This window comes from Brachyistius frenatus, unplaced genomic scaffold (assembly GCF_029030835.1).
Source record: "Brachyistius frenatus isolate BFR_SWC_R1_liver_20210118 unplaced genomic scaffold, ASM2903083v1 Contig_97, whole genome shotgun sequence".
Lineage (NCBI taxonomy): Eukaryota > Metazoa > Chordata > Actinopteri > Embiotocidae > Brachyistius > Brachyistius frenatus.
Window position 1 is genome coordinate 708423 of NW_027210696.1, and position 103326 is coordinate 811748.

Below are 103326 nucleotides of genomic sequence, written 5' to 3' on the forward strand. Positions count from 1 at the left end.
ACAAAACACATTTAACAACGTTGTCTCCTGTATAGTTTGTGAGCGTACTGTATATGTGTGTGTCTGTGTGATGTTTCACAGCCGTGTTCTGTCATTTTGTCAGAGACCTCTCCTCCCTCGATCAGATGTTCACAACGTGTAAAATAAATCCAAAATACAGTAACAGTTCAAACACAGGAGGTTTTTAATCTCTAATCCCATTATCTTCTGCTAAATTGATGGGCAATAAATTTAAACTTTCTCCCCTTTTTTCACCTCTTCTGCAAGGAATAAATTAAAAATAGTAACAAACACGCCTGTTTTTTGTGATATATTGCAAAGACCACGTATGAAGAGACAACACAAAACCGAACTTACCGAGCCATTTTGAACTCAGCTTGATGCTTATGTTATTTACTGGTCATGCAGTGGGTTTGACTTGTTCTGTCATCACAGAAGGTCAGATGCTGGCAGCAGCCACAGACAGACAGAGGGAGTGGAGACAGGAAGCGTGTGCACTGTACTTCCTGTCAGATGGTTTAACTGTTGTGGACAGCAGAGTTTTTGTAGATCAATCTCTCTATTATTCATTTTCCTCTTTCTCCTTCCATATACATGTGATTCACATCTACACTTTCAGGCAATCTAAAGGAGGGGGGAGGTTATAGATAACGAAAGCCCAAGGGGAGGGAGAGGACGGAGGGGACTGCAGATAGAGACACAGCAATGCCTGTGGCCCAACTAGGCTGAATTTACTGCAGAGTTCTCACAGCTTATCAGACATCACAGTTCACTCAGTGAGAGGGTCGTCCCCTGAGGTGGTCCCACATTCATAAACATTGAGACCGGTTGCCTATAAAGATGGAGTCGGTCTTTGACATGCCAGAGTAAACAGTTGTAGGCCCGTTTCCAGTGAGCCAATAGTTATGGCACGCTTGTCTGCAGTAATCCTGGAGAAAATGTTTTGGAATACAATGAAACCACATTTCTCATTTAATGTAACAGGCAGGATTTTTTAAGGTGAATGTTTTCTTTTTTCTTCATATGTACAGTATTGGAGTAGCGCTACACATAGTCTTTTTTTTAGAGTGTGTGTAGGATGTGAGGTTGCAGTGGGAGTATGTGTATCAGCTCTCTGCATTCCCTAAATGAGTCATTTTAAATCATTGTCGCATCCTGTGCTGGCTTCATTTTCGAATTGTGGTCACTCAAGCATAATGAGCGAGGAGAGGGGCAGACAAAGGAGGAAAAGCACAAAACAGAAAGGGAGATGAATTCCTCGATAACCTTGCTTCCCTCACTCAAGTACTGTAAACTTTCATGTTTGTAGACCGTCAGCATGGCAATGACCTTTCCGTGTCATATGAAGAATTTCCTCCTTATTCCCTGCCGTACCTCTTGTTGACTCCTCTCAAATACAAAATCCAGAAACACTGTGATTTATTTAACTTTATCAAGAACCAATGCTCCTCTGTTTGAGGCTGCCATCCCTTCACTGGCAGTGGAGACATGCCAACATACTGCCGTCAAAGTTGGACTGTATGATCAAATTACTGATACAGCATCGACTCTGCTGTTATTTCTAATCTTCCTTACTGCACCGCTGAATTCTCTGTTCAGACAGTTATTGTTAGGCCTGTATTCCTGCACCTGTTCATTATAACAGTGGCATGCATTTACATGACTTTCATTAGGTACGGCTTGACGATAATGTGCATGCCAGTGAAGCGTGACTTTTATATCCCAATAGTCTATCTCAGGTGTGTTTTTAATCTACTGCTTCACTTTGGGGAACACTCAGCGTCAATGGCTGGTACTGGCTGGCCTGCTGGAAACCATAAATCACTCTATTACTGTATTTCAAACAATTGAGAACACATAAAGAGCAATTAAGCACATAATTACCGACACATTCTGATTCTTGTGGGGCCCCTGCATCATTACTGGGCAGTCCAATGCTAATAAGGGTACAATCCATGCTGAGGTGATTCAGTAACTTACTTCCACTTTAAACCTCGTATTTAACTGACCAATTTGGACTAATTGGAAACAATTTGCAGCAGTTAAGAGTATCAATAAAAGTGGAAGGCAGTTCTGTATGGGGCCCAAGATGGAGGCACATAACATGTTGGGTGGGAGGGTGCAAATCCTCAATGTCTTGGCAAAATGGTGGACCTGAGTAATTACAGGTGTGTGTGTGTGTGTGTGTGTGTGTGTGTGTGTGTGTGTGTGTGTGTGTGTGTGTGTGTGTGTGTGTGTGTGTGTGTGTGTGTGTGTGTGTGTGTGTGTGTGTGTGTGTGTGTGTGTGTGTGTGTGTAAGTGTAAGTGTATCTGTAAGTATTTGTGTAAAGGACGTTTGTAATTAGGCTGTCAGAGAGAGCATTGTGTGGCACCTGACTGGCTGAACAGGCCAGACTGAGCCATAAAAACACCTTTTCCTCCATTAGGCCATAATGAGTGCCGTGTCAGGCTGCTGGATACTGCTCTCTAGCTGCTACCACACAGCTCAAGCCTTCACTGGAGAGGAAATGAGGAGTGATTGGTACAATGACTCACTGTGAAGTGGAAGTGGCAATGGGACAAGCCAGAAATATATGCTCGGAGTGTTGGCAGGGTTTCCGTCCACTGTGGCGCTTATTAACCTGCAGGGTGTCGGTGCCGCAACAGGAAGCAACATATAGCCACTAGTACTTTGTGTGCGTGGCTGCGTATGGGACAGATAAAAGTAGCAGCTCAGTGTTTTAAATATGGAATTTCACTCTGTGGTACCAGTCTCCTTGTTGCTCCACACCCTCCCTCTTCCACACTGTCACAGGCTGGTAACACCAAATTGTGTCATGCAACAATAATCTCGAACGGCTCATTGCATGAATACAGATGAAGTACTGAGTGGACAAACATAAAAAATATGTGGCGTGAGTAGCCCTGAAAATTTAAAGCCTTACCCCTGCCAGTATGCAAGATATGGAATCAAACTGCCCTTCAGCCACTTAAATACATTCATTTACATGCAAATGTTACCAGTTACTTCTTCTGTAATCATATTATTTATATTCCTAATATGTGACTAATTAACTTTGATCTATGACTTTTTGTGTATTTCGTGGTACTTGGGAGTCTGTGACACGATGCTGCCTGACTTTGACACCAATAACAAAAGAAAGAGACAATAAATAGAGAGGAGGGTGTAGAAAGGTTAAAGTGGTGATAAAGTTTGGAAAATGAAACCTTTTATCTGCTTTCCATTTGCAGTAATGGTCATTAGCTGAGTTTGTGCTAGCTTGCAGTAAATTTTTAACCTTTCAAATCACAGGGTCATTTCTCAGAATCAGCAAGGAGACGGTTATAAATCTGAAAGGTTTTTTTTTTTTTTTTTTCCCCACATGGGATAGCTCATTAGATTGGAGCAGTGCAACTGAAACCAATACCATATGGTTGTTAAAGGAAGAAACTCAATTAGCAAGCTAACAGGGTCGTACAAGGGCACTGGGTTTCAGGCGTGATGTGTACAGACAGAGAAACGGAAGCTAAACACGTGGTGGACCAAAACATCAGACATAGGCATAGGCATGTGTTAGATAAGAAGATTGATTCCACTGTCCTGTCTGTAGTCCAAAACTACAGCCACAAAGCAGGTAGATTATCTTGGCATAAAGACTGAAATCAACTAGCCTAGTAGTACGTCTGAAGCATAACCATAAACCCAAACAAACAACTGGTGGCATTTCCTCCAGCTCCCTCCATCCCACCTTTTGGCCCCCACCTCTGAGCCAGACCACCTGGGAAACTGTCTCTAGTCTGGTGTCTAACCTCTACCGGTTGGAAGACCCTTGCGTGAATCATGACCTCATTGGGGTGAGTTAATCACATCACCAAAAGCAATGATCCTTGCAGGAAGCGAGACTTAAAAATCAGGAAGTTCAGACAGAGGGATAGCCCGAGGCTGGTAATCAATCATGAGGTGTCTGGCGTGAGGTCATCTGCACAAATGTGTGTTTGTTTTTAAATAATTCATTGTTTTTCTGCATATTGTAGTGTGTATCAAGGTCTTTCATAATATCTGGATTTTAGAATTGCAACTATACGAAATATGCTGTTTTCCAGTCTTTGTAAATAGCAAAAGCAGAAACACAAGGCATTTCTGTTGCCACCGTAACCACTGGTTCAGTTTTGGCTTCACCAAAATCCTAATAGAAGACCTCATTATGACCGACATGCAGTAACAGGAAAATACTTTTAACAGTGACCCTGCTTGCTAAGATTATTATTATGACACGACCTTCATTGCCATGGTTTGTGAATGCGGTATGACCCCTTATTTCCAAGGTTACAACATGGCAATATCCAATTAGTGATAATGTTCTGACTGACAGCTCGGCACTCCAAGCACGCTGATATTCTCCCAGCTTCACATCCTTTTCTTCCTCTGACAAAGGAACAAGGAATCTGGGGAAACATTTTTCATATTTTCTTCCTTTCTTTTATTTAATGTTGTTTCCTAGTGTCTTCTTTGGCCCACTCTCTTATTTACCATACCTGAAGTGTCAAATGTTTGGCTTTATGTAAATTTTAATAGTAATTCTGGCATTTTGTTTTTTCAATAGATTTCATGATGTGCCCATTTGACTTTGATTGAGGTTCGATTATATATATATATATATATATATATATATATATATATATATATGCAAAAATAATCTAATGCTGCATCTTTTAAAATCCTTACTTACCCTTACACATTATATTCTAATGAGAGACCGGATTCGGGTTTATAATTCACAGTGAAACTAGAGCATACTTCAATCCCACAATTCCTTAGGGCAGAACAGAAGAACATAGGTTGTCAGCAAAGAAGGAAAACAACACATCCCCAGGCCTGTGGCAAGTGTCATTAGTTAAATTTGAAGTAGATTCATTCCCTCTGCTGACGGTCTTCGAGATCAGATTCAGCCCGAACAGCAGTAATATATCACATTAATATGGAATGTATTTCAGTTGATTAGCTTCCTGTCTCCATGTGCATGCACATGCACCACACAGATGCACGCTTACATACATATGACACAAATGCAGGGAAAGATGCTTGATTTTCTCTGCGAATGACTCTGAGAGTTATTATGGTGTTCATGTGAAGTCATAGGCCGCCTGATACACCACACCTGTTCCACTGACACATTAGTTAAATGAAAGAAGAAGGCAGGTCTGTAAATGCACATTTTGCTGCTGTTTATAACTTCTTGTCTTGAGTATCTTAACCCTCCGCCTGCCTTTCTTCCCCTCGGATGAAGCAGAGGCCTTTCTTTTTTCAGGCCTTTCTAATGCATATAGCTGGTTGCTATGGTTAATGTACCGTATCATTGTATGTGACACACCCTCCTTTCATCATACCTTTTTACCGTACAGCTAATGTGTATACATTATGTACTTATGGAGCAGATTGTTTTTATAACATCTCCATTACCGTCAGTTCTTGTACAGGTCCGAGGAGGCATGCTGTCAGTTCAGCTGTTCAAAATAAGGCTAATGCATAAAATTTTAGACACTGATTCTTTTCATACACTGATGGGGTGAATGACCTGAAAGCTCTCTTTTCTAAACGTAACTTAACTTAAACTAAATCCCAATGTGTCTCTTCAAATAGCCTCAGTCAGTAAAACATATGTTTCTGTATGTTTTATGTGCAGTGGCAGTCAAAAGGTTGGAAAGACCGCCAGAATTTAAGGGTTTTTCTTAGTTTTTTTCTACATTTTAAAACAATATTGAAGACATCCAAACAATTAAATAACACGTATATATGTGAGCAAAAAAATTTTTAATTTTGGATTGTTTATTAAACTCTTGGCTTTTCTCTGCCAGCTTCAGGAGGTAAAGTGTTGAAAAACACACAAGGATTCCATTAAGCACAAACCAGATTGGATGGTGTCTTGCTTCAGAATGAAAGCCATTCAAAGTGACGACCTCGTGAAGCTGCAACTACATAAAAACTGTAGAACACATTTTTTTCATTCATTTAAAAAAAAAATATATTCTATGTCTTGAAGCTTAAAGATGATCAATTCAGCTGCTTAGTTTTTTCCTCCTTGAGCTACATAACTATCCATATGGTCAAAGTCTGTATGTTACTTACTCAAAACTGAGACATGAATCCAAAATATTAGATCATGGTTTATTTCACCACCTCCCCATTAGGAGCTGAAAATGCAGCCATCACACGGAACTCAAATGTGGATGCTTTACAGTAGGCTATAAAGGAAAATGTTCATGGTTGAGTACCTTTCAGGGGTCATTGGGGAGGAGTCTACAGTATTACAGAGCTTTATTATGTTAAGGCTGTCTTCGGGCTGTTGACTAAATGTTTACGCTGCACCTTTGGCGACTTCCGCTGCAGCGATTTTATAGACTTTTATAATGATTATCAATGTTGTAAACCAATTTTCATTGACTCGGTCTCCCCTTTAGTGAATTTTATTATTACCTTTAAAAAGATGTGGTCGGTTGACTGCTTGCCCCAAAGAGGTGTCACAGTCCCTCTGGGCTTATAGGGGGGACCAAAATGAATAAAAGGACAGATGGAGCCAGAAAGAGCCAAGACCTTTGATGTGAGGTTAGTGACAGAGCTTCAGGTTGATGTGTTTGATGTCTGTGAGCTGGGCCGAGTCTGGTGGGTCAAACAGTCAAACTCAGAGGATACACCTGGAACACTGTGAAATAGATATGTTATCAAAGGATTCTGCAAGTACATACAGTATAGCTTTATTGTTATTTATAATCATAAGTCACATTGTTTTGATTGTATTACTAGCATTTTGGTCAACAAATAAGAGTTAGAACAGATGCAATAGGTTCAACTGCTGATCCTTCATTTGCTGAAGTATTAGAAAGCGGCTAATTTACAAATGTAATTTAATGACCTCTCATGCAGAGATGAAAGAAACACTGTTGACACCTAAATAACTTACAAAAGTAACAGAAACTCTCATCTCTGAAAATTCACTTTATATTTTTTGCAGCAGGATTATCTATGGTACATTTTCTGACTTCAGATTCTGAAGTGCATGTGATTTTTAGGACCGTATTTTGTTTTAAATTATGTTGTATTCTTTTTTTGTTATATAAGTTAACCAATTATGCTTGATAACTCAGGACTCACAACGATGCAGAGACCACAGTTCAAGTCATGCTGCTTTGTTGTTTTTACTTCCAGATGTTCACTTCAGGTTTTTGAGGTTTTGATGCAGCAACACATTGATGTTGTTTTTTAAGAGTGTGCTAATAATATACACAGTAAGCGTGAAGCACTATAAAAGCACTGCTTTTGTGCAAGTCATAAAACTGTCTTTATAAAGTTTATAAACAGTAAAACAGTGGGACTTTGCAGCACGCACACATACTTACCTATATGTGCACAGAGACATACAGATTCAAATACTCCCCTGATGATGCCCCAATTAAGCTCGAACACATGGAAGGCATTGAGTGTGAAATTGAAAGCAGGGACGGGGACATCATTATAATGTCAGCGCTCTCACTTCACAATGGCAGTTCAGCATAAGATCAGATAGTCCTGGTGCAGGCGGCCAGTCCCAAATCCAGATCTGTGACACTTGAGAGGAGATGACTCAGTGTTTTCTCTGGACACAGGTGCTGTTGATTGACAGATGTGACATAAAGAAATGATCATCATCTGCTGTAAAAATGTAAATGTTGCTGCAGGACTCAGATGAGGCAATACAGTAAGTGATACTTGAAGGAGGAGGCAATTACCCTTAAAATCCTCCAAATAGAGCAGCTTAAGTTCAAGTGGTTGAAATAAGCATGCAAAGACAGCTGTTGCTGAGCCGAAGTTGCAGTCGCAAAAATATCACTGTTTGAAATGAAAAGGTGTCCCAAAATTAATCAAGAAAACGAGTAAAGAGATTTTTCTGATGAGCTCTTTGACAAAAACAGAGAATGATTACAGGCTTAGGGGCTGAGGGCAAAGAGAAACACAAATAAACAGAGCGAAAGAGTGTCTCTTATGGGTTTCAACTTACCCAAAGGGTGGTGACATATCGCATAGTGTTTCGGTGGTTCAGCTTCCAGTGGGCAACAAACACAAATATTTATATTTTCTTCAGTTTAATAGAGAGTGAGTGCAGGCCTCCTGCCTGTTATCAAATGATAGTATACATACATAACAACCATATACAGGAGAGTATATAACACATAATAACCAAACTGTTTTACCCCTTATGTTTCCTTTTCCTTGTTTTCCTACTGCTCTGTTGGTAATACAAGGCACTTTTAGATGTTATTCTTCTCTGCAGCCACAAGGCTCCAAAAACGGAGCAGTGACAGACTTCCATCCTCTCTCCTTTTCCTTCACCCCCTTGTCCAAGTTGCAAAGGTGGGTCGGTGGGATGGTTGCAGCTCAGACCCTCTCCTTGGCTTTGGTCTTCAAAGAATCCCCAGGAGAAACACTTTTTTTTTTTTTTTTTTTTTTGCCTCTTTCAACCCTCCTTCCCCTCGTTTATCACAGAGCCATTCTGCTGACAGCAGACCCATTGCACTGCTCACACTGTCAGCTGTGTGATCCTCTATCCAGAAGGTTCACATCTCGACACCTTGGATCCACCGTTGCCCTGATTCTACCTTATTATCTGACCTGAGTTCACACTGTCATTACAAAGTCACTTAGGCACCAAAACTGTCAGGTTTCCTGTACACCGTCATTTAGGATTAAACCAAAGGGAGGAAAAGAGAGTCTGTGTTGTCTGCTGGGATTCGTAAGACCTCTGAGGCCGAGGCATTGATATACGGATCTGTCATCTCGTTCTGTCTTGTTCTATTCCATCTGTCTGTTCCCTGCAGGGGTCGTGACGTGTCTCCTAATGTGTATTTAACGTTTCGTCTGCCCTGTCACCACGTAGTTAGGGTGATGTCTGCCCTGCCGTTCCTCAGGACACGCTGTTTTGATTTGATGACAGTGGAACCACTGCTGTAAGCTCCGCTGGGACCCGCAGGCCCTGTGTCTGTCTGCCGTTTTATCCTCTACATCCATCCTCTTCTTCCGTTCCACCAACCCTCCTCTAACTGGGGTCTACCCCCCCTTGTCACAGCTTGTCCTGTCATTACTCACATTGGCTATCTGATGACACAAGAAGAAAGAAAATGTTCCTGTGTGCATGTTTGTGTGGGTCTACGTGTGTACACTCAGCATCTTATTACATCGTAATCAGTAGTGTAGCAGCCAACCACAGGGAGCAAATCACATTAAGATAATTGGGAAACACTTCATGTCGGACAGCTGGGGCTGCGCTGGATTGATTAAATAAATTTGCCGTCACATGGAAAAGAACTGCCTTCCAAGACCTAGTTGCGTGTTAGTGTGTCTGTGTTTGTGCGTGCACGTGCATACATGCTGTGATAAAAGACACGAGAGAACATTTGTGAAAAACAAGATAAAAGGTTTATTGGCTTGCAAGTGAAAAACAACACAGAGAATAATCAAAGCTGAAACACTACACAGTAGAGGGAAAGTCCTGCACTTCCTCTGGGAGACAAATTGTTAAACTGAGAAATAAACAGTGCTTTGGTTTCTCATCAGCACAAACAAGCCTCATAATTATCCTGAGTGACCACTAGATGTCACTGTTATCTCTGTGTTAAATTCCATTTTGACTGCCTTTGCTGATGTTTAGCTCAAAAAGATAACAGTTGCTAAATTGCAGCACAGCATTACACTGTCGTTTTAACACAGTTCCCCGAATATGTCAGTAATATTGTGTGAAAATCCTGAATTGGTTTGATAATTAGGCTACAGAGTAATATAACAGATGATTTTGGCAAGTCTGCAAACACACCTGAAAACAAAAGCAAATTGCTGTGGGGATAAAGGTGATAAATGACTAACTTCTGCCTGTGTTGTTAAAATTTCCTCTGAGGTCACTTCAGTTCTACTGGTGTATGGATATTCAGCCTCAAACTAAAAGTATGCAAATGAGCAGCAAGTAATCAAAGTTCAAACTGAATTGTTTAAGAGTTCATTGAACTGGAATGAAAAGATGTGGGGGAAATTACTTCAGTTTGTCATTGCTGTGGCAAATTAGGCAAGCGCTGAATAAATGGATTACAAGAAATGTGTGAATTGTGTGTGTGTGTGTGTGTGTGTGTGTGTGTGTGTGTGTGTGTGTGTGTGTGTGTGTGTGTGTGTGTGTGTGTGTGTGTGTTGGAGGAAGAATACGGGTATGTCATGTGTGGCTCTTAGTGCACGTGTGTGTACATTTGTGTGAGCATGTTTTATTTTATCATCATACACAAACTTGTGTTTTTGTGTCTGCATGGAAACAACATACAAAGATAAACAATTTTTCTTCCATCTTTTTAATGGCGTATGTTCTGCTCCTCCCTGTGTTGTCATGGTGATGTGTCCCTTCCCAACCTTTTTTTAGATAGGTATGCAGGGTTTGTTCCTCCTTTGCAATCTGACACACATACAGCAGTGCTACCATGGAGGTATACCATATTATTGGACCAAAATTCCAAACTTACTAATCTTCACTTCATGAGGACAAGCTAAACTTATACCCAAGCTTAGAAGAGACCTGATGTTAAACCTAAACACGCCTTGAAGGGATTTGAATTTTAAAATAACATTTTCCTTGGAGTTATTTTGAGAAATGTATACTTCCCTTGCTCAAATTTCCTTTCATTTGAACTGTCCTCTTTTTTTTTCTTTTTTTTTTTTAAGTCCACCTTGCTCCACCCCCCGAGGTGCAACTTAACAGGGAAGAACTCTTATGCAGGCATTAGTAATCGATTAGGAGCAGAAATGAGGACTTTGCCGCTGCCAAGACTTTAAACACCCGACTGATCTTATTTAGATTTAGTCAAGGAGAGGAGACAGGAGAAAGGAGAGGTGTGGATAGACAGGCTTGACTGTCTTATCTGCAGCCTGTGGTCACATCCGCTTTTCACACCTTCTGTTCTATCTGCTGCCTACACAGACTTGTAAACACATACACACATGCATCCACTGCTACATGAGAACACATACACACACACACACACACACACACACACACACACACACACACACACACACACACACACACACACACACACACACACACACACACACACACACACACACACACACACACACACACACACACACTTGAGGACATGGTGGGTAATAGAAACATCGCTGGATGATTAATTATCACATGTATTGGAAATTATTTTGCTCATTTAATACATTTACCGAAGCAATGGGTTCTCCGAGGTCCTTTGCACAGCAGGCTTGCATGAGTGTAACACTCATTTGTTCATTACTGGTGCAGACAAAAGAAACAGTATTATACCAATGTTAGTATGTGCAAAATTTAACACACCTGTAGCAACTCTTATTATCTCCATCTGTGGCCTCTGTCCTATTTCCCAGTTCCCGTTGTTTCCTGCAGCTGAACAAGGCCTTTGTTCCACACAAACACACACAGACACATTCAGCAAAACCCCTTCACACATTATTATCAAGGCAGACAAAACAAACCATTTTCCTGTGTGAGTGGTTTCCTATTACATTTCAACAGGAAGCAAATTAGGGTGATGAGACTGTTGCTGATGAGAAGTGTGTGTCTGGATGCCAGGTGCAGTGGAGAGCTCGCTTTGCATATCAGAGAGGTGTGATTATGAGTAGAGCCATGCATACTCTGCATTAGTAGACATAATGACCGAATGAGGGGTGACTAAATGAGAGGTTACTGTGCACACGCACACACACACACACACACACACACACACACACACACACACACACACACACACACACACACACACACACACACTCACACATTTTTGTGTAGACAAACACTGGAATACACACACAACCAGAGACGATCTCAGAAACATTGAGTTGTCTACTGTATGCCCTGTATGAGTGCAGGGTCATCAGTAATGGAGCAGACTATGGGAGCGAAAGCGACAGCGTTGGATCTGCATCTCCATAAAACCTGTTCTCTCCTCGCTGCCTCCATACATATTCAGACGGGCCGACTGAAGCCGTGCCACGTCGTTAGCAAATGAAAAGTAGTTTAGCATGAGAATGAGCCCAGGGGTCACAGGAAGAGAGATACACAGAGACAGAGCAAATTCCACTCGGCCTGTAATTGGCACAAGAGGAAAAAGGAGGCAGGGGACGGACGAGGTAAAAAGGAACATTTATTCCATTTATTTTATAAGCATTACATCTACAGTGCTGCCTGTATCTGGATTCATTTTTGTAAGGAACATCTGTTCGCATAATAGAGGTATTGTTATTAGACTAAGCCATCTGATATTGAAATCACAGTGCCATTGGTTAGCAAGGTTTCATATTCAGGACAGATTTGCATCAGCAAGGGTTATGAGGTCTGATTTGGCACAATGCCACGTCACAGTCGCGCCAAAAAAAAAAAAATCCACTTTTTCTTTTTTGTGAGGATTGCAAACTAGTTACACTTTGCAAACTTTGGAGAAAACATTCTGACGACAGTAACTTTGAGAGCAACTGTTGCACCGTTGTTGGCAGGGATTCATGAAGGCTGACATCTTAAGTCATCCACATCCGTCCCACTTTATCCACTACATCTCCCCATTATAAAATGACACTTGTTGACCAACCTGCTTCCTGCAAAATCACTTTTTATGTCTAGTTTTCTAGATGATAGATGCTGTGAAAAGAACAACAGAAATGCAGGGAGATTCTTAGAGTTCAAAGAAGATTTGACAATATAAACCCTTTACATAAAGATTGGGGAATATTTTGTGTCCTACGGAAGAGTAAGAACTGAATACAAATGAGACACAACCTGTAGTTGCCCTTACAGAAAAAACATATGAATTTCACAAGTGACCACATGACACATTTGATTGTGTACATGTGAAACATGTACTTTGGCCATGAGAAACATGTGGTATTGGAACATTTGAATGGTTTATTGTGTGAAGCTCATGTAAGTTCCCATGTGAAAACTTGTCCGCATATTTTACCACATGTTGTCATGTGGGAAGTATCCATGTGTCACACGTGAGCCACATGATTTTTTTCTGTAAGGCGTGTTGAAGGAAAATGTTGGATCCTGACCCCACGCTTCGGGTGCGCACTCTTAATATTTATTTTACTCAGTGGTAATTATGCCTTGAATTTCTGTTCGATGAATAGTCTTGTGTGAAGTCTTGCAAGAGTTAGCTGAGGGGATTGTTGACACTTTCTGGTTTGTCCATTATGCTGAGAGTTGTCTTAAATTATCAAGATGGAAAACGGAACAGCCTATCCCATGAACCAGCAAGGTTTCTCTCCTTTTACCCACTGTATTTATGTTATTTAATATGGTGACCACAAAGGTAAATTTGTCTTTTTTATTTAATTGGAATTTTGTTCAGTTTCATTTTTTAAAACTGAAATCTTTTCTACGCATCCACAAACTTGAATTCCTTATTCAGATTATATAATTAAATGTACAAAGTTCACAATTATTAGTGAACATCATATGAATCTTACTGAACCTGCTTTCAGCTCGTGGTGTAGCAGCATGTGTTTTACTGATACTAATCACCTGTGAACAAGACCAAAAATGAATTAGTATTCTTCAAGTTAGAATTTCTTCATTTTACTACAGTGGTTTTGTATTGGGCTCAGAGCTCTGCTTACGCTCTTCTTTGCACTGCAGAAACCTGACCGAACAGAGGTCAAAAATATCTGCTCTATATTCCCAGGAACCAGTATGGGGGCTAACGCTTCTATGGGTCATATCAGAGAGGGTGGGACCAACACCCTCTGTGGTAGTTCCGACTGGAGGACTTGTTGGGCAGAACAGGACCAAGACCAATTCAGTAATCAAGATCAACACCAGTCTGCACCAATTTACACAACCTTTTACAGAACCTGCCATGGTTCGCTGCTCACCCCACCTCCCTCTCTCTCTTTCTTGCTTTCTTTGTCTTCTCTGTCCTTCTCTCTCTCTCGCTGTCTTTTTTATATGTAATCTCTTTGGCCCAAGTTTTCCATGGAGCAGAAAGTCATTAAGTGAGAGGCGACAGCGCGGTGATGGTTCAGCCTGAGAGAACACAGTCTCCCCGAGCAGGCCTGACCACGGCTGCACACGGATTAGTTTATTACAGGTCGTAGACTTTCACTTGCTGCCAAAGCAGAGAAAGAATCCACGGGGCAGGCAGGTGATGTTCTCAATGGACCCTTTTTTTTTATTTTTTATAAATCAGTTTAATTCTTTTCTTTTCTTTGCTTCTTGTACTTCTTTTCTGAGGAGTGGGCAATGTAAATGAATGTATTACACAGACATAAGACTCAAAGTGTGCTGCTCCCCTTCAGTTATACATAATGGACTGACAAATATTTTTTTTTATATATATATATATATATATATATTTGTCACTATTCATCGTACAAACCAGGAGGTGAGCATAAAAAAAACATATCCCCCCTCAAACTTTACCCTGTCAAGTTTTATTGATTATATGCGAAAGCACTTTTGCATACTAAAGGCCAAACAGGCATCACAGCAGACATCTGAAATTCCATGCGATGCGTGTATGCCTGTCTTGGTATGTGTATACCTCATTAAGCCCACAGCAGAGCATAGTACTTTGGCCAATTACACTGAATTCTCCCACTCCTCTGGACCCCTCTGTCTCTCTGCCTGTATCCTTCCCCCAACCTCCCCAAACAAGCACATCCATTTGCATATTGCTTAATGGATTGCAAATCATCCGACCCCCCAAAATGAGCTTAATTGAGGTAATGCATCATATTGCCAGCTGATTTAAGAAGGATAATCATTTTTTATGTCATTTTCAAACATGTTGCCTCTCCTTACCCATTTGTTTACACTTAGCAAAGGTTCTTAGAGAGAGTGGAGTGCCCAGGCCTACCAAGAATGTCATAATTCAGTCGTCAATCAGGAAATACAAGATATAAAACCATTCAATTTAAGAATACATTCTACTAAAAGGGATTAAAGACCAAAAAGTGGATTGAGTTTTTTTTGTAGACTTGAACAATGACAAAAAATTGTGTATTTCATATTTGGACTTGGTGGTCTTTTTTCTACTGTGAGAAAAACAAACGAGTGTTTTGATATGTGGCAGCGTCATGGAGCACAGAGTGTGGGACCAGTGGACCTCTGAGTCTTGGATACAGGTTAAGGCACGTATAGCTGTAAACTAGCTGGCAAAAACAAGTGGTGCTAATCTGCTCTAGAGGGGAGTGTTGACACTGGGAGAAGGAGCAACTGGGAGAATCACCATGTCACTACAACCTCTGGTGTGTGTGTGTGTGTGTGTGTGTGTGTGTGTGTGTGTGTGTGTGTGTGTGTGTGTGTGTGTGCGTGCGTGCGTGCGTGCGTGCGTGCGTGCGTGCGTGTGTGTGTGTGTGGGGGTGTGTTATTAGATGGCCAATGGAGACCCTGAGAGAGCAGGTTCCCATGACCCATACAGTCCAATAGGAGGTCTCTTCAATTTGAAAAGACACCACTTTGCCAGTGAGCGGACACATATAATCTCACACTGCTTCACACACACACACTAATTTCAGTCAGTCCAATCTGATCTCAAGCTAATTTGGAAAACTGCATTCTCTCTGTCCCTTTTCGTGCTGCTCCTGAAGATTTCATCTGTCCCTGAGAGAATTCCCAGGCCTGCTCATCTGCACTGCTAATATCTAACCACACACACACACACTTGCAAATAAAATACACAGCCATTTATCACACGTCTAACAACAAAACGCAGAAACCCACCAGGATTTTAGGTTTGACTCAAATAAAAACAAGTGTCCCACATAATCATCCACCAAATCTTCAACACCCAATGAAATAAAGTTCAAAGAAACTTTTAAAGATACGTTACATGTCTGGACAGCAGAATTTTTGACAGAAAAGCTCTGTCTAGTCTGAAATCTTCTGAGGTTATCATCTGAAATGATGTGAATATTTATGAACCGAGGGGAATGAGACACAGTCATATCTAAAATATGAATTTCCTAATCAGAGCTAATAAATATTTGACTTTTGGAGTCTATCGTGCAGATTAATAGATATTCAGGGATAAATTCTTAATGTGAAGCAGGCCATACAGTATGGTTCCCCATTAGGACTCAAGTCATCTTTGTCACTTCGTGATGACGATGTCTGACCAAATCATTTCAGACTTTTTTTGTTTCTGTCAAAAAATGTAAAAAACTGGACAGTATTAGAATCCACTCGACATTAGTTCATGACTGATTAGTGACATACAAATCTAGGCTTTTGTAGATTTTGAAACAACCTGCAATTATTTTTTACTTACTGAGCCTCTTGTTAACTTGCTTCATTCTGGCTCCACTGTGGCCATTTTCAGTCATCATCAGAAACTTGAAAGAGAAAACGCAAACAATCAGTACTGATTGGAGTCACAGTTCTTGTGGTCCCTGTATGTGGCTGCAAGTTACTCTGTTACCCATAACTCACAAGTATAAATTTAGCTTTACATGTGGTGCCACCCCAGTCTGCTATACTTCCCCACATTCATTCAAACTGGTAATTAAATTAACTTCAGATTACTTTATGCAGAGATTCTTGGATTTCTTCTCCTATTTCTTTTCTTTTTTTAGTCTTTGCATCCTCCTCTGATGAGAAATCAAATGAGATGCTTGAGACGCAATAACTGACTTAAGTTCTGTTCATGGTCCAACTGACACAGAGGATTTATTGGCACTTCTTGCTTTCAGGACTGTGATATCGTTGAAAGAAACAGATTGTGTTTCTTTGGACAATATTTCACACGAATGGATGGTAACTCGTTTACGGTAACGTCGGTTGTCCAAATAAAGGAAGTAAGGTGAGCCACCAAAGTCCTGTCGAAATTCTTCTCTAAAATACAGCGTGAGAACCAGATTGCAGTACATTTGGTTCTGTGCATCTGGACTGCTCAGGTTTCATCACTCACTGTGTTCTATCCTGATAGTTATTTTGTTTTGTTTTGTTTTGTTTTGTTTTGTTTTGTTTTGTTTTGTTTTGTTTTGTTTTGTTTTGTTTTGTTTTGTTTTGTTTTGTTTTGTTTCATCCACTTCAGCATCTTCCTCGAGCTGCTATCTGCCATTGCACATATAAAATATCTCAAATAAAATAATGTTAATAAATGTAAACTTTCTACTTGATCTTTAACCAGCTTAAACTGTGTTCACCTACCCTAACTACATGTGACCTGCTCAATCAAATTCAAAATCAAATGTTCTCACCGCTACCTGCTCACAGTCATCAGGTGACATGTTCGTCAGGGGTCTACAGTTATAAATGACCAGTGACGTCCAGTGACGTGTTTTTGGCAGTGCTTAGTTCACCCATTTCACTGGGAACCACAGAGGGAACTTTATTGATCCATTGGGACATTTACTAAGACCATTTAGCTAAGATATATTTCATATTTTAGCTGTTAATGAAGTGGAGAAAAAAAAAGAAGTAAGTGTTGTGTCAGGATTCTCATTGTCAGATGTGAGTAATACTGTAAAAACTGTTTCATATCTGTGTATTTCCGACTGTTAAACAGAGCAGGGCACCTGTTTTTTTTCTTTACAACAAATGATATCTCATTTGGATAGAAATAGTGTTTTATTTTAGTGACATTGTATGGCTTTTGCTAAATGCATTTTGTTTTAAAGGGGAACCATATCGGTGAACAGATAATTGCAATAGTGACTTCATGATGAATTAACAGTTGTTCTATGAAGAATTTGTGTCCGACCTCGTCGTGATGATTAACTCATAATTAGCAAATATTTGCTTCAAATTCTTGATAAGTAATCATATATGAATCGTGTGGCTTTCTTTGACCAGATTTAGGTCAGAAATAGTGTAGTAATGATAAACACTGTATGTGTCTTATTAACGCTTCAGTTTATTGTAAAAATGTTGACATCTGATGACCAGTTGGATTTATAAATCCCCTATTTTCGTATATTAGGAGGTAAAGTTCTTACAGAGAGGTGGATTAAATGCATAGATCTGAATTTAACATTTATGCAATCAAGCTAATTTAGTGGCATATTAATAAATGTATGGTGTAACTGTGGATTATGAACTAATCACATCAATCCTAGTGACTTCATCATTTGTTCATGGTGAACAACAGGAATGCATTATACATCTTGCATGAATTCATACATTAGATCTTCAAGAACCATGCATTAGTTAAGTATATGATTTGTACCCTTATTATAAAGTGTTACCGTCTGTTGTCTGAGCAAAATTATTTTAACAGCCTTTTATGAGTGAAAAGGTTGTGAAGAATAGGAGAGGAAAAGCCACCAACATGTTGTCAGAAGAAGGAAGGAGGCAAAAGAATGGTACTCAATCTCATTGGATCTATGAGATAATAAAAACCCAGAGTCAGAGCCAGAGTGGAGTCTATTTGAATTCCCTCACAGCCTGCCTATAAACAGGACCACACGCTGAGAATGATAAACCAGTGGATTTATTCATCCACCTCATCCCCGCCACTGTAGCTGTCCACATGTTAACATCCACCCAACACAGGGGGAAACAACAAAAGCAGAAGCTAATAACGTAACTCTATTACTTTATAAAAACAGACTTCTGTAGTGGTGTGTGTGTGTGTGTGTGTGTGTGTGTGTGTGTGTGTGTGTGTGTGTGTGTGTGTGTGTGTGTGTGTGTGTGTGTGTGTGTGTGTGTGTGTCAAAGCAATGTCAATCAGAGTACAAACTCTAACAGAGGTACACAGACTAAAAATAGTGCACACCTACATACGTGGTGGTCTTAACAGGGAGTCACACCTCACAGCAGACGTGCAAGAGTGAGTGTGTTTACCAGGATTTTGCAAGTCACACAACAGCACCAGACCAGTTTTAAATGAGCTTCTTTCCTTTGCTGTCCATTTAGTATTGGTTATTAGTAGTTAATGTGGTAATATTAACAATGTCCTTCAGTACACGTAATGCAGCTGTTGTTGTGCTAATCCCGACTGCTGAGGTTTAGATATGTTTTTTTTTAGTCTTCCCAAAGACAAATCACATCAGTTGTATAGAACCTTTACTTTTTAGTAAATAATTGCAGTGTTTAGTTCAAATGAAAGTCAAATTTGTACAGCCCAGTGCAAGAGTGAGACGTGAAATAGGTGTTAAAATTAGATTTTTAAAAAAGTGCTTGTGCAACACCTTCAGCCCTGACACAATAGTGAAGTCAGCCCTCAACCATGGCTTGAGGTTAAGCTAAAAGAGAAACACAGCACATAAAAGTGCATGCTGCTGTGGAGAAAGCAAATCACTCAAATATCAGAATATCTCCTTCTCACCTGAACCATTTTTTGGAGCTCAGACAGCGCATAACTCACATTTCAGAAATGGAAGCATTAAATGCTGTTCACTGTTGACATTCATCCAGAGCTTGAAACAGCATTTTGTAATATTTCTCTTCTTGTATCTGCACTTCTGAGGATTAAAATACATTCAAAATATTTACATCAATCTGCGGATGAAAAATAGATGACATTTTGCTGCACATTATCAGCTCTCTTGGTGTGTAAAGATTGTGAACTTTTTGTTCACTGCACCATCACACTGAAAAGAGCAGGTCTAGTAATTCATATGGACATAAGAGGATGCTGCATCCATTCATGCACACTCCAAAATACTGACAGAGAAGGCAGCCTTTGTGAAAGAAGTATTACATAATGTTGTTGGCATTCAGACACCACACTGTAACTATGCGTTGCTCCATAAGCATAATGTTTTAACCTGGCATAAGTGTTTATCCGAAACTGTAGGGTTAACTCAAAAAGTTGCTGTTACTCTGACGCAGCTTCAGCGTTCTGCAGAAGTTCAGGCAGTGACATCAGGAAAGTTAAATTCCGCAGTTAAAATCTTGCTAAATTCAAAGTGTGAGAGACTGTAGGAGGGTTACTTAAGTTCAGCTCTGTCTCTCAGCTCTGTCTCTCTGTTTCTCTCCCTCTCTCTCTCTCTCTCTCTCTCTCTCTCTCTCTCTCTCTCTCTCTCTCTCTCTCTCTGTTTCATCTGGCAACAAAACCATCCAACAGTATGCAATACTTGGCTTGGTGCTTCTGCACTTCAAACACACATCACCTATTCCCTGAACATGTGCACAAGCACAAACGGGCAAATGCAAAGATACATACAGATGTTCAAGACACTTGCGCAGGCCCTGAGAAAGACACTGACTCCTGCCTAAAAGCTGCACCTGTTTCGAAGTATGCTGTGCCAGCGAGACAGGAAAACATTGGGTAATTAGTCCTTAGTGAAACTATGTGGGTGATAATGCTTTAGGAAAAATGTCATCGTATGTTTGACTGTATCAAATGGCAAGTGGTGGCCAAATGGTCAGGTCACAGTCCCCTGAAACATGTTTTTTGTTTTTTTTACGGCAGATCTTAAAGCTACAAAGACACATCAGAACCTCGCTGCACAGATACAAAAAATGCACAAATTGATGCGCGCGCGCACACACACACACACACACACACACACACACACACACACACACACACACACACACACACACACACACACACACACACACACACACACACACACACACACACACACGCAGAGGGAGACATTTCAGTGAAGCCCTGACATTCCTGCAGTGTGTTTGCAGAGAGGAGGGAGGTTGAGAGCTCTACAGTAGGCTACGGACTGCAAAAAAGAAATGGTTTCTTGAAAAGACAAAATCAAGGCCAAACACAAGCTTTGATTTATAATGTTATTCACGGAATAAAAAAAAGCTCAGAGATGTGTATAAGATGTATGATTTATTCAACTTTACAGTTATACAAATAGAGGCACAACATAAAGGTGTTCATTCAAGAGCAACAAAACTAGAAATATTTGCTGGAACCAAACACTGACATTAAACTCAAAATGCAGTTGGATAGTGATCTGCAAGTTTGTAGTGAAACGTTCAGTTTCTCTGGAATTTGTAAGACAAAACCCTTTAAACAGCGATGCGGGATGATCTATCATGTATCATTTTATCTATGGAGTTCATGCTGCTACCTGAATAAAGTTGATTTTCTGTTTTCATTCTAAAAATAACACAGCAAAGGCAGGTAGATGTGTTTGTATGTTTACGTAATGAGGTGATGACATACGATAAATATGACTCGTGGGCGCATTTTGTGCGATTTATGACGGCAAAGCTGAGGCTCTGCAGCTGAAATTGTAAACTCTTCCTGTTGCTTTGCTGAGCACAAATGAGCAATGTCGGGGTTAAGGCTTTTATCTTCCACTGGAATGTAAGGTTGACACATATAGGGGTGTATATGCACACTGCATGCATATACACACACAGATACAGATCCCCAAAGCACAGCAAGACATGCTATCTAGATTCCACTTTCTGAAGATCAAACTCCTCACGTCTCAAAGACGAGACAGTTCTGCTACCCTGCCCTGTACTCAGCGAGGAGGAGGAAGAAGAAGGTGGGAGTGAAGAACGAGAGCTAGGGCATAGGCATGAAGAGGTGAAGGAGAGATGGGGAATGGAAGGAGTAAAAGGCAAAGTGATGGTTTTCGGTAAGCATATAAAATATATCCACTCAAGGCTGAAAGGATTCAAGCTCCCTAAAAATGTCAGCCCAAAACTGCAGTAACAGCTATACCTATAGGAAATATGAGTACGAGTGTGGGTTTGTGTGTGTGTGTGTGTGTATAAATGAATGTACAATAACAGCTCGAGGACGTCAGAAAGAAAACAATGTAGGAAGTTTTGTCTTTTGGTAGTCTGATATTTTAAGATTTATCAGTTGCTCACACCTTGCAAGCTGCATCTTTGCCTCTGCACTGACAAATATTGATGCTTTATGTGTATTCTATCCAACCTGCACTGCTGGTTTCCCCTTAAGCTATGAAGAAACACATGCACAAACACACACACTCTCTCTCTCTCTCTCACACACACACACACACACACACACACACACACACACACACACACACACACACACACACACACACACACACACACACACACACACACACACACATACTAATGCAGACGCAAACCCTCACATGAAGGGTGGCAGAATGTAATGCCCAGTTGTGAACATTCTCTTTAGAGATTTACCTCTGAATGTTAACAAAAAAAAAAACATGAAAAATAACAGCATCATGTCACCTATTGATTAGCAATGGATGCACAGAAACACACAGAGGCATCAGATGTAGCAAAAGTGCTTCATTTTCAACCCACATGCATATTTTTTTTTTAAACTCTAAGAGGTTGCAGCTACGCTAACAGAGTGGTGAGGCTGTACTTTGGCACATTGGTGAAGCTGGATGCTGATGTCAACACGCTGACGTGCTCATAATGAAAACGCTAACATGCACATGTGCAGCATATTTGTCAAGCCCACCATCCTAGTTTAGCAAGAATGCCAATATTTGATAATTAGTCGTAAACAGATACAGCTGAGGCTAAAGGTGAATTAGTTTTGCAGGTATTTGGTCATAAAAATTAATCCTGGATATGTTGTTACAATTCCTCTCGTGTGGAACATGACTCTGTAACAAATGTCCTGCAAATCCAAATACTCGACATATTTCACTTAAAATCCCAAATGTCACTAGACAATGTACTCGTTCGGCTAGTTCCATGGGAATCCTTCACATCTGTGCCCAAAGGCATAACCATGGTATAGACATAGGAGGAGGTCCAAATGACATTAGCCCCCACAGCTTTAGTTTTTTTGCTATGGTTATATATGATGGCTTTGAGCAAAGCGATATTACAGCTTAATAGCAATCAAACCAGTTGTGGCTGAATATTTTCATCTGAACCACAGAAATGGATGAAGGCACAGTTTGAAATTGCCATGTCTTTGCCATGCTGCTAATATGCTAAAAAGCTCCATAAAAGGCCAGAGGGAGAATTTGGAAGAGGGAGCGTGTGGGTATGCTTGACAAGGACACATGACAGACAGAAAGAGAGGAAAAACTGACCTCGATCAACAGACACACAGATAAAACAAAAAAAAAACTCACTGATTCTTACTTACTCTGATTCCTTCAAACATTTGTTTCCTCTTTGCCCAGCTAAGCGGCATCCTTGTTGCTTGCTTTTTCCTCATAAGAAGATTAGCTGGAAGAGGTGACGCAACAAGCTCAGATTACAGTGCCTATAGCTGTTCATGCTGTATTCATCATATCTTTAGCAGCCCTACTAGATTGGCAGCCTTCCCTCAAACATTTTACAATAGCACTCTATTCACAGATCAGCTTCTGCCCTTTAAATCTACACACGCTAAATCCACAGATGGGAAAATCCTCTCTTTTTTACACTCACAAAAACATCAGAAGAGAAGTATCCTTTGACACGTGCAATTAGAGTTGTCAGATTGACCCAGAGAAGACTGTGTACTGTTACAAAGCTTATTCTATGCAATCCCTGCCTCTTCAATTGCCTGTCGCCTACTCCATGCTCTCCAGCATTTGTTGTAAATTCTTGTCTGATATCATCCATACTTTATGGTACATCATTTGGATTCATACCCTGTTCCACTTGTTTATGTAAATGCTGATATGAGTATCTGTCACTCCACTCAATATCGTTATGATTAATGTATGCTGTTCCACATATTCGGCTAACAGATCTCTAAGTCCTCGTGGCAGATGCTGCCAGCGGTTTGATAAAAATGCAAAAACAAGCATGATTTTTGTTTTTGAGTTAAGCAGTATACATGAGGATTTGAGGTGTTTTGCATGGGAGTCTCAAAGAGAGATTTAGTATTCAGATGAGTCATGAGATGATTACTTCTGCATTCACTCACACTAAACAAACCCCCAAAAATTATCCACTTAAGCACGTATGTTTCTTCATTGGGATACATTTTGGTGTTTTAAAATGCATTATGTCTCCCAAAGAAGACATACCCATAGTTTTAAAATTCCATATGTTGACAGTGTGAAACACAAACATGCAACATCACATCCTACATTGATGCAGACAAGCGCATACTCAGACTGTTTAGGTGTAATCCATGCATTGCCGTTCACCAGCAGTTACCCCAAAAGAGATCGTTTCCTCTTTGCCTCATGGTGAACGCAGCAAGCTGTCTCACAGGCATAGACACACTTTCACACAAATATATCTATATGCCTAGAGCATGCAATTACCTGTGAGTATGTGAATGACTGGTGGCAGTGTCATCATGATGGTTAGAGGATATTAGCCCCAGCAGGAGCGGCTGACATCTCAGCACTGCCATAGGGCTGTCTAACAGTGCAGAAAATAAAAGCTAGGAAACTCATTAAGACTCATTTACAATGTGTTGCCACTGAGTGCTCTAATTTAGACATGAAACTGACTTCAGATCTGCTCCTACAAACTGTACATGTAAAACAGCCCAGTTTTAACCACAAATCACCCACTGGGTACGTTAGCTGCAGAAGTTAGAGGAAGACAAATACAAAGAAGACAAAGATGTATCCTCTGAAGTATTTCTGGATAAAAAAAAAAACATCTCCAGTCCAGTAATTCTGCCTATTTTAACAATGCACCAAACTGTGTGTCTACCACATGAAATTACATGAGGCTCATTATTTCTATTCGTCTTTAGGAATTGGTATTTACCTTTATTAATATACAGGTATACATATTAACATAAAATCAACATGTGAATATTGGATTTAGAAAATAATAACACCAAAAAACTACCAACTTTAATGTTTGAAAAACTCTCTATTTTTCCCTTCTCAGAGGGAAATTGCTTCTGTAACGATTTGTCTTCATCTTTATATTTCTTTAAGGATTTTGTGAACTGTGCTAGTCGCAAGAAGTCCTTAAGTGACTCCCCTAAAAATAATGAATCACTTCTTGTTGTAAGAAACACAACAAATTTTGCCAGACAGATACATAAAGCCAGAGAAAACTGGAATTTACCCCGTTGCGGTTGTATGCCTCCGCTGACCACTGAAGTTTTAGTTTACATCCATATCTGTCCAGAATCACATGATACTTGTAGTGAAGACATTGAAGGAATCCTAAATGTGTTCACATGGCTGGCTAAAAAAAGCTGATTGACAGTAAACAATACTTCAAATATAGATGTTGCTACAAAGAAGCTATGAATTATAAAACACCAATGCTTCACACAAATCTTCAATCCTGACAGCAAATTCTAGTTAGTTCATCTTTGAGTCCAAGTTAGTGCTTGTGCCAAATTTGAAGAAATTCCCTGAAAGTGTTCCTGAGGTCATGCATTCACGAAAACAGGACAGACAGATAGCATGGATGTATAGGTCACATTGACATTGACATTGACCTTTGACTTTTTATCACCAATGCCTATTCAGTTCATTGTGAAGTCCAAGTGAACATTTGTGCCAAATTTGAAGAAGTTCTGTTCTGTTCCTGAGATATTACTTTCACAAGAATGGAAAAGAATCAAAGTCACAGTGACATTGATCTTTGACCTTAAACCATCAAAATCTATTCACTTCATTGTTGAGGCCGAGTGAACATTCCTGCCAAAATTATATAAGTAAAAAATTAAATAAGATATTCCTTCCTGCCATTATTGAGATATCGCACTCACACGCATGGGTCAATGTGAGGCAACAGTGAGCTTGACCTAAGTTTGAGCCAAATTTGAAGAAATTAATTCAAGGCGTTACTGAGATTTTGCGTTTGGAAGAATGGGATGACTGGATGAGGTTACAAGACCTTGAACTTTGATCTTTGACCACCAAACTAATCATTTCAAATCTTGTGGCCAGGTGAACATTTGTGCCAGGTTTGAAGACATTCCCTCAAGGTGTTCTTCAGATGTTGCATTCATGAGAACGGGATGCACATGCATGCACACTTATGGATGGACAGACAACCCAAAAAAAATAATGCCTCCAGCTAGGTAGGTAGGTAGATAGGTAGGTATTTACTTTATTAATCCCCGAGGGGAAATTTTTTTCACTACAGCAGCATACAGAAGCAATAAGATAATAATAGAAATAATAGAATAAAATAATAGAATAATAGAAAAGCAATAAAATAAAATAGCAGTAAATAGCAGTAAAAAAAATATAAATATAAAATATAAAATGCACAGTATATACAGTACATTATATATCTATATATATTATATACAACAAACCAAGAAACACAGTCAACATATATATATATATATATATATATATATATATATATATATATATATATATATATATATATATATATATATATATATATATTATATACAAACAAACCAAGAAACACAGTCAACAGTGTTATTGTACTGTGATGGATTTTGCCAGAGGTGAGTTATTGTACAGTCTTATTGCAGTGGGCAGGAATGATCTCCTGTATCTGTCCTTGTGACAGCGGAGCTGGAGGAATCTTTTAGAGAAAGTGCTCCGCTGTCCCTGCAGCAGGTGGTGGAGAGGGTGGACAGGATTATCCAATATGGACAATAGTTTGTTCAGCGTCCTCCTCTCCACCACCTTTTCCAGGCTGTCCAGTTTGTAGCCGATGATGGAGCCGGGCAGCTATGGCTATCGCAGCACAGAAGCATAAAAAAACCCAATATGGAAAGGCAAATTTGTGTGTTTTTCTGTGAGAATATTACAACCATGGCTCATTAAAAAACAGTGAAGTAAATAACAGTGGCTGCTTGGGTCAATGGGATAGTCTTCACCATCTATTCAACATTTCAGCCCAGTGTCAATACCTGGCAGCCAATAAATCACGATATCATCTTTTCACATTGGCTCACCTGGTGCACCACAGTAACTGGCTTGTTTAACTTGATAAATGAAGAGGCCCCCTTAAAGGTGCAATTTGAAATTGTATCCCCCAAGGCTCTCTGCCACAGTTCTCACCCCATGTGTGGACACACACACAGTGATACACCCACACCGGAAATGAAAAAAATCCCAGACGGTCATGAGCCAAATCTATACAACCAAGCACACATATGCTTTCATGAACAAGTATATTCTGATCCGTACGTAGTTCGTCATCTGTAAGATTATGTGAGCAGGAAATGATTTATTACCTACTTGGGTTAACTTGTGAAACTAATCTGCATCTTTGTTTATGTGCAAACAGGATGTGAATACCTGCTTTTGTGTGTTTATGTGTGCCACTTAAAAGGTTTTGCGTGTATTCATGTATTTACATCTTGATTGTTTGTGTATGCAAAAGTTTGATGCTTTTTTGCGTGTTGTATTATATACAGTGCATCCGGAAAGTATTCACAGCGCTTCACTTTTTCCATATTTTGTTATGTTACAGCCTTATTCTAAAATGGATTAAATTCACTTTTTTCCTCAAAATTCTACACACAATACCCCATAATGACAAAGTGAAAAAAGTTTGTTTAAAATGTTTGCAAATCTATTAAAAATAAAGAACGAAAATATTACATGTACATAAGTATTCACAGCCTTTGCTCAAAACTTTGTTGAAGCACATTTGGCAGCAATTACAGCCTCAAGTCTTTTTGAGTATGATGCCTCAAGCTTGGCACACCTATTTTTGGGCAGTTTCTCCCATTCTTCTTTGCAGGACCTCTCAAGCTCCATCAGGTTGGATGGGGAGCGGCGGTGCACAGTCATTTTCAGATCTCTCCAGAGATGTTCAATCGGGTTCAAGTCTGGGCTCTGGCTGGGCCTCTCAAAGACATTCACAGAGACATCCCGAAGCCACTCCTTTGTTATCTTGGCTGTGTGCTTCAGGTCGTTGTCCTGTTGGTAGATGAACCTTCGCCCCAGTCTGAGGTCCAGAGCGCTCTGGAGCAGGTTTTCATCAAGGATGTCTCTGTACATTGCTGCATTCATCTTTCCCTCCATCCTGACTAGTCTCCCAGTTCCTGCCGCTGAAAAACATCCCCACAGCATGATGCTGCCACCACCATGCTTCACTGTAGGGATGGTATTGGCCAGGTGATGAGCGGTGCCTGGTTTCCTCCAGACATGACGCTTGGCATTCAGGCCAAAGAATTCAATCTTTGTTTCAGCAGACCAGAGAATTTTGTTTCTCATGGTCTGAGAGTCCTTCAGGTGCCTTTTGGCAAACTCCAGGGGGGCTGTCATGTGCCTTTTACTGAGGAGTGGCTTCCGTCTGGCCACTCTACCATACAGGCCTGCTTCGTGGAATGCTGCAGAGATGGTTGTCCTTCTGGAAAGTTCTCCTCTCTTCACGGAGCAACGCTGGAGCTCTGTCAGAGTGACCATCGGGTTCTTGGTCACCTCCCTGACTGAGGCCCTTCTCCCCCCGATCGCTCAATTTGGCTGGGCGGCCAACTCTAGGAAGAGTCCTGGTGGTTCCAAACTTCTTCCATTTACGGATGATGGAGGCCACTGTGCTCATTGGGACCTTCAATGCTGTAGAAATTGTTTTGTACCCTTCCCCAGATCTGTGCCTCGATACAATACTGTCTCGGAGGTCTACAGACAATTCCTTGGACTTCATGGCTTGGTTTGTGCTCTGACATGTACTGTCAACTGTGGGACCTTATATAGACGGTGTGTGTCTTTCCATATCATATCCAATCAACTGAATTTACCACAGATGGACTCCAATTAAGTTGTAGAAACATCTCAAGGATGATCAGTGGAAACAGGATGCACCTGAGCTCAATTTTTAGTGTCATGGCAAAGGCTGTGAATACTTATGTACATGTGATTTTTTTCATTTTTTATTTTTAATAGATTTGCAAAAATTTAAAAAAAAAAAAAAAACTTTTTGCCATTATGGGGATTGTGTGTCAAATTTTGAGGAAAAAAATGAATTATTTTGGAATAAGGCTGTAACATAACAAAATGTGGAAAAAGTGAAGCGCTATGAATTCTTTCCGGATGCACTGTATCCCTTACACACAGACCGGAGAATTTTGCCATTAACCTAGTCTCTTTGGATTCCATTTACAATGTGTTAAACATGAGTAGTTAACCTTAGCTAACATTGTACTGTGATGTCTCGGATAAAGTACGTGTAACGTAAGCCCACAGAGGGCACTTAATGCCAAGATGGTTACTATCCATGTCATTCTTAAAAAATAAGAGAGACTCCCTGACATTGACAACATCAAATATAAATAACAGAAACCCTTACAAAGTAAAAAAAACAACAACAAAAAAACAGTTAAAGATGTTTAAAAGCATCTTCAGTAGAAAAGAGCAGTATAATGTCATTGTACGTCCTTGTAGCTCAACACATAATCCTCTCCTGTCAAATGTTGACAGTGGGAGTGAAGGAATAGTGTGTGCATAACCATGCTGTGGATCCAAGTCAAACCCACCAGTAGAAACTCTTCCTCCATCAGTGTAAATCCTGCCCATTTTAGCCAATTCAACTCACAAGAAAAAGTTTTTGACTCGCAACCAAAGAGGCCCAATTCACAATCAAAACTTTTTGAGATGCAACAGACAGGCTCCATAAGCAAAGTTCCAAATCTGTGACTGAAACCAACAAAACCGTAAGGGAGAGTTTGTTTGCAATCCAGGTAATGTTCTTGTCAGTTCATGTTTTAACTTACATATTAGATTTTAAATGCTACATCACATACATCACATCTTAATTTAAAGTGCAAGAAATATGCTCTCAAGTGTCTTTTATATTTGCATAAAAAGAAATAAATAACTTGATAGCTAATCCCGTACTTCATCACAATGTGAGGCCCAAGATAAACTGTAGCCCTTTACATGGTATCTTTCAAAGTTTTGTGTAGCACAAACCACTGTATACAAGGATTTTTACAGAACAGGGGTGGCATTATTGTATTCCTACTGGAAACAGCCTGGGATGTGATGCAGAGACAAAATACTTCTCATAACACCAGAAAGACTTTATGAACCTGCCAGAAAACTGAGGTGAAAAAAGTGTCTACTTGAATCATACCCAGTGGTGAAGCTCCTCTCTGCTCACAGACAAACAGAGAGACATTGGGGGCAAAGGAAAACAGAGCTTAGGCCTGTGAGGTAACGTCAGTCCACACACTCTATCTGTCCTTTGAGGCATTCAGAGAGAGAGAGAGCAGCGCCTCTTGGAATAAACATTTAGTCAATTCTGTGGGTACCGCTGAGGATCTGTCAGGAGATGAGCTCACTTTTCACTACACCACCGTTGCCTCTCCACTGCGCCTTTGAATTAGAGCCCCAAACGTAATTGGACACACATAATTACACATACACACAGGCACATACGGTCTCATATGGTGTGGAGCCTGGCTATGTTTTCGTTGATTAGAAAAAGGGGAGGTGAAATTAAAGGAGGATGAGAGAAAAATAAACTGTTAGAGCTCTTAAGTTAGATTTTTTTTTTTTTCTTTCCTGCTGTGTTTGAAATGGTACCAAAGGAAAGTTTCATGCCAGAGCAATTGTCTTCCTCTTTTCTGTTTTGTCCAACTTACTATTCTAATATGTGAAGAAAGTGAGTGTCTGTACGAGTGTTTATGTGCACACCTGAATGTTAACACGTGCTTTGCGGGCATGCATTGAAAGCTCTAAAGTTTAGAACTCTGTTTAGAGTCTAAACAGAGTTATTGTGTGTATGTCTGTGGGTTTTGTGTGATTTTAGTGTGGATTGGAGTATTATCCATAACACTGCAGGGCAATTTGAGTCCCTGAAGGGCACTCTGTGTTGTGAAAGAGCAGAAAAGCTCTGCCTTTGCCAAGCTCTCACCTGGACAGCTCTTCAAAGCACTCCTCTCAGAGCAGCCATCCTGGAGCGACTGGCATGGGCAGAAATAACAGCATGATGGCCGGGTAAATGTAGCCAACTCCAACCAAGGCGTCCACTTAAAAAGTGGGGGGTGGTTCTAATGGTAGAACTAGAAATGTATCCAATGTCTCAGTCTGCTCAGGACTGAAGATCACCTGAGTCGAGAGCATGTTCCCAGATATGATTTCATATTTTTATTATAGCCATAGTTACAGCTTAGTTTTGTCATTTTTGGGCACTTTTCTAGGTTGCCATGTTGCGCATGTCAATCTAGAGCAAATGGAGAGGAATAATAAGGAAGGGAACAGGCAGAGGAGGTCTACTACAGCTGAGAGGTTTGTAATTAGCAACTGTGATAATTAACCAAATGGGAGATTAATGGACAGGGATGAAATTATTTCTGTGCTATTTAAAGCATACATGCACAAGCAGATAACAAAATCTCATGCTAGATAATACTGATTAAGAGATAAACTATAAATACATGTGGAAGAAAAACCAAACATGCTGCTCCTCAGACAAAACCAAAGACGTGAAGAAGTTTCAATATCACAGAGCTGCCTTGGTTTGGATGACTTTTGATATTCAGGGATGGATCACCTCATTAATGAAACATCTTCTTCTTTTTTCTTTCTTTTCTTTTTTTTTTATAAAATCTCCATATTAAATATTAAAACATGTGATAATGAACTGGTCTGCCTGCTGTCAGAAGGCAAGACAGATAAGACATGCTTGTATGAGTACAAGCATACAAACAGACAAGCCCACAAGTATTCACACCATTAGTTGATTTAAAGGGGTGAGCCTAGCCCCTATTCATCATCGAGCACCTCTGTGACCGGCCCCTGCCAAGTCCTGGTGAGTTTCATCAGCACTGACAGTGGACATATCTCACTCTATTTTCGCTCTGATGAGCTCGCACTCTCTCAGCCTGACTCCAGTAACAAGACATGCAGCTCCTATTTTTGATGCTAAATCATCGTCATTATCCTAATTTTCACAGAGTGATTGTCAGCATGAGTACTTTGTGTTTGTGTGTATATGTACTTGTGTGTATTGTTGTAGGGACATACATCTGCTTAGACGGTCACATTGTGGTGAGTCGCCTGCCTTTTCTGGAAAAAAGTAACTCCGGACTGTGAATGATTAGATTTAGGTTTAGGTTACGGTGAGAGATTGGCACGAAGTAGTTCTGGCTAAGGTTCGATTAAGTAAATGTAATGTCCTCTTAAGTGATGAAATCATAACTGCGTGTGTGTTTGTGTTTGTGCGTGTGTGTGTGCATGTCTTTCTATTGTTGGGCAGATCCATTAATATTAAAACCATATTTATTAAGACAAACACTTTTGTATGACATGTAGGCTGGTCTTCACAACTTTAAAGGGCAGTTTGAGTGTTAAGACTTGGTTCTTAGGGTTAAGGCTAGAAGTGGCTTTAGGGTAAGGACTGTGGTTGAGGTCAGGCACATAACAGTTGTAATGGTTAGGGTAAGCGTAGGAAATGTATTATGTCAATGAATGTCCTCACGAAGCTATAAAATTGTGTATGTGTGTGTTTGTGTGCGTGCGTGCACTGTATCCTGAATCACATTAATCAGTTCCGTTCTGTCAACATAAATGTTTCACGAGTTGGCATGAATGTTGCAATGACAGCAAATTACACAAAATCATGTTATATCAGTAGACATAGCTACAGTAACCATCAGCACTGATTCTCATATCGTACATTAAAGCATTACAAGTGAAATTAAAACTTCACTAAATCAGGCTTGTCATTTCTGAACCTCCATTCAGTTCAACAACAGATAACCCAAACCAAACTATAGCCATTTTCAAACAAGCATTCCCATCATGATGGACGCATCGAGGCTTTTTGGGGCCACGACAATCATCAACGTAATGTTATTAGAATCCGCCAATTTGATGCCAAACTGGTCCTTAAACCAATTTGATTCTTAATCTTAAACGAACAGAAAGCTCCTAAGAGACACTCATAGTACATGTGTGCATCTAATCGTTATTTCTATTTTCAGAGGAATTCCTGGCAAAATGTAAATATATTCTAAAAGTATTTTAAACGCATTCCTGACAGCAATTTTTTCAAATTTACTATATTTCATTACACCCTCCAAAACCGGTATTTGAGTTCTTCCCAAAAGTAAATCAATGATCAAATCAAAAGACTGCTTTTATATATATATATTTATATTTATTTATATATATATATATATATATATATATATATATATATATATATATATATATATATGGTACTGCACTCTAAACCATGTCCGCATTGACTTCACTTATCAGACACTTAGGCTACGTCTTTTTTTATATACTGCCTATGTTCCTTCCCTACCCCTCTACCCACAACCACAATCATTCCCCAACTTTAACCAAGCAGTTATTTTTTTAATCATAACTAAAAATGTCTCCTGATATTGATAAAGGAGTTATTCTAACTCATCCCTAACCAAGTTATTTCTGTGCCTTAACCTTAAATATCAAACATTAAATATGGATGTGTCAGATCAGAAAATAGCTTAATTTTTGCAGTAGCAAATTTGAATAGTTTTTATAACCACTGACTGATGAACGTTAGTGTCCCGACAATAGGAACATCATATCTGAAAAAGCTGATTGTAACTCTGGAAGGCAATCAAATATAACATAATCTGCTACTAAATTTGGAGGACTTGGCGTAGGCTGTGCATCAATCCTCCACCACCTATTTGTTGGGCTGCAACCTTTCAATTTTAAATGCAATATATCCAGTTTCTCCCAAAGACACACACAAAAACGCTGTAGACTGCAATATTCTGGTCACAATAATCACAAAAACACGGCACGAGGACCTGTTGGGACTGACAAACTGCAGAGTGTTTGCTCTAAGAAATTAGGGTTCAGCATCATACACCTGAAAAATGATGACATTGGCTCTGAAACTGAGATTAATAGCAATCCTTAAGAGCACAACGGCGGCAGCATTATTCTTCGACATGTAGTTCAAAATGAGATTGTAAGTCAATAGTTCGGTGGCTGGCTTCAGGGGCCAAAATAGCAGTGAGTGAGTGAGTGAGTGAGTGGTGAGTGAGTGAGTCTATCATCTGTATGGTGTGTCGGGCCTTTGCCTAGTGTTGCATTGATTCAGCCTTTCCTTCGTCTCATCCATGCACTCTTATTGTCAGAATGCTGCTGCAGATCGCCTCATATCATTAATCAATTATTCACCAGTAGCCTGTTAATGTTTAATGAGTGAGGCTGCTGCGGTCAATTACTAATGAATTGTGGTCGTGGTGAGAAAGCTCAGAGGAGAGGCCAAATCAGATACTATACACAGTCTGTTTGAGTGTGTGTGTAAACATGTGTGCATACAGTATGTGGACATGTAAACATGTACCTGCATTTGCATGTTGTGGTTACAGAGTGATTCTAAAATTAGGTCTGATCACTTTTTTTAAACAGATTTTTATTTCATATTCATGTCATTCCCAATATTCTTTTTAAAAAGCACTTTGGCTTCCGACCCAATACCCATGATGAAAAAAAGACAAAGATGAGGAATTTGCAAAAAGTTTAAAAAGAAAAAAAGTATTCAAAGAAAAAGTTATAAATTATTAAACTAGATTGTTTGTGCAACAGTTTCATAATAGAGTAAAACTTGCTTTTCAGGTGATTGTTTTTGTATAATTATATTGTTTTAAATAAAAAGAAATCACCTTTTTTAAAAGAAACTGTGATAAGATTTTTTTTTTTTTTACAAAAGTAATGATTAATAAAACAGAATAAAAACAGAAGGATATGTGTTACTAAAAAAATATATTTTCTGTGATATCACCAATTTTTCTATTTATATAGCAGCAAGTAAAGTTTGGGTTGTAAAGCACCGTGAACATATAAGTTTGTGATGTGTGTTGCTGTTCAGTAACAAAGTACTGCGTTTTGTTTTTTTGTGTGTGGTGAGAGGGGGGGACCAGTGAGCAGACGAACATGAGACAGGTCAGTGCACGTCCTGTGAAGTGTGTGTGGCCTGCAGTCTGTTGGCCATGCCTCTGTAGCCAGGATAATTAGAGACCAACCCCCCGTTAGGAGCCATAAAGAGGCACAAACAACATCAACTATGTGATACACACACATGTTACTACCAAGTCATCTAAAACACTTTTAGGGCAAATTTGATATGCATCATTCTTAAGTTCCAAATATAAACATTGTTTTTAAATGTCAGGTACACATTATGTACCATAATGTGGTTGCTGGTATAGGTGAGCAGGTGCAGTGTCCTCGGGTTGTCAGTCATAGCCACCTCTCGCTCCTCCCCAGCTCGTCCACATATGATAGACAAATGACATGAAATTGTTTAAAGGCAGAAAAATGCTACAGGCCTATGTAGTATTTACATTTCCTTTTTCGGCGAACGTCAGAAACGGTGTCCTTCTTTGGTAAAGGCATCTGCTTTGTATAACGGAGTGAAGGGGAGACTCCACACAGGCTCTTGTGTGAGAATTTTGGGAATTTTTCTCCAATGCTGCAGAAAATTCAAAAGGATCTGAATCGTGACATTGAGTTTTCAATTCTTCATTGGTAGCATAAAAATGCCCACAACAATCCATACCCAGGGCGGTGCAGTGGTTAGCATTGTTGCCTCACAGCGAAAAGGCTCTGGGTTCAAATCCGGGCCTGGGCCTTTCCGTGCGGAGTTTGCATGTTCTCCCTGGGCCTGCATGAGTTCTCGCCGGGTACTCCAGCTTCCTCCCACCATCCAAAAAAAAACAACAACATGCACCTGAGGTTAATTGGTGATTCTACAAATTGCCCTTAGGTGTGAATGAGAGCGATAATGGTCTTTGTTTCCGTCTGTCTAAAAGTGTTGTCCCTGTGATAGACTGGCGACCTGTCCAGGGTGAACCCTGCCTTCGCCCAAAGTGAGCTGGGATAGGCTCCAGCCCCCTGTGACCCTGTTCAGGATAAAGCGGGTATAGATAATGGATGGATGGATGAATCTATACCCAATGGAGTAGTAAAAATTCAGACCTTGGTTAATCTGTTCCCCTGAGGCTTTAACTCCTCTCATCTTGAGTGTGCCCATAGAAATATCTGAAAAACCCTTTCACCTTAAAACCTAACCTCATTTAAGAAAAACAACTTTAGCTGGTGTTTAAGTGTTGCGGTCAAACAAAATTGGGATTTTTGTTCCCAGGTTGGCCAAATTGTGGCCCTAACCCCCCCCCCCCCCCCCACACACACACACACACACACACACACACACACACACACATGCACTCACACACTCACGCACTTCTCTCTTAATAACAAAATGTGTACCTCTTTCATTTAAAATAAGGCAACAATTCACCTTATTTCGTCATTATAAGTGAAATATAAAGTGCCTTACACTGTATTCATGTAATAATGGGTCCAAGCTCCATATTATTAGAAGTTCTTTTTTTCCACTTGGCCACATCACAAGTGACCACACTGACCAAAGCAAATGGACGCTTGAAGGTTGTAACTAGACCCGTTGTCTGACCAACACTGGGCACACTTCTAAGCACACTCACCCCTCTGTGTGAAGCTCCATCCATCACGAGGCCAAGGCCAAGACGGGACAGAAGACCATGGGAAATGAAGCATGTCTAATTCTATTAGCGCGGGGACACAAACAATCTGTGGGGAATCAAAGCAGGAGGAAACGCAATCCCAGAGGACCCACTTCCTGCTGCATGAGCTGGAGCAGTTTACCATGATGAGGCAAAACGTTGAATTCCTCCACAGAAACACACACACGCATACTGGGCCTCATGAGTGGAGGTAGTTTTAAGTAGTGAGGTTCAGGTTGTACATATTTTTCATCTATCACAGATATCTCTCTTTCTCACTCAATTATACTTTCTTTCTTTCTTTCATTCTTTCTTTCATTCTTTCTTTCTTTCTTTCTTTCTTTCTTTCTTTCTTTCTTTCTTTCTTTCTTTCTTTCTTTCTTTCTTTCTTTCTTTCTTTCTTTCTTTCAGCCGTGCTGTCTGTGGGGAAAGGCTTTTTTTGTGCCCACAAAGCTCTCTCGCTGAGCGACCCTTATGGGACAAAGCTGGCTTTCTGGGCTTTTCGCATATATGCATGCCATGCGGACAATGAGGCCTTTATTAGGGTAGCCAGCATCTCCGAGCTAAAACGTCAGGGATGAAGGATGAAGACCGAGAAAGCTGTGACTGACACTGGGCACCAGTGTGTGTGTGTGTGTGTGTGTGTGTGTATTTCCCACCTCTTTCCCATACATGTGTGTGTCACAGAGGTGTGAAGTGGATGCTCTTACTTCCTCAGTCAACTAATCAATCTCTGCCTGCCTGAGGCTTATCCCAAGTTTTCTTATGCCATGTGGCATCATGCAGTACATACATAGAAAACATCTGAGCTCGTCAGAAACTTCCTGTCATCGTACATCTGCATATAAAATAGTCAAAACAACATGCTGTGGCCTTTAGCTGCAATCAAAAAACTGCTTTGAGCAAGCCCTCAGACATCGTATCTCTATGCACTTGACTAACTTTACAATACAGAAATCAGGCCTCTTGTCTGAGTGCCTCAGTGTGTGTGCAGTGTAGAGTGCATTTGTGTGTGCATTTGTGTTGAGAGCAAGAGGACACTCTTTGACTCAATCATGCGTGTAGAGGATTTTCTGTTCAATAGGACCTGCACAGTTGCATACTTGCATTCTAATGACTTTGTGCATAATCATACAAATAAGTACAGATGCACAGATGTGTGTGTACATGTACACATATACACTCGCACTTAGACACACACTTCACTGAGTAACACTTTTTACTGTTCTCATAGGGGAAGAGAGACAGAACCCCTCAAATGTTATGTATCACATAGTTAGTTATAATGAAGGCTCTGAATGTAAAATGTGTAGATGTATATCTCTGCCACTGAACCATGCAGCCGCAACAACGTTTTTTTGAACAAGATGAAGCCTGGACAGCATGTTAGTGATGTTTTCTTAGTTTTTCTCTTCCACTGACATCATAGAGTGTAATAATGTGTTAAAACATTAATGGAGCTTGCATGAAATAAAAACAGGATGTGAATTTCTCCACTACACCACGTACTGTATGTTTTGAGTCAGGTTGCCTGGACAGACGGATGTAGACAGTTTCTGGACGTCATTGTAGACCTCAAACACATGTAGAAAACATCCATGCGGGAATACCTCTCTCCGCCTTCTCTTCTTTCTCACTTCCTCGCTCTCAGTCTTCACTCAGTAAAGCCAGAGTTGTTGTTCTGAGTGGTAAACATGTGCTGAGGGTGGTGAATGGCTAAGTTTTCTTTTTATCCAATAAAAATGTCTCCTTGCCAGATCGATTGTTGTTGCTAGGAGACTGAAGCATCCTTTGGCAAGGGGCTACAGCTCTCCTCCTCTGTTGTTTCCCTCTCCATCTCTCCCCATCTCTCTCTCTCTCTCTCTCTCTCTCTCTCTCTCTCTCTCTCTCTCTCTCTCTCTCTCTCTCTCTCGTGCACGCTCACGTACACGCACATACACACATACAAGGAGCTGGCGCGCAGAGCAGTGGCGCCCATCCTCTCTCTCAGTGCGACTCCTCCGAGGGATCAGGAGTAGACTAAGTCAAACTTCCAGCAGCTTGAGATTTGTGCGCAACCTTTGAAGGATCGAAGTCGTCAAGGTAAGTCAAACATGAAACATCCCTGACTGGTGGGCAATAGTGTTGTAGTTTTAGATTACAGGTTAGGGCGAGAGTGCAGTGAAAAATTGACAGTCCGGGAGCGTTCAAGCGCGCGTCAGCCAATCGTACGGTGGGGAGCAATTTGCTTTGAACTTTGCGCAGGATTTAAACACCCAGTTGTACTGCATAAACGTGGTTCTTATGTATTTCTTTTAATCAGATGCAGATCCAGTGATCGCGGGTTGTGATAGAAGGGAAAAAAAGCCCTTGTAGCTAATCTCTGCAGCAGATGCACGATAAAGATACAGAAGGTGAAACAACGAGTATCTGCAATTGCGTATTTTACGCTGCGTGGAGAAGTTATTTGGGTTCAGGCGGACCGCACCGAGGCATGTTCCTCGGCTTTACGCTTCCCGGGGAAAGATGGGAGGGTGGTGCGTTTCTGGAAACAGTCATACAGGTGGATCAGATAACCGGATCTGGTCACTATTTATCAGTGGTGTTACTTTTCGTTTGCCTCTCAACATCCACTCCATGCACCTTGCGCCAAAGTAGAGGTGCGTGAACATGTAAAAGCAGGCAAAATGTATATGTCCACATCAGTTGTTACGTATACTGACTTTAGACATGGACTCATATTCATGCACCAGCAATCTCAGATTTTTCACCTGCGAGTTTAGAGGTGTGGCTGAACTTGCACTTAGTTAACAGATGAACATTTTCCCACATAGCCTATATAACCACATGTTCCTCCCCATGGTTTTATCTTGCACTCTAACACATTTAAAATGTGAAAACCAGCGAAAGAACATGGCCCATGGGTGGTATTCCTGCAGAGCAGTTGTGTCTTTATGTCACTCAAGAGTGAGTTTAGAGTGACCTTGGGTTTTCTATAACATTCCGTCATTTAATTTTAAGTTATGCTTGTATGTGTGTATGTGTGTGTGCTCCGTGTGCGTTGTAGTACAGTTACACTTGGTGATTACATTGACGTGCATATTATGCACACTTCAGATGGTGTTGAGACACCATATTTCCTACCCAACACCACCCATGATGAACACTGGTGTACTGATCAGTCAGTGAATAACTTTGGGTTGGTGTTCATGTACCATGTTTCTCTTTTCCTAAATCAGAATACAATTTTACTGAAATGACACACTGCCGTCAAATATAACATCATGGCCTGTGTCACTGGGGTCTTTATTGAAAACTATCACAATAGTTTTTAATTAAAAAAAATGTTTTTAATTTGGTAATAAGTTGACCAAATCATGCTGCTATTTTCCCTTGTGATAATTACATACTATGTCTATAACTGTATTGGAACTGCAATATCAACATTAGACTGAAGGCTTAAGAATATTGAGAATTTTAAATTAACTCTATTCTTGTTCTGCTTTATTAGAGAAGAGTGAAAGAACAAACATTTACTCAGAGTAGGGGAGAGCAGCAGTCACTGTACTTCTATATGACGGAGAGGCTTAATCCCATAGGAGTCATGCAAATAATAATAATAATAATAATATGTTGTGTGGCAGTAAAGACTGAAATATTTTTTATGAATGCAGAATTTGCACACAAACATTTTTTGTTATGGGGTAGGGTTGTCATGGTGCACTTGTGTCTGTGTGTGTGTGATATTTACGTTTCTATATTTTGTGATTTTGAAATCTGTGTATAACATGTTGGTGAGCCTCCAACTTTTTTGCTTTACTGACATTTCAACATGTTTATTTTTATAAGCAGATTTTATGTTTGTGCCCAACTTGTTGTGTAACTTATTGTAACTTGTTGCATAATTTTTTTAAATTTTGTTAACGTATTACAACATGTACAATTTATACATGCTTGTCTCTGTGTGTATTTGTGTGCAGAAACATGTAGGAGAGGGTCGCAAGTGTGGGTGGGCATTTGGTGGCCTTAATCTTAAAGAAATGTTTACATGGTTCTGTGTAGATACGTTTGTGGGTGCGCATGTGTAAAACAAGAATGTGCATACAGCCTGTGCATGTGTCAAGAGACAATTTCTATCGCTAAATGGATTTGGCCTTGAGTTTCAGCATTTTCGTGCTGGGAAATGTGCTTACATGAGCCGGTGATTGTGCATCCGTGTGTGTGTGTGTGTGTGTGTGTGTGTGTGTGTGTGTGTGTGTGTGTGTGTGTGTGTGTGTGTGTGTGTGTGTGTGTGTGTGTGTGTGTGTGTGTGTGTGTGTGTGTGTGTGTGTGTGTGTGTGTGTGTAAAAATGGCCTTGCTGCTTCCACACAGCAGCACTTATTGAATTCTGTACTGCATGCAGAACCTCATCGTTAGAAGTACTGTGTTGTAACATAGATTTTGATTTTATATGCTATGCATGACATTGAATTTTATCGTTAGAAGGTTTCCCGTGAAACGATGACAGGTGGATTTTATAATTTGATAAATTTCTCTTGAATAATCTGTTTCATTCCGCACTGAGCCATTTAAGTGGCAGTTTCTGATTATCAAAGACCTTCTCTAAAAGTTTCAGAAGTACCAAGGAAGTATGAAAATACCAATAGAAAGTTCTGAGACAACACCGGAGGCGTAAACTCTTTTCTGCTCTCCATCTATACGTTCTTTAAGGTTCTGTGCAAACACACTTGCTCAAAAGCTTGACAGGACTGACGGCTGAGATGGAAGTGTGTTTAAGCATATGCTGGTAAAAATATGAGTGTTTGGAAGTACAGTAACTACTGAGCGTTTAGGTAGACAGCAGAAAAGTGGATTTTGCTGCAAGAGTGGTTTTTGAAATTCTGTGGGCATCTTTTCAATATTGGAATCAATTATAACCGACATAAATTTCATCCGACCACAGCCACCACACTCCATAAGGGACAAAACCTTTAACAGAAACCTTTTCTATTAAAAGGGGTGATTTTCTGTTTGATTTTTTTTTTTATTATTTTTTTTTACGTTTCAAAAGATTTTGGACGGACAGTGGATCATTCTTGAGATGTACTTAAACTATGTTAAAGACTTCTGGGACAGGTGTACAGTATCTTAGGATGTTGGTACTTTGCCAGACAATCTGGAAATAAGGTGACATTGTCACTGAAGGATTTTAATAAGCAATATTTATTGCATGTGCATTTTATGCAGCACTTTTCAGTATCATACTAAAACTCCTAAAAAAGTGTCCCGAAACTTCAGTTAAAGCCACCATTTATGTCACAATATTCGACTGATATAATTTTTTTTTTTTTTTTTTAAATAACACAGTCCCAATAATTGTTGCAGGCAATGGTGCGTTTAGTCCAGTAATGTCCGGCCTGTCTTCCTCTGTGGACACCAGCGTCAGAACTTTTCAAATTCTATACAGAGTGGCTTTTGTTAGGACTAACTATACAGAAAAATTAGGCTTAATAATAGCTAATAATAATTAATGTATTTTTGTATCACCTGTTAATTAATCGTTTGGGATTATATGCTAAAAGTCTGTTTAACATTTTAAATGTTTGCATATTAACGTCTTACAATTGTTTAGTATAACATACTGTATGTCAGAACAACTGTGACAAAGAAAAGGCCAAAAGCACATTTTACAAAGACAATATATTTAAGGGCTTAACAGCTTTTCTTTATATAGTTTTGAAGCTCTACAGGTGTTTCAGACGACAACCTTTAAGAGCTTTTTTATGTCGCTGTCTGTGGTGCTGAATTCACGTTAAATCAACATTACTTATTTAAGTCTTTGCAAGCCGTCTTTTATAACACACAGGTCGTGAATGGAATTATCATAACTTCAAACTGTATGTTTGGAATTATTACACTGACATACAATCAAGACTTGTCCTTTTTCACACTATTCTCTCTGTCTCTGATTTCATGTGTTCATCAACACTGAAGACAAGGGGGTGAAAACATGGGATCTAATCTCAGTAGAGTCAAGAGGAGTCCAACACACTAACAAAAGAGGTAGGTAACTCAAAATCAATCTCTTCTTTCATGCAAAAAAAACAACTGAACCAAGTTTGATAAACAAATATGTCCATGAAATATGTTCTCAATGTGGACTTTGCACGTTCTCCTCGTGCCTGCGTGGGTTTCCTCCGGCTGCTCCATTTTCCTCCCACAGTCCGAAGACATGTAGGTTAGGTTAACTGGTGACTCAAAATTGTCCGTATGTGTGAATGTCAGTGTGAATGGTTAAACTGTCTGTCCGTGATAGCCCCGTACCTGACTGGCGATCTGTTCAGGGTGTACCCTGCCTTTGCTTAATGTCACCTGGGATCGGCTCCAGCACCCCACCCCCTCCCCACCCCCCACTCCCACACCCACCCGCACCCCTCGAAAGGATAAGTGGGTAGCTGATGATTAAATGAGAAAACAATAACTTGCTACCAAAAAAAGGAATTGAACACATAAACTCCTCGACAAGCCGCATTTTTGTTGAGAGGAAGTAGCATTTTATGCAGCCTTATTTTCATCTGGGGTTAGTTTCATATACCATCAGATTATAGCAAGACCTCACTATCACTTTCAAGTCAACATCATCAGGAAACCTTCAAGTTAAAAAACAAAACAATAGTATATCATGATAAATCTTCCAATATAACATTAATAGAAGTTGCTCTAAGTGAAGATTCCCAATACTCATATTAAGACCTTTTTCACAGCATCATCAGGGGTTCATATGAGCCAAGTTTAAAGGGTCACTTTTTAAAGCCGATGTGGGGATTTTGAGGGATTTTTGGAGTTTGACTCTGACCAGGGTGGGAATTTTTTGGTCTCTGCTCAGGCTTGACCATCCTTCTTGGCTGTCTTTTCTCAATAAGATTCTTCCTTTGTCTACATTTTTCATTTTCTCTTTCTGTTCTTTGAAGAACTCCTGAGTTTTTTTTTTTTTTTATAAGAATAATTTTGCTGTGCTTCACATGTTCCTTACACTGTTTTGCTCCAGTGAGGACACAGAGAAGTGTCTGGAAATCACTGCTGCTTCCCACAGCTCACCGCTCATCATTAACCATAGTCACAACACACACTGAGCCGTGCACACATACACACACTTAACAGTACGCGCATGCATAGGCGGTGTTAGCACTACATTGTCTGTTCACTATCATTCCCCCCTTCCCTACATGCACAGACATTCACGCACATATACATAGACTCAGGGGATGAGGCAGTGAAAGGGCAGTGGGATGTACAGCTGTGATGGTGTGTCTCAGAGAGAGATCAGACTCTTTAATAAATAATGATCTCGAGGAAGGAAACTGTGTGTGTGTGTGTGTGTGTGTGTGTGTGTGTGTGTGTGTGTGTGTGTGTGTGTGTGTGTGTGTGTGTGTGTGTGTGTGTGTGTGTGTGTGTGTGTGTGTGTGTGTGTGTGTGTGTGTGTGTGTGTGTGTGTGTGTGTGAGATGGATAGTGAAAGGTGGCTTACTGTTCATGACACTATCAATACAATGTGCCTCCCTGAAAGGTACAGGGTGAAGATGTCTCACTCCTGACACTTCTAATGTCTGATTATTATGTTTTTCACTTGATATATGATGACAGCTGATTTAACTGGCAGGTAAGATCGCTAATGATACCCAACACGGTAATGATAAGAAAAATAGCAGTACGAATCTACAGTATGTGTATGTGAATTGTTGTGTTTCACAACGTATATTGTATTTGGTAGTGTGGTGGTGACAAGTGGGATTCTATAAAGAGTCAGTGAATGCAAGATAGTATGCAAAAAAAAAAGAGGGAAAGTTAGGGTGCTCAGTCTCTATTTGGTATATATCTATGACTATTCTTACGAAACTTGTCATTATCACACATACTAATAATATGGGGGTATACATCTTTATCTCAGTAATGTCAGAGGTCAGCGGTGTCTCTGGCAAAACTGCATTAACACTCAGGATTCAAACACAAAAATGATATTAACATTATGTTAATCGGCATAATATGGAGAAGTTTCAACTACCAACTCAAGCTAATGACAGAAATACACTTGTTTTTATCAAGTGCAGTCTCCAAAAACATCCTTTTCATTGAGTAGTTATACATTATTCCATGATCTCATCATTTTCTTCACCATGTACAAAAAACACTAAAAAGGAAATCTTTCAGTGAAGAGTATTGTTGCATGTTTACAACCTGACCCTCTGGATTTTGACCTTTTCACAGACACATGTTGACCGGCCTAAAATACTTTTTTAAACAGTCACCTAGCATTGCTTTGCATATGAATAATGATAAAACATAAGTCATTACTAAGTTTCCTTTCAGAGATGTCATGTGTTAAATTGCTCTATCCATTGAAATGTAGATACTAAATGATTGTTACATAAATTCAGAGTGGATTTGTTTATTTTTGTGTCATAACCGTCGAATAGGCCTGCCACACAAGGGACCTTACATGACACACAATGATGTCCAACACAAATAAGTCCTTCCAGCAGTTGATGTTACCATTTGAAAGTAAAACAAATGATCACTACGCACCACATATGTTCTTTATTATTGTTACACATAAACAAAATAGATTTTCCAGCATGGAATTGCTTTAATTCCCATGCATTTTCTGACAATTCAAGACTTTCTTTCTCAGAGTCTCTTCCAACAACTTAAATCACCTCTCTCTCAGGTTATGATCACATACAGGTACAATGACCTTGTCAATCTTTCTCCCCTATTGCATCAGGTATAATAACTACCCCGGATAGTCACTCCTAATGCGCAGGTCGAGCTCTCTCCATCCAACCACTCAGCTTGTCCCTGCTCACTGCTGTGTGGGCATCTGTCACACACCTGGGAACTACATGTGATCTGTAAATGTCATTGTGAAATAATCGATGAATTACAGTGTATGCAGCACTGCAAAACGTTAAAGCTGGAGTTCAGACTTTATTATTAAATGTAAATGTAAATCTAATCAAGAAGGTCTCGGGATATAGTCAAATAATTATTAGTCAATTATTCACTTTTACATTTAAAAACCTAAAACAACTATAATTTGATTTATTCAAAATGTACTCGTGCTCAAAGCATTGTATTGTCCAGCTGTGGTAGATTTGAATATGTAACCTTTTTTTTTTTTTATCAGATTTTTTATTTTTGGGGTTTGTTTGCATTTTGTTATCATAACCTAACAAACTGATAAATGTGCAGAAAATATCATGATTAACAAACATGCACATACTGTCCTGAGTCAAAAAAAACACCACATTATCCTTAGTGATAATGCCACATAACTGTTTTTTAGCTTTAGATAAATGAAAGGGCTCATATTTTAAGACAATAGGCTGAACCCATTGTGCTGCAGTGGGAACAATGAGTCTCACAATTATGATGAAGAGGAATATAAGGCTAATGTGGAAGAGCAAATGAGAAAGTTAGTACATCATTTAAATTCTGATAATTAGTGAGGAATGAAGGCAGTAATTGGTTTTTACACATCACCAGCTAACCTGAATCGATCAAAACCAACCAACATTATTTCTATCCGAGAGGCTTTTGTCTCTGTCCGAGCCAATTACATGTTTTCTTCCAACTGTCGGAGATATACTGTGGTCAACGCTCTCCATTCCTCCGTACCTGTCCATTAATGCTCTGTACACCTCATGTATCGACCACAGTGACGACAGGCTGGCGGGTGTGTGAACATGAATTAAGTAGGATGCTGCAAGCCCTGTGCCATGGCGAGGGTGACTAATGCTCCATGATGTCTCTCAGGGTCGTTACATGACAGTTAAGTTGATAGATGCCATCTACAGAGGGATAATTCACCTTCTGACACTCCCGCTGCCTTTTACGGTGATGAAATGCGGATCTGATGAATGCCATCACACATTTCCCGACCCTCGTCTGTTTTTAGGCAGAACAGCCATTTTTAATCATGCCACGTCAGAGGAGTTGTGGACCACCAAAACTCAGAGAATACACACTGTAAAGACTGAAAAAAGAGAGACGACTGATTGAAACTCAGTGGGAAGACATAACAGATACATTAGTTTTCATAATACTTTAGATTGTTCTCTCAACTATTTCTGCTGTTTTGGTCTGAGAAGCATAAAACATTTCCTTCACAATTTCCCATAGCACAGGGTGATGTCTTGAAATTGTTCTGTGCATCCAACCATGCAAAACATTTTCAATTTACAGTGATGAAACTAAGGACAGCAGAAAATCTGCTTATTTGAGATGGTGAAACCAGATGTCGTTTGGCATTTTAACTCAACACATTACTTTCACTGTTGTGAAATTTATCATTGAATATTGTCCACAATGTTGAGCACTCCCTCTGTAGACTTTGTGTGGTGCTCAAAGGTTAAAATCTCTTTTAGTGGAGAATCCTTTTGGAGTACTCACTGCACACGAGAGCCCAGTTTAGCCCGTGTGCCCCTGAAGCACACTACTTCTTTTATGGGTTAATCCAGTTTTCATTATAATGTCATTTTTTTTATTTTATTTTATCTGTAACAGCATGCAGATTGACCACTGCACAATGTGAAACTGCAGTTCTGTTGTTAAGCAAAAATCAATGGTTCTGTGGTTAAATCTTTTCAATTTCAGCTGCCTGTAAGGTCCACGAAATAAATTTCTATATTTCTAACATGATACGGCCTTTAACCTTTGGACCAATTGCAGGTCACAAAATTGACTGATGAATCAATACAGGAAAGGCTGAGCTCAGAGTACCTGATTCATGATTTTGATTGGTAAATGGTTATAAAAGGGAATCAACCACCATCACTCTGAACACATTTGTCCGGTGAGAACACCCTGAACACTCACAGTCAGCCATCATTCAGTGAGCTCGTCAGAAAGCCTGTCAAATTTGATCCTGAGTTTTCTTTCACGGGTTTCTGTGAATGGACAGAGATTTTGTTTGTGTGTTTACATTAAAAGGAAAGAGGGATGTTCATCACATCTCACTGGCTGCTTGGTTGTTGTATTTTGTGAGATCTTACTGTCCTATTTATGGATCATCAGTCTTTCCTGCCTAAAACGCACTTCGTAAATAATTAATGGTCACAGCCCATTGCACCCGTTAGTCCGTCAGAAGTCTGGGACACCGTGTCCACACACATATACTGTACAAACACACACACACACACACACACACTTAATTGTTTTGTGAGGGTCAAAATTAAAGCAGTACACTTTGCACACATTTTCACAAGGACTACACACATGCTGTCTTTTACAAGTCATGTAACTTGAATTCAGATTCCCTCAACAGTAATGGGTAGCACTGTACTTATTTGGCCTTAATTGCGAAAATAGAGAGGGACAGATAGAAAGAGAGAGAAATGGAAAGAGGATTAAACACACAAAGCAAGTGATAAATTACTGCTAAACCTCTGACAGTGTGCAGGTCAAGTAAGGGGTCTGTTGTTCTGCAACAACAAAGCTTCTGATACCCTACCTCCTATTTCGCATACGCATAATGCACATACAGTGTCTTCTCACACTGAGATTCACATCAGTGGTGCAGCTGTGAGTACTCTGGTTCACAATAGACAGATAAGCACACACACACACACACACACACACACACACACACACACACACACACACACACACACACACACACACACACACACACACACACACACACACACACACACACACACACAGTGGAAACAAAACAGCCACACAGGCACACATACAGGGATGGGTTGTGGGGCTATCTCTCCTCTCAGTGTACCGCGGTCCATCGACCCTGCGTGGCAGCTCTCAGCTGGATACGTGTCATCCACAGCAGTCCTGCCTGTTAGGGGGAGAGTGAGGGCTGTGGAGGGTGTGAGGGAGGTGGAAATAAATGGAGAGAGTGGAAGCACCAACAAGGAGAGGGCGGAAGAGGGGAGAGGACGGGAAGGAGGAAAGGATGCGGGGAAGATGCCTCGGAGGGGAACAGAGGATGAAACCAGACAAGCAAAAGAGGAGCGTGGTGGTGCATGTGCAGCCTACTCACTGTTGAGCAAGGTCAGAGGTGAAATGGGGTTGTCTGTCAGATGTTAGTCTGCATCATAGTTTCCAGGGAGAAAGGTCAGTAGTCAACCTCCTGGTCTCTCCTTTCTTTTTTTCTTTTTTTTATTAGCATATTTATTTATTTTTCTGACTGTTGTCTACTCACCTCATGTGTGTCCCCCATCTCTCTAGGTGTCTTTGGTGATGTTGCCATGTGCCAGCTGCCATCTTCTCTTATCCTTTTTTATTCCGGTAAGACATGTAGTATCTGCATAATGTATCTCATGTTGAAGTGAATATGTTGTTTGTTACAGGTGTTGCTGAAAAAAATGTCTTCGGAAAGTCGATAAATAACAAGTTGTGTTTTTACAGAGGGGTTATGTCCTGGACTTTTGTCTTGGACAGACACAATGACTTCCTGTTGTCACCCTTGGTTACTAGGCAAATGTGCTGCACCTAGCCAAAAATAGCCTAGCACATATTCCTCCTATAAACCCACAAATATTTTTTTATATATATTTTATTATTAGATATATATTATATATATTATTATTATTAATATATATAATAATAAAATATATATATAAATATTTATTTATTTATATAATATATTTATATAGATACACATTATTTGTACATAGTGTTAATTTGAAGGTTGGTAAGTGTTGTTTTTTTCCTTTGGACAGAGCCAGGCTAGCCGTTTCCCCTTTTTATGCTGAGTTTAGCTAACTGACTACTGGCTCCAGCTTCACATTTAGTAGACAGATATGAGTAATCACTAAGGTGGCAAATTCATTAATTTTCTTTCAGGTGGGAAGGTGTGGCATTTGATGTTTTATAGTTGTGCACCAAACAGAGGCCTTTAAATGCAAGAGCCAACCAATCTCTCATGATACTTTAACAGTGTCAACTCAGACAATTTGATTCTGTTTGCACGTGATGGATTTTTTTAAACTTAATCTCAAAAGTTGCATTTGAGAGCTACGCAACTATTTTAATATTTCAGTCTGAATTTTTAGTTCATGATAAAACAAACATATATGTTTATCATGATATATCATGGATAAAAATGCAAATGTCTGTATTCAATGAACTGGCATTGATGTACAGGTGGCTGCCATAAAGTAGTGAAAAGGCTCTTCCAGGATCTTCCATTGGAATATTCACATTTTGTGATGTCAATGTGAAAGTTATTTTATCATGTTTTACAATATTGCTAGAACTTCGGGTGTACTGTCTATAAAGGCCGGGTAAAACTCCAGGTTTAAGCTGGGTTTTTCTTGTTTCTGCCCTGATGAGGTGAGGGAGCTCAAAACTGGTTTTATATGCCCAACTAAATGTAGGTTTTCAGTACATCTCCTGTTATTGCTCTACAAAAGAGTACCAAGGCAATGTTTTCCTTCCTCAACATTAATATATTTGCTGGATAACACAGATGTTCACCCATGCAAAGTTACTATGATTCCTAAAATACATGCAATGTGTCATAAAGTCAAGTGCCCTGTCCTGTACTTTAGCTTCCTTGGAAATATTTTTGGCAATAAAGAAAGGGTCAAAAAGATTTTCTGCTTCACAGAGTGTGTTTTGCTTGTATAGTTGCTCTCGAGACAGGAAGCAGAGTTTGGGTACTATCCAAGAGGTTATATTGAAGTAAACATTCAATTTCGGTGGAGACCATGAGAGCAGTGTACAAATTCTGGGAGTTATGATTTGGCACATTTCTGGGAAATTGACTTCATGAGCTGCCAATTACAGAAAAGCATACTGTCAAAGTAAGGCATTGAATGAAACTGTTATTACAGTTTAGCGCCATAAATATACAATTGTATATTCCACAGCACAATCGTCCGTGAGCATGCGCTTACACACAAATGCGTACACTCAAAACAAACACACAGCTATGGTTGCAGCCTTGTTGCAATGTTGTCCTCAAAACTGAGCTCATTACAAAGTTCCTCTTTGTGTTAGTCTGAAAATTGGCCTCTAATCATGATGTAAGTTTGTTTATTTCAATGGAATGCTGGAAATCTTTCAAAGAGGCTCTTTTTCTGATGCACAAACACACACTCAGATACACTCACATCTAGCATGTGTGACAGCTACTAGAATGAATATAAATCTTTTATAGATGACATCAATGTAACCCCCCCAAAAATGGGCATTACGTTAAATTAAATATCCATGTCAAGTAATCTCCTGTCGGATTTTGACAGGAAACAACTTCATACAGTACACTCAACAGGGACAAGAGTCACTTTAAAAGACCATATCAGGGTACATCATATGAATTTTACTTTTGCTTCAAATGATGCATCATCACTTCTTCAGTCTTTCCAACAATGACCTTTTGTTATTTATCACAGTGTATTCCGGTTCCTGGCCACACTGATTCAGATCTCTGTTGGTTGAGGGAGAAGGGAGCTAAGACATAGAAATAGTCTGCTTTTAGGTCAACCCCTCAGAGAAGCAGATGTGTGTGTGTGCATGTGTGTGTGAGTGTGCGCGAGTGGGTGGGTGTTTGTCTGGGTGTATGTGTTTGTCTGTACATGTGTGTCATATTACAGAGCAGAGTGGTAAAGGTATGGCAGCTGCCTGCAGAAAAATATGAGCTGCCTGCATCTAAGAGAAGCTTTCATCCTCCTACCTGCCCACCAAAGAGGGGAGACATACGCTCTCTCACTCTCTCTTTCACACACACACACACACACACACACACACACACACACACACACACACACACACACACACACACACACACACACACACACACACACACACACACACACACACACACATAAACCAGCAATCAACAGATATTTCACTACAAGCTTGCTCCTTGGTCTAGATTGATTTTCCTAGTCACAACGTCAACCTCCAGCTTCTGTCTCATCTCTCCTGAGGACTGAAACGACTGCAAGGGAGACATGAGAGACCAAATCTAAAAGAAGAAAGCTAGTTTGTACTCAAGGCCTATAAGTGACTTTGCATTACCTGAATAGTTTAAAAGATATAGACACAGACAGGAAAGATAGCGAGACACTCGGAAAAGGTTTTTTTTTTATCGTATCTTACGGACGAATCTTGGAATCCTTGGACATCAAGCGATTTGGTATTGCATTTCATAAAGTTGTGCTCATTTTAAAAGCCCATTTCCACCTGGTATAAACATGGACTTGGCTATATCTGTATACGCCACTGTTATCTTGATAAGGGTCTGGCTGACAATGACAGTATGGTTATGGCTCGTCACAAATGTCTTTTTATGGTCATCTGCGCCAGGCACATAATGTCATAAAGTACAAGGACACGCACATCCACCTGATCTGTCTGTCTCTTTAGTTGTTTGACTGCTTTACTCGGCATTCCCAAGCAATGGGTGCTGCTCCTTGGCCAATTTCTGGAAATGAGCCAATCCAAGGAAAGTAAGATTTAAGGGAGGTAGGCCTTAAAAAGACAGGAGCTAAAAGGGCTTTGTTTAAACACGGGATGAACTGAGGGGCTGCATAAAGGGACAGCATCAGACAAAAGGGATTGAATCATGCAAAAGCTACTCCAGTGAAGTCCCAGAATAAAATGGAGAAAAAAAAATGGAAATGAGCATAATAGGTCCCCTTTAATGACCCTCGATAGAATATTTTGTCTCCCTGCCTGGTAAATGCCCGCAGTGCTGCAATACAGTTTGTAATACATGATTCCTGCTAAAATCATGCATCTCTAAAGCACAAAACTCTTTCCAGAGCAACAGAAAACATTGCATAACTATTTTTACATGCTGAGTAACACTGTCTTTGACATGTAAATGGTCAAACCTGTGGAAATTAAGCTCACATACTTTATATTGTATCCTATTTTGTCTGACAAAATTGGAGGTGGAGTGTTGGTGAACAAAACAGCCAAAATAATTGAGTTGTAAGCTATGATAAGTAGCATCAGCTGTTGTTGGCCCCTTTGTTGTCATATCGCTTCTTTCATGGTAAAATGCATTCAGGCCTCACACTGTAATTATGCCGGGGACAGGGGGAGCAATAAATCTGATAATACACACACACACACACACACACACACACACACACACACACACACACACACACACACACACACACACACACACACACACACACACACACACACACACACACACACACACACACACACATACACACACATACGCACATACACACATATACTTTAGGCGTATAAACTCATAGACAAGCGGAGAATTGTTGGAACAGAGATCAGATTAGAGAAGCTTTTCTGATATGTGGCATGAGAAGGCTGGGCTCATGTATCAACCAGCCATCTAAGCTGGCTTATCCTGATACAACCAGGGGCAGACACACACACACACACACACACACACACACACACACACACACACACACACACACACACACACACACACACACACACACACACACACACACACACACACACTTACAATAAGAAAGTTTACTGGGGGATGTAAGGGGGGAGGAGGTTGGAGAACAGTGGGGTACAAACGCCACACAATTCCATATCCCTTTTAGTCATGGCCTGGCTTTGGCTCTGAAGCAGAAATGACTTTGAGCCCTTGTTAACAGTATCCCCAAACTCCACTGAAGATCTGCTTTGCTGTTTCTTTACTTCATAATAACACTTACAAAAGTATTTCATATCGCAGCTACGGACAGCTTTGTGATTTGTCCTACTGCATGAGGACTGAAAAAGTTATATCTCTATCCTCTTCTTCTCTCTATCTCCTCTCCTCTGTGAGCAGAACTTATGCCCAGATGGTGTGCCCCTCCACGTGTGGTCCAGTTCAGCTCTCCCTGACTGTTTCATGGGCCACAAACCGACCCAAGCAACCACGGCCACAGCTTGACTCAACCCTGCCACGCTCCGTACACCTCATTTTTAACCCATCACCCCTCACCTCAACCCTCAGCCCCTCACTTTCCTCTGTCTCACTGTCTGTCAAGCCTCTCCTTATATTTTGACAATCCTAGGCCTCCCTGAGCCCAACATGGTGGCCCGCTTTCCCGCTTTAGTTTTGGTCATGATGTGTCAAGGCGTCTTGCTCTCAGACCCACCTCAGTCACGTCGGGAGATCCGCATCGAAGGCGACCTGGTGCTCGGCGGCCTGTTCCCAGTGCACGAGAAAGGAGCTGGGATGGAGGAGTGTGGCCGTGTGAATGAGCACAGAGGGATCCAGAGGCTGGAGGCAATGCTGTTTGCCATAGACAGAATCAACACGGACCAGACTTTGCTGCCAGGGGTCTCCCTTGGAGTCCACATCCTTGACACCTGCTCCAGAGATACTTATGCACTGGAGCAGGTGGGTTAGCTGATTTTGGATATTATATTATATTATTATATTACAGTTTACTTATGAAGGGAGTTTTTTTTTTCTTGAATAAGGTTTATTCTCCATGCCGTCCAATTATAACACTGTTCCCATCATGTGTGGAATTGGCTTTTGCAAACGTATGTGCCTGAGAAAATTAAGACAACCTATATTCGTGTTTTTTATTATATAAATATTTCTAGGTGTGCTCGTTTTGTTTTACTTGACTTGCATGTATATGACAGTGATGTAAATAATCAAATCTCAGCAAAAGTAAATCAGTCAAATAATAGCTTTGTTAGAAATGTTTTTTTCTCCTTCTATTTTTATGTTGTCAAGTGCTCAGTTGTATCTGCATTTACCTGTGAATGCTGATATATATCTTTTTTAGATAGCGCACAGCTCAGATGAAGTGTGTCTCATTAGCTATTTGTTCTCTTGTGCTGGTGGGCGTCTTGAACTTTTGCTACATTTTAAATTTGAAAAAAACTGCACAGCTAAGTATGTTGTGGTGGCAGAAGTAAGAAGTGCAATGTTTTCCATTTTAAATTGAGAAAAGCCATAAGGTCTCATTAAAAGGTAATATTCAGGTAAAGTTAATGTGCCTCAAAATTTGATCTTATCCTCTCAGAATCTTGCCTCAAATGATAACAACAAATCCTTGATGAGAAAGACTGAAGCTACATTCGATGAGGGAAATGAGCCAGATTAAAAAAAAATATCACAAACACAAAAAAACACAATAAGCACAACTATTTCCCCTCAGGGATTGTTATCATAAAATTTTTTTTTTTAAATGTAGCTTATTGCTGAGCTATTTAGAGACGATGCATCTAGTGATCTTATAGAATGAGTTCTACGACTGGTTGTATAAACCCTGGATTCTTGACTATTGTTTTGTGCAAATGGGTTTCCCATTATTTACTTGTTTGTCCACAGATCAGACATATGTTATAATCTTGGTCTCAAAGGAGTTAATTTGCAATTTGGACCATATACTGAAACCGTTAAGAGCCCCTAGAGTAAAGCTATGGACTTTCATACTATCTTCAAAAAGATACGTTGCATTAAAACAAAAAACAAAAACTCCAATCAATCTGTCTTCCTTTATGTGTCATATTTCTTACAAAGAACATAATTCAAAGGCTGATTAAGAATTAATAGATAATATATACCATATGGTACCCAGTGTGATACAGTGCATTTGATGTGAAATAACTGTGTGTTTGTGTTGCCCAGGCCCTGGAGTTTGTAAGAGCCTCTCTCACCAAGGTGGACGACACAGAGTTCATCTGTCCAGATGGGTCTTACGCGCTGCAGGACGACAGCCCGCTTGCAATCGCAGCAGTCATAGGGGGATCCTTTAGCAGCGTCTCTATACAGGTAAGAGAAAGATGAGATGTCAAACAATACAAACAAAATGTATTATTATCATCTATTTCTTAGGTGGCTTCTTTTGCCATTTTTTTACTCATCCTTGCACCAGTTTCATGACACATGTGCACAGGCTGACTTCCAGTGACATGCAGTTCAGTTCCTGTGTGTGTGTGTGTGTGTGTGTGTGTGTGTGTGTGTGTGTGTGTGTGTGTGTGTGTGTGTGTGTGTGTGTGTGTGTGTGTGTGTGTGTGTGTGTGTGTGTGTGTGTGTGTGTGTGTTTTCTTGGAATCAAGTTCCATTGGTGTGTTTTTGCGTGTTTCTACAGCTCTTGTCACAGAACTGGGTAATTTGCATAGTTTAGCATAAAACCTTCTCTTCCCTTACTCCTCTGTGACTGCACAAAAGCCTCCTCCTATCAGTCCTTAAATCCCTAATCTCTGCAACTGTCTCTCTGTCTTTTCTTTCGCACGCTCTCTTTTTCTCTCTCCCATTTTATGTATTGCTTTTTTTTTTTTTTTTCCTGTCCTTTAAATCTTTGCTCTCTTCCCTCTCATCACTTCCCACTTCTCTTTTTTCTACATATTTATATGCATTCAGAGGCATCCCTCCCGGCTATTTGGGGAGGGCTCGGTGTATGCTGACCTCAGCCCCCTTCTTCTTTTCCTCCTTCTTCCTGGGGCAGCCATTGTTAACACATCTACTCTGCCTCTTATCCTTCATCACACATAATTATGCTTTGTTTTCTTGTAGCTCATTCTTGTTGCCCTTTGTTGCCATTGCTGTTGTTTTTACCTGTCTTTTCCGAGGGCAGCGCTGTTTACGAGATCTGAACTGTGCTCTGCTTTCTGATCCCTTGCCAGTGAAGCTTATCCAGTTACTCCTTCATGCCTCTCTACGTGGCCAGTCTGTCTGTTGCTTCTAAATGAAGTAATTGGGAATTACTTTATGTTTCAACCATGCACAAATAAACTCCGATGCCTACAAGGCATTTACTTAGCAGGCATCATTCCTCCCCTCCATTCATTCATGTTTGTGTGTGTGTGTGTGTGTGTGTGTGTGTGTGTGTGTGTGTGTGTGTGTGTGTGTGTGTGTGTGTGTGTGTGTGTGTGTGTGTGTGTGTGTGTGTGTGTGTGTGTGTGTGTGTGTGTGTGTGTGTGTGTGTGTGCGTGTGTGTGTGAGACTTGCATTCCAAGCAGAAAACACACAGTACCCTTCCACTGCACCATTTTTTTCTTCCTTCCCTTTCATTTCTCTCTCTATTCGTCGCTCATATTCAGCCCATTCCTACAGCACATCTCCCATCCCTCTCTCTCACAGGAAGGAAGCAGCTTTCACTAACAGAGTAAACTCTCTGTGTCCCTACAGACAGGCCTCTTAGGTAGCTGTGGTCATTGTTCAATGGCAGGTAATGGAGCAATGCGGTTACATTTTGCAGCGTGACCTTCCGTGACATTTAAGTCAACTGCCAGCTTAAAACCATAAAACCTGACTGAAGAAATGCATGCAGCCGTCAATGTGTGTGTGTGTGTGTGTGTGTGTGTGTGTGTGCGTGCATGTGTCCGTCAGTGCAGGTGTTCGTGTGTGTGTGGCCCTTGTTCACGTCAGTATATGTATGTGAGCGTGTTTTTAATCGTCTACATTATTAGTCTACTGAGATTCTGACATGTTGTCAAAACAGCTCATCAACTGAGCTATGAATGAAATATAGAAAAGCCCTGAGTGATGCGCTCTAAAAGGATTAAACTGAGGCGAGAACAGAATGACTGTGTAGTTTGAGTTTATTTGTGTGCGTGCGTGTGCATGTTTACATGTCTCTGTGAGCATGAGTACTTCCAGCAATTATTTTTTTACCATTGTTTGTGTGGCATGTGTGAGGAAAATTGTAATCCGGAGAACATGACCAAATTCCAATCAACAATAAAAGGGAATATTATATGGACACCAGCAGACTCCACATGATGTCCATCACTAATGAATGAGAGTTTTATGGATCACTTTGTGCATATGTATTTGCTGCATGGTCTTTTATCTTTGAATATTCACATTATACGTGAAGCAATTTCTATTAGCAGCAACCTCCTAAATATGTTATCATTTTCCCTTTTGATGAAAAATATGCAGTTATTTAAGGGTCAATCCAGTTATTTTTGTGGGTTTTGTTTAACATTTGTTGTCAATATGCCAAAGATCTCTGCTGCTGCAGTCAAAAGGGGGAAAAAAAAAAAACCTAACACAGCAACAGCAGCTGTATTGCAGTTTAATACTCTTTTTTTTTCGATATATATTTTCATTTTAAATGCTGGCTAACATTTCTTTGCAGATTGTTTGTCAGCATTGAGTCTTTAACCTAAATACTGAAGTTTGTTTTACATGAATGTCCTGCAAATGATTTGTTTTACGTGTTTTGTGGTTTGATGTTTTGGGGTTTTTTTGCTCCCTTTGCCCTATTGGACCATATTAGAGACAGGAGCTCCCTGGAAAGTGAAACACTCATTAATTTACTTGCATTTTCATGGTGCGGAATACCCAGCATAGATCAGATATGTTTGTCATCATTTCAAAGATGTTGTGTGATCTGAACGCAGCAATATCTGGAATACAGATGCAGAAAAGGTTAAGTCTGTGAAGTTAAATTATCTTAGTGAAGTCTACATTTTCAACAAACAGAAAGGTTTTCCATCCCACAATATGCACAATTTTTTTTTTGTTTTTTGAGATGCTTCATCACTTTTTCTGAATGTTCTCCAGTTTTCCGCTTACTTTGTACACCACTTTCAAGTACCCTCTGAAATTATTGTACGGTAACTGTCTGTTGCTGCCACTTTGTCAACAAACATTTGCATTGCAAACAGGAAAAGTAGCTGCTTGATTGCTTTCAGTCTCAAGTTTTAATCATACCACAAGCCTAATTCATGTGCTTTCAAACTGCATATCACACTGCTCTAACTGGTGAACTCTTTCCTAAAGAAAATGCTTTTTAGATCACTTTACATAAATCAATTAGATGTTAAAAGAACGTAATTCAAGAAGATTCAGAGGCGTCAGATTTTTCACCCCACATATTAAATTACAATTCCCACAAGTCAACAGGAACATTTTGGTTGACAATGTCAAGATACATAAAATCAAAAGTACAAATTTACAATACAATAATACTTATCCATCAATCCCATTACTATCCCATAGTTTTACAGAATTGATGTTGAAACAAAATGTGAGAAAAATATACCTTTTAATTTATAATTTCCATATGCTGGATCATTATCAGTGAATTTTAAGACCCTAGTATTCATTTAAACTTTGTGATAGTTCACCTGGTTTATGTCTCATTTTACTATCTCTCCCCTCAGGTTGCCAATCTCCTCAGGCTATTCCAGATCCCTCAGATAAGCTATGCTTCAACCAGTGCCAAGCTCAGCGATAAGACGCGCTACGATTACTTCGCCCGCACTGTGCCCCCTGACTTCTACCAGGCCAAAGCCATGGCCGAGATCCTCCGCTTCTTCAATTGGACATACGTGTCCACCGTGGCATCGGAGGGAGATTACGGTGAAACTGGAATAGAGGCCTTTGAACAAGAGGCACGCATGAGGAACATCTGTATCGCCACTTCAGAGAAGGTATAGTATGGAGTAGAATTTATAACAATATAAGTTCATTTCTGTGGTCCATCCATGAATAAGCAACGGAAAGAAAAAGAAGAAGAAGAAGAAGAAGAAGTAGAAACAAATACCAAAAAGCCAAAACTTTAATCTGGAGTGTCACCTTGATATATGGCCTGAAGCTTCACTACTAACAATGAACAAGGCGTTAAATTTGTGATCTTTTAAAAGTTTGTCTTTATTTCTTATCGTGTCTTGCACTCAAATGGGGTTTAATATTACAGTGGCGTTATCAGTTGTGAACCAGAAAATGAAAGCTTATCTCCAAGAACTCATTCTGGGTGCTTTCACAGTCACATTTTTCATTTCATTTGCTACAGAATTGTTTGTTGGTGTGGGACTGTAGGACACTTTCTTTTGCTTGTTACTTCCCATGAATGTGGTTCAGAGTAGAAAGAGCATGCACACCGGTCATATACACCATGTCGTCTTTTTGTACAGGTGGGGCGTTCTAATGCTAAGAAGTCCTATGAAGCTGTGATCCGCCAGCTTCTCCAGAAGCCAAATGCCCGTGTGGCCGTCCTTTTCCTGCGTAGTGACGATGCCAGAGAGCTGCTGGCAGCCGCTGCCAGGCTTAACACCTCTTTCATCTGGGTGGCCAGCGACGGCTGGGGTGCACAGGAAAGCATTGTCAAGGGAAACGAGGTCACTGCTGAAGGAGCCATCACACTTGAGCTGTCAGCCAATCCCATAGCAGAATTCAACCGCTACTTCCTCAGTCTGAACCCTTTCAAAAACCATCGTAATCCCTGGTACAAGGACTTCTGGGAGCAGCGGTTCCAGTGCTCCTTGGGAGCAGGAGGTGTGGGATTGGGAGAGACGCCTCCCCCACCATGTGATAAGGACTTGTCAATGGACAAGAGTAACTTTGAACCAGAGTCCAAGATCATGTTTGTGGTGAACGCGGTGTATGCCATGGCTCATGCCCTCGACAGTATGCAACGGAGCCTGTGCTTCAACACCACCAAGCTGTGTGACAGCATGAAGGCCCTGGACGGGCGCAGACTCTACAGGGATTACATCCTTAATGTCAGCTTCACAGGTAAGAGAGCTAAAGCATGGCAAAGAGAGTGAAGTCCTAGATAAGGTGTTCAAGGTGGATGAAGTGTAAAAAGAAGTAAAATGTGAGGAAGTTGGGAGAGGAGAGGGGAAAGATAGCAGGGCACAGAGAGGACAATGCGTAGTTAACAGTCCTCTCGTGAACAACACAGGAATGTTGTCCTTCTCCTAAGCCAAAGCAGCCAAGCCACCAAACATAAAAAGTACTGAAACAAATCCGCTTAATTTCTATGTATTGTCAGAGCCAGCTTGCCATTGACACCCATTACCCATGCGTAATTGATACGACACTACAAAGTTGCTTTGAGGTATGAGAGCTGCAGTTAATCCGTGAGCCATATTCTTCTCTCTTGCTCTAATGAGATTGTGTGTGTTATAATAGCTCCTACAGCAGGCTGCCTGTCTGTCTGTCAGTCTCTGTAGAGTTGGGAGAGAAGAGACAGAGGATTGACTTGACTGACAGATGGCGTACAAAGGAGAGCGTTATAAATAAACTGCTGTGTCTCAGGGACTGACACAGGTTTAGAGGTACTTATTCCTCCACCAACCGTGACCAGGAGCAGACATCAAAACAGCCAGACAGACAACACTAACACAGCAGCTTTGCCATGGGACGCTGGGGAGAGAGAGCAGCGGGGATGGATGAAGGACGAGAGAATGGCATCACCTGTGGAGGGAGGGGGGAAGGAAGCTTAGCGATAAGACTGACAGGCAGACTAAAATGAGAAACGAGAGTTTGTGGTAAAGTAAAAGGGAGTAAGACAGAAAAAGAGATAGCGAAAGAAGGAGAGGAAAGAACAAGTGAGCACTGAGGCAATTCCGGAGTGGGACAGCATGCGTCAGCAGAAGAAGAGGATTCTCTTTGAAATTCCACATCTTCATTTCTGCTACAAATCAAAAGACTTGGCCTTTCTGTGTGTGTTCTGCGTGAGAGGAGGGAGACAGAAAGAAGGAATCGAGGAAGAGTGTGAGGAAGACAGACAGGGAGGAAATAGTCAAGGCGACTGCAGTCAGAGCCTCCACTTAGCACAGGTGTTACCACTCATAAGATACATAAATTGAGGAATGGAATATATATGCAGATTGGAAGTTAAAAATGCTCAGGAGAGGTGAGGAGAGGTGAGGAGAGGAGAGGAGAGGAGAGGAGAGGAGAGGAGAGGAGAGGAGAGGAGAGGAGAGGAGAGGAGAGGAGAGGAGAGGAGAGGAGAGGAGAGGAGAGGAGAGGAGAGGAGAGGAGAGGAGAGGAGAGGAGAGGAGAGGAGAGGAGAGGACCTGTGAATCCCTCTGTGACTTCCCTACATCTCTATATCTGATCATCTTTCTCCCTTACACTCCCCTCTACCGCTGTCGCTCCCATCTTTTCACCACTGATGTATGTCCGTGAGGCATATTTCTTTTTTTCATGCAGTCGGGAGAGAATAACAGCATATACAAGGATCCAGAGTTCTTTACAGCTCAGTGACAGTCACAATGGTGACAGCATGACAAACAGCTGTATTGGTGTAAACCACATTCAGAGAAGCTGTGCCGATTAGAGCTCAGACGATGCGGATGACGGTACAGTTGAACTGGGTACTGTGGCAGTGTTTGTTTTGAGTTGTTGGTTAGCCCTGAATGACTCACTCTCACTGCCGCACATATACATCTTTCCATCTACAGTATGTAAGTAAGAAGCTGAGGTGAGTTGAGGTTGAATGTGAGGTATAAATACTGCAGCATCACCATCCGCAGTGCTCTGAGTCTGAACTGTAGCAGACGGAAAACCAACACTGTTCAGCGCTCTCTATCTTTCTCTTAAGCTTCTCTTATATGTACATGTATGTTCATTGCACAGTCTTTACACTAGATCGAAGACTGATTTCTCTTCATGCTTCCAAATACGCCGAGGCACTATCCTCTATCTTCACAACCCCGCGGACTATTTCTTTAACCGTGATAAGGCTGTTTAGTTGTGTCGTACTGATAGTGTATGTGATGCACTGAGGCAGTATATGTTGTGTGGTTAGGAGAGTGTTTTCATATGCAGCTCTCTTCATCTAGTCTCATCTCGCTAGTTGCTATGGTAATGAAGCCGACACTATTGCCAATTGTTGGGAGTGATCTGGTAGATCATGGGAACTGCTCCATGCCAACTAGTAATAGACACGGGGGCATATTTGTGCATTTTTATGAGGCCTTTGCTACATTCTTCAAACGCAAAACACATACGCACATACTCACAATAGACGTACACACACACACACACACACACGCACGCATACGCACAACACGTGCAAAACAGTCAGCTTTTTTACAAAGAGGCAGCTTGAAATACTTGTTTTTCTACCAGCATGAAATTGCAGACACCCCCAACCCACACACTTCTCAAAGCCATCATTCAACTCCCACCCACCCCACTCCCCGATCTGCAGCAAACAGATCAGTATATACACACATGCATGCAGTCCTCTGTTCAAATAGTGGTGATAGATGTGATATTCACCCTTTTCTGCACTGTGTGTGTGTGTGTGTGTGTGTGTGTGTGTGTGTGTGTGTGTGTGTGTGTGTGTGTGTGTGTGTGTGTGTGTGTGTGTGTGTGTGTGTGTGTGTGTGTGTGTGTGTGTGTGTGTGTGTGTGTGTGTGTGTGTGTGTGTGTGTGTGTGTGTGTGTGTGTGTGTGTGTGTGTGTGTGTGATATGTCTGTGTTAGCAGAGGCGGTGTGCCTTCAGGGCCATATTGAGCAGAGAGCTTACTGCAACGTTTAGATGCAAGGGAACAACCTTCCCTCATTCTCTCTCTCCCTCCCTCGTTTTCTCTTCACTCTCCTCCGCCGTGTCTGCCCCTGTCTCTCTCTCCGTCTTTCTGTCACTCTGTCTCTCGTTTCTTCATCACTCTATCTTCCCATATCTCTCAGTCTCCTTTCTCGTTCTCACCCAGAAAGTGTCCTGCTCTCTCTACATTCAAAAACAGCACATCCCACTCAGACTTCACAAGGTTGCTCTCCTGCCTCCACCGCCTCTCTGCGCCGGTCTGTTCCTCCACTCTTTCACTTTTGCTCATCCTTCCATCCATCCTTCACATATCCTCTATTGATTCCTCCCTCTAAAGGCTTTCCTCCATCCACCTATATCTCTGCTGCTGTGACATCAGTTTCTTGCTTTTCCCCTTTGCTATCTCCTCTCTTTTTCTCCTGTATTCTTCTCCCTATTCTCCCTTGTCACGTCCCTCCTTTCTCTGCCCTTATCTTGTCCCTCGGCTCATCCTCCATGCCAGCACGTCCTGTTTTTGGCCTGTTGTTTCTCTCTTTTGTCTCCTTTATCTCACCACCTTTCTTTTAGTCAAGCTTTGGCTCGGTGCTGCTACACCTTCCCCTCCTATACATTTCTCTGCCTTATTCTCGGCTTCCTTTTCTCCACCCCTATCTGTCCTCTCTTCCCCTGAGGCCTGTTGCTCTGTGACCCAGGCAGCACCTCCATCCCTGAGGACCAAATCTGCAGGGAGAATAAAATATAGCAAATTTGATTTGCCTGTGTGTGCATTTGTGACATGTGAGTGCATCCCTATATATATATATATATATATATATATATCTGTATAAGCAGAGGAATGTGTGTGCTGTATGTATCACACACTCACACAAAGAAAAGACTCACCCTTTTTCTTTGAGTCTCTTCTCTCTCTCTCTCCACTTTTAGATTACTTATTCCTACTTATTCCTCCCAAGCCCCTTTGCCTCCTCTCTCTCTCTCTCTCTCTTCCTGCCTTTAATACCCACAATCCCCCTTGGGCTTCGCTTTAGCCCGACATGGCCGAGAACATAATTAATTTCTCAGCTTCTGAATGAAAAGCCTGTTTTCACCATGCTTCTAATTAAGCCAGAATAATAAGGTGTTTCTTAAGTTAGTGGGAATGCTAAAGCGTCTCACCAAAATTAGGGAACAGGTTAGTTGGCTGTCTTATAACTGCAGTTTGTCTAACTTCAATTACTTTTTTATTGGTTTTATTTTCTGTGGCCCCAAATGTTTGATTAACTGCACTCGCAAGAGTAAAGATTTTGGTTGACAATGAATCCTTGCCATGAATCCTCTAAGATAAAGTACAGTATATTTACAGTTGCTCTGCACAAAGGGCCCTTTATTTTGTTGAGTCTAAACATATAATTTGCCTTACTCTGTGAGTTACTGTTTGTAGTTCTATACAACATGGATGATTTGGGGAGAATGCCACTGAGCAGGCATGGTCCACCTATGGACTGTGACGACACCTCACAGGCATGGAAAGCCCGTCAGAGCTGCGAGTGGTGCTGAGGGCAGATCCTGCTAGGTCTCAGCTGGACAGCTCTACTGGGCCAGTAGGAAGTATTGTATGGATGAGGTGGCACAGATTCGTCGTTACAGTTGTAGGTTGTGTTACTGTATGTGTGAACACACAGCGGAAAAGCCCACAAGCTGCTGTTAGGAAGAAGTATCCACATTTACATCTTTAAATGATTGAATTTGTTGGGTTTGTGTTCCAGTATGTCAGAGTTACATCATACAGAAACATGCTGTTGAAAGGTACCTGAGGGACAAACTTCCTTTAATACACTCAAATCACTTGTATGTTGTGTATCTGCAGAAATTTGAATGGTTTTTAGCCACACTAGCTGCATGATGTCAGTCTGTCAGTCCACCAATCTGGTCCAGACTGAAATATCTCAACAGCTATTAGTTGAATTGCCATGAAATTTGATGAAGACATTCAGATTCCCCTGAGGACAAACTGTTAAAATTTGCTGGGTATGTTTCCACAATACTTTAGTGTATATTCATACCAAGTAAGGATGATAGCAAGCTAAACTAAGATCTTGGCAACATTATACAGTCTGCTATTATACCTGCTAAACATGTGTATGTTAGCTTGCCAAGGTTAATATTTAGCATAAGAACAGTCTCACATTGCCACTAAACTAAAGTCCTTTGGCCACAGGAGCTCACTATAATTTTACATTTAGTCCAGAAAAGTGATGAAGAAGAGAGATTGACGTCCATCAGTTAAGGGCCGTGGCCGCTTGTCTCTGCAGTCATAGGAGTCTTGGTGGCCTTCACCAACTCAAACTTGCACCCTTATACACTTTCTCGATGAGCCATTCTGTCACGTCAGCAAGGTCTCCGATGTTGGCTATAGGGAGGAATCACCAGTCCTCTGAGCCTATCGCTCTTTGAATGTGATCTGTGAGAGGGAACTCAAGGACAAAACAGCACCCTCAAATGGGTCTGTAGGCCAATACTGTTATCTCTTTAGTCTGTATTACACATAATTACCACATACAGCTAATTACGCTTCAGCACACATCTAAGGTCCTAATAAGGTGCAGTTATGATAATTAGCTCACAGCGAAGTGTTTCTGCAAGTGTGTATGGGTGCCTAAGAGGAGGAGGGCCCCGCTTGCCTTATTGCTCAGTGTTATTAGCAGACTTTATTATCTGCCAACTTGCAGTGTAATGGATTCATATCTCTTCTTCGTCTCGAGATATTATCGTCTCCTTATTATTGAAATCATTTTCATTTAGCTGTCACCTAAACATTTAGCCGCAAAATCCAAAGAAGACTTGACAGTTAGAATTTCCTGTGACAGAGGGAGAGAGAAGAAAGATAGAGGGTTGTGCTGTCTCTGTGATTTATGGATTTCATAAACCCTAACCCCCCCCCCTCTGCTACCATCTGACACGCCATTCTTCTCCGAACACACTGAGCTTTCACAACAATAGCACAGCTTTAGCCGTTGTCAATATGCGCATACGTACACACACTCGCACACACAGGCAACTAACAGCAGGGTCAGAGCTTTGGTTCTGTCAACACAGCCTCCCACGGCGCTCAAAGCAATACCGTAGCCATCACACTGTAAAGTAAAACTTAATGGAGCTTACACACACATACACGCACACTTTTCAGCCCAACATCTTATATGCAATGTGCATTCTGATTCATGCTACTGATCCCGAGCTGTATGCATGGGGAATGAATTTGGCCTGAGAATTCTTCAGTTACCCAAAGACACAGAGATATGAGGAAGGCTGCACTGTATTATCAATGCTGCTGCGCACTGAGGACCAAGAGCCTTGTTATACATTGAAACGTGACGACTATAAACCCAGCACACACCGCACTTTCCCCAGTCACATCATCATTCGACAAGCAGCAGCGTGTAACACACAGCCCTATGTGTCAGCAACACAGAGCTGATTGCTCTGCCGTTAGGACAGAAGTGGCACTGCAGGAGTGACATACACTTTGTCTGCGTCAAAACGACCAAGTGTCAGCACTGTCAGGTCCGACGCTGCCTGCAACGTATCGAGAACTTACTTTTTTCCCAGTCCACAGCCCTGATCTCTTTTCTTTTTTTTACTAATGGTTTCAGCATCCTGCCAATTTTACAGTCTCTTCTGTTCTCACATCCTAGATGGTAATCCTTTCATAACGACATGTATACAAACCAATCTGGCACTTTCAGTAGCGTATCTCCCTCACAGAAGAGACCCAGAGGCTACGTCTATCAATGTGTGGGTAGCTATAGCATCGCCCAGGGATTCAGTCCCCTGTCTTTGTGTCAATATGACTTTATGGGCAGTTTGTTAATGATGCATTTGGTAATAAACTTTATATGATCAGAATTTAGACCTGCAATTTTGTCCCTATGTGACCTCAGGAAAGGGGGAGGGGGGTAGCGTCACAAACATCACCAAGCATACCAGGCATTTATAGCCTCTTAGCAAATTCTTTTGTAACTGGCTGATCTTCAGTAATAAAAACACTGTTGTAAAGCCCCTCACTGTCTGTTCTGGACTCCTAAGGATTAGCTGACCAATGCTTATTGTCTCTGTCCTCACTACTGCTTTTAAAAGGCATCAATGAGACATCAATGGAAGGATTGTAGTTGATTGTTTAGCTTTTATCTCCTTTTCCACTGGCTTAATCACTTTCTTTTTTTTTTTTAACCTTTTTTGTCTCTTCTCACCCCCACCAGCCCCTTTCTCTCCTCCGGGCAGTGAAACAGTAGTGAAGTTTGACACCCAGGGGGATGGCTTGGGCCGATACAACATCTTCAGCTACCAGCGCTTGAGCGATCGTTATGGTTACGTGCCAGTAGGTGAATGGGTGGAGAGTCTGAGTCTGAGCAGTGAGCTAATTCACTGGCCCAGAGAAGCGGTGCCCACCTCACAGTGCAGCGACCCCTGCGAGCGCAATGAGATGAAGAAAATGCAGGCAGGTAGGAGAGTGAATTTCAACAATTTTCTTTTTTGTCACACCAAGTAGCAGCACCTTTTGAAAAATGTCAAACTGCCACACTCTGTTCATATCCCTCTCTCCCAGGCGAGTACTGCTGCTGGATCTGCACAGCCTGTGAGCCTCATGAATACCTGGCTGATGAGTTCACCTGCTCACCTTGTGCTCCTGGCCAGTGGCCCACTGACGACCTCACATCCTGTTATGACCTTCCTGAGGACTACATTATGTGGGAAGATGCGTGGGCCATTGGTCCAATTACCATCGCGTGTGTAGGGTGAGTGACAAAGGATTTCTGAAATCCAGGACCCATTGTTTCAAAATATACTCAGAAATATGAATGGTGGATCTGCCCCCATTAAACTGCATATTTGCTGTGCAAAAAAAGGAAAACTTGACAGATGTAGTTCATCAATAACTAAGCTTAGCAGAGCTCAGAGCATGGTCAATTAGGTTCAATATTACACACATTCACACCTACCGGTTACTCTAACTGTTTAGAAAGCTTTACTTTCCCTTTTTCAAACCTAAATGTAGACGATGACATGAGCCTATATGGAATATTTTTTGTATTATTATTTTGATATATTTCATTAGACATAACACAAACCTACTGGTGTAACAGAATATAAGCAGTGACGTCATGACATTGATTGTCTGTCTGGCCACTCAATTCCCTCCCTTTTCCCAGGTTCATGTGCACCGGCCTGGTGTTTTGGGTGTTTATCAGACACAACAACACACCGCTGGTGAAAGCATCAGGCAGGGAGCTGTGCTACATCCTCCTCTCAGGAGTCTTCATGTCCTACGCCATGACTTTCCTCTTTTTGGCCAAACCCTCTCCTGCCATCTGTGCCCTGAGGCGCCTCGGCCTAGGCACGTCATTTGCTGTCTGCTACTCCGCCCTCCTCACCAAAACCAACAGAATCGCCAGGATTTTCAATGGTGTGAAAGACAGTGCAGTGAGGCCACGCTTCATTAGCCCATCCTCTCAGGTGAGTGATTGCAGCATCTTGTCCATCCATCTGCATCAGCCAAATGGATGGATGGACAGACAAACAGTGGATCTCGATGACCCTATCTTCCTCTCTTCCCTTCTTTTTCAGGTCTTCATTTGTCTGAGTCTAATCTCCGTCCAGTTAGTGATGGTGTCAGTGTGGCTGCTGCTGGAAGTTCCTGGAACACGGCGCTTCACGTTGCCAGAGCGACGCCAGACAGTCATCCTCAAGTGTAACGTCCGTGACTCCAGCATGCTGCTGTCACTGGGATATGATGTGCTCCTGGTCATCCTGTGTACTGTGTAAGTGTGTCATAGTTGATTAGATAAGCACTGATAATTATTTAAAAGGATCCACCAAAAGCGCTTTATGTTCTCAACCCTGCGCACTTCAAGTGGCGTCTATCTAATCAGAAATGTGATTCTCTTCTTGTAGGTATGCCTTCAAGACCAGGAAGTGCCCTGAGAACTTCAATGAGGCCAAGTTTATTGGATTCACCATGTACACCACCTGTATAATCTGGCTGGCCTTTCTTCCCATCTTCTATGTTACATCTAGTGACTACAGGGTATCTTCTTGAACATACACACACATGCACAAATGCTACATTCTATGATTTAGCAGGTGATTTTATGGACTCCAACACAGATGGGAACTTGTTTTTTTGCAGCAATAGATAAGAAGACTGATATCACATTCATTTTACAACTAAATATGAAGCCATCGTTAACAGTTGCATCAAGACTACAAATAAGACAAAACCCAAAGTGTACAAATAATTTGCAGGGGTCAAACACATTTGCCAGTTTGTGCAATGTAAACAAGCTGTAGCTTCAGATTTTCTGTAAGTGATATATCAATCTCCTCATGCAATTCTCAGCAAAAATGTGAGTTAGCAAATTTTCCAAAATGCTGTGCTCCTTTTACCCTAAAATTTACAATTTAGCACCAGGTTTCAGCGTTTTGTCCCTAAAATGTAACTGAGAGCAGTTTTTGTCCCCTTAAAATAATCAATAAAGGCACAGATGTAACAAGACAGTGGCTGCACAGGTGTAGCCGCAACTTTAACAATTTCTAATCCTGTTGGCAAATGTCCCAGCTCTGCAGTGCTGTGGTGACAAACAGACAGGCTCCATCAAACTGCTGACACATGTCCAGATTTAACAGCAAAGGGAAGTGAGTGTTCACCTGAGCCATACAAATCTTAAGCACGTACACACACACTCTTCCACAAACACACACACACACACACACAGTGTATCAAAGGGCGCAAGAGAGGAGTGCTGATGCCAGGGCTGCTCATTTGATCCCCATAAAAAAAAACCATCTCACTTTCTCAGCTCTCTGCCTCCATCGCTGTGGAAATAAGCATTTCATTGGGTTTGTAATCTGACTTTAAGATTAGTCAGGTACAAGCATAACATCACCAGCATGCAAACCCACCCACTCTATTAAGTATATACTGTACATACAGAGAGGAGATGTTGATGGGTTGATTACTAATGTGCTCAACTTAACAGGGAGTTGCTGTTATTCAACCGTCTACAACACTTATTGCAATGATTATGAAACCTGAAGGGGACATGCTGTACAGCACACACCTCTGAAAACCTGTGATCAAAAATACGGAGAGAAAAAGATTCCACTTAGCATCAATTTCATGCAATAAATCACAGTAAGTGAAGTTAAAGCTACCAGTGAGAGACTGATGAGTTTGGCCGTTGTGGTCTCTGTTGATTAAGTCTTTTATTGATTAATTCCGCGATTGTTGTCCTCTGTTACAAGGAATGAGAGTCTGCCAAAAAGACTCTCACTTTACACGCCTCATTGTGTAAACAAAGAGATCAGTAACTTTAGCATCTCCAGCATCATTTTTATGTTCTGTATTTAAGTACTGTTTATCAAACTAACTTTAATTTATTATTTCATTTAAAGCACTTTGTAATAAAAATTCACAAAGTGCCTTTGAAAAATGTTCATTATTATAGATTATTATCATCAAATTAGCTCTTAATGGCCGCTAAATTTGCATAAGATTTATCCATCAAAGTCTGGCGACTAATTACTGTCTTCTCATCTTCCTTCTTCAGGTTCAGACCACGACAATGTGTATCTCAGTCAGCCTGAGTGGCTTTGTGGTGCTGGGCTGTATGTTTGCTCCCAAGGTCCATATCATCATGTTTCAGCCCCAGAAAAATGTGACCAGCCACAGGCTTAACCTCAATCGCTTCAGTGTCAGTGGGGCTGCCACCACATACGCATCTCATGGTAGGTTATGTCATTTTTAAAGAGAAAGCGGTTTGCCTCTGTCATCAGGTGTGCTCAGTATTTAATATCTAAGACAATGAACAGTGCTGTATTTTCTTGTATTTTATCATAATAAGACAGCCTCAAAACACTTGAGATAAAGTCTGATAATGTATGATCCAAGCCAAGCAGGTATTAAATATGGACCACTGTTACTCTAAAAGGGTTACCTTTATTGCATGGGTGACAAGTTTTCTCTTAAAACTTCCTGCTGACAGAGCTGTAGAGTTGACCGGAGCAATGAGATATCCAGGATGAAGCATGCCCCCGCAAATTTTAACAAAACAGCTATTTCTGACTGACCTGTAAATTGTCCTTAATGCTCCATCAGTTTTTTGTTTCCATTTACACCTCCTTTTAACTTGATCAATTTTAACATTAAGTTGCTTAATGGTTGCATTAGCATCACTGCCTCTGCATAATACAGGCCTTTTAATTCCATTTATTGTTGTTGGCATGTGTTGAATCTAAATTGTGCTTGTAATATAGTTTGTGCCACTTTTTTTTTAAACATTTACTGTCCCGTATTGCTGTAAAACTGCTGATCTATTTCAAACTCTGATTGCGCTTCACTACTTTCATCACTAACTCCACACTATCAGCTGCTCTTATTTAAATATCAAGGCTTTGTAGTTTGTTTGTTGGATCTGCTAAACACCTGTAATCCAGCAACCATATCTTGACAATACCATTAATTGTATTTGCCTACAATTTGAAAACCGCTTTCCACACTTGTATCTCCATAGCTATAAAAATGTTGCTGATTTTGAAGTAAAAAAAAAAAAAAAAAAATACTAAATTACATTTCATGACCGTATAGCAACGTTTGGGCACACTACAGAGTCAGCACTTAGAAACACCCCTTTTTGGAAGATATTACAGATTACCAATGCTTTTCATAGCCAGCTACAAGTCTTTCTGTGTTTGGTTTCGGACTGTTCACCCACTCTTCCTCGCAAACCATCTCAGATTCTGTCTATGTAATTATCTTCTTCGTTCAACCTTCTTATTCCATGTCTTTTTCTAGCTTCTGTCAGCGCCCACTATGTCCCAACCGTGTGCAACGGGAGAGAAATTGTCGACTCCACTACTTCCTCTCTGTGACCACATCCAGTCCACTCTCTAAATGTGCCCCTGCGACTGTTAGCCAATTGATGAACATTATCCCCTTCGACAACCCAACCCCTCCCCCACCCTCTCCTTCTACCCCTCGTACACACACTGTAAACACATACATATCGACACATGCACACATACATGCACAAACAAACAAACAAACAAACAAACAAACACCTTCCTTGTGGACTAGAACTGTATTGTTTCACAAATGTAGAAAGTGTGTAACTATAATTAAATTATTTTCTAGGGATGTATATACATGGAATTGACATTGTTGTATGTAGAGAAACAAAAGAACAAAAAAAGTTTTTAGGAGGAATTTTTGGAGCCTTTGTTTTTGATAGCTTTGTTATGATGCTGTGTAAATAGACATGCGCTTAACCATGGTAGGAGGGGCTGTGTCCCTCAGTCTGGATGCACATTTGTGGCTCTGCTTGCCTCACCTGCAATATCCCACAGACTTTTTATTCTCATGCTTTTTTGTAGATCTCATTGTAATAACCAATTATGTTTGCATTTCTATTGTGTATCTGTACATTTGTATATTATACTACTGATGGTTCAAACAGCACAATGTTGACAGTCTTGTGACCCCAGAGTGAATGTGGACAAAAGCATAAACTGGACAGGCTAGAAACAGCTGGAATGGACATATGTAAAAACAAATATCCATCAAACCCATTGGCAATTTTCAGTTTAAGAATTCATCCATTCACATCTTGATAGATGTGCTTTGCATCCTAGATCTGTATAAGACCTTATTGTGGCTGTTTTTGCAGGAAGATATGTTTTGCTTTTGATACAAATGTTCATTTTTTTCTATTTCTAATCATTGAATCCCTTTATCTGAATGGCCATAATTCCAGACATGTGTTCACCAAAACAACAATATTTCACTCCCACTCTTGAACTGCTGTTTCTTCGGAGGTTTGCTGTAATGGATCGCTAATAATAACTAATAGCAGGGCTGAAAAGATACACTGCAACAAATGCATTTATTTTTTTTTGCCTCAAAACTGTCGACACAGACGGTGCTGCAAAAGTTGTGTCAGTAATTAGGAACTTTATGGATTCCAGCACTTATGGAGGAAAACGGCTTGCTTTTCTGAACACATGTTGAATTTTTCCAACTACAGGGGAGTGGTAGCTTATGTTTTTGTGCCCCTTAGATACAGTATATGGTGATGTTTTGAATATGGCTATGTGCCTTAATGTATGTTTGACAGTGCTCCAGGTAGAGGTCGTAAGAGATCAGTTTTACATTACCAGCTGCAAATCCTTGTTTGGTAAATGTAAAAGTGGCCTCAATATAGATGCTTCAGGGTGACACTATGACAGTTAGTTTTATTCCCTACCAAGCCTTCTGCCATTGATTGTTAACCTGAAGTATTGGACCACTTATTAAAAAACATGAAATGGATATTTCTGATACACACTCATCACACTGATTTTACTTTACATTTGTTACAGCTCAGCAGCTCCAATAAAAGAAAGGAGGGGAAGAGAAGCTCATATGCCATTAAGATGAAGTCATTGACTCGTCAACTTATCGAAGTGTGCAGTTTACATGTCTGTGTTAAATGTGTTGACGTTGAGAGGCACAGTGGAGCAGCTGGCTTTGGCAGTCCCAGAGAGGCTCATGAGAGGAAGCCGAGTACACAATGTCAGCTGCTGGCAGATCCCAGCTAACAAAAGGATGCTAGAACTCATCTTCATATAATACATAATATTTATCAAAACATCCAAACATATCAAGCTCTGTTTGTGGCTGGAAATGTAGCAGACTCTCTGCTAGATGAATATTATTAGATGGTGGAATAAATGACAAAAATAATTTACTAAAGTTGTTAGAAAAGACATTTAAAATATCCTAAATTAGCAGACTAATTTAGCATATTTCGTTTTAAAGAGTGCAATATGCTGCATTGAGGATGGTAGTAAATTATTCATAAACTGATCTTAAATGTTTACATATAATAAGCTGTCTAAAATAAAGTGTGACTGTTACATTTGATGTTTTCAACAAAATATGTGATCAGAATGACTTATTTCCCCCCCCCCAGACACGCATTTTAAATCCGTCTCCCCTTGTTCAAATTCATAGAGCAGATACAGGCAGAACTGTTGAACATTCATCTCTTGACCAGTCCACACCTTTGCACAGACGATCTCCAACAGGACCCTGTGATAATCACACTGAATGATAGATTGAAAGAATTTCAGAAAATGCGCCAAGATGAGCCGACCTACATTGGGGTGTGCGTGTTAGGTGCAGAGAGCAGCAGGAGAGAGGGATGTGGCAGAGCAGAGGGAAGCTGCTGCTGGATTATGTAAAGCACTCCCACAGCCCAGAAGTCACAGTGCTTCTATGGAAGCTCGAAGCATCTCAGAGATTCACAGTCTTTGTTAGAAGAAGGCTTAGCCATTCATTCAGTGGTCCTGCTCCCACAAGATACACCCTGCATGGCAGGTTGCTATGGACAACCACCGCCACATCCGCTGCTGGAATGTCTATTTGTCTGCATGAAGAGGAGGGTGGGAGGAGGGGTGAGGAGTGCCCAAAAGAAGAGGAAGAGGGAAAAACGGGTTGCTGGTTCTGATTCAAATTGGCAGTGACTGATGAGATTTGGCTCAGCAGTGTCCTGTACTCTACTCCCAGCTTTTAATGGCCGCACAAATAGAGCACTTAACCCTGATTCTCCTCCCATTTAGTCCAGGGACTAGTCTCGGACAACAGTCTCACACTCTTCCTCTGACCCTCTCGCTCCCCCCTTCAACCTTTCCCTCACCACCTTTGTCCACCTCATCTCCACTCTGTGTGAAACTTGCTATAGAATCGGTCTCAGCCAAGACTCTAAGCCGGACCAACAGACTGATAACCCACACTTGAACTGAAGCACTCAGATCTGGGTGCCCACTGCAGCACATGCCATCGATGCAACCTTGAGAGGGACGGAAAGGCAATAAAGGGACGTTAGATAAACAATTTGGGAAGTGTATGGGAAAATGAAATTGGAATTCAGACGTGCAGATTCATGATTCATTTTAAGACACGTCACCTTTCTGGGTTTATGATCTCATGCATTAACTCTCCTTTTTGGGTGTACTCGTGAATATCCTTTTCAAACAGCAAGACATCCACTTCGGACATTGTTCCTCTACTCGGCCTCTGCCAACTGCCATGTGCTCTACGAAGGTGTCTGTGCTACAGCCCCTGCTATATACCAGAATGTGTCCTTGGCCTCCAGGCTTTGAAATAAGACAAGAGCTCTGCAGGTGAACTGAAGCTGAGGTCAAGCTGAACTCTGGAACTGGCCAATCACAAAGCAATAGTTCCGTGTTTATGACATGTGCAATAAATGAGGCTGTGATGACATCATAATAAATAACAAGCAAAAACAGCTGGTGTTGTCTGCTCATCCTTCTGACTGTTCTGCTCAGAGGAAGTAGTTCAGTGGGTATGTGCGCAGGGGTCTGTAAATTTCAGCTAAAACCTAAACGTTGAATGAAAGTGCACCAACTCTTCACCAACATGAACAGCCCCTCACCATCACTTTCACACACACACACGGGCTCTATTCATAGTCCATGTTGGCAAATGTTGAAAGATGGCTCTAACACTCTGCCTCATCTGTTCCCTAAGTGATGGCACTCCAATTAGACCATCTTCTGGAGTGTTCCCTGCTTTAGGACAATGCACTCCAGTGTGAAGGCTCAGTCTCTTCCAGTTAGAAAGACTGAAAGCCAAAAGAAAGAAAGAAAAACAAAAAGAGAGAGAGAAAAGGAGAAGGCTATAAAAAGACAGGGGTTGTGAAAGAGAAAAACTAAAGGAAGCTAAAGATGGGACAGAAGTTGAATAGTTTTGTGTCCTGGACTGCCGTCAGTGACAGTCGGACATATAGCACTTTTTTTTTTTAAATAAATGATCCTGCCAGGTTGTTGATTCAGTTCATGAAAATCTTGAAGACTTATAACTCAGTGTTGGGTATTCAAGTCATCCCTGCTCATGTGATTTTATGTATATATGTATGGTTACGTTATGGTTTCTTATAGTTTCTACTTTTTTCGAACTGAATGTGGACTCTTTTATTGTACCCTTGCAATGACTCCCCTCTGGTGGTTAGCTCAGGTCATTGCACCAATACCAACGTCGTACCCTAATGTTAATGTACTGATCACTACAGTCAGGACATGGGATGCATGTTTGACTATAGTCAAAAGAAAGTTTTTCTTTTTTTTTTTTTTTTTTTCATTTCTGCTTGTAACCTGACAAAAATCGAAGAAGGTATTGAAATTCAACAAGTTTCCTTTTGAAATTGTTGTTTTTCACTGCCCTCTGCAGGACAGTTCAGTGAAGACCTGAGCCATGCCAGGTCTTGGAGGCACTAGGTTTTAAATAGTCTAAAATGAATTCATGTGAAAATTAATGTGATATTAGAAAAACCCCACAACAAGACAGCCCTAATATATCACATCTTTTCCAAACAGAAAGATAAGCAGTGGTGTGACAAGGTTAAAATATACAGAGGCTCACAGACAACAGTCACATTTCTAGTTTTCCCACTGGTTCTTTAATATATCTTCAAAATAGTCACACTTGAAATGCTGCACAGATTTTTATTTTTTTATTTTTTTATTTTTCCTGTTTAGCTGTGAAAGTGATCACAAACTGAAAACACTAAGCTATATAAAATACAACAACATTCACTAGCTGCATTTCAGTCAACTAAAACTATGAAAGAAAATATCGTAATGAAATGCATGTTTGCAAGATAAAAACCTGCTGGTTGCACCATGAACTCATTTAATCTGAGATCACAGTTCAGGGTGACCTCTTCTCACCCAACACTGGTGACTTGTGTTGTGATTATTTTGAAAGTTTGTCATGTAAAATAATACTAAACTGCTGTGCCCTCAACTAGTAGGATGTCATATCGGCCATTTGCATATTTAAGGCCTCAGGCATTTCACAGGCAGGCAACAGCTCTACAGTTTGAAGAAACTGTTTAGGTCAAAGATATTAATTCCATCCATACATCTTAAAACTGGACTTGCAAGTTCATCAGGTAAAAAAAAAAAAATATCAAAAATATACAGGTGTTCCCACAGTGATGAACATGCAACATCAGATCAGGTGTTAAATCATGTTTGAGCAACAAAGGAAAGCCTGATATCTTTTTAAATAAATGTTGTTTGTCTCAGTTCTATATGGGCAAGCTGTCTAACAGTTTGACTTCACAGCTTAATCTTCATTCTGAGCCAAAACATGGACTAAGTCTGCTGCATATTCACGACTGATTTGTGGACTTTTGATTCTGAGCAAAAGCCCAGATTTTAGGCAAAGGCTTTGAGTTTTACATTCAAAAATATTCAACAAATGTATTGCTTTAAAACAATTTTTTTTTCACCCTTAATGCAAAAGTTAGACCTCTGTCTCTAAACCCTTAAGCCGATTTCTAAAAAGACTTGGTTGACAAGGAAATCAATCAAACCGAGTCCACTTATACATAAATACATCGTAATTTATTTGATGTATATGGACAGTCAACACCACAACTTCAATAGCATAACATGGCATGTTCATTTTCATTTGTTCAGCAGATCTCCTCATTAGAATAACTTTAGCAAAGTGAATAAAACAAACAGATGAGAAGATATAGCATTTATATGGCCAGAATAACTCAATCTGTGTAAAGGTCAATGGGAGATGGAAACACGCAAACCATACTCATCATGATGGCAAAATACAACATGGCTGTCTAGAAAATATTTGACAATACACTGAGGACTGAAATAAATATAAACAAAACAGAACATATCACGTATAGGTCCTTGTCTTACCCTGAGCTCTTCTAACAACTTTTTCTGACATCAGTTTGAATCACAAAATTGTCAGGAAGTGTCTGTCGCACACACCTGCTTCACAGTACTATATTTTGATTTGGACGGCTCTGTCGTACCCAGATTTAAGGCCACCATGTTAGTGTGAATTCTCTGAACCTCAGTCTGTAGGTGCATGATGTGTGTCTCTATATGTGTGAGTGTATATACATATGGTCGGTATTCCAGGTACCAGAGCTTGTAAAGGGGGTGGTCAGATAAAGGGGTCACTCAGTGGAAAGTCTCCAACTTCTCCCCTCACTCCAACTTGCTTTCCCACTGCTTTAACTCCATACCAATGCTTTTGAATGAGATGAGTTTAGCTGCACATTTTCATAGTTCTGTCCGTTTCCCTAAAACCAGAAGCAAAACATTTTAGATGTTTTTCACACATTGAGGTTTCCTTACTGTAAATGCACAGTGATGCTGTGACCACTCACCTTAGATGCTATGGCTTTGAGTTTGCAGAGTAGAGAAGGTTTTGTGTACACAACTTCGTCCTCCATGTCGCCCTCATTCTCTCCCTCCATCACAGCACAACTGTCTGCCACTGGCATTTCACACTCTTTATTAGCAGACATCACCAACCGCGAGTACTTATACTCCAACCTAGCACAGAGACAAGGATCAGTACTGCAGGGATATGCATGACGACACCAGGTGACTAATGAGAAAAACTGGGATGTGACCAAGAAAGGATGGGACAAATAACAGAAATTGGAAGGAGAGGAAGAGAGACAGTAGGAAGAGAGAAGGGAATGAAAGAGGAGGGGATGATTGAAATTAAGGCCAATAATGAAGAAAATATGGTTTAGGGTGGGGAGAACAATGGAGCAAGAGGGGGAAAAGATGAGGAGGAATTTGCAAAGAGGAAAAGACTTAATGGGTGATGAAGAAATGAAAGCTGGATGGAGGAAGAGAGGAGGAAACTAATGGTACCGTTTGTTCTTCTTCCAGAAGTAGCAGGTGAGGGAGACGAGCAGCACCGCTGTGAAAGCTCCCAGCCCTGTACCAAACCGTACCCAGAACTCCATACCCGCACAAAGCAATGTTTTCTTTTCAGGTAAGGTCACACCTCCCTTGCATAGCTTCGGTTCAATCCACACATACAGCAGATCCTGAGGATAAACATACACATACAGTGTAACATTAAATACGAAAAGGACAGATCCAGAACATCCAATTACAAGTATACATAGAAATGTGCCTCGCAGTATTTGAATGGTGAAGTGTTCTTCATAGTTTGGGCTTTTCTCCAGCACACTGCATTTCAAGTGAAACAAATTACATTACAGAACAGTTTTCAGCTTTAAGAGTGTTAGCATCCATATTAGGGGAACAGTGTTGGAATTTGAACCAGCCTTATGCTAGCATGGGTATAAAACAGCCGGATGTAGATGTTACCAACCTCAAATTAAAGCTGAAAGTAAACATATTGTTCAAATTCAATTCAATGTACTTAACCGAAGAACCAAAATAATTAATTTCCCAGTACTTATGGACTAAACTCTGCGTGCACACCCACCTGATGTCCTCCCTTGCAGGCTCCTTCTATTCGATGGTAGTCTCTCTGAGTGCATGTAGGACAAGCCCCAGAGCTCTCCCATAAGAAATTAAAGGTGCAGCCGTCACATGTTCCTGCAGGGCACTGACTAAAATAACCAGATGCAGGCTTTGTTACTTCTACAACACATCACAGCACAGATTAAAATCATAGAAAATACTAGAAAAACTGACAAGTGATACAACACAAGAAAATTGTAGAAGTAATACCTAGGAACCGAGAGCTCTCCTTTAGTGCTCTTCTCTGGGTTACAGCGAAGCGTCACCACTGCGCTCCGACCTGACTCGCAAGATGAGGTCACGTCCAAAGACCTTCCCGACAAAAACACAGAGTAAAAATGTTTGAGGACATTGTTTGTTTTGGTTTTTTTTTACTTAAAAGATGTTTGAAATGACAGGTACCTGTAGTAAAAGTTGACATCAGGGACTTTTTTGGAGGTCTGGGGATAAAACTCTGGTCTTGCCCTTATCCCATCAAGATTATCATCTACAGTCGCTCCTGTTAATAATATACAAAGTAAGATTTGTTTATCAATACGTGCAAATTCAATCAATGAGTCTTTAATCTTCTCTCTTCTGTAACATGACTTGAACATTAAAAGACCAACATGACCCCAAAAGAACAGAACAGACCTTTTACTTGTTATTTTATCTTTCTGTCTTTCAAAGCAAAAAGCAGAAGTATAACAAAATCACAAATTGAGTCCTGCAGACATTGGCAGTCTGCATCTTATGTTCACGAACCAAGAAATGTGTCAGCCAGCTTAATGGACTGCGAGGACAGCGCTGTGTGAAAGCCTCGTCCACTAGCTGGGATTATTGTTGACTGACAAATGAAGGTCTTGACAGCATTGGGCCCTTCGCCTTTCTCTCGCTGGGAGTCGGTGATGGATAGGTCAGTTACATTGTCTGTGCATACTGCAAATTGACCCTTTAAATAAAGAAAAAGAGCAGATGATAAAGTCATTCCATTTCTGCACAAAAAAAAAAATCTAAAATGGCAGTATTTTATGCATGCGTGTGTGTTCATCTTTGCAGACCTGTCCTCCACAGAGGCTGATATTGAACTGGTGAAAGTATTTGGTTCCTTTGGAGGTGAAGCTCGGACCGTTCATCAGTGACCCCACAGAGCCGAGGAGGCTGAAGTCAAAGGTCAGAGTGGCATTGCCGTCTGTGTGGGTGAAGTGACAGTCGTTGAAGCATAGACTGTGGTCCTGGAAAACACAAACACAGGTATATGGCTGTTGGATTGGATTCTAGACACAAAACAAGGATTAGCTTGATTCCCTTTAAACATCAGCAACAAACCTTGTCACTCTTGCTGGCAGGTCCACAGGGTCTGCAGGCATCAGAGTCCGGTGTAGCATGAGGGACAAGATACGTGTTGCCTGGACACTCTGTGCACTGGCTGGTGGCCATGTCTATGTAATGTCCAGGCGGGCACGGCACACAGGTAGAGCTGGAGGGCTGGGTGCTGAGAGCACACACCCGACACGTTGAGGACACCCCATCCACCGCGTTAGTCACCGAGATGGAGTAGATTTTTACCACGTCGTTGATATACCGACGTACCTAAAGGCAAGAGACAAACATGTACAGAAAAAAAATATATTTCTGCAGAAGTTCTGACACTAATTCCTACACGAGTAGAAAATACAGTATTTGTGCTTTATACAAGATGAGGTTCATCTTAAAAATGCCCACATTCAAGCAAAACATGTTTTCTGAAAGAGCAAGTTAAGGTTTCGAGCTGATTGTTATACTACTGCCTGCAAAGTTGGAAGGATCTTGATTGGAGACTCTACCCCCCCCCCCCCCAAAAAAAAAAAAAAAAAAAAAAAAAAACATCTTTTCTCCAAAGTTCACACATTATGCAAAGTACTGTGTGAGCAGGATGATAAAAGTAGTTTGTTTGGCTCAAACACTTCCGAAAGGATCTTTAAAATCAAACAGGAGGGAGTGTTTGGTGGACTCAACTAGCCACCAGCTACTGCGTAAATGACAACATAATATAAACAACACGGTACCGATTTAAAACTGAAGGGAAAACTAACGTGTGTCCTTTCGTATGATCACGGTTTCATACTATATTTTATTAACTTGGTAATGATAACAAAATTGATACTTTTACTAGGTTTTACATTGTCACTGTAAATGTTATATCTAATTTGTGAAATATGCATATATAATTGATATAAAGTACCACAACCCTAATGACAATACAGTTGAAAGTAGTTAAATATCTGTGTCACTGTGTACTTATACTTACATCTGAAGGTTGGTTGGTCCTTTGGAAAGCCCACGTGTAGGAAACCGAAGCGTTCTTACTCATGACGTGCGTGTAGGTCTGTCTTGTTTTCGTTCTCTCCCATGACTCCACCACTGTAGTGCTCTTCCTGTTTACGTCCTAAAAGATTCATTCAACAAATTTCTCCTCCAGACATCTGTACAATACCGTGCGAAGCAGCTAACGTATGTCAGGAGCTGTTCTCACCATCATGAAGTAGAGCTCACAGTCGGCAGAGCATAAAGTTTCAAATTCAAATGTGATGCGACCAAATTCTGTCCCTGAATGGCTTGACATGGACGTCGGGAGCCTGATGGTTGATGTAACAGGCAGGTGCAAACAGAAAAGAATTACAAATTAGTCACAACAGAAAGACAGAATTAGCAGACAGCTCGGTGATAAGAGAGATGGAGACTTTACTTTTCTTTTCTTTTTTTAAATGACTGTACTTACTTGAAGCCAGGAACATAAATGTTGAGAATGAGGTAATCATTATCCGAGCTTCCTGCTGCACACTGGATGTGATCACCTGCCACCTCCCATCCTAAAGGACAGGAAAAATCCACATCACTCAACTATTTTAAGAAATATATATATATTCTAGTAACAATCACTGAAATAACTCAATCTACATTAAAAGAATAACCTGACATTCACTTTTTTGTCAGGAGTTGGATTAGAAGGTCAATACATGTTACATCTGTACAGTATACACAAAACTACAGCCAGTAGCTGGTTAGTATAAGTTGGCATGAAGACTGGAAACAGGAGGAAACTGCTTCATTACAAATAAAACATGCTGGTAGGTAAATTCTGATCATTTTGGACAGAGCCAGGCAAGCTGTTTCCATTTATTTTCTTAGATAAGCTAAGCTAACTAGCTGTTAATGGTAGCTTTACATTGACTGAACATATATGAGAGTGGTATCGATCTTCTCATCTCTCTGCACAGACAAAAAAAAAAAAAAAAAAAAAAGACCAGAAAAAAGACAAAATACACTACTGGACATATATTGCCAACAACACCCACCGTTCATACTGTCACATTTGGAGTTGCCCACATTGAAACAGGAGGTCTTCATGTTAGAAGGAAGAATATTCCACCATTTATACTCATAACCCAAGGTGGGCTCAGTGCCTGCTGGACAACGCTTACATGCTGCAGGTTAAAAACAATGAAAAACACAATTAGGAACCCACAGGAAGTCAAAGTAAGTAGGGGAAATTGGCATGGGGGAACATAAGATAAATCAGGAGAGGTCTCTGTACGTTTCATCCCATCAGAATAAGTCCCAGGTGGGCAGGGTGAGCAGGTGGCCGTGTCATTGTTATAGAATCCAGGGTTACAGGGGGGGCAGGGCTCTCGTTCTCCGCTTGGAGGCAACGTCTCAGCTCCAGTCACATCCTCGAGACATATTTTAGGTTCAATCCACTTATATATGACCTGCGTCTGAAATTACAAGAGATGGAGGGTGGTGGATTAGAACACAAACTGTGGTTATACAATTAATCTCCACAAGGTGTCCAATTTAAAGGTGGCGTCTTTTCTCTCACCTTGCCTTCATGGTCACATGCTGTGTGGATCTGGAAATAGTCCTTCTTGGAACATGGAGGTCTGTCCTTACACACTGTTGATCCCTCAGCTTCAAAACAAAATTTGGTGATTATGCAAAATAAAATTATATTAGCAGAAAGAAAATGAATTAAAGCAAATAATTTAAAATAGCAACTCCAGATTATATTTGATCATTTACCCAGAATCCCACAAATACTGCAGTACGTCAATAAATAATAACCTTTCTCAAAGACGTTGCAAAGCACGTCAAATAAAAGTCATTAAACCACATTATTAAAACAAACGAATCCAAATTAAATAGAAAACCCTTCAGTTCTTTTTGAATTACAATCGAGCAAAACAAGCAATTATGTGACAAAAGATGTGAATGCAAATGAGGCAATAAAAGAATATAATTTTTTCTTTCTTTTTGGTCTAAAAAAATACTCTTGTCACTCCTGAAAACACAACAGCGAAGGAAAGGTCATACAATATGCGTAAAAAAAAAAAGGTGTATTCGTTAAATATTTGATAGGTTCTGAATATTTTAGCCTTATCCAGTCACTTCTGAAGGATTTTACGAAACAGGAAATATATTCAACATCATATGGCAGATATTTTTAATAGACTGGGTAAAAATGTCACCATAAAAGTCTACTTGTGTCAGATTTTGCTTACTATTATTAAAGGGGATCTATTATGCTCATGTTAAGGTTTTTTTGTTTGTATAATGGGACTTTGCTAGAGTAGCTTTGTGTGATTCACAGTTAAAAACAATCCTGAGCTTTGTTTCTCAAGGAAATTACATTAATTACCTTCATTATTTGAAAAGATATGAACATTATATAAAAGTATAATTGGTGTATTTTATGTATTGGGAACAGATGGCACTGCCAATCAAACAACGTCTGGTACACCGACTGCTTCATGTGTGCAAAAGGTACTATACTCAGGAAAAGATCAGACTGTAAACTTTTGCAACTTTTTTTTTTTTTGTAACTTATTGCAAATACCACATTAGAAAACAAAACTGCAAAATATAAGTAGTATAGGAGCTTCATAAAAGGAGCAGAACACTCGCTACACCATCTGTCAAAACCTGCTATTCCCTTGCGATCACGTAAGCTCACCGCGCTGCGCTAACAAGCTCGTTTCTTCTAAAGTTTGATTAATGTGGCTGAAAATAGGAGACGCTCCCTCTGTTTGCTTTGGATGTGTTTTGAGCAGCAGTGGTAGCAATTAGGCCGCACTGAATACTGCAGTAGTGCAGTGCAGTTTCATGATGTTGCTCAGCGTAGATTTGAAAAGGCAAATATACGCTTAGCATACCTGCATACTGAGTGGTGGTGTTACAGGGAGTGCAGGAGCTGGCACCGCGGCCAGAGTGGGTGTCCAGAGGACAGGGTTCACACGTGGAGGTACCTGGCACTCGACTGAATGACCCCGGCTTACATGGGAAACACTCGGATGTGTAGGCAACCCCTGTTGGAAGGAAATGACAGAAACAGACAGCAAGAAGAAGAAGAAACATTTGATTGATGTGTTTGTAAGTCATTGTTCGAGAGAAAAGTAAAGAAAGAGAAGCAAAATGTGTCACCAACCTTCAATTTGAACATTTTTGAGCAAAACAGGCTTCACCACTTTGGTCCCCAACAAAACGCCTCCAGTCCTCCAATAAAGGATATTGGTGCCTGATTTCAGGTTCACCTAGAATACACACTTTAATGTGTCATCAGTCTGGCATGAACACAGACAGTCAAAAACATCTGGATTGACTTTATGTAGCCTCAATTAATGTGACATGCCAACAGTAGAGTAGTTTAGAAGATCATCTCAAATGCTAGAGTTCAGCCTTCACTAGTCCTTTACATACAAAGCATAAAGTTGCAACTGAAAATCAAAGCTACAACAGTAAGCAGTACAGCAGTAACTTATTGCAAGATGTTTTATTTTACTTCACTTGGTTTCATTTATTAATTGAAGTTGGATTAAGAGTGTCACAGTGCAACTAACTAACAGGCAACATTAGGATGAAGCCTAATTGTGTATAAAGCATATACATTACACTGACACTAAACTCTGATTTATCTCATAGTGTAGAACCATTTTCGTTGAGCCGTCAAGTACAATTGAGCCTGCTGAAAGTAGTTTCAGCAGGCAGAAAAGTACTTTTCACTAGAACTGATCATTAAATTATCTAAAATTAAAAAAATCCACATACTGTATTGAAGCTCCTCCCAGCACTTAAAATAATTGTTGTTTTGTTTTTTTTACTCACAATGTAGACACTTACTTATGAACAGTAATTTTACAGTGTGACTGGAAAGTTACTGGAAGCAACAATAAGTGATGCCACTCTCTTTCTATGTACTAACAGGCTTCTTGCTTGTATCCACCCATAGGTTGCTGCACAATGTATTTATTTTGGAAGAACGAGGCCAGCTGCCAAAGATCTGTCCTCCGTGTGTACTGCTCCTCTAACGGCGTGAAACATTTACCGTGTGAGTCGCCCATTCGCCGTGATTGGTGAGCTTGAGCCACTTGGTATCAGCGGACTGATCCATCTCCTGACATTGATCATTCTGGATCTAAACACACACAAATGAACAGTATCCAAACTCTCACTTCTTTGAAGTAGTGTTTTAATTACGACAACATTTATCATATGAACTCGAGCACTAATACACGGGACAAAAAAATCAATACTGCTTATATGACCTTGTCTTTACAAAAGAATTATGAGCGGGATTATTTTTGTTGTTTGTGGAGGACATTTTATTGAAAAAAATAGAAGAATAATAGAAAGGTGGGGGTGCTCTTAAAATATATATGGCATCAGGTGTAAGAAGGACCATGAGCTGGATTATTTCCAACTAGATCTGGCATTTTTCTGATACATAAAAGACACAAAGACATGACTCAATTCGTGTGGGAGATGTGGATATAATTTTCCTGGCAGTATACTATTTCTGGCAGTAATTATGCACATGTTTGGATCAAAAGAGAATAAGTGTGTGTGTGATACTCACAAAGAACTCAAACAGCAGGTTGTTGTCTGTATACTGGTACTCAAAGCTGACAGAGCCTTGTTTCTTCAGATGGACAGCATAGATGAGAGACACCGTGCATTCGTCCCTATTGGACTCCAGATAGTTTCCCTGAGGCACCCAAGAAGAACTGCAAGGAAAAATATATAATTCATATTTTACAACTCACTCACAATCAAGATTTTATTTTTCTTCATGTCTTACTCACTCACCTGTTGCAGGTAAATATGTCATCTCCACGGCGACCGTTTTCCAGAGAGGTTGCCAGGCTACTAAATCCTGCAGGCATGGAATCCCACTGGTCGAAGCGGATGCCGCTGCCGAGGGAGTAGCTTCCTGCAGCACACCGGGTACACTCCTGAGCCGACATCTCCAGGAACTCCCCGGCCTTGCATGAGAAGGCTGGAGGGCACAGAGAAAGAGGTAAAGAGGGATGCAGAGTACAAAAATCTCACATTGAGTGAGTCATCTCCCATCCTCCTTTGCATTCTGCTGCAAAAAGCTTTGACATAAAATGAATCAGACTAAAGATGACAGACAAATGGTCATGCCAATCACTGCTGCATATAAGGTATCCCCAGTGATCGAGGAACTTAATCCTTACATCCTGTTACACACTGTGTCTGTCTCTGCATTTTTTAGCACTGAGCCATCATGTCTTTGCATTTGCCAAGTGTCAGCTTTTCCTCGTACCTGATCTGGTCTGATGCCATTGTGATGCCTATCCATGCTTCAAAGCAACCAATGGAAAAAAAATGAAAATGTGTTTGAGTGTGCAATTTGTGTAGTACACACTGTCTGTGGATAAGCAGAGTGCGCTACAGTGCTTGTAGGTATGATCTGGTTCAAAGATTATTTGCTATGGCAGTCATTTCTATGGCGACATAATTAATTAGTGACAAATAAATTGACTGCGCCTTTTGCGATATGAAATCAATAGTGCCATCAAATCCTATGAGATAGCTTGTCTAATAGCTATGATGAAGCAAGGGTGGGGTGCTCAGAATTCTGAAGAAGACTGAAGAGGAAGAGAAGGAAACAACACATGTAAAAGTAACAAAAGGTAATAAGAGCTCTCAGTCCCTGCAGAAATATTTTACATTTACGCACGTATACAATACAAGTATGCAAAATGCTACATGCAATTTGAGGGAACTATTTAATTTTTTAAGTGGAGCAGTGAAGGAAAATTTAAAATACAATTAAAAACTCGCATTATAATAATCTATAATTATAATCATAACCGTTTCCATTTTGTGCAGAGAGACATTATGTAAAATATCTATGTTAGAAAATCATAGCAGTCCATTAAAATTCAGAAAGAAAGCACCACATTTCTTCGCTGACTTTTCTGGACGCACAATTAACTACACAGATTTCACCAGTGATAACCTCAATCAAGCCATTTGCGAAGTGGTGTTGTAACAGAACTGGGCAGGCTTGTTGTTGATAGGTTGAACAAAAGGACAAACTTGTATGACAATTTTTAAGTCAGTTCTCTTGGCTTCATGGTGATAAGTTACTGTTCACTTTTTGTCAAATGTCAGTGAGTATGTCCGTCAGACAAAGAAAAGAATTTAACACTCCCTATGACTCACTTTTTACCTAGCAGATCTGTTTCCATTGAAAAAAAATAATAACATTACAACTGCTGAAAAGATTAGTCACATGGATCGTTTAAATGCACCAAGTTTACTGTCTTTTTACTCTCACAAAGGAACTTTGTTTGGGCAGCTTTCCTCATGATGACATATGTTAGTGTTTGTCAATGAACACCTGCACTTTCTTCAGGCTACACCAACATCTGCCAGTTCCTGGACCTCAAATTAGACAATTATAATCATTTTAGGTTGCAACATGGACCACTAATGATGCAACTTGTGTGGTAAGTCAGCAGAGAGAAATTAAGTGACAGTCTTTTTGCTCCAAGGTTACTGGCCAGTAGCTTTGCTCTGTGATTGGTTGGAGTCCAAACGGGGTCAGTCAGGTTGTAGGAAATTCCAGCTACTGATAAGAAGGTGACATACACACATCAGCTTTCACTCGTATTACTTACTGCATTCTGTGCCCCGCACTGGCTCTGGTAGTCCAGTGCATGCCCCAGGGATCTGCGGGATGGCCACTCTCCACCGAGATCCTGTGCTGTCACACTCTGTGTACTCATAGTAGTAGTCCGCCTGCCAAAGAGACACACAAAACATCTGCATAAGAAATCCGTCGTCATGGCGGGCTTTGGTCCCAAACGGGGACCACATGTAGTCCAGAGGCAGAACAGTAAACATCACACTACAAAGCGGTGCCCACCCAAATGAGAGTGCTGAGTCATCTCTTCCTGGATAACAATGTTTTGCAAATCAGAGCAGAATAGATTGGATGGTGCCCCTCCATTAGCAACCAACACGGAAATGAACTCCCACATCCAGCTGCTGAGGCTTACAGAACACGAGTGCCGGTTATGGCGTTATCTCTCAACCACTCTTCTGCCCTGGATACCCAACATACCATCTCCACGGCGATGGGAGCAGGGGCGATGGCAGCAGTGGGCTGCCGGTGATTAACCAGGCAGGGTTGCAGGAATCCTTAGACATTTGATTCTTGCAAGTAATAGTTTTCATCTGCGGTCTGGAGAGGAAACCATTAGCTTCATGTTCTCGACTCCACCGAGCTTCTCTCCATCTTTCTTTCTACAGAGGAAGGTGGCCTAATTTCTGACAGTTTACATAATGTTATTCCTTGAGCCGAACCATATTTTGACACCGCAGTGCATGCAGGCTGTTGTGTGAGAAATGTGTTTGTTTGTTTTTTGTTCCACTGGTGACTGTGGGTCTGGTGGTAAAGCTCAATCACACTGATGATAAATGACAAGAAAAATGTGACTAAATTTAACATGTTAGGAGACAGATCTCAATGTTTTAATGCTGTTGCTGCAGTGATAGGAGACAGTTAACAAGAAAAAGTCAACCAGATTGTATTGTGAACTGTGCTACACTAAAAACCCTCATTATCTCTTGTGACTCCCACAAGAGCTGGGGTCAATCACTGATATGGCAGCTGCTCAATATGCATCTCCCACCATAATTCAGCAGACAGTCTCCTTCCCAATGCACTTTGTTTGATTTCAACCAGCTGTGATGTCATATTTTGTCATCCCAAAAAGAGGCCACGCTACCCAGGAGCTAAAGGAGAACGCATTTAGCAGCACACAGCCTTTCACTGGAGGAGGTTGCAATTTCTCTGCCAGTGTGAAAACAGTGACAATAACTTCGAGGAATGTTGCTCCTCTATCTCGGGACTGTTTGTGCGTGACTGATGCCGTGACTGGTCTGAGGAGGTGTTGAGCGAAGCCAGACCAGAAGGAAGGAAAAGCCAGTCCATGCAGGAAACTGATAACGGCACTGAGTGTTGGCGTTTAAACGTACACCAGACCTCATCACAGATTCATGTCTCTCCATGTTGCTCAAACTTGTTTAAAAAAAAAAATAAAAAAAAGAAAGTAGTGTGTCACCTTCTGTAAATGTTAACGGAGAGATGACTTTAAAACATGACACCGTAAATCGACCGGGAAATGTGTCATCAATTTTTCATCGTATTTGTGGTCACTAGAACTAGAAGAGTGTGCAGCCAAAAGTGCGTTTATTTTCGACTTGTCAGCAACGGAATCGGGCTTTGATAATAAGCGGGTGAGGCTGTGAAATAGGATGAAACTGCGCCTCACCTCACTACACTGCAGCTGTCCCTTGGCCCCGTCAATCAGCCGGAGCGTGCAGAGGATGAGAGCGCCGCGGGCAACGAACCAAGCCGAGGACCGCATTGTAGACCATCGACGGGGGGATGAGAAGAAGAAAAAAAAAAAAAAAAATTATATATATATATTTATATATATATATACCAGCAACCTCGATCCAGAAGAAATGTTTGTATCATAAACCTGAGCCTGCAGATTAGATTAGATTGGTCGGACACAAATTGACACCTGCTTGTTGGCAGATTGTTACCCGGCCTCTCTCTACTACCTGCGATTATCCTCAGATTGTGTCCACTCCGGGGCTGCCTCGGGATTCAAGGTGGGCAGAAGGAAACAGTGCTTCCGGTTAAGGTTTTCAAAGTAAAGACCTATGCCAGTAAGGGGGAAATGAAGTAGTCCTAAACTGCTAATTGTAGCGATTTCTTCACACCTCTTTTGGGTTATGGTTTTGTTTATTGTACACAACAATGTTCATTTTGTAAATCATGGCCCCGTTTTTCTCTAGATGAACCGTTTTGTTACTTTAATTTAAAGGCGAAACGATGGTACAGTTTGTCTTTTTCCGACTATATCTGTTGACTTGATGCTGGTCCGTGTGTGTGTGTGTGTGTGTGTGTGCCTTTAACCACTGTCGCTGACGCTCCTGTGATTGCTACGGAAAAAATAATATTTAGTTGTCTTTCGACAATCGTTACAAAACAATTAAAAGACGAGGCGGAAAATGATAGGCTTCGGTGCAGCACGTTGTTCCAAATTCCTGATGATTGTAGTTCACATCAATGACCACCAGAGGGAAACAGAGATCTGCAATAGTCAACAGTCCATCGTTACTGTAAGACGGATCACACAGGCTGCTTGAGAAAATCTAATTATTTTATATTTCGTGCCTGATTTGAGCGGTTTTTATAAGTCTGTGGTGGTGGAAGACATATTCAGATCCTTTACTTGACGAAAAGTAATAACACAACAATGTAAAAAAAAAATAATAACTCGTACGTGGAAAAATACGCCTTAATTAAAGTGCAGAAGTATTTGCAGCAATTAGTTAAAGTAGGCTATTAAAATAAAACTATTGGTTTGGTCTCGTAGTGATTTTTTTTTTTATCATTTGAATATTTATTGAAATGAAACCATGTGAGGGGAGGGAAAATTTGGCGGAACTGTTAACAACATTCTGATATGTGACCCCAGTTTACAGCAAGTATGGCTTGTGTGGTTTTTCTGCCATGTCCAATGGCATCTTCCCATTTTGCTGTTGCATCATCAACACCGCCGCTGCGTTACACCTGCCGGTGCTCAAAGCAGACTGGTACTCACTAGTGCACAGTTCTGGCACTTCTACATTTTATTCTTTGACGTACTGCGCGCTGACACTTCTCACAAGATGCCAGTGTACTCTACACTGCCCTCTCCGTATCAGATTATATGGGTTAATTCTTGCCCAAACTAAACTGCATTACCCAGGGAGCACTGCGCGAAGCTCACCTGCAGTTCCCTGTGGTCTTGCCAAACTTTACATTAACCTTACAATAATGTTGGCGTGGCCCCAGAAGGGCACAATGACAACACACACAGAGTCAGACTTTGACGCAGCAAAGATTTTAAAGTCAAAATCTTCCAAACCTAAATGTACTAAATGTATGCAGGGAGCAGCAAGCTAATGTTACCGCCACATCCAGCCTCAAAGAGCCTGTTGCTACAGCTGCTGCTATCCACTATGATATGTGAACATCTTTGTCATTTTGAATAACACTGTTTGTCCTCCAAAAAATTGCCTTGAGCTTGCTGAATTTATGTTAACATGAGACATTCAATCAGATAATCCAACCTACCTATACGCTGTTTTTTTGTGAGCTTTTGTGAGAAAAGTGCATTTGGTTTCAAATTAAAAGCCTCCTAGGGTACACTGTCAAATATTAATCTGAAAATGAACTAAAGCTGTTAAATAAATGGAGTGGAGTTGAAGGTACAGCGTTTGTCTCTAAAATAAAGTGGAGTGGAAGTATAACGTAGCATCAAAAAGAACTTCTGAAATGAAGCATAAGTACCTCCAAATGATACTTAAATGTGGTATTTAAGTAAATGTAGTTATACTTTCCACCACTCTGGCATGTGGAGTTTATTCAGGAAATGAAATCAGACAGAGCATCAGATGCTCCAATGTCTTTATGAAATCAACACTTCCTCTAAACAATGACCATCAGCTGCTGGCCATAAAGGTGATGCCTAAAATATTAGCCATCATTTTCTTTCCAATAAGGTGCTGTCCTCATACTTTAATTATTTAATTTATCTTTAATCATGTTGAGTACCTATAAAAATGATATGTTACACAGCATCACAAAAAGTTTATTTCATGCTTTTATTTCTGCTGCTATGGAGTTCCTCTAAAACTCCATAAATAATTATTGAACACTATCTCCGTTTACATCCTGAGACAAAAAGATCATACATTTTGATTAATTTTGAATTATTCAATTATCTTTGAAACCAGTGAACCAAAAGGAGGTTAGAGAGAAATTTGTGGTGATAAAACGGCTTGTAGTTTGTGGTACTGTTGGATTGGACTGGATTTAATTGACATGTGTTTCATTTTATCCCCTTATTTATATCATTGAGGAAAAAACAAAAATCTCAATTAATCATTTTAGCTGTGGTTCAAGAGAAAACCATCCCACTGGCTGTACCGCTGACTTGCTTTCCCATTGAGTTCATGTGGATACTTTATGATCTGCTGCATTAAAGTGAGTCACACACACTGTCTGAGGTGTTGGGGCTTCCCTTTGTTCAGGATTACTGCCATTAACATTGTGACCTGACAGAATCTGCCCTTTCAGACATTGACTTTACTGTAGGAAAACAGTAAATTCTGCTTTTGTTGTTGTTTTTGTTTGCTCTATTTTTGGGGCATTTACAGTATTTTGGTTCAATCTTAGTCATTTCCTGTGCTGTCACCAAATGAGAAATGTAATTCATATTTTTTATGAGAAAATAATAAAAAGACGGGGGCACGAATATAACCCTCCACCTCCATATACTTTATTGCCAAGATGTGTTGTACTATACTGTATATTTACCTATTAACCTTTTAGTAATTATAAATACTGTAAGGGGTGTTTGTGTGTTTCCAATAGAGATTTTTTTTTATTTCATTGGTTATTTTACCCCCACCTAATACCATATAACCCAACAGCAGCATTTTATTGGCGTATATAATTTTGTTTTCAAATGCTGTTTTCAAGCCTGTAAAGCTGGAGCCTGCATCAAAATCATATCTGTTGCACATAATCAAAATAAGAATAAGATGCTCTGCTGTGTGTCATAATGCAAGGATAGATATTGTTTTGAGAAAAACACACATGAACCAGTAGGCTAGGCTGGGGTAAACTACTGATGCAAGTCTTCTTTATGTGATTATATGAATATTTAAGTAGCTGTCACCCAAAGGCAGCGGGGTGTCGCCTGTCTAACTCTTTCTGTGAGGAATGATACCAATCCTCTGCTTTGTTCTCTCTCCGTCTTTATCTTTGTCTGTCTGCCTGCATCTATCTATCTATCTATCTATCTATCTATCTATCTATCTATCTATCTATCTATCTATCTATCTATCTATCTATCTATCTATCTATCTATCTATCTATCTATCTATCTATCTATCTATCTATCTATCTATCTATCTGTCCATCCGTCCATTCATCTATCTTCCATCCATCCATCTATCGATCCATTTGTCCATCCGTCAATCTATCTATCTAACTATCCATCTATCCATCTATCTATAGCTCTCTCTTTTACCGCCTTTCTCTTTCTCATCTGAGGCCTATCACTTACGGTGTTTGCCTGTAACTTGAACTCATATTCAACCATCTGTAACACTCCAATAACCTTTACACCCTGGGCCACTGCTCTGTGATCAGATTAATTAATTAATTAATAGTGGTGTAGTGTAGGGCAAGTGCATTAGTAACTGACCCTAAGTCAGATGGTAACGAGAGTCTGGGCTGGAAGAGTCTGGCCCAACCCCAGCCTCCAAACTCACAACAGACCAGGGACTACCTGGCCGAGTAATGGGACACCCAGCAGCTCACACATATACACACACACATAAAAACCTGTCACACATACACATGCAGGTTGTCAGGGAGGCAGACAAGGGACTATGAGGAGCTGAGGAAAGAGTGACTCTGAACTGTGTGCCACCACAGAAAGACTGGTTGAAGCCACTGAGAAGCAACCTGGCTTGGAGTCTGTTTGTCTGGGGGAGAAAGAGAGAACGATGTGATGACAGATCGACCGACTGACCGCGACGGCTCGCACAGTCTGAACTTTTAAGGATTAACACCAGAAAAGCATGGATATGACTGCTTCTGGACTAGTGGGGAACTAATGCTTCTGACATCAGCTACTGAAGATTTTTGTTGGCATGGATGAAACTAAATGTCTTCCCTGGATGTAGAGATGTTTTTACTTCTTATGTCGCCTCACAAGTTTGTGGGCGCATACTTGTGTGATGCTTTTAAGTGTCTTTTTCACACTTAAAGGGAATTATGTGTATTACTAACTATTAATAATTGCTAAGACTCTACTCTTGTGCTAATGGAGAATCAAATGTAATCAACACACCAGGAAACCTCATACAAACCTAATGTCAGTGCAATTTTGATTTATTATAATATTTCTTTTGGTCATTTCTGAATCTGCCAGCATGCACGGACTACCTTGCTCATCTCTAGGCCACTGTTTTGGTAATCCATCTGATGTTAACACTGATCCAGCACCCTCTGCAGAGCCAAACAACTCCTGGCAAAGCAGAAATAGCCGCGAACTCCCAGCAGCAGATCCAGTTGTATCCCAGCCGGAAACCCTAACAAGCATCCCGCAGGAACGGCAGCACAAACAGCCACAGAGGACTGTCAGCTGTATCTCCACCCGCCCCACCCGGACCAGAAAACTGAATGGTACCAACTCGAACCCTGTCTGCCACATGCAGAACAAAGATGACGACCCATGCTTTGAGTCACCTCCATCCTGCCGTAGTGTCTCTGACAGTTCAGACAGTGATGATCTGGAGTTGGAGTGTAGTCCGGAGCTGGAGCTCAAATATCCTCAAATCCCCAGACCCTCCATTGTCATTCGACAAATTAAGGTAAAACAGTTGCATCCGGTAAATTCTCTTTTCAGCTGCAGAATGAATAGAAATAATTTCAGTAATTGATTATGACAAACATTTCTTGTAATCCTTTTGTTTACTGTTTCTGACTCGTGTTCTACTTTGATGTAATACACTGTATAGCCACAAGGGGGCCATGGAACCCAAATAAAGTTATTGATCAAAGTAGAAGCTCATCTCCATCTGACAGGATTAAATTCATTCATTTCTCATCAGAGTGAAACTAAATTGTTGTAAAACTTTGAAACTCAGGCCCCATGTGCACACATTAACTCTCTCGCACGTGCGCACACACACACACACACACACACACACACACACACACACACACACACACACACACACACACACACACACACACACACACACACACTCCTGGTGGTACACACACCTCTGTCTGTGTTTGTGCATGTGCTTTTGCGTTCTGTAAGCAGTTAGTCAGTATTTCTGCACATGCTCATCTTCCCTTTTCCAAGAAGAGGATGACACACTATGTAAGATGTGTTCTCAGGCTCTGATCAATAATGCTGATCAACAGTGAAACTCCAGAAGAATAAGAAGGAGGAGGGGCGGGCTTAAACAGGAATCCTACAATGTAAACGGTTCCTTACTTCCTCCAAAGCGAGACATCTCATCAGCAGATGTTAATAAATCTGTTGTGTTGACTGTTTTAAGCCTAGGAGTGTCATTTTGATACAGTCTCAGTTAATAAATGTGCCATGAAAGTAGTAAACATATGGTTGCTATATTAAGAACGCTTGATATGGGAATTTTCAATCCTTGACCGACTTAATCGCTAAGGCAACTGTAACCATTATTCAACTATTTCTATTAAAACACCCTTTTACTGCCTTCTACCAGGCTCCAAACAAAACTGCAGCAGATCTGCACATCGGCCAACAGTACAATAGAAGTTTGGGTTATAATTCTGTGAATACATATAACCATCCCTTCCCCCCAACAGAGCAATTATTGTTCTGAATTAGAATGAGTTACAAAACTGTGTTTTTCAAAACCATACGATGCTCACTTTCTTTGGAAACAGGAAAGAGGCAGTGCAATGTTTCCTTTAGCAAAGCATCTATGATATAATGGTTAACACCCAGGGTTGTTTCCTCATTGGGCTGTGACAGCGGGTTCGAAGAAGGCAGATTGATGCACTGGAGCACAGGCGTGATCTGATCTATGTGTACTACACCCCATCACTTTATCAGACACCACAGCCAAAAGCCTCACTGACAACCCTCAAGGCACAAATTAATGTCCCCTCTGTTGTAGAGCTCCAGGGAGCGAATGTAACCATACTGGCATTTAAATGACATGCATAATGTGCAAAAACTGAGCTGCATGTCAGGAATGAATAGAAGTGTGACTAACAGAAGATGATTTTTTGAGTTATTATGTGTCAGTCCAGCATGTTATTCAATTATGTTTAATTATTCTGACTTAATCATTAGTGTTTTTGTTAAGACTTCCAACACAACAGATGTAGCTTTTATCTCTTGGGCGCCTGTATCAGGGAGTGATAAATCTGTTGCAGCTTTTATCTCTTAACCCCTCCCTCAAAGCCGGACGTGTTTATGGGACACTTCCTTTGTCCAGAGGTGACTGCTCTCATATCAAACAGCACAGTAAAATCACACGGCAAAAATTATTATCATTAAAAGAATGTTCCACTGTAAACAGTCATACAAATTCCTCAGTATCAGGCTCTCTCATGTACAAAGACACGCATACGGATCCACAATCAGGAGTAAAAGATTACTGAACATTGTTATTAATAGAGGAGTTTGAACAGGATGACAAAGAGCAAAGAACATGAACATCCCCCTTGGCAGTCACTGTCTGTCCTAGCACTGGCTACAAACTGCCATCTATATCATGTTATGCTACCATTTACAAATTCATAGTCATTTCTTGTTTTGTTGGAAAAGACATTTAGCAGTAAATCTAAGGATAAGGCCTAATTTCCAATTCCTTGGTTGGCGTCACCTTTTTACCTTGCGTTGTTCAGCCTCTTTCAGGCATGTACCTATGGATGTGTGACTGGTCACCTCCATTAAATGAATGTGTTTGTTATTCAGTGATGAACCTACAATGACTGACAGTAGCCCTTTGTGTCACTTCCCACACGTTCCCCTCAGGAATCAGAATTCCAGGAAACAGCGTCTGACAGGTCGGACTACAGAGAGACAGAGGATGGAGGGTTATCGGGTACGGAAAACAACACAAGCTTCCTCCCCTTTACTTTCCGCTCCGTTCTCCTCTACCTGATCTTTCTTGCTGGAACTGCTGGGCACAGATTTGGAAGTGGAAGAAGTTCTTGCTTGAGCTCTCGTCTGCAGACGGAAAAACAAGTTTGAGTTTTATGTGGAGCGAAACATATTTGTGAAAAGAATTGCACCGCGTGTGAGGAAATGATCGGGTTCACACAGTCGTGCCCCCAACGTGTCATTGTGGAAGAATTTTTGTTCCACAAGTTGTCTGTTTAAGAGTGGTTAGGGAGACCTCCCTTTGTCTGTCTAGTAAATCCAGAGGAAAGAACAGATATGCTGTGTGTGTGTGTGTGTGTGTTTTCTTTCACCTTGCCAGGATGTCTGGGAAGAGTTGAGTGCCGGCGGTTACCTTGGCGATGAGTCTTGGGGCAAAGCAATGGGAGGGGTTCAGGGCTACAAATGGGTAAAAGGATGGAGTTGAGTGGCTGATTAATAATGTGATTGAGTGTGTAGATTGTGTGTCTAGTACGTCTGGAAATGTTAGTGTGAATTTGAGTGAGTGCCAGTGGACCTACAGAGAGTAAGAAAACCTTGGCATGCATAAACCAAGGCTGCCCCATCTGAAGTCTATCTCTGCCCTTTGTTTTCTAAACCCATTTGATAACATCACAAATAAGTTTTTTTGGAGTGAGGATTTGGGGCTATAAACATCTCACAACATAAATCAGTCCAGTTTAGGAACACAATTAACTGCAACTCCAGAACGTACGCTATAAGTGCATCAGAGACTAAACAAATCTAACTTTGAAAGTTTGGAATGGTGGCATATATAATTACATAATATTGTAAGATGTTCTTATTTCCTCCTCTGTCTGTATAGTTGTACGAAATCCCAAGCTTTCCATTAACAGTACACTGTGTGTGTGTGTGTGTGTGTGTGTGTGTGTGTGTGTGTGTGTGTGTGTGTGTGTGTGTGTGTGTGTGTGTGTGTGTGTGTGTGTGTGTGAGCGCGCATGCAGCTCGTCTGCATGGAGAATGGAAAAACCGTCAGAATATGTTAACCAAACAACAACACTACTGTCATTAGTGCTTTACCAACCCAGAACACAGTGTTTTAGATGCTTTTAAAGGATTAACATCTTTAATTATGCCTCTGTGCCATGAGCACATGCGTGTGTACACACACACACACACACACACACACACACACACACACACACACAAAGACCAAAACAAGAGAACATCTGTTACATGTGGCTCTCTAAGAGTTGTTATATCAACACAATGAACCCTGTAAGACTGACAACTGAAGGCTCTGTATTCCAGGGGGAGAAATTTAAACAATACAAGCACACTTTTGTCCCTCCCCTCACCCCTGTAAGGATAAAATGGGAGAGCTTATGATGCACCAGGGGGTAACGTAAGTACAGGACCTCCTCTGTCTCTTTCTCCCTGACACACACACACATGCACACAATTGTCTCACTGACCTTGATTTCCTGCAGTCATGGTGTGTGCGTGTTGCTGGAAGGGCCTTCCTGCTCTCTGTGTTGGGAATCCTGCTTATTCAGCTCATTCACACGGGCATACGGAGACGAGTTGACGTACATTGCGAGGGACAAATACATGTTTCTCCATTGTGGCGGCCTGTGTCTCCTGTAGGGGTTGACCCAGACCTCCCATACTTGACCTGAATTCTTAGTGTGTTTTAACACCGTCAATGATTGACCTGTAAGCTAATAATTCCATGCAAGGCTCCGCATAACTTGTTAGCTTATGTTAGTGCTGTGAAATGATATTTGAGTTTGGTTGCACACTATGTGTGCAAATGTCCAAGTACAAAAACAGCTCTTTATTTCTGTATCTACAAATTGTAAGAGACGGATTATTGTTTTATTTTTACACACTTGCAAAAAGTAAATGTTCCCAATAGTTTCAACATATGTGCAATGTATCAATTGCCAAGTCTTCAGCAAAGATTTATATCCCGAATGCACATAAATGTAGAGTATTTCTGTGATAAAATAGACATGGAAAGTAGTGGTAACTTTTGTCCAACTCTTGTGGATATTTTACCCTCACTGTACTCTAACACAGCCATCTGCCCATGTTGGCAGTCATTAGGTTAAGTGGAAAGACTCTGTCAGTAAAGCTCAATAAATCTGGGTGGCTTGACCATTAATAACAGCCTCTGACAACATCCAAGGACTGCAGTTAAATTACTGTACCGGGATCTTTGCATGTGCTCGCTTGCATGACATTCAAACACATGCAAATACTCACACAGGGGAAGGCATGTAAATGCAGGTAATGGAATGCAGTTTGATTTGCTCATTTGCTACACTTGAGTGAATAGTTTTTTTCCATTGAGTATAATGACTTTGTGGTCATAAGAATGTGAGGAAACAGACAGATAAGAGGGAAACAAATTCTAGTAAATAGTAAGCAAGAGTGAAACAAGTGATATCTTTGACTAGGTAAACAGAGAGGCTGCCTGAAAAAAAAAAAAATCATATAATCATGTTTTATAAAAATTTCATTTATTTGTCACAGAAATGATTGCTCCTGACTATATTGTTCTGCTGTATGTTCATGAGAAGGGAAACACCTGGGTTGGTGCCAAGAGACACAGCAAGAAATGGGGATGACACATTGAGTTGAGAGAATGGCAAAGCATGATGGCACATAAGCTGATAAAAGAGAAGTAGAGTGTTTGAGTGTCTAATGAAGTTGTGAAAAAAGAGATCGTTTCATAAATGCAATGAGCTGGCTGACGCAGCACTGACTTCACAAACCTCATCCAGCTAGGCACCACCGTGCATGTGTTTTGTATGCGAACGTTCTCTTCCATGCCTTTGTGTGCCTGTGCATCCGTGGAGAAAGGGACACTGTGGTGTGAGTCATCCAGCAGTGATTGAATTAGCTGAACTTTGGCTGAACACTCACAGGGAAAAGCAGGAGAAGCTGAATGAATTACGTTACCCCAAGAACTGGAGAACAGATCATACAGACAGCCATGCAGACAGCAGGAGTGTCGCCCAGATTTTAATAAAAAAATCACTGAGCTTTATTAAAGCTTCATAAAGACTCTCAACGGACATGCATGTGAGCACCGAAAAACACAGTTTATTACAGTGAACTAATTGCAAATTTCTTCCCTAACACATGTCATACTGTAATTGTGGAATGTAACTCAGTACACAGTTTAATTTTGTGGTTTCTCCACCAGTGTATTGAGGTTCCTAAACAGTTGTTGGGTCAGAGACATGAGGGAGAAACCAGTGGAATTAATATTTTAAATCTGTTTAGGACGAGTGGAAGAGAGAATAAAATTGTAGCTTTGTGTTTCAACAAGTATCTCACATTTACACAAGACCTGCTTCCACATAGAGTGGGTGTACTGCTGGTGTAAACCCCAAGTCATTCAGAAGTAGGTCAAACACACTGGAGGTGGTGTTTATGTGTACTATAATTACATGCACTTATTTACATCCACTTCTTTTCTTTCCTGGTGTGATGTTCAATATACCCTAACTCTCTTAAACAAAACAATGAAGAAATTATTTTGACCTTGCATATTTCTTGAGCCTGTTTGTTATTCATTCTATGTTTTTCTGGATCATAGGATTATCATCATCATAGAGCAACAAGAGTGCGCAAAAATTAAGCTTTTACACATTTACAGGAAGGCGTCTGTCACCACGGTTTTCAGATAACTGACATATCCTGTTTAAAGTGGGGGCCCTTAGAGGCCTGACCAAGAAAAAACATGGGGCCTCACATACAAACTCATGCACATGTGAATACACACGTGAACTATTGGAAAACTTGGAACGATAACAGAAACATCTGTCCCAGAAATGAGACTTCAGATACCAGCGGTGTGAGACAACGAGGAGAGGCAGACAAACTGTCCAGCTCCCGGCAGTGATATCCAGTGAGAAACCTCCGATATACAAACACACACAGGAAAAGGAAACAACTTGACCTTCAGTTTCCAAACTTGTCTACAACAGTCAATCACCTTTTCTTTCCAGTAAGAGGATGTATTGAGAACTATAGATTGTGTCAATATCCTGACATGTGTCCACACCGGTTAGTCCAGGGAACTCTAGTATTTAAGTTCTAAGCTGGCATCACATCGTTGTTAAAGAGCACAATTTTGCATTTTTTTTTATAAGAAGAAAAAGTGCTTTTTCACATACTAAAACCACTTTTGGACATGTTTCAGCACTTAACATGCCCCCTTTGAATCTCTTCATTCCAGTAGCGGTTTAAAAGAAGCATGCCATTTCCGAAACTTCACTGAAACTGCCTGAAACGGAAGCTACTGTAATCTGCTGATCAAGTTCCTTCATTTACACACGCTTGTTACCATATCAATGAGGAAGTACTTTCTTCCTATTGTATCAAAGGTTCTACTTCTCAGTTTGACTGTGAATATATTTTTTTATAAAATACATGAGAAATAGGAAGTGTCTGTTACATTATTTCAAGTTAAATTTACTTTTGGGTTTAAAGTTCATATTTGGGGAAATGTGCTTATTCGTTTTCTTGGCAACAGTTAGCTGAAGAGATAGATATCTTACTTCTGTACAACTCAGCATAGTTCTCCACGTTATGGTGTGTTTAGCCCAAACTGTTCAACTGCTGTGAACAGCAACTTATTTATCACCCAAGCATGCGAGTGGTCTTGATCTAACTCTTGGCAAAAAAAGTAAACAAAGTGCATTTTCCAAAATTTCTAAACACCTGAAGAAAGGGATTAAGAGAGAGAAGGACTAAAGACTTCTTTTTTTTTTTAAGTGCTACTAGACTTGTCATACTGTGATCTCTTTCAAAAACACCCAACATTAATTTGAATTGTATTACGAAGACAGTGATTAAGCATGTTTCCCAAAGTATAAACAGTCACTTTAAGCATTAGAGATTCATGAGGAATAGCGTGGTGAGGCTGGCTTCTAAAACCTGTGATAGTAGTACATACACATCTGTTTCCTGCATGGTGGGAGCTTTGAGAGCTGTGGTCTCTGGAGGGAGTGTCCTCTCTGTCAGCTACAACCCTTCTCATGACTCATCCTATTGTTCAGCACAGCACTCTTAGTCACTCCTCTTTTAAATTATGAGGAGTTTCGCAGGAATGTTTTACTTCTCTGACGCCCCCTCCTCCCACATGTTTAGATTTCAAACCAGACCCTTGGGCCTTTTGTGCATTTTTTGTAATTTCCAGTAAAAGCCTGCTCTGGTAGTTGGACAGCAGCTCAGATCTTTATCCAACTGAAGTCGAACCCGACGTGAGACGGTCAAGAAGGATGTACAGTATCCCCTTGAAATAAGCAAGGCAACGTAAAGTGACAGATCACCATGAAACTAGTGGTTTCAGTGAGCCGATTTAACAGAGGGATGGTGGATAAGCACATGCACTGACCCTTCATCAGTAAGCAGATTACTCTTTATCACAAAGAATGCTCAGGATCTTCAGTCTGCACCGACTGCAGGCTAATCTGATGTAATCAAAGTGAAGAGTGATCCAATGCTTGTGGAAATGCTGCAAACTTTACGCGGAGTTTCTTTAAGCAAAAGAAAATTACATTACAAATTTATTCAATGCAGCCAAGAATACTTTTTTTTAATTTTTATTTTGTTTTATTTAGAGGAGGTTTCAAAGTTTCCAAAGATTCTTAAATTAGGGGCGTAAGAAAATACTGATGCACTTGAGTATCTTGATATTAAATTTTATGATACTGGGTTGATTCTCAAAAAACATTTTTATTGTTTTTAATTAATAGTTTACATGCAAAGACTTGTGACGGAGAGTGATTCATTTTGAGCTATTTTAATCCCCAACCACCAAATAGTGTTGTAATCTATCTTTAGCCATTTACCTATTCCACTCCAACATAACAATGTAAACTGAGAGGAAGTGGCGTAGTTTTCCAAAATCTACAATTTAAAAATCGCAAGATATAGCCTTAGTTGCAGGATCACAGTATATTGGAATATATTGAATCATAACCCCTCTAATGAGATGTGCTGTATAGTATTGGCCGATTCTGGCCTACACACAGCCATATACCCCAGCTCTGTTTTAGTTTCAACCAACTCCATAGACAAATATTGTTAGCTGCTAAATGCTGTTATGACTAGATGTTAGCCAACATTGTCCATCTGCTGTTCAGTGTACAGTAGGTTTATCAGAGATTTGTCTCTGAGAACAGCTGCCTGCTGAAAAATGACTAATTAGGGCACTTAGGGTGACCCTATACTATAAAGTCAAAACAATGAGGTCAAAGGTGTTAAAAACCCTTTTTGAGTAGAGGGGCAGGTCATGTGGTAATTCTTTGTTGGTTTGTCACCACTCATAACTCTTTTCACATTACGGGGTGTGAGCTACTCTTTTGAGTTATTTATTCAACTTTTTTTTTTAGGAAAGGGGGAAACCTTGATTGTTAAGGGTACATTTGTATAACAGTCACAATA

At 40.6% G+C, this 103326-nt stretch overlaps 2 protein-coding genes across 3 annotated transcripts; one reads left to right on the forward strand and one right to left on the reverse strand.

Moving 5' to 3' along the window:
* Nucleotides 1-38237: 38237 nt before the first annotated feature.
* grm3 (glutamate receptor, metabotropic 3) lies at nucleotides 38238-71378 on the forward strand. Of its 2 annotated transcripts, XM_069711213.1 has the most exons (14): nucleotides 38238-38361; nucleotides 42233-42301; nucleotides 48484-48543; nucleotides 53048-53605; nucleotides 54854-54997; nucleotides 58342-58611; nucleotides 59095-59695; nucleotides 66700-66942; nucleotides 67047-67236; nucleotides 67651-67954; nucleotides 68066-68259; nucleotides 68393-68525; nucleotides 70048-70225; nucleotides 71292-71378. In XM_069711213.1, exons 4-14 carry the CDS (start codon nucleotides 53294-53296, stop codon nucleotides 71366-71368), a joined length of 2646 nt encoding a protein of 881 aa, XP_069567314.1. In that variant the 5' UTR covers nucleotides 38238-38361; nucleotides 42233-42301; nucleotides 48484-48543; nucleotides 53048-53293; the 3' UTR covers nucleotides 71369-71378. The 2 variants fall into 2 exon arrangements, with proteins under 2 accessions (XP_069567314.1, XP_069567315.1); XM_069711214.1 differs by lacking the exon at nucleotides 53048-53605.
* Nucleotides 71379-76884: 5506 nt separating this feature from the next.
* elapor2a (endosome-lysosome associated apoptosis and autophagy regulator family member 2a) lies at nucleotides 76885-89771 on the reverse strand. The gene is made up of 22 exons (XM_069711210.1): nucleotides 89431-89771; nucleotides 87772-87892; nucleotides 85928-86117; nucleotides 85698-85845; nucleotides 85167-85256; nucleotides 84270-84375; nucleotides 83998-84150; nucleotides 82668-82756; nucleotides 82383-82563; nucleotides 82144-82272; nucleotides 81567-81657; nucleotides 81321-81423; nucleotides 81096-81233; nucleotides 80135-80398; nucleotides 79867-80040; nucleotides 79571-79757; nucleotides 79229-79325; nucleotides 79037-79138; nucleotides 78789-78915; nucleotides 78203-78381; nucleotides 77704-77872; nucleotides 76885-77616 (listed from the first exon to the last, which is right to left on the reverse strand). Exons 1-22 carry the CDS (start codon nucleotides 89524-89526, stop codon nucleotides 77548-77550), a joined length of 3003 nt encoding a protein of 1000 aa, XP_069567311.1. The 5' UTR covers nucleotides 89527-89771; the 3' UTR covers nucleotides 76885-77547.
* Nucleotides 89772-103326: the final 13555 nt, after the last annotated feature.

What these genes read in the sequence shown, in the direction of transcription:
- grm3 (XM_069711213.1), top strand. Translation starts at nt 53,294, where the DNA reads ATGGTGGCCCGCTTTCCCGCTTTAGTTTTGGTCATGATGTGTCAAGGC. An exon ending in TTAGCAGCGTCTCTATACAG is followed by an intron (nt 54,998 to 58,341) that starts GTAAGAGAAAGA and finishes CTCTCCCCTCAG; the next exon opens with GTTGCCAATCTCCTCAGGCT. An exon ending in CCTTAATGTCAGCTTCACAG is followed by an intron (nt 59,696 to 66,699) that starts GTAAGAGAGCTA and finishes CACCCCCACCAG; the next exon opens with CCCCTTTCTCTCCTCCGGGC.
- elapor2a (XM_069711210.1), bottom strand. Translation starts at nt 89,526, where the DNA reads ATGCGGTCCTCGGCTTGGTTCGTTGCCCGCGGCGCTCTCATCCTCTGC. An exon ending in GCGAATGGGCGACTCACACG is followed by an intron (nt 84,376 to 85,166) that starts GTAAATGTTTCA and finishes TGTGTATTCTAG; the next exon opens with GTGAACCTGAAATCAGGCAC. An exon ending in TCAGCCTCTGTGGAGGACAG is followed by an intron (nt 79,758 to 79,866) that starts GTCTGCAAAGAT and finishes CTTTATTTAAAG; the next exon opens with GGTCAATTTGCAGTATGCAC.